Here is a 140,797-nt window from a genome sequence, read left to right on the forward strand (position 1 = left end):
TCAAATTGTCCTCTGATCTCCACACGTGTGCTATAGTACCCAAAAAATAAGGAAACAGAAAAGAAGAGGAAAAGAAGTGTAAACAAAAAATATTTTAGTTAGGTTTTCACACACTGTGAGTGTGTGTGATTTCTCTGTGTAGCCTTGGCTGTGCTGAACTCACTTTGTAAACCAGGCTGGCCTCAGACTCACGGAGATCTGCCTCCCTGAGTGCTGGGATCACAGGTGTGCACTACTGTGCTCACCATGTTTTTCATGTATTTTAAAATATATTTTATTCTTTGAAATTTTCATACATTTATACATTACATTACACAATGCATTATTTTTATTACATTTATTTATGTGTGTTTTGCCAATGTGCACCATGTGTGCGCATAGTGCCCTTGGAGACCAGAAGAGAGCACTGGATCCCATGGAACTAGTTACAGATGGTTGTGAACCACCATGGGGGTGCTGGGAACTGAACACAGATCCTCTGCAAAAGCAACAAGCGCTTTTAACAGCTGAACCGTCTCTCCACCCCCTACGTTTATACAGCGTGTTTTGACCATAATCCATCTACCAGTTCTTCCCTTTAACTTCCTCAAAAGTCCCCAACTGTCTCTCTCTCCTGAGTCTAGTTACTGTTGCCCATATGTGCATGTAGGGGGTCATCCACTAGGCCAGGTTCCCACAAAAGGATGACTCCGTCAGCAACAGCAACTGCTAATACCTCTCCTGCCGAGAGTGGGGCCTCCTGGGCCTGACCCTCATCCAGGCTGGAATGCTAACTGTTTGGCAATGTCCAGGTGACCCCAGCTGCTGTGGGTTGGTGTATACAACAGCCGTGCCATCTCCAGAAGTCATCAGCATGTCACAGCTCCCCTCCCCCTTGGCCAGCTCTTATCTTCTTTCTCCTCCCTCTTCCTCAACGGTCCCCAAGCCTGTCATGCCAACTGCATTAAGTTTAAATAAAGATTGAAATTAGCCTGGCATGGTAGCATGTACCTGTCATCCTAGCACTTGGGTGGTGGAGGCAGGAGTGTCGGGAGTTCAGAGCTATTCAGAAATCTTGCAATGACTTCTAAGCCACTGTGGATTACACAGGACCCTGTTCCAAAAGTAAACAAGGAAATAAATAAGCAAATAGGTAGTACTTTTAAAAATATATATCAAGGAATTTTTGAATCTTTTCATGAGCTATTATGAGAAAAAAATTTGGTTTGGATACTTATTTTGTATACTTAGACACTTGGGTCATTTAAATTTTTCCTGGACAAGCCAGGTGTGGTGGTACACATCTTTAATCTCAGCACTCAAGGAGGCAGAGGCAGGAGGATCTCTGGGAGTTGAAGGCTGTTCTACTAGGAAGTTTAAGGACAGACAGGGCTAAATAAAGAGACCCTGTCTCAAAATTAATTAAGTTCTTGAGTGAAAAGAGATCACGAGTGGAGTTTATGAAGTCCTACCCTACATCCTCAATTCAGTGTGTAGCCCAGACTTGCTTCAAATTGTGATCTTTCAGCCTTAGCCCCCTAATGCTGACATTACACATATGTGCTACTATGGCTACATGCATATCTGAGTGGTATCCCAAGACCCTGCCTCAAAGGGGGGGGGCATTAGCTCATGTGTTGTTGGTATAAATAAGTATCGCCAGAATGGTTGATTTATAAAGAATCAAGTTGCTGGGTATCATGGTCCGTGCTTGTCGTCCAGGATCAGGACATTTAAGATAAGAGATCGGTGTGGCTGCAAGGCTAGCCTAAAGTACGCAGAGATGCCCTGTCTCAAAACAAAACCAAAACCAAACCACAAGCACAAAGGAGAAGGTTTACTAGGCCCAAGGTTCTGAAAACCACCTGGTGATTGCTTCTTCCTGGTGGAGCCTCCCTTCAAAGCCCAGAGGCAGTACAGGGCCTCATGTGGCGAGACAGCAGCCTAGATCAGATCTTTCTTCTAAAGGCCTCATTTAACGTTAATTACCTCCCAGAGGTCTCCCAGAGGTTCTGCACGCTTTCTTTTTCCTGTGTGTGTGTTCGTGTGTGTTGAACGCGTTTGTCTGACTGTTCTCACTTGGGGGTGCACACACACTTTTGTGTGGTAACACTAGCCGCCTTCCCTCGCCGTGCTCCTCACTATTGCCCGAGGGAGGGCCTCTCAATGGACCTGCAAGATCTGGTTCAGCTAGTGTAGCCACCAGTCTGCCTCAGTGCCCCCAAGCACTGGGATTCTAGGTGACTCTACATGTCCTCCTGACTTCTTCGTAGATGCTGGAGATCTGAAGCTTGCTTCGCATGCTTGAACAGGAGGTGTCTCCTCCACTGGACTGTCTCCCCAGCCCCGGTGTCTCACCCCCTTAACACCTCACAACGGAGACTACATCTCAAGAAGAATTTCAGTGTGACCATTCAAACCATAGCAAACACGTATTATCTTGATGCTCGCTTTCTTCAGTTTTAGTCTGTTTAGTTCATAGAGACCCTGGTTACAAAGACTTCAGATTCTTGGTATTTGATAGGTATAGTAGAACACACCTGTAGTCCTGGCTATTCTGGAGTCTGAGGCAGGAGGATCACATTAGGTTGAGGCCAGTCTGTCTCTAAAAACAAAATACAGTGCAAACCATTAAGGTGACTCAGGCTTATCCAGGAATTAGAGAGGTAGAGGCAGGAAGATGCAATTTGAGGCTAGCCTGGAGCTACATAGAAGCCCCTATCTCAAAAACAAAAACCAGCTGGGTATGACAGTGCAAGCCCGTTATCCCAACACTTGGAGAGATGGAGACAGGAGGATCTGGTGTTCAAACATCAGCCTCAGCTACAGAAACACGTTTAGAGGCCAGCTTTGGGTTGTTCAAGACTCTCAAAAACAGCAACAAAGTCAAGCAATTTGCTTATGCGATCACTTCATGGGAGCTCTCTTTTTATTTTGTAGAGCGAAAGCTGCCCCAATTCCTAAATCATCAAAAAGCCGTTCAGTCTAAAACACTTGTGATTTCGTCCTTTGGCAAAGATAAACTGTTCATACAGGATGCCATGGACGATAACAAGAAAGTTTAAATGGATGAATTAAGGTAAAAGGAGGCTGTTACTGTGAAAGTGAACAGGCTGAGATGAAATACAACCAAGTAAATAAAAACACAAAATGTTTAAGATGCCCAGAGCAGCTCTGGATTATTTATTCTGTTTATTTGAAGCTGCTTTTTAATTTGAAATACAGCTAATCAAATCTACCCTGTGTACTTTTGCAAATATAAATGGAACCACCCTTACATCTTTAGTTATATAAAGATTTTAATAAAGTGAGACTTTAATTCAATTCAGTGTCTTTGCAGATGTTTCTAAAATCTTGGCTTAGATTTTAAAAACATGGGAGCTGGAAATACGGCTCAGTTGTTAGGGTGCTTGCCTGGCGTTTGTGGGTTCCATCTCTAGTACCACTAAGCAAATCAAAGCAGACAGACAACCCAGAAGATTGATGGTATAATGTTTGCATGCACCTTGTACACATTTGCATAAAACTGTAATGTCTGTATATCCTCTATCTACATTTTCTTGTTTACTTTATCGTTGCTTTATTTTGTGTGTGTGCACGTGTGTGTGTGAGCACAGCCATGCCTGTGCTATATGAGTATTGAGGAATATTGAGGTATATGAGTTTTCTTTCTTTCTTTCTTTCTTTCTTTCTTTCTTTCTTTCTTTCTCTCTCTCTCTTTCTTTCTCCTTCCTTCCTTCCTTTCTTTTTTTTGAGACAGGGTCTCTCTGTGTGGCCTTGGCTGTCCTGAACTCACTCTGTACACCAGGCTGGCCTTGAACTCACAGAGATCCACCTACCTCTGCCTCCCAGAGTGCTGGGATCACAGACGCCCAGCTGAGGCAGTCTTCCTTGCTTCTGCCCCTGCACTGTGTACTCCAGGCTATCTAGCCCAAGAATTTCTCCACCATCCTGTCTCACCTCACGTATGAGTGATGGGATTATAGATGAACAACACCTCATCTAATTAGATTTATTTATTTTTTATTTTATGTGTATGGATGTATTGCCTGCATGTCTGTTTGTACATGGTGGACATGAAGTACCTAAGGAGTCTAGAAGAGAGCATTGGGTCCCCTGGGACTGTAGTTACAGATTGTTGTGAACTACCATGTGGGTGCTGGGAATTGAACGCAGGAACTCTGGAAGAGGAGACAGTGCTCTTAAATGCTGAAGTCAGCTGGCCAGGCATCCTGTTTTTCATGCTGGTTTCAGAGACTGAGCTCAGATCACAAGGCTTGTGTAACTTTTACTGCTGAGCCGTTCCTTGGCCCTGTTGTTTTGAAACAGGGTTTCACTGTATAACCCCGGCTGTGGCCTGGAACTCACTGTGTGGACCAGGCCGGCCTTGAACACAGTCCATTTGCTGCTCCTACCTCCTAGCCTGCGGGTCACCAGGCCCGGCCTGAACTTTTGTTGATTCTCCAGCCTCTATCTCCCAAGTGCTGAGATTACAAATGTTATCACAGTGGCTCCCATGAACTTTAAGTCATGCTCAGGTTGCTTATCAGTGTTCTAGAAGTATCTGTTGCACTGTTTATGAAATAATAAGAAAGGTAGACCACATGTTTCACGCAGGCACTGTTTGGAAACCACTGCTGCTTTTCTGGTTTTTGAACACAGAGTCACTATCGATAGCCCAGAGTGGCCTGGAACTTGTTACAGTCGTCCTGCCTCATCCTGTCTGGTGTGGAGGTTGGAGGTATGTGTCACCATACCATCCTTTTACCTTTCTTCCTTTTCCTCTTTCAATCCAGTCTCATGTAGCTCTTTTTTGTTTTTTTGCTTAATGTTGTTTAGCTTATTATTGATGAGGGGGGGTACGAATGCCACAGCCCTCCTGTGGAAGCCAGAGGCTACTTTGGGGGAGTCAGTTCTATCTACCATTGGATGGGTTCCAGGGGTGGAACTCAGGTGGTCAGGCTTACATGGCAAACACCCTTATCTCCTGAGCTGTCTTTCTGCTCTCTGTTTTCTTAGGCATGTGCCACAGAACAACCTTGAACTTTAATTCTTCCGGATGTTGTATCTTAAACTCTAGGATTAATGGTAATTAATGGTGTGGGCCACAATGTCAGGTGTATCTACTGCTGTGGATCACGCTCAAACATAGCAGTGTTTTTGTTGCTTTTTGAGGCAAAGCCTTACTATGCAGTGTTGGCTCTATGAGAACTGGCTACGCCATCCAGGCTGCCCTAAACTCAGGAGTGCTGGGATTACAAGCGTGTGTCTCTGTGCCTGGTGTGACCACGCCTTTCATAACTAAATTGTCACAGTGATATAAAAGACCGTGTAAATCTCGTACCCAACAGTGGTTAGTCTGCGTGCATCTTTCTTAAAATGCAGAGTAAGGCTGTAACTCCTGTCACTCCAGCATTGGAGGGGGGGGCTGACAGGATTGGGATTTGAGGGGGTCTGTCCCAAGAAAACATTTTTGAAGTCTGACTGCAAACGTGTGGATGTGGTGTATCCTCCAAAGTTCTTGTGTTAAAGATTTACTTCTCAGTATGGTGAGGAGACCTTCCAGAGGTGGCATCCAGTGAGAGGCTGTTACCTCATGGCTCTGTGATAGCTCACCCTATTCTTGTGTTACCCTCAGCTAGATTTTTGCCACAACAGGTTGTTATAAGAGCCAGCTTGGGCAATATGGATGAGTCATACTGACAGTAATACCTCTCAGTGAAGTTCAGAAGAAAAGATTAAAGAGTGGTACACCATGCCTGTCACCTCAGCACTCGAGAGGTAGATGCTGGGGGAACCAAAGTTCAAGACCACCCTCAGCTACCATACAAACTGAGGTCAAAGTCAGCCTGGGCTATTATGAGACCTTGTCTCAAAACACAAAAGAAGGGTTGGGGAGATGGATCAGTAAGCAAGAATGCTTTCTGTGGAAGCATGAAGACCTTAGTTCCAATTCCCAGCACCCATGTAAAAGTGGGATAGGCCGCAAGGGCCTGTAACCCTAGTGTCTGGGATGAGGGTTGGAGGGTCACATACCACACTTACAAAAGAGACAAAAAAACCTTTAGCACAACTTAATATTTTTGAAGATTATATCCACATACAAAATAAAGGAAATTTTTATTTTAAAAATTTAAAATTCTGTTTGCCTCAAGTCAAAGACATTTTTTGTCATTATGACATTGCTTTTTCTCAGTAAAGCTAGTACCACAAGGAATTATTATTTGAAGCTGTATTTTGGTTTCTTTTCTTTGTTTTTCTTAAACCGAGGGACAATTTTTATTAAGAGTTTGAGAGAAAGCAACAGGGAAGGTAAGCTGTGTATCTTGACAGTGGAGGTCAGCAAGCAGGGGCCTGGTAGAAAGAGAGCTTCAGAGGAAGCCCAGAGTGCCAGCAAAAGCATGCCTGACATTGGCCAGCACTGGAAAGAAAAAGAGAAAGAGAAAACGCAGTTAATAGGCTTAGCTGAGAAACAGCAGCTGTTAAAGAGAAGCTGTTAAAGACTCCACAACAATGGGAGTTTTAGCCAGGCCTGCAGGTACCAACTTGTAATTACAACGACTGAGGAGCCGAGGCAGGGGGATAACACGTTCAAGCCCTGCCTGAGCTACAAAGTAAGTGAGTTCAAAGCCAGCTTGGGAAAGTTAGTGAAACTCTATCTCAAAACAACAGTGAAAAGGAATAAACTGGTCCTGGCATGGTACATGCCTACAGTCCCAGAACCTGGGAGGTAGAGGCAGGAGGACTGGGAGTTCAAGGTCAACCTCAGCTATGTAGCAAGTTGGAGGCTGGGCTGGGCTAAATGAGACCAGGGCTACACAGAGAAACCCTATCTCAAAACAAACAAACAAAAACGTGATAGACGATGGGCTGAGGATGTAGCTCAGTGGCAGATCATTTACCTAGGGTCTGAGTTAAATTCCCAACACCACAAAAAGAAACCAAAAAACCCTGGTAGACAAAATCTACATCTAATGAGGTAAAGTCTCTAGTAACTACGGTGAACAGACTGATATTCACAGGATTGACAGCAAAAGAGAGAGATAATGGCAGACATCCTTGATGGGACATATCAAATAATGACTATCCGGTGCACAACAGATTTTATATGGAAGAGGTTTATTAGATCGAGATGAAGAGAGAGAGAGAGAAGGGAGAACAGGACATGATGGGGAGAAAGAGAGAGGGACATCCCGACAGAGAAAGGAAAGAGGGCCAAGAGGGGGCAAGAGAGGGCACGAGGGAGCAAGAGGAGCAAGAGAGAAACCACATTTCGGGTTTTAAGGGGCAAGGTAACCACGCCTTCCAGATGTGGCCACCTGGCCTGTGTGGTATTGTATATGTTTGTGGTATGCACACATATGTCTGTGTGTAGAGGCCTGAAATTGTTTTCATGCATTACGCTCCACTGGGGCTGGATAGACGGCTCAGTGATTAAGAGCACTTGTTGCTCTTGCAGAGGACCTGTGTTCAATTTGAGCACCTACAAGGTGACTCACAACTATCTATAACTTCAAATTTAGGGGATCTAATGGGCCCCTGGAGCCCTGTAACACACATGGTAACACACATACATGCAGGCAAAACACTCATACACATAAAATACGAATTTTAAAAATTCAGGCTCTACCCTGCAGAGTATCGAGGCAGATGCTGAGACTCATAGCCAAACTTTGGGCAGAGAGCAGGGAATCTTATGAAAGAAGTGGAGATAGTAAGACCTGGAGAGGACAGGAGCTCCACAAGGACAGCAACAGATCCTAAAATTCTGGGCACAGGGGTCTTTTTTGAAACTGATACTCTAGCCGAGGACCATTCATGGAGATGACCTGGAACCCCTGTAGAGATAGCCTATGACAGTTCAGTATCTAAATGGCCTACATAGTAATGGGGACAGGGACTGTCTCTGACATGAACTGATTGGCTTGCTCTTTGATCACCTCCCCGTGAGAGGGGAGCAACCTTACAGGCCACAGAGGAATACAATGCAGCCACTCCTGATGAGACCTGATAGACTAGGGTCAGAGGGAAGCAGGGAGAACCTCCCTTTTCAGTGGACTGGGAGAGGGACACGGGTGGAGAAGAGGGAGTGTGGGATTGGGAGGGGAGGAGGGAGGGAGGTACAGGGGGGATACAAAGTGAATAAACTGTAATTAATAAAAATTAAAAAAGAAAAAATAACGAAACTGGAAAACACACAAAAAAGTTCAAGCATTATTTTTAATTAGGTGTGTGTGTCTATGTGTGTCTGTGGATAGGTATGTGCATACGAGTTCAAGGGCCCACTAAGGAAAGAGGTATCAGATCCCATAGAGATGGAATTACAGGTGGCTGTGAGTTGTCTGATGTGGGTGCCGACAACAGGTTATGTGAGCAATATTCACTTTTAACCACTGAGCCATTTATCTAGACTCTCCTTATTTGTTTGTTTGTTTGTTTGTTTTTGAGACAGCCCTGGATGGCCTGGAACTTGCTATGTAGACCAGGCTGGGCTTAAACTCACGGAGATCTGACTGCCTCTGCCTCTTCAGTGTTGGCATTAAAGGTGTATTCATTCTCTCATGCCTGGCAGCCACCTTTATTTTTTTAAGATAAGGTCTTAGTTAGGGTTTCTATTGCTGTAATAGAACACTACATCCAAAATCAGTTTGAGTAAATGACTTATATGGCTTATACTTCCATCATAGCCCATTATCTAAGGAAGTCAGGACAGGATTAAATAGGGCAGGAACCTGGAGGCAGGAACTGATGCAAAGGCCATGAAGAGTGATGCTGAAGGACTTAATTCTCATGGTTCATTTGGCCTGTTTTTTCATGGCACCCAGGACCACCAGCCCAGGGGTGGCACCATCCATGGTGAGCCGGGCCCTCTCAGATCAATAATCAATTAAGAAAATGAAGCCTGACGTGATGGCACATGCCTGTAATCCCAGAGCTTTGGAAGGCAGAAGCAGGTGGATCTCTGTGAGTTTGAGGCCAGCCTGATCTACAAAGTGAGTCCAGGACAGCCAAGGTTACACAGAGGAACCCTGTCTCAAAAAACAGAAACAAAACAAAACTAGCCAATACTTGGTCTCTCACTAAATCTGGAGCTTATTCACTCAGCAAGGTGGTCTGGCCAATGAGGTTCAGAGATCTGCTTGTCTCCACATTGGACATTTGAGGTTTCAGGGACACACTTCACACCTATCATTTTTAATATATTCTGAGGATCCAGGCTCGGGCAGGTACTGAGGCATCTCTTAATCCCTTTTATTCCAATTGTAACTACTAATATTAACTCTCATATCACACAGTTACTATATTTGTATGTATATGTGTTGGTTACAGAATGGCTATAAAGGGGTTAAAGAGGCTTTACTGTAGGCAAAGGCTGATGGAGATACAGAGAGCATCACAGGAACAGGAAGCTGTTAGTTAATTAGTTAACTCTCTTTCTACTGGATAGCTGCTGGGGGGCTCACCACAGAATAAAGCCAGAGTCACAGATTGGAGCCAAGACTCAATTCTGAGCTGGGCATGGTGGTGGCACACGCCTTTGATCCCAGCACTCAGGAGGCAGAGGGAAGCAGATCTCTGAGTTTTAGACCAGCCCAGTCTACACAGTAAATTCCAGGGCAACCAACATCATAAGACCCTGGGTCAGAAAATAAATAAGACTCATGGTTGAGTGGAGATGCTCAAGTGAGGTTCAGGACTGAGTTCAGGGGGACAAACAAGCAGACACATGTGTGACAGTTAGAATAAGGCATCTCTGCAGTGGAGACCAAGCTGAGCTGAAGATACTGGACAGGTAGATCTTGTCTGTCAGTTCTCGGCACATTGGTTCCTTGACATGACACATATACTGTGTGGTCAGATGATAGCTAAGTAGGGGCTGTGACCATGACAGTGTTAGATCTCTCTCTCTCTCTCTCTCTCTCTCTCTCTCTCTCTCTCTCTCTCTCTCTCGTGTGTGTGTGTGTGTGTGTGTGTGTGTTTGTGTTCAGGCATGTGTGAGTGTGTACTTGTAAAGGCCCAAAGCTCATGCTCATGTCAGGTGTTTCCCTCAGTTGTTTTTTCCCTCCTCCTTCTCTTCCTCTTCTTCATCCCCCTCCTCATTATTATTATTATCTTGAAGCAGGGCCTCTCACTGAACCTGGAGCTGGCCAGTTCAGTAGCTGGCCAGAAAGCTCCTGTCTTCGCTTCTCCATCACTGGGATTGCAGGAGTTCTCCATCACTGGGATTTGCAGGAGTGAACCACTATGCATGGGTGCTAGATACTGAATTCATGCTTGCAAGGCAAACACTTTACCTACTAAGCCAGCTCTTGTCTTCCCAGCTCTTCAGTGCCTCCTCTGTTTGGAGTTAATTCTGTGTCTTTCTTCAGTCTTATGGGTTTGATCACTTCTCTGGCTAGGTCTTCCTGATATTTTAATATGCCTTTTTGTGATCATCTGGGCTCAGTGTATTTTGATGACTTTATGGTATGGCATCCTTTTAAGGCAGATGTGGCTGCACATGCCTTTAATCCTAGTAGTCAGGAGGCAGAGGCAGATGAATCTCTGTGAGTTCAAGGACAACCTGTTCTAGAATTATTTGATTGTTTGTTGAGACAGGGTCTCACTATATAGATGTAGCTATCCTGGACTCACTATCACGACGAGGCTGGCCACTATACCCAGCCAAGGATATTCTTTTGTTTTCTCTTTTAGACCTATTCAATTTTATGTGCATGAGTGTTTTGCCTGCATGTATGTATGGGCACCACATGTGTATCTGATGCCCAGGGAGGCCAGAAGAGGGTGTCACATCCCCTGGAACTGGAGTTACAAATGTTCTGCCCAGTTCGCAAACTCCAAAAGACCAGGAATGAATAGACTCCGCTGCAAATACATGAGGTTTTTTATTGTATACACGTTCGAACACGGGACACAAACCTCCTGTGGAAACAGAAGAGGAATGCAGGCCCCAAGGTCTAGGGGTACAGAGTTTTTAAGAGAAAAAAAACGTAAGCAGTGATGTACATGCTTTGGCATTACATGATTGAGTTTAGAAAATTGACTTTTGAAATGATTGGTCCACTTTAGGCGCCAAGACTACAAACAGATCTGGCCTGGTCTTATGGGCTGGTTTCCTAGCAACTGTATAATTAGAGGGCAGGGAAAGAATGCAGTAAGACGAGTTCTTCCCCTCAGGGCATTACTGGACAAGTCTCCACCCAGCTAGCCTTAGATCAGGCCTTAAACTTTAATAATAGCCGCTGATTTTTAATCTTTTGGTCTCTCACCGACAGCTGTGGGTGCCAGGAACCAAACCTGGGTTTGGTTTAAGAGCAGCAAGTCCTCTTAAACAGTGAGCGCAAGGATTGGAGATAATTTTAAAGATACTTGCACCTTTCCCTTTGGCTATTAGGCTGTTAAAAGAACACTCCCCAAATAACTGGAATTTCTCCAGGAATCTCATGCTGGGAGAAGGAAAAGTCTCCGGAGCCAGGTGACAGCGGTGGAGAAACTTATCTCCCAGGAAGATTTCAGTCTGACAACTTGTCAGGTCACTTTGCCTGAGAGACTGGAGCTGGCCCTTCAATGATAGTGAGCGAGGCCACACCTTGAGCAGCTCTGCTAAATTGTACTTGTTGAACTCCATTTAAATGGAAGCCTGGGCTGGAGAGAGAGCTGATAGGTAAGGCCACTTGCCAAGCCTGACAACCTGAGTCAGTCACCAGCATGTGTCTGACCTCCACATAAGTGCTGTGGCACTCATGTTCCAGGGTAACACAATATAAACACTATGTAAACAAATGTAACAGCAGCAGCAGCCTGTTACACTGGACTAGGGATGTAACTCAGTGGGTAGAACGTTTGTAGGTAGGAAGTAGGAAGCACTGGGTTCCTTTCCTAGCACTGAATAAATGGGTGGTACATGCCTTTAATACCAACCCTGGGAAGGTGGAGGATAAGAAGTTCAAGATCATCTATGGGTGCGTATTGGGTTGAGGCTAGCCCTTGCTATATGAGACCCTGTCTCCAGAATAAATAAATGAAACAGAATTAACCCAAATGTTGGCTGGGTGCTATGGCGAACATCTGTAATCCCAGCACTTGGGGAGGCAGAGGCAGGCAGATCTCTGTGAGTTCGAGACCAGCCTGATCTACAAACCTGGTCTACAGCTAAAGGTACATAGAGAAACTCTGTCTCCAAAATCCAAAACCCAAAACAAGCAAACAAACAAACAAACAAACAACCCTAAAACTCAACCTCATGGCAGGACCCCAAAGATGGATTTGTAGTGTTTGTGCATGCTTGTTTGCGTGTGTGTGTGTGTGTGTGTAAGAGAGAGGGAGAAAAAAACAAAACAAACTCTTTTTTGTCCTTCACAGTGTATTCACACTGAATAGTTTTCCTTTTTCTATTTTTTTTTTTTTTTTTGTCCATTTAATTGACCTATTCAGGATAGGTGGCTATCTTAGAACTTCTATTGTGATAAAACAGCTTGACCAAAGCCACGTGTGATGGTGCACACCTTTAATCCTAGCAGAGGCAGGTGCAGCTCTGGGATCTCTTTGAGTTTGAGGCCAGCTTAGTCTACATAAAGAGTTCTAGTACAACTATGTAGCCAGAGCTACACAGTGAGACCCTGTCTCAAACAAACAAAAAACAAAACAAAACAGAGTGACTAAAATCAGCTTGGAGAGGAAAGGATTTATTTCGCCTTACATTTTGTAATCCATCAGCCAAGAAAATTAAGGCAGAAACTCAAACCAGGAACTGAAAGCTGAAGCCATGGAGGAAGGCTTGTTCCCTGGGCATGCTCAGTCTCCCTTCTTGTACCCTCCAAGACAACCTGCCCAGGGTGGCACTACCTACAATGGGCTGGCTCTTCCTACACCAATCACTCCTAAGAAAATGCACCACAGGATAATTTGGTGAGGCATTTTCTTAACTGAGGTTCCCTCTTCCCAAATGAGTCAAGCTTGTATCAAGTGGACATGAAAGTAGCTGGCACAGTGGCCAAGCCTCGCTAGCTCAGGCATTAACTCCAGTAGCATCTCCTCTTTACTAGGAGAGCCAAAAGGACCTACTGAAAGGTCCAAACTTAATATGGCTCTAAGTTAAAAAACGGCTTTCCCCCAGTCTTTAGGCTGCCTTTCTTTGAGTCTTAGCTGAGTGGAAAAAATACTGAGATCACCCTGAGACATCATCTGCTGAGCCAGATAAGAGACAAAAGAGGGAAATCCTACCACCCTGCTTTGAACCAGCACAGCAACTGCACAGCTACTAGCTTCCCTCAACCTTATACAAACTCTGGCCCCTAGCCAAGGAGGGCCAATATTTCCCTTAGAGGGTTGGCCCTCTCTGTCCAGGAGAGCGAACACATGCCTTTCCTTATGATATCTTTTGCTCCGTGTGATTTCAGCCTAAGTTTCCACCTAACGTGCACTTTTTTGAGAAACGAAACTCTCTGAAAATTGCATTCCTGTGTGAGGAGCCCCGACATCTCTGAAAAGCTCTGTGATCGCTCTTCTCACAAGCCAGACCTTATTTTGGGAACTGTGGTCACACAATTTAGTTAGAAAAACCAAATTCAGTGGGAGTGACTAGATGCCAGGACGGCAGGGCCCAGCGGTGGCATCAGATCACCGAAGGTGAGGTAGGCTGAGCCATTGTATATAAACAGCAGTCAAATCAGCAGCCAAAATAGTCCAGTGTCTCCTCCCACCCCCAGTAAGAACAGCTATTATCAAAAAGACAGGAGACACTAAATACACGCAAGGATATAGTTGTGTGAGAGCAGCCACCGTTGGTGGGAATGTAAATTAACTTAGTATAGCTATACGGAAAACAGTATGGAAAAAAAATTAAAAATAGAACGATCACTTAATCCAAAATCCCACTACTGGGTGTATATCCAAAGAAAACGAAATCACTGGGTTGAGACATCTACACCGTGCTCAATGCAGCACTATGCAGAGTAGCAGAGAGCTGCAAACAGCCGACGTGCCCAGCAGATAGATGATGAATGCAGAGAAAGAAAATGCAGTACACGGAAGAGCTTATTCTGTAGCTCAAGAAAAGATGCTGTTTAGTTATCTGCAGCAGCTTAGTTAGGTAATGTGGGGGACTTTTGTTTGTTTGGTTGGTTTGGTTTGGTTTCTCTGTGTAACCCTGGACATCCTGGAACTAACTCTGTAGACCATGCTGGCCCAACTGAGAGATCTGCCCACCTCTGTTGTCTGAGTGCTGGGATTAAAGGTGTGCACTGCCACTGTCCAGCTTGCTGCTGCTGCTGCTGCTGCTGCCGCCTCTCCTCTGCCTCCTCCTCTTCTTTAATATATAAAGATTTTGAAAGTTCTTATCTATTTTGACGGGGTCTCATTGTATAGCTCAGGCTGCTCTCAAGTTGCGATCCCCCTGTCTTAGCCTCTCAAGTGCTAGGATTACAGACATATGCAATCGCTATTGATGACTTAGTGTTTTTACCACAAGGAAATGACAGCTGGAGCCGAGTGTGGTGGTGTACATCTTTAATCTCAGCACTCAGGAGGCAGAGGCAGGCTGATTTCTGTGAGTTCTAGACCAGCCTGGTCTATAAAGTGAGTCCAGGACAGCCAAGGCTACACAGAGAAAGCCTGTCTTAAGAAAGAAAGAAAGGAAGAAAGAAAGAAAGAAAGAAAGGAAGGAAGGAAGGAAGGAAGGAAGGAAGGAAGGAAGGAAGGAAGGAAAGGAAGGAAAGAAAGAAAGAAAGAAAGAAAGAAAGAAAGAAAGAAAGAAAGAAAGAAAGAAAGAAAGAAGAAAAGAAAAAATTGGGGGCTATTTACTAAGTAACTAAAAAAGCTATAAAATTAGAACCACCCCCACCCAACCCCTCACCACCAAAAGACCCGGCAACAGGCTGCCATTCAGTTCTGCCTTATGATGGGCGGCAGTATAAAGCCCTCAGACATTTGGGGATTTAGCTGTAGAGAAGCAGAATTTAGGATACATGATACATTTTTTTGGGGATTTGTGTAGTTTCCATTCACCTTTGTGCTTCCTTACAATATTATAATTTATCCCAGTGTACAAATGGCTTCCAGGAACTATACTGCAGCAACTCACTAGTGAACATTAAGAGTACAGTGCTGGAGCTGGAGAGATGGCTCAGAGGTTGAGAGCACTAGCTGCTCTTCCAGAGGTCCTGAGTTCAATTCCCAGCAACCACATGGTGGCTCACAACCATCTATAATGAGATCTGGTGCCCTCTTCTGGCATGCAGGTATACATGCAGGCAGAATACTGTATATATAATAAACAAACAAACAAACAAAAAGAGTACAGTGCTGGCTTAGCATACACAGGACCTTGGGTTTGCTCTCCAGCATCACAGATACAAAACATAACAATACAGAGTATTTATACTTTATTACTATCCAAGAGCTAGGAAACACATGAATTTCCCTGTAGGCCTTCTTATTGTTTGTTTGTTTATTTATTTAAGCCAGGGCTTCTCTGTGTAGACCAGGTTGGTCTCACACTCACAGAGCTCCATCTGCCTGTGTTTCCCTGAGTGCTTGCATTAAAGGTGTGTACCACTATGCTTGGCTGGCTTTATATATATATATAATTTTTAAAAATTTTATCTTTGTGTGTGTGTCGGTCTCTCTATGTCTTTCTCCCCCCCCTCGTGTGTGTGTGTGTGTGTGTGTGTGTGTGTGTGTATGTGTGTGTGTATACAGGCACCCACAGTGGCTCACAGAGATCAAAATCAGGCATCAGATCATTTGGAACTGGAGTTACAGGCATTTAGGATAGCTGCTTGGATCTGAACTCTGGTCCTCCGTTAAAGCAGTATGTACTCTAACTCTAGCCCCTGTGTAGGACTTCTTTTTATCAATGTAACATTTTCTTCTTTTACTCATGCTGTTGTCAAGGGCAGACACTGAAGTTTGTATCTTATATATGAAGGAAATTTGATGGAGGTTTTTCCTAACTTGACGATTATCCTAAAAGTTAATTTGATGTTACTAAAACAAATTGAAGTGTCATTATAAACTTTCAAAAGCTAGCAATATGGGGAGAAACCCACCAAAAATATAAATATTGGGAACTGGGTTATCTTAAATATTTCCATGAGAAATAATATTATGAAACCATTGTTATATAAAAGGGCAATTAAAAAGTTAAGTGGTGGTGGCACATTCCTCTAATCCCAGGGCTCAGAAGGCAGAGGCAGGCAGATCTCTATGGGTTCAAGGCCAGCCTGGTCTACAGAATGAGTTCCAGTATAGCCAGGGCTACACAGAGAAACCCTGTCTCAAAAATCAAAACCAAGCCGGGTCCAGTGGCACATGCCTGTAATCCCAGCACCCTGGGAGACTAAGGCAGGTGGATCTCCGTGAGTTCAAGGCCAGTCTGGTCTACAAAGTGAGTCCAGGACAACCAAGGCTATACAGAGAAACCCTGTCTCAAATTATTAAAAAAAAAAAAAAAAAACACAAAAAAACTTACCAAGATCAAAGATCAGCAGATGTTTGAAATAATACAGAAATATACAGTGGCCCACTTCAATTATTCAAATTTATTCCACACACATGTATCACTTGCCAACTATGCTTTGAACCGAAGGCTGGTCACAGGACAGCAAACAGGCGTGAGTAATCCGTGACAGCACGGTGTTCTCAGCATAAGATGGAGCAGGCCCCTAACATATATGATCTGTGTTAACAGCTACTTGTCCTAATGCTTTTACAAAATAACAGACAAAAGCAGATGTGTGGGATCCCATCACCAAACCCTAAAATAAATAAATCAAAAGTGTATGGAGCAAGGCCTGGAATGTGACCATATCGAAAGGCTGGGTGGAGAAGCTACAGGAAAGGGGTGCAAAAGAGTGACCAAAGAGGAGGAAAACAGAAATGCACGGAAATCCAAGAGGAAAAAAGGTCTCCCTGGAAAGCCGTCACTAAGTCAGAAGTTCCTGCGTGATCAAGGAATGAAAGAATGAAAAGCAAGGAGTCAGGCAGGTAAGAGCAGCTCGGGACTGACCTTAGAAGAACGGTGTGTACAAAAATGGTATTGCATTAAGTGAAATGAGCAGAGTGGACTGTTAAAACGCGGTTTATGAAAACCGTCTGACTATTTCTCCAAAACAGAAAAGGGTGAGCACACTATGACCAATCATGTAAGAGGATGCTAGCAGGTAGCCACAAAGCAATTGGAATACATGTGAGTATTAATTCAAAACAGATTATCTGCATCAGGAAAATCACTCTTTATATGTGGGGGTAGATCTTGCTATGTTACTGAAGTCCTCAAGCCTTAAGAAATTATATTTGAACTGAACCTAGTGGATTTTATTTTATTTCATTTTTGAGACTAAGTCTCTCTTTCTGAGGTCCAGGATCTGGAATTCACTACGTAAGCTGGCTTTGCACTCATATCAGAGCTCCTGCCTCAGACTTTTGGGTGCTTGGGATTATAAGTATGGACAGCCACGCCTGGTTCACAGCCAACCACTCTAGGAAAAGTTCAACAGTTTCTTTTTTTAAATATAATTACTTAGCCATTTGTGGGGGTTCACGCCTTTAATCCCAGCACTTGGGAGGCAGAGGCAGACAGAGCTCTGTGAGTTCAGAGCCAGTGGTCTACAAAGTGAGTTCATGTCACTCAGGGCTACACAAAGAAACCCTGTCAAGAAGACAAACAAACAAAAAGAAACAAACAAAAAGCGTCGGGGATAGCCAGGGCTCTGTTACACAGAGGAAACCCTATCTTGAAAAACCAAAAAGAAATACAAAGACAAACACAACTGTAAGAATTTTAAGCACTTAAAAGTAGAGGCTGGGGGGGGGGCTGGAGAGATGGCTCAGGGGTTAAGAGCACCGTCTGCTCTTCCAGAGGTCCTGAGTTCAACTCCCAGCAACACATGGTGGCTCACAACCATCTATAACTGGGGTCTGATGCCCTCTTCTGGAGTGCAGGTGTACATACAGATAGAACACTCATATATATGTAAATTAAATAAATATATTCTTTAAAAAAAAAAAGTAGAGGCAGGAGAATTAGTTCAAGTCATCCTTGGCTCCATAGAGAATTTAAAGCCAGTTTGGGCTACATGAGATTGTCTTTTAAAAAAAAATGAGAGAAAGAAAATTTACGTTCACATATTAGCTACATGTAAATGTTCATAATGATTTTATGTGAAAAAAAAAAAATTGAAATCGCCCTAATCTGGAAACCACCAAAAATGAGCCAAACAGGTGACATGGAAGACCATGGAATACTCAGTATTAAAAAGAACTCTTATTTTTTCCCTCAGGGCTAACTGTCTGTGACTATCTGCATAGCCTAGGCTAACCTCAAACTCACTACCATCTTTCTGCCTTAGTTCCTGAACATGAACTACCTCTGTTTAATGGGACAATCATTTGTAAAAGGAACTTTTATTCTCCTGTTTTAATTGTTGTCTTGGTGGATGACTGCCTGTGTCTGCTAACCTAGGCCTAGTCCTGGAAGCTTCTAGCCTTCGTTCAATCTAACCTCGGCCTAGAATGTTTTCAGCCTCTGATATTTACTTCCGAATAAACTCAGCCTTCCTTGTTCTTACTGAGCTCTGGGCTGGCTGGTTCAACTTTGCTGTTCTGGCTCAAACTCTTCTCCCAATTAATCTTATTCAGTCTGGCTTTTTCTCTTGGTCTCTGAATTGCTCTGTTTGGCCTCAAAGTAATTCTAGAAATCTGCTCTAATCTCTGGTTCCTCTCTTTCTCTGGCTCATTCTGTCTTTACTGGTGTTCTTTCTCTGCAACCTGTCTCTACTTTCTCCTCTCTCTGCTTTGCCCCTTAAGTAGCTTCCCTTTCATTTCTCTTCTCATGAGGGATGGGCATAGCCTATTCTGTCAAACCTTTCTTTGATTCGGATTCTCTTTTTCTGCCACTCAGTTAGACATCACTTTAAAACATGGGTGCTTTCTCCTACAAACCAACTTTACCTTTATTGTTTGGGATTAAAGGTACGTACAATGCACCTCAGAGTTCTGCTTGCCTCCTGGATTAAATGTCTCCTGGATTAATGTGTGTCTGTAGTCTAGCCAGATCATATAGATCTACAAGGTCTTTGGATGTGCTCTCTTGCCAGAGCAGCCATATTCTGAATTGAATGTCCTCTACAACTTCCCCCTTTTTGTTTAAGCTGAAAATTGTACACAGTTTAACTTTTACAATAAAAACAATTACCAATTCCTCAGACTTAACAGTCCAAGTGTCCTTATGAAGATCCACTCAGCTAATGATGCAATGATCCTCCATAATTGCGGTACTGATCATCCATCCTTCAGCAACAGTCCATTTCAGCATCAAGGTCTTCCAGTCTGCCACCCGACAAACTGTCTGTTCCTCTTCAGCTGATTTGTTAAAGCTGTCTCTGTGTAGGGGGATTTGCTTTCTCTGTCTCTCATCTCTGCATTGCTGTCTTTCTACATCACTTTTTTTCATTGTGCCTTCCATTTGGAAGCTTCTCTCTGAGCCTTCCCACCCTCCACTGCCCACACACAAGGTTCCTCTGTGTAGCCTTTGCTGTCCTAGACTCACTTTGTAGACCAGGCTGGCCTCAAACTTACAGTGATCTACCTGCCTCCCAGTGTTCTGAGATCAAAGGCATGCACCTCCATACCCAGCTTACAATCCAGTGTCTTTTAGCTAATATTATTCTCCCTTTCTGTTTATTACTACATTGGGCACCAAAATATTGTTATAAAAAATGAAAATCCCAATCATTCCATTTTTACCAATACTCAGGGGCCAGATGCTGGGGTGAAAACTTGCTAGCTCAGAGAGGCAGAGAAAGCACCCAGCTGACCTTCCTTCTCAGCTCACATCCTGATGGAAAAAGCTTTTAGCTCAATAACTAGAGAGCTAAAACCAAAGAGCTCAAGAGCTAAAGAGCTAAAGCTCCTTCTAGTTCTCCATGTTGTCTTAAATGCCCTTCAACTCAAAGTCCCTCCTACCCTTTAATCTCTGTCAGCTGGTTTCTTGCTCTGCCCATTGACCCAGGGTTAACTTTATTAAATCCTGTGTACAAAAAGCTCTTGGATTAAAGCTGTGTGCTAAGGCTGGCTGAACCCACTTCATAGTCACCTGTTTATAATGAACAGAAAGTTCTTGGATTAAAGGTGTGTGTTAGGGTTCAACCACTCCAAACAAAAGACTGGTTTTTATAGTTCACAATCTTGGGGTTCACAATGGGATCAAATATCCTGCAACAACAATTATTACTTACTTTGTATATACAGTGTATGTTAGCGTGTATCTATGTGGGCATATATGCCACAATGCACATGTGGCAGTAGGAAGACAATCCTGTAGGATGAATGGGTCCTTTCCTTACACCTTTGTGTAATTTCCGAGGATCAAGCTCAGGTCACCACGCTTGCTCAGCAAGTGCAGTTAACCTGCAGAGCTGTTTCGACAGCCCTGGAAGAATTATGGACTCAATCAACAACTTGGAGGAATAGCAAGACCCTGTGTGAAATGAAAGCCAGTTTCAAAAAGAGCTACACACTCAATTTTTTTTTTTTTTTTTACTTATAAAACTTTCCCAAAATGACAGGTTTAAATTATATATTTTATTTCTTTTGTGTGCCGAGGGAATGTGTATGGGTCAGAGAACAGTGTGCGGAATTTGCTTCTCTCCTTTCACAATGAGGGTCTGGAAGACTGAGCTCTCCGAGTCAGGATTGGTAGCAAGCACCTCTATCTGCTGAGCCATCTCTATGTCCCCTCAAATGACGGATTTTCTGGATCTATTATTTAATGGCTATGTATATTTACATTAGGTTGATGGGGTAACCATTGTTTTTCTCCTTGCTGTGATCTAATACCTGACCAAAAGCAGCTCCAGGGAGGCAGAGCTTACTGTGACTTATACTTTAAGATGGAATACAGTCAGTCCACCATGACGAGACAGCACGGTGGTGGGGCCAGGAGGCAGCTACTCACATTGTGTCTACAAACAAAAACAGAAATGCATGCCAGTCCTCAGTTTGCTTGCTTTTCATATACTGAGTGTAGGACCTCAGCCTATGAGACGGTGCTGGCCACATGGGAAAAGATACACATCCACTTTAAAATAGCGACTGCCCCAAAGGAAAAAGAAGAAAATAATTAGATTTCTGGTACACCCACAACTGAAAACATGTGTGGACAAATTAAGATTGATGAGAAAGACCGCATCCTAGTTGCACACTGAGGAAAAAAATCTAATAAAGGAAAGATGAGGCCAGGATCTAATAAAGAAAAGATAAAGCTGGGCATGGAGAAGTAGAAAAACTATTGAAAGAGATAGGAAATAGTCTAAAGGTGAGGAATCATTCAGTAGGAATAACTTCACAAAGTGAAAAAAACTCACAACCATGGCTAATAAAGAGTGAAACACTCAAACCATGGCTAATAAAGAGTGAAACACTCAATATGCAAATGAGCCCTGGCCAAACCAAATACAATGATGGAATGCTGAACCACCTCTGTAGCAATTAGTCCAAGAGGGTCAGGATTTCTGCCAGTTACCTCTCGTCTTCCCTTCTCTTCATTCAAATTCAAGACAAGACCAAACTAAATAACCTCCCTGTGGTGGTTTGATAGGAATGGCCCCCATGAACTCATCTGTTTGAATTCTTGGCCAAGAATTCCTCCTGGAGTGGCACTCAAGGAGGTTTGGCCTTGTATGAGGAAGTGTGTCTCTGTGGAGGTGGGCTTTGAGGTCACCTTTTGGTTCAAGATATGTTCAAGCTACTTTCAGTTAGGTGCCAGGAGCCAAAGGTATTTACTGAAGCCAAAGCTATTTAGTGGAGACAAAGCTATTTACTGAAGCCAAAGCCAAATAGTGAACAAAGGTCATTTAGTGGAGACCTAAAGCCAATTAGTGAAAGAGTTATCTAGGACCCTAAGTCATGAGTGATAGATTTGTGAGGACATCAGTCTGTTAGTCTTAGGGCATCCGTGAGATATCTTAAGAAAACATCCTTACAGTATCTTGCAGGTGCAATATTCAAGCCATGAAAGCACTTTTGCTATCTCCTGCAGCAGTAAATTAGCCATCCCCCTTTCCTGCCTTCTCCCTGTATAAGTTGGGTAAAAATTTCTAATAAATGAGCTTTTGATGCGACAAACAGACTTGGCCTCCTTCCTGTCTCTGTTCCATACCATCCTTTTCACCCCCTCTTTAGGACCCCGTTGAACTCCCGCAGGGTTCCTCTGTGTAACCCTGGTTGACCTGGAACCTGCCCTGTAGACCAGGCTGGTCTTCAATGCAGAGATATGCCTGCCACTGCCACCATCACCACGCAGCATCAGGTCTTTTTTGTTCAAGTCTTTTTCTTTTTCATTCTGTTTTTCTCCCTCTGAAAGACATGGTCTCACTACGTAGCTCTAGCTGGCCTGGACCTCACAGAAATCCAGTTGCTTTAGAGTCGTGTCTGTAACATCAGCGCTTAAGAGGCTGAGGCAGGAGTCTGACGCCAACATGGGCTGCATAGTGACTTCCAGTCCAGCCTGGGCTACACAGAGAGACCTCGTCTCAGTGTACTCTTTCCAAAATAGTGTTGGTTAAAGGGGAAAACCCTATAATTTTACCCAGCAGCATTAGAAAAGGGGTTGGCTTTTTAAGAAGGGCCAACTGGAGGCAATAGATTTACGCTTAGGGCTTACCAATAACTAATAGAAAAGAAAATGATGATGTAGAGAGCTGGGGACATGACAGAGGTTTACTGAGTGCCAGCAATAATGAAAAGAATCATGCAGGCCCAAAGAGAGCAACGAAAGGGGAATGTGTGAGGGACAAGGCAGGGAAAGAAAGGAAAGGGGAGAGCCACAGTGAGAGGGACCAAATGGGTAGTGTGACAGCTGTCCATTACTCCTGGAGAATCTCTCTTATCCTTATAGTGATTTCCTGCTGGGGCTGACGGGACTGCAGCTGCTTGTGTTTCTGATAGAAAGGACAGAGAGAAGTGAGGGTTCTCATGTTTGCCTCGTGTTTTTTTCTTTTTGTTTGTTTGTTTGTTTGGTTATTGTTTTATTTATTTGTTTATTTATTTATTTATTTATTTTGGTCTTGTCTGAAATGGGGTAAGATAGACCCAAAGCTGACAAGTCCTTCAGGTACCATTGCATAGGTATGCAAGCAGACTTAAAGTGCTGGCTTATGGTTTTAGAGCCTCTCGGTTTGTGGTTGCTAACAGTTATCCCCAGGATCCTGCTTCTTATCTCACTGACCCTCTTCAGAAGCCTTCAGGATTTTGCTGCTAGATGCTGGGAGAACAAGGTGTTAGGATTTTGGAACTAAACCTGCTCCTGGGTTGCCTAGCAACTTATGATGTCATTGTGTCGCTGGCCAGGTGACCATACCTGGAAGCTGTGGTTACCTTCCCCCTTAAAGGCACCAGCCAGCCATGTGGTCCCTCTCTTGGTCTCTCTTGCTCCTGGCCTTTTCCCTCTTGCTCCCCCTTTTGCCCCCTCTTGTTCTCCCCTTTCTCTGTCAGGCCCCCCTCTTTTCCCCCATCATGTCCTGCCTTCCCTTCTCTCTCTCTCCATATCCACCTAATAAACCACTTCCATAGAAGTTCTGTTGTAATCATCATTACTTAAATTGTACCCTAACACAAGGCCCTGTCACTGATTGGCTGATGCTGCAGGCCTATGAGAGATGTTACCTTCAGTATTGTCTAAGTGACCCTACCCTATTATCTTTGAGGCCAAAAGTTGTTCTGGTGGATGAGCCAAAGAGGGTGGGAGCTAAGATGGCTGCCAGAGTATCTGCAAGACAATCTCCAGCTTCACAATTCCACCTGCATGCTAAAGGACACACCCTGGAGTGCTAGGCCGGTTGCCATGGTTACCACCAGACTCATAGAGACAGTCCAAATTCCTAGAGAAATCCTCACTCATTCCCACAGCAGGCATGACTATTCCTTCCAGTAATTGCTATATTCCTCCCCAAATTATTTTACTCTGCATTTATTACGTCAAAACACTAAGATCTGAGAAGTTGATCTGTTAAGTGAGGGAAAAAGAATCAGGTCACTCTGGAGGCTTGTCACCACAGACTGTTCCAGACACCCTTTTTCCAGGCTGTACCAGATACCCTGAGGACTCACAGGCTCATGGAAGAAAACAGTTTAGTCTATAGGCCATTCTTGACTTTATTTGCCATTCTAGAATAAGGCGATACAGGATGAGTGAGTGAGGTTTGTCATTGTAAGGCTGTAATCCCAGCTTCTCCAGAAGCCTAGTAGAAGAATTCAAAGTTCAAGGCTGCCCATTGCAGAGTAGTTCTTTGTTTCAAAATTTTAAAAAAGTGAAGAAAGGCTAGGGGCATAGCTCAGGGATAGAGAACTTACCTAGTGTGCCTGAGGCCCTGTATTCAAACTCCAGTGCCAAGTGGAAAGAAGGCAAGAAAGAGGAATCCCCACACTCTAACCAAAGGACATTGGTTCTGTAGACACAGAGTACTTAATAGAAACAAAGTGTGAATTATCACTTCAAAGTTAACAATGGTTCCTATCATATCAGTAGGAACTGGCCTGTTTGGAAATTTGGCCCTTATCTCTCCAACCCAGACTTCTCAGGAAGACTAACGAATGGCTGTTTCAATTTAGTTATCCAGATTTATCGGTTTTTCTTTTCTTTTCTTTCTTTTTTTCTCTCTCTCTCTTTCTTTCTTTTCCCACTTTCTTTTCCTTGTTATATAGCTCAGACTTTCTTGAACTCACTATGCAACTCAGGCTGGCCTAGAACTAGAAGCAGACCTCCTGCCTTAGGCTCCCCAGAAATTGGCACAAAGCACCTCTCCCCCTCCCACCTTCTTATTTTGGTCTGGTCTGTCAAGAAGATTGCTCCAAAACAGTAGCCTTCTGCGAGGCAGGGTCTCTGTATCTTACAGAAGCTGGCCTTAAACTCCAGACCCTCTTCCCTGTACCTCCTAAGTGCTGGTATAACAGGTGTGAGTCAGCACATGTGATGGTTTGAATAAAAATGGACCCCACTGGTCCACAGGGAGTGTTGTGGCCTTGTTGTGTTACACCCAGTTCTCAAGCCCCCAAAAGATCTACAGGAATCGACTCCGTTGCAAAACATATGAGGGTCTTTTTATTGTAAATTACAAGCTGTAGCTTAGGCCCACAACACCCACCACCGAAGTGGTGGGAGCTGAGCGCGCTGCGCCCAGGTTAGTTGGGTGATATATAGATTCTGATCCTTCCCAGCATGCCCAAGGCAGGGGCGATTCCTGCCTGGCAAGCATCTATTGGCCAAAATGCTACATTTTTAATTGATTGGCTATAGGAAGGTCCCCAGACCATAATGACCTGGTGTCTCTCCCTAGGGGGATGGGCCAGTTTCCTAGCAACTGTTATCTCTAGTGGGTGGAGAAAGAATGCAGTAAGGCAGTCCTTCCCCTCAGGGCATTACTGGACTTCTCCACCCACCTACTTCAGGTCTTAATAATAGCTGCTAATTTATCTTTTGGTCTCTCAGTTGAAGCAGCTAAGGCCTTGTTAGAAGATGTGTGTCACGGCGGGGGCGGGGGGGGGGGAGTTGAGCACTGAGTTCTTATAAGTTCAAGCCAAGCTTAGTGTGTCAGTTCACTTCCTGTTGCCTACGGATCCAAATGTAGAACTCCCAGCTACCTCTCTAGCCCTGTGTCTGCCTGAATGCCACCAAGCTTCCTGCCATAACCGTAATGGACTGTGAAACTGTAAACTAGGAAACCTCTGAAGCTGTAAGCCAGCCTCAGTGAAATGTTTTCCCTTATGAGAGTTGCCGTGGTCAGTGTCGCTTCACAGCAATACAAACCCTAACCAAGACACCACACTTCTTCTGACTTTAATTCAAAAACATTATTTCTGGCCTTGAGTGTTCTTCACAAAGTCATCAGACACTGACTTTCTAAAACACCAGCCTCCCATGAACACCACTAAACTACTGAGGTAGAGCTTTGAGGTTGCCCATTTTAGATTCTCTTAATTGATATTTTTATAAAGCATCCAGTTTGTTCCCAAAATATTAGATAAATGCAACTCTCATTCTTCCTTCTGGGCCTCCATTTGATTTTACAAGTTGCCCCCAAGGTGGGGCCTAAAGTGTTGGGATCAGTAAGCAGGCACTTCTACAGGCAGCCCCAGTTAGACCAGTTATCAGGCATTTGTAAAGACACCCAGAACACCTGCTGAGCACCTAGAACTACCTGGGTCACCCTATAAGAGAACTGGAGCCCTCCCCCCCCTCCTCTTCCGCTCTCTTCCTCTTCCCTTCCTTTCTTTCTCCCTCTGTCTCTCTCTCTCTCTCTCTCTCTCTGCAACCCCCTTCCCCTAATAAACCTCCCAAGTGGAACCGATCTCGTGGTGTGATTTGTGAACCCGCGTGTAACCTCCACAGGCGCACAGGCGCACGATTCCTAACATTCCTGCTTTGGTCCTAGCAGTGAGTCCTTGGTGTACAGCTAAGACTGTAATGTTATTCATTTAAATCTAGAGTTATAGCTGCCCTTGATTCCAGCACTCTGGAGACTGAGGTAGAATAATATGAGCCAGAGGTCAGCCTGGGCTGTCCAGGTAGGAAGCTACCTCAAGGGGAGAGAGTTCAGCAATTAAGGTGCTTTCTGTTCTTTTAGAAGACAAGAGTTCGGATCCTAGCACTCACTTCAGGGGGCTCCCAACCACCCTCCAGCCGTGAGGGATGCTACACCCTCTGCTGGCTTTGGTAATCTCCGGTATCCATGCATGCAAAGCACACAGACACAAATAAAAGTAAAATAAAAAAAAATTAAAAACTGCCTCACAAAAGTGGAGAGTGGAGTTATCTTTGATCTGACAATTCCACTTCCAAGAATTTGTCCTGAATAAATGCAGATACTAAATAACACATGTATACCAATAATTAAGAAAGTGATGAAGCTGGGCCGGGTAATGCCAGCACTTAGAAAGTAGAGACAGGAAGTTCAGGAGTTCAAAGTCATCCTCCAGTTCACAGTGAATTCTAGAACATCCTGGGTTACATGAGGCCCTGGCTTTATAATTGCTGTATAGGGTATTTTTATCTGTAGATTTTTTTTCCCCTAAATTTGGAAAATGGGCTACCTCCTTGAATTTCAGGAATATATACCACTAGTATATAAATATTGTTTGTTCCTGAACCTTGAGTTAAAGAAGAATGATAGCAACTTTCTCCCTCCCCCTTGTTTGCAGATTTCTAACCAGATTCAGAAGTCTTCCCCATCGTGCAATGGCTATGAACTGCATTTTCACACCATTCTGTACACTTTCACAGAGCCCCAGCTCTTGGAGGTCCCTGTCCCACCCACCTTAAATGTTGTATTACGTTTATGCATTATCTTATTATTTTTTTGTGTGTGTATCAATGTGAAGGTGTCTCTTGGAATTGGGGTTACAGACAGTTGTGAGCTGCCATGTAGGTGCTAGGAGTTGAACCTGGAAGAGCAGACAGTGCTCTTAACCACTGAGCCATCTCTCCAGCCCCTGTATTATCTTATTTTGTGTGTGAGCATGGAGGTCAGAGCCTGCAGGAGGCAGTTCTCTCCTTTTACTCTGTTAAGTTGCCTTGTTGGCCCTTTCTTAGCTTTGGCTAGACTCCTGCACAGCATTTGTCTCTACAGTACTCTGTCCTGGTTTGATGACTTTCCCTTTGCTTTTTTTGCTCTCTTTGCTCACATGCATCCTGTAGTGTCATCCTGAAAGTGGGACACGGAAGTGAAAACTTTGGACATTGCGTGTATCATATTCTAAGTTAAAATTATTCTTAATTCTGAAGTTTATGGGCAATGAACCGCTCCTTGTCTTCTGTCATGGAGAAGTTCAATTATACGCTAATTTACAATCTTGTGGGTGAGCCTTGCTCTCTTCTTTCTCCCCTTTGAAAGTTTAAAAACTCTCTCCCTTCCTGCTCCCCCTACACCTCTTCTTTAACCCAGTGTTTACAAAATGTGAATGGGGTTAATACCAAGAAGGGAGAATTTAAGAGTGCTGTTCCAGCTTGGTCCAATATGTGTGACTGGTCCTCAAGATCTGTTACATCTGTCCTTGTTTTGCAAACCTGCCTAAGACATGTCTGATTGGTTGATTAAACTGCCTATGCCTGGGCAGGGCAAAATGTGGTAGGTGTGGCTAAGTTTCCCAGGCTTTGGACTGAGAGGAGGAAGGAGGAGGCCAGGATTAGTTAGCATGGAAAAGAAATCATGCAGGCCTGAAGGAAGGACTCCAATAATGATGTGAAAAGACCCAGATGAAGAATACAAGCAAGTATCATGGGATTATGGATGGAAGATAGTTCAGATGAGGGTGGTTAAGGAGGATGGCATTGGATGGGGGCTGGGAGGTAAATGGTGAGGTTATTGAGACAGTGTAAGTGAAATATCTGTCCAGCCCAAGGTAAAAAGGCAATTATAAAATCTAACAGGTATCTGTGTCTTACTATTTGTGATGGTGGGTTAGATAAGACCACAGTAATAAAGATAGGGCTAATAATAAACAATTATATAGCCCAACAGCCATTTTTATTTTACTACAACAATCACCTTGGGCTACAAAGTGAGTTTCAGGTCAGTCTGACCTGTAGTGAGACCCTGCTTTTAGAAAAGGAAAAAAAAAAAGAGGAGAAGAATAAAAGAAGAAGAGAAAGACAGGGAAGAAGAAGAAAAGAAGAGGAGGAGGAGGAAGAAGAAGGAGAAACAACTCCTTTCAGACTAGCCTCCAACTGTTTGTGTTCCTGAGGTTGACTGGAGTACTTTTGATCCCCCTGTGTTTACCTCTCAGTGTGCCAAGTTTTCAAGCGTGGGCCTCCAGGCCTAGTTTATGTGAGCAGGCCTCTACTCAGTGCTTTGTACACACACTTTATCAACTGAGCTACAATCCAGCCCTTTCCCTCATTCTTCCTTTTTTCCACATGAGATTTCTCTGGCTCCCCTCCCACCCCAACCCCTCAATTTCTTTCCTCTGTACAGGATTTGAGTCCTCTGGTGTAAAATCTTACCTCCCAGAGGATATTAATTTACTTTTCAAAACTTTTCTCTCCTACCTGGATTATCGTTGTCATCTCTAAGATTCTTTTTCAGCCTCCAGTTTGTTCTGGTGTCAGTCTTTATTGTTGGAAGCTTTCCTCTAAGCCTTAGAGGTCTGATGAATATTTGCTTTGGTTTTTAGTGGTCTTTTTGCAAATCTGATTGAAAGCTGGGTGTGAGTGGTCCCGTCTTGTTGCTCCTAAGTTTATTTTTAGATTGATGAGGCAGCTAACCAGCTTGGGTGGAGGATTTTCCCAAGGTGCCAGCTCATACAGGTATTTTTCTCTGTAGCAATTTAGATTCTGGAGAAGCAGTCTCTAATCTCCTGTCAGGAAGAATAAACCTGGCTTCTGGTAATCCAGTGAAAGGAAGGGAGGAGGGTTTAGGGATCTACCCACTTGCTTCAGGCCACACATTTGGTTCTCCTCAGACTTGTAGGGGAGGGGAGATTGTTTAATGATTATTTAACTGAAGTAGGTCTCTCTCTCTCTTCCTCTTAGTCTCTCTCCCAGACTTCCTTTTTTCTTTTCCTTCCTTAGTGGTCCTTACTCAAACTTACTATGTAGCCTAGGCTATCTTCAAATTCTCAGTCCTTAATCCTTGTGCCTCAGTTTCCCCAGTGTTGGGTTAAAATTGTACCCACCATCCTCAGCTGACATTCTTTGTCTTCCTTCCTTCCTTCCTTCCTTCCTTCCTTCCTTCCTTCCTTCCTTCCTTCCTTCCTTCCTTCCTTCTTTTCCTCTCTCCCTCCCTCCATCTCTTTCTTTTCCTTCTTTCCTTTTTTTTTTTTTTTAAGACAGGGTTTCTCTATACAGTCCTGGCTGTCCTGGACTCACTCTGTAGACCGTTCTGGGCTCGAAATCACTGAGATCTGCCTGCTTCTGCCTCCCAAGTGCTGGGATTAAAAAGTATGTGCCACTATGACCACCTAAAGACACCTTCTTTTTTTTTTAAGCTTTATTAAAATACTAGTTTATTTCACATGTATATTTGTCTCCCTACCATTTCCACATCTGTCCACCACTATTACTATGTCCTATCATAACATTCCACACATATTTAAAATCAAGTAAATGGTGGAGTTCCATCCTTGAAAACTCAACAGGCATTTTGGAAGACACATTCTTAGCAATTAAACCTGGACAACATTTATCAAACACAGTAGGGAAAGTTCTCACTTTGAATTATAAAAAGGACAGCCAGATGGATATCAACTGATAGAGAAATTAAGATGGAATATTTCAAACTGTTTAAACCATTTCCTTATATTCCTGTTGTGAGCTTAGCCTTTAACGGCTGAGCCATCTCTCCAGCCCTTAAACCATTTCCTTAAAGAGACTTCCTCCACTGCCAGAGATCTTGAATAGCCTCCTGGTCAGTCATCCAGAAGTAATTCTTCACATAATTAATGAACTTGGTGTCCACTTTGGGAAGAGAAACGCCTTTTTCTATACTTGCTTGCATTTTTGCCTTAATGTCTTCTACAGAACTGGGTCCTTTTGGTGTTTTAGGAGTATTTTCCTGTTTTTTGAAGGACTCTTCACCTTTTAATCTTGGTGTTGATGGTTTTAAGTCTTTTTCATTTTGGTTTGCTTTCTGTGCATTTTTTTGTTGGTGTATCGCATACAGATTCCTTCACTGGAACTTTTTCTTCAGTTTCCTCCTCATCAAAATCATCATCATCATCTTCATCCTCATCCTCATAAAGTTTTGTTTTTTTCTTTGGAACCTTGTTACCACCTCCATTGGCAGATTGCTTTCCAGACATACTTAAGAGTTTTACATCTTCCTCATCTTCATCTTCCTCTACAGCTACTAGGTGCCGTCCACTGATATGCACAGGTCCTGAACCACACTTCAACCTTAAAACTACATGTGGTATAATTTCGAAGCCCCCAAGGGAAACTGTTGGCCGTACAGACATTTTCAAAGTTGCCAATGTTACTTTAATTGGACTGCCTTCATAGTTCATTGCTTCTGCCTCTACGATGTGTAATTCGTCTTTTGCCCCTGCCCCTAAAATGACGGTTCTTAATGATAGCTGGTGTTTGTTTTCATCATTATCCACTTTAAAGTGATAATCTTTGTCAGCCTCTAGTTCACAACCGAAAAGGTAGTTCTGAGGCCTAAGAGGGCTCATGTCCATGTCCATCGAGCCTTCCATGAGGCAGAGGCACACACTTCAGTGTGAGAGAAGTCGTACAGAGAAAACTATGTACTGCTCCCCAGAGCAGACATGCAGGACAGAATCATGCCAAGCAAAGACACGTTCTTAAATAGCCTAAAATGAATCAGGGCGTGGTAGTGAAGGCAGAAACTAGAGGATCTTTGAATTGAGATAGAAAGGAAGAAAGAAAGGAAGGAAGGAAGGAAGGAAGGAAGGAAAGAAAGAAAGAAAGAAAGAAAGAAAGAAAGAAAGAAAGAAAATGTAGCCCTTTGAACTTGCTGTATAGCTGAAAATTATCTTGAGCTCCTGATCCTCTTGCTTCTGCCTGCAAAGTTCTCACTAGATTTACAGGTATGTAAATGTTGCCCAGTGCCTTTTGTTTGTGAGTATTTTGTTAAGAAATTTTCTGTCAGGGAAATTATTCTACAATTTTTCTTTTGTTATTGTATTGTATCGTTGTATTTTGTTATTGTATTGTATTGGGCCAATACTGGCTTAACAGTCTTATTTCCCTTTCTATTTTGTGGAACAGTTTGAGAAGTATCAGTGACTCTGGTAACCTGGCCTGGAACTCACTGTAGGTCAAGCTGCCCTTGAGCTTGAGGCAGTGTTTGTGTCTTAGCCTACTCAGTGTTTGTATTACAGGTGTGAGCCACAATATCAACATGACTGAAATATAAATGTTGAGTATGCGTATGTGTTGATATACATACATAGAACTTATTATTTCTGTTCACTAAGAGGGCCTAAGAATAGTGAGAATTTGTAGCAATGAGCACACCTAGTACCTGGATCTTGCTTCCTCAGTACTGCTCTTTAATAAAAGGGGGCAATGTTATACCCAGATCTTAAGGTCCCCAAAGACCACCAGGAGCCAGACCATGTATGCAAGAGCAAAGAGTTTTATTCAAGCTTAAGCTCAGTCTCTCCACCATCACCAACACGGTGGATCAGAGAGGAGAGCCCCGAGCAGCTGCATGGCAGGGTTTTTATTGGAATTTCCAGCTTAGCAGTTACATGATTGTGTATGTTGGGTGACATTCAGCAAGGGCAAGCTTGTTACAAAGTGGTTGGCTAACTAACATAACATTGAATGAGCTATCTATAGACCTCAGGAATGTTAGGTTGGTGGGCTGCCCATCACAGATGGCCTACCCTGAGATAAGATATCTTCCCATTCTTGTGGTCACTTCCAGGCTATTCCTTGGGTAGGGAATTTTATGGTTTTCTTATTCCTGGAATTGGTGACCCATGGCCCAGTTCCTGGGACTGATGACTTTTAGGGGGAGAGTCAAGCCTGGTCCTCTCATTCCCCCCTCAAACTGGATACAATCTCAAATCTTTGAGATGGGTCCTAGGGCTGCTATTGAGACTTTTTTTTTATGCTAGGCATAATCGTGCAGGGGTCACAAAGCATGACTAGAAGAAACAGAACTAAGGGCCAATTTTCTGGTATGTCGATTGACATTATAGACCCATTCCTTACGCCTAAGTCCTTTTGACTTAGCATTTCACCCTGTTAGGTAGGATAAAGGCCAATTTCTCTTATTCTGTAGCTTCTTAAGGCTGACATTAGGACAAAGATATTGGGGACCCAGGAAGGCTGAAAGGCTAGTCAAAAGCTAGACAACAGGGCACTTTTTAAAACCATCTAATTAGCAGTCCAGTTGAAGAGACAAGGAGCCATCTCAACAGCTGGACTGGTTTACTTCAGCTGCTCAAAATCCATAGCTGATTGCTGAATGGAGTCTGTCAGCCAGGTGAAAATCTGCTGAGTCAAATTTAGACTAGAGACAGAAGTTAAAATTTGCCTAGTAATTAGGGAAAGTGAAGAATCCCAAGACTAAAGGGAAAGCTCATCTGGGGTTCGTTTGAGCTATGGCAGATCCAGGTCTTAGGACTTCTTGATTAGACTCATGCCATAAGACCTAGTAAAAGCAATGGCTTTTGGGTCAGAGATGTACACTTTAGACAGAGATATTTTTAGCATGATGAGAAGCTCCTTTAAGTCTATTTCCAAAAGACAACCAAAGGGAAATTAAAATCTCGAGCTTGTGACTGAATAATAAGTGTTCAGTGTTCTATCAGCTTATCAAAGCTATATTGATCAATGTCAAAACTCTGAATCTTTGAACTCTTATAACAATATAAGCACAACAATAGCATAGAGGGGGAAAGAAATCTGAAATATCTCCCATTTTTAATATGCCTTAAATTACTTTTTTCTATCATTACAACTTGCATTCACATACCTTAAAACACTGTCTTAGACCCATAAACATTTTACAACTTCCATTTACCAACCTTAAAATACTTTCTTAGACCCTCCAATCTTCCTTGCATTTACCAACTTCAAAACATCTTCTTAGATAAGCTTTTCTTCATAACTTTCATTTACCAATCTTGAAACATCTTCCTAGACCTTAAATAATTTTTTAGATCCTCATAACTTAAACTTTCATATCCTCAGGCCTTATATGGACTTTACATCTTTCTATCCAGTCAATCACCATAAGACACAGGTAGTTAACATAAAGCCTGTGAGTAAGGCCTGTTTGCCTCTCTAAATAAGAGATATAGTACCTAGTAGTTCTAACCAGCTAATGGATTGACCAATGAACTAACAGTGGATCTAATTGTCTGCTCTTTAGCTGCAAAGCTACCATTAGCTTAGCTTAGCCATCAATCAGAGACCTAAATTATAACCTAAATAAATCTATGTGCCAATCAAAATGACAGAGGTGACTAATCAGATCACCACCTAAACAGTTGTCTCTGGCTCATGTGTTCTCATGGAACCATGAGTAGAGGCAGTCCAGCCATCAGGCACAGAAGATGAGAGACTTGTTTCTGTGAGAAAAAAGAACATGAGACATCGGCATCACCTCATCTTCAGCAATGTGAAACAATGACTCTCCAGGTGTCCACAGTTTTGTCCACAGTTTAGGCTGGGTCCTAGTGGTTCGCCAGTTGGAGTAGCCTTGTGGTCAGCATACCACAGTCCAGAGTTGAAGTCATCTGTTATCGTGCCAGAATCTTCTCATAGACCCTGGGAAGCTATTGCCAGGATTTTAGGACTCTCTGTCATAATAAAACCTACATACATTAGATGCCATATTCATCAGATCTCTGACAAGCTTGAGGGCAGCATTATCTGAGTTAATCTTTGTCAGTTATCTGCTCTAAACTGCATCCTGTGAAACAGAATGGTATAATCTCTAATTCTGGCATATTCCTTGGATAAGTGTTTTAGGACTGTATCTATTTCAAGTAGATCTACATAGGCAAATTTTGTAGTTACCCATCCTAGGCTTAAACTTGAAAACATAAACAAGAGACTAAGTAAAGCTCATTCTAATAACCAACTGCAGTCATTAGCACAACTTTAAATATATTTCTGAACTAAAATCAAAGCAAAACTTTTAATCATACTGTTCATACAGGACTGGCAATTCTTGCTGATCCTACCATATCATATTAAGACTGAACAGCAAAAAGCTTAAAGAACAGAAGTTGCACTTAGCACTAAACAGGGAACTAAACACAGCTAGCAGCCCTCAACAAAGATGGAGGTAAAACCATGGCTCCACCCTCTTTATCCCTGAACCAACATGGCAGTCAGCCATGTGTTGTTACTGGCTGTGGCTGGCAATTTAAAACATAGCGATTGGGTGTTCCTGGTGGTGCTGCTGCCTTCCACATTATGGTACTGTGGAGCATTTACAGTTTCCCAGAACCAAGTTTTAACATTGTAACCAAATAAGTATTAGAACCAACTGCATAATAGAACAGTATAGAACAATTTTAAACTGTACTTGAATTATCCTGGCCAAACCAAACCTAGCAGCATTAATCCATTCATTCAGGAACTGGAAGCCAGGCATATATTTCAAATCGGCCTGTTAGTCTGAACAGACCTTCACAGACCAGGACTGAATCACACATACAACATGCTGCAAAAACACAACCCTGAAACACACACACACATGCACACACACACACACACACACACACACACATATTCCATAAAGACATTATAAAATACCTGATAAACTTTAAAATGTTTCATAGCCCTAAACATATTTTAAAAAAAAATCTGTTTTTGCAATATCAAAATAAAGTACCCCTATTAGGAGTGAAGTCACAAAGCATAACCATAATTTGAAAAGTCAAAACCAAATTTTACCAGTGTAAACAATCCAATCTCTAAAATCAATACCAATTTAAAATGAGACTTGTCTTATTAGTCTAAAAGGAGATAGGGTAATAATCTGAATTCATTACGAGTTCTGTAATTTTTACCCTAGGCCACACCACATGGCAATTTCAAGGTGGCGGAGTCACATCACATGGCAGGTTACATGGTTGCTACTTAAAAACATCTGTGTTTCTATAGATAGTACAAACACATATGCTCACATATATATGTTTTAAACAAGAATTTGAATTTAAATGTTAAACATATTCAATAACTGTTAATCTATAATCAAGACATACAGAGCATATTAACCATTTAAGATCATTCAGAAATAAGCATGCAATGGTCATACATACATTTAAAAGAGACAGACAAAACTTTCCTTACTTCCTCTAGCTGTAATTTCAAGCATTTTTTTATCTGTTGAATCTACAGAAGGATTTGTTACTTGCTGGCAGTGTTGACTAGGGAGCCACACACTGCAGCCATCCCTTGGCTCATGCTGACCCTAGAAGAGAAGCAGCTACAACCACCATTTTTCCTCCTGGAGGCAGGCATGTACACCTACAGCCATTGCTGCCAGCCTGCCTGCCTTCCCAGCAGATTCTTTCCCACCCATAGCTAAAGGCTAGAGGAACAGAGCTTGTGGACCATGGCTCAAGCCACCCTGCCAGGGACCTGTGGTTTGTGCTTGAGCTGCCATGAACCTCGGCTTGGTTGGCCTAGAACTAAACTCAAGTTTTACCCATGGTTAAATCAACTCAAGAAGACTCGACATAAAACGATGACAAGGAAAAGAATATTCACAAACAGGCACAGACATTACTGGGGAAGATTTGGTCAACCAGAGAATTGTGGTGGTCACTGTTTGCTGGATCCAGAACCAAAGAACCAATTTGAGAGCTTCCAGGCTCTTCCCCCAAGCCAAAACCAATGAGAACTGAGGGTCTCCTAAAGAGGTAGTAAGAGCATCTTCAGCACCTCAGGCCAGGGATTGACAGCTCGTCCGCTAATCCTAGGGATCAATTCCAACAACCAAAGAACCAATCTGAGAGCTTCCATGATCTCCCCAACACCAAAACCAATGAGAACTGAGGTTCTCTCGAAGAGGTGGCAAGAGCATCTTCCGCACCTGGGGCCCGGGGATTCACAGCACTTCCGCTAATCCCAAGGGCCAGTTCCAACTCCTTTTGCCAAAGGAAACCAAAATCAAGAAAGTAGACAACAGAAACAAGAACATAGACACAAAGAAACACAAAACATAAACCAGTATCTCTGACACACAGAGAGACACGAACAGAGTGCTCCCTTACTGGCCAGTGTTCAGCTCCACATGTTGGGGGGTCCTAGGAGGTCTTGGGGATCCCAGACAAGCCCCTGAATATTATGCCCAGATCATAAGGCCCCCAAAGACCACCAGGAGCCAGACCATGTATGCAAGAGCAAAGAGCTTTATTCAAGCTTAAGCTCAGTCTCTCCACCAACACCAACACGGTGGCTCAGAGAGGAGAGCCCCGAGCAGCTGCATGGCAGGGTTTTTATTGGAATTTCCAGCTTAGCAGTTACATGATTGTGTATGATTGGGTGACATTCAGCAAGGGCAAGCTTGTTACAAAGTGGTTGGCTGGGGGCTAGAGAGATGGCTTAGTGGTTAAGAGCACTGCCTACTCTTCCAAAGAACCCAGGTTCAATTCCCAGCACCCACATGGCAGCTCACAACTGTCTGTAATGTCAATTCCAAGGGATCTGACATCTTCACACTAATGCTCATAAAAAACAATGTTAAATAAATAAAAAATAAAAATATTTAAATAAAAATAAAACAAAGTGGTTGGCTAATTAACATAACATTGAATGAGCTATCTATAGACCTCAGGAATGTTAGGTTGGTGGGCTCCCATCACAGATGCCCTACCCTGAGATAAGATACCTTCACTTTCTTGTGGTTACTTCCAGGCTATTCCTTGGGTAGGGAAATTTATGGTTTTATTATTCCTGGAATTGGTGACCCATGGCTCAGTTCCTGGGACTGTTGACTTTTGGGGGGAAGGTCACTCCTACTGATACCAGGAGTGCCTTGGAGAAGTACTTGATTCTAGGGCTGGGACATGTTGAACCTGGAATATCTTGAGGTAACAGGAAATACAGAAGAAGTGCTTAAAAAGAGCAGTGGAAATATCAAAAGGACTCATGAACTTTTAAGTTCCAACTGCCAAACCTGGAACAAGTTGAGGAACACATAATTATAATGCACAGAATAAAATCAATATCCATGAGCTCATATTGACATCAATGTAATTAAATGAATAAATGGAAGTAAGGAAAAAACGATTTGTCACTGATGATTCCAATTAATAAATGCAAATGAATGAAGGATGCAGAGATTCCCAGTGTTCTCCCTTCGAAAGCACAACAGGAGTAATAGCTGCAAGCAAGAGCTGGTGATGCATGCTAACATCAGGGCTGCAATGTTGAAGAGAAATAACATGTTTGCATACCATCAAGGTATCGCATACGTATGAGCCTGCCACAAAGAAACCTGCCATTCTGTATAGTTAATATAGGCTAATAAAAGAAACAAAATGTCTTACCCAAGCTATTGTCAGTGCAAAAGAGAAAAGAGTAACTTTACTGTCTAGCACACACCAGTTTAATCCTATCAGGATTGATGCCACCAATAGTGGTGGGGTTCTACTGGATCAGGTTGAAGTCAGCCTTTTCCAGAGAGATAGCCATTTATTTGCGCTCCATCTATCATGATAAACTCCTTTTTCTCAGCAGGGTTTTAAGTGTCCCTTGATCTGTATGACCCCAGGTCTTGTAAGGAGGTCATATAGCCCTCTGGGCAGATTACAGGCTAAACCCTTCTGTGATAAGGAAACTGCTTTAGCAAGCATCTAGGAATTCCTAGAACTGCCCCACCTTGCTCAGGATCTTAGTCCAGCAGTGACCTTCAATTGTACTTGAGATCCCCTCTCCCCCATAGGATAATTAAATACTGAATTTTCCTTCTTGTGATGGGGCCATTAAGTATCCCTGACCCCCTGACCCCAACAAATCAAACACATTAACCCTTGAAATCCCTTCCTCTGCCCAGGGTTTATATTGCCCTTGATTTCACTTAAATAAAAGGTTCATGCTTTCTGACTTCATGACTGAGATTCTCATTTATCCTCTGGGTCCTGTCTCACTGGGCCTGCCCTCTGGCCCACTGGGTCTGGGCCTTGCCTAGCCTGTGTCTTGGCAAGAGGACCAGGTATGGACCTTGGCCCCCACCTCTGCTGTACTCAGCAGAGCAGCTTGACCAAGAGCTTTAACACTTTGGGTACAGGTTTTGGAATGCCCGAGCTTCCATTGCCACTGGAGATCTCATGCTAAAAGAGCCAAACTGTAACACTCTGTGTTACACACCTTTTCCACACCCTGGCTTAGCGTACTCTGGCCTCACCCTAAGGCGCTCTGAGAGAAATGGCACTCCCATTCTCCTCTAGAAGCTGAGTTCTAGGACCCCAGCCAGAATTCAGGCCCACACCAAATGGAGAGCGACACATAGTAAGATATCAATATTTTGCACTGAATAAAATAGAATGTCTTAAATGATCTTTTTGACAAAAAACCATTACCTCAATCAAATGATGAGAAAAATACATGAGCAACTAAATTCAGAGACATTCTAGAAAATGACTGGATATAGATGATCCACAATGTATAAGGTACTTGCATTTGAATTAAAGCCAACCGTGATGGTTCCTTTAGAATATCCACCTGAGTAGACTGCAAGATGTCCAGAGTTGCTGAAGTATCATGTTTCCAGAGAACACTGGTGTGTGGCTTAGCCCTCTGCAGGCAGAGCCTCAAGGTAATGGACATGATCCAGAGGCCTAGGGCCCCTAGAGAAGAGGAAGGACCAAGAAGTGTGTATACAGTCTCTGACCCTTCCTGGAAAAGTGAGCCATGCCTTCTGCGCCATTGTTCCTAGACATCAGACTCCCGGTTCTTCAGCTTCAAACTGTAGCTTGCACTAGCAGTCCCCTTTGGCCCCTTTTGGCCTTTGGTCTCAGACTGGGGCCTGCATGACCAACCTTATTGGTTGTCTGTTTCTTGGACTAATAAGTTTCTCTCACATTCCTGCTTGCAGGTGGCCGTTGTGGGAAATAGTCAGCTTCTCTCTGTGAGTCAGCCCCTCAATAAACCACACCCACACAGACACACCCACACAGACACACCCACACTCACATAGACACAGACACCTTACATTATATGCATATTATCAGTTGAAAATCACTTGAAAAGCTTAATTTCTTTTGGTGTGTGTGATATGTGTTTGTCATATGGAGGTGAGAGTGGGACTTGTGGGAGTTGGTTCTCTCTCTCCTTCCACCATGTGGAATTCGGGGATTGGACCCAGGTTGTCAGGTTACAACACCTTTACCTGCTGAGCCATCCTGTCTGCCCTGAAAAAACATTTAATATGTCTAAACTCTGAAACGTCTTAGCTGACAACACAGTACACCGTAGAGTGTCTGGCTTTGTCATCCCCTAGCTGACTGGGATCTGCAGCTTTCTGTTGTTGCCTGGGATCACAGAAGAGTATCTTACAACATACCACCGGCCACCAGTTAAAAATTCCAAGTAGATTTTCTTCTGAATGTTTGCTGCTTTTATGCCTTCTTCAAGTTAAAGATTGTAAATTGACCTCTTGTAAAAATTGGGGATGATTCAAAATCTGGCCAAATGTGCCTAGGTTGTGAAAGGCCAAAGGAACTATCACGGAGAGAGGGGGACTAAGGAGAAACACCCAAGTTCTGGATTGGCTCCTAGAACAGAGAAAAGAACATGAGGAGAAAGGGTGGTTAAATATGCGTGAACTGTAGTTGTCATGCTAAATATGAAATTTCTCCCTTAAGCTTATGGATTGAAGATGTGGTCACCAGCTGGCCGCACTATTTTGGGGAGGATGAAATCTTTGGATGGGAGTCCTAGTTGGAGGAGCAAGTCACCTGATTTCATGTCCTTGGAGCTGTTTCTCCTCCCAGACTCCTCTCTGTGTCTCTTCTGACTTTCTTGGCTGCCAGGGGGTGAGTTGTCTCTTCCACACACTTCTGATGCCATGATGTCTTACCTTAGGCACCGATTAAATGAGCCCGTGTACCTTGAACTGAAGTTTGTGAAGGAAGGCTGGAGAGATGGCTCAGCGGTTAAGAGTGCTGGCTGTTCTGCCAGAGGACCTGGGTTTGATCCCCAGCACCCACATGGCAGTTCACAATTGTCTATAACTCTAGTCCCATGGGATCTAATATCTTCTTCTGGTGTGCAGACAAAACACCCATATAAATAAATAAATAAATAAATAAATAAATAAATAAATAAAGGAACTTGTGAAAGGAAGAGACAAAATAAATCTTCAGTACTCTCAACAGTTTTCAGGCCTCTGTCCCAGTGCCGAAATACCTAAAGCGATGGTTGTTTCTTTGGTAGTGTTACTACACCATTGGGAAGCTGGGTGGAAAGCGCATAGGTGAACTCTGACACATTTCTGTCGGTGTGAAATTGTCTCAAAATAAAAAGTGACGGTTGTGGATGTGGCTCAGGCTCAGTTCGTGGAGTGCTCGCTTAGCACCTACAACCCCCCTGGCAGCGGTGATGCACGCCTTTGATCCCAGCACTTGGGAGGCAGATGCAGGCTGATGCCCGAGTTCCAAGCTAGCCTGGTCTACAGGGCCAAGTTCCGGCATACTCAGGGCTACACAAAGAAATTCTATTTAGGAAAACAAGAACAAACAAAAAAGAAATCTTATTGAGCCATACACGTGGTTAAGACCAAAAAAAAGAAAAAGAAAAAAAGTTCCCATGAGACAATTTGTCGAGAATGAGTTGAGAAGCTGAACTGTGAAGCTTGCCTTGGTTTCTTCTGTTCTTTGGCCAAGAATAAATGACATGACTTGTTTTACACGGAGCTAATGACTAATCCTTTCCCAATTAGGAGCCATGAAGAAAAAAAATCGTGTATTTTTAATTTCTTCTTGTTGGATAGAACCGAAGGAAAATAATAGCTGTGGAAAAAATTTTGTTGGCATGTTTCTTTGTCCACCCTTCAGCTACTCTGAGGACAGGAGATTATGAGAAGCAGTCTAAGGAGAGTGGGGAAGTTGTGCTTAGAACACGTGAAACCTGAGCCACAGCTAGTAAAATCTACAAGACTGAGTTATGTAGGGCTGTAGGAACTTGGACCAATCCAATCACAGTTCAGACTCCAAATGTAAACTTCTCTGACTTGATAATGTAAAAAACAAAACAAAACAAAACAGTTCAAAAAAATGTGTTGCATGTGTTGTCACGAAATTGTCTTATGGAACAACCTGTAAGCTAGAGTGTTAATTTATTACATCACAATAAGAATACAGAGCAGTTTGCTTATTTTACCACCTACTTGAGACAGTCTTGTAGGGAAATCTTCCAGGGAAGCTCAGTTAGAGTCTATTTTCTGGTTAGTGGGAAGCCAGAGCAAGATGGCAAGACTCGGGAGAGCAAATTATGAAAGCTGAGCACAACCATCTCTATAATAAGGATGGAATTTCTAAGAAGTGCTTGGCTTTTTGCTCTCTCTCTCTCTCTCTTTAGTCTCATTTAGCTGGCTGATCTCAAATTTGATGTGCAGCCACTGTTACAAGGCTAGCCTTGAACTTTTGATCCTCCTGCCTCCACCTCTGGAGTGCAGGGTTATACATAGAGAGCTGATTCCTCTCTGCTGATATTTTTCTTGAGGGTTTAACTGAAGTGATGCAAATCCTGTTTTGTTTTGTTCTGTTTTTGTTTTGCTATCTCTTCACAGATTCCAGTTGAGGGGAAAGAGAGAGAGGCTTACCAAATTGACAGACTCTGGAAGAGCAACCTAGGCCTCCTGGCCTCAGCTCCTCTTTCTCTTGAGTAAATCTACTCTCTCAGAGAATACACATTTCCTCCAGGGTCCAGAGGTTGCCAGGGCTAACTTCTCCATCACTCCAAGACAGCATAGTATTTAGGGACTATGGTACTTTCAGGGATCCATGATGATTTTTATATTTTCTTTTAAAATCAAAAGAAAAAAAAAGTTGTACTGGCAGTATTTAGAAGCTTGAGGCAAGAGGTTTGTTGAGACTCCCAGGTCATCCTGGATTGCACATTGAGTATCTTCTGGCCAGGGCTACCTAGCAGGCTGGGGAACTGAGTCAGCAGCTGAGAGCATGTACCCCTCTTACAGAGAACCTAGGTTCCTTTACCAACATCTACCTGGTAGCTCACCACCATCTGCATGTAACTCTGGTTCCAGGGGATCCAGTATCCTCTCCTGACATCCTCAGGAGTCACATACACACATTATACATGTACATACCAACAAAACATCCATACATAGAAAATAAAATAAATAAATGTTAAAAAAATTAAAAAAAGCCAGGAATGGTGGCACATGCCTTTAATCCCGGCACTCAGGAGGGAGAGGCAGGTGGGTATCTGTGAGTTCAAGGCCAGCCTGGTTACACATAGAGAATTCTAAGACTGCTAGAGCTAAGGAGAGAGATCCGGCCAATAAATAAGTAATTAAGTAAATAAGTAAATAAATAAATAGGAGAAATAAAATGGAGCTGAAGAGAGAGTGTGTCCTTCCTTAGCATGCATGAAGCCCTGGGTTCCATGCTTAGCAGGGCATGTGACAGGCTTGATAACGCATGCCTACAATCCCAGAATTTGGAATGTGGGGACTGGAAGACCAGCAATACAAGGGTAGTTTCAGCTGCATAGAGAGTATACATGAGACTCTATCTAAAACATGAAAAACCAACCAATGGCATCTATATGATGATTCAGTGGGTAAAAGGGTTTGCTAAACAAACAGTAGGACCCAGGTTAAATTCCTGGAACCTTTATGGTGGAAGAAGAGAACTTATTTCCATAGACTACGACTCCCACACAGATGTGTGGCACACACGCTTCCACACACACACACACACACACACACACACACAGTCATACACGCAATCACCACACAAGAATGCATACATGCACACAACAAAAAGTAAACCTTAACGCAAAATCTTCAAATCAGGAGGAAGGAGAAGGTAAGCCCAGAGAAGAGCGCTGCCACGGTGGTACACGCCTGTTTTCCTAGCACTTGGAGCCTGAGAACGGATGCAAGGTTGAGGTTAGCCAGAGTTAAATGGTGGGGACCCTGTCTTACCACCACCCAAAGTGTTTTTTTTTTTTTAAACATATTAATTTCTTTAAAAAAAAATTCACGTGCACGGGTGTGTTTTGCCTGTAGAGGTCAGAATGGGATTTCCTGTGGAAATCCAGTGGGTGTTCTTAACCACTGAGCTGCCTCTTCAGCCTCCTTTTCCCCAGTTAACACCCCAGAGCAATGTATGCTTTCAATACCAGTATAGCTTTGCATTTTTAAATTACATTTATTTGTATGTGAATGTGTGTGGTATATTCATGCCACATGTATGCTGTGGTCAGAGGACTTGTGAGAATAGGTTCTCTCCTACTGCGTGAGTCTTGGGTTTACACTCAGGTCATTAAGCTTAGCTTCACTGGATTCTGTCGCGAAATAAAAGAAGCTTAAACCAAGGGCTGGGAATGCAGCATAGCGGTAGAGCCCTTATGTGGGATGCTTTAATCCCCAGTGCTAAATAGTTCAGTGATAATTCAGCCCAGTGGCTCTCAACCTTCCTAATGCTGCAGTTCCTCATGTTGTGGTGAAACGCCCCCCCCCCCCGCCCGCCATAACATTATTTTGTCCCTACTTCATAACTGATATTTTCTGTTTACTGACTTTTCAAAGTTACTGGGTTTCATCCTGTTCTTTGCTGATCTGTATGCGCGCATGCGCGGTGATTGTAGCTAACAGCTGCCATGAGGCATCTTCATCCCTCCCCACTTTATGTACTAAGGCAGGATCTCTCTCTTGAACCTTAGAGCTCACTGACGTGGCTAGTCTGGCTAGCTGCTTGGCAGGAAGGATCCTATCGCCACCAAAAGTTCTGACTATAGGGAGGTACTCACACCTGCCACTGATCTACGTCCTGGCGACCTGAAACCTGGCCCTCACACTTTTCAAGGCAAACACTTTACCCCATAACTCATAGATATCACCCACCCTTGAAAAAACTTTACTTTTATACCTGCCTTTTATTGATAATTGTAGAAAGATACATTTTCTTCATGACTGAGCTCACTCACGTCTGTCATGTGTTGAGTTTCTAACATGTGTCTCAAACTTATCAAAGAATAGCTACTGAGAGTGTCACCTGAAAGAGGAGGAGACTGAGCTGAGAGCTCTGCAGCATTTCTCCCGAGCCCACAGGACTGCCATTGTCTGAGTGCAGTGAGGAAATGTAACACAAATTTGCTGACTTATTGACTCTAGATAACAGCAGTAGCAGCTACTATCCCGTTTCCTCGAGGCCCGTTTTGTTTCTGTAGTGCCAAGGCTTCACACATTAAGCAAGAGCAGTGTGGAGTTACTGAGCTACTCCCGCAGCCCTTCTGAGACCAGAAATGAGCAGACACAGGATTCAATGTAAAAGAAAGGTCTACCTTCTTTTAATAACATTCCAGCAACAATTCCAAGTGTAACTGGGAATGAAAACAATTGATCAGCTATTATGTAACTAAGGAAGAAAACCAGGAACTACTTTCTTTTGATTTGCCACCAGCTGCCGTAGGGTGTGCCTATTCGGCCTTTAATTCAGCACATTGGTTATTTTGTACAAATTTCTAGGTTTGGCAGTGAGGAATACGAGGCTGAGCAGGAAACAACATATCTTCCAGAAATTGATAAGGAGATCATAGTCTGTAAAACTAGAATTAAGCAGCATAAGGTAAAGCAGTATAAAGGTGCTACAAGCTTTTTTTTTAAATTTTTTTGAATGAAATCACACTTAGGCTCCAAACACGAATAGAGACAAGCAGGTTTAGCATTTAGCCATTAAATATGTTCAAGGTGGCTCTAGACAAATAAGAGTAATAGATTTGTGACGCATTTAGCAATGTCATTTCCAAAAAGGTTTACAAGCCACTATTTCCTTAAAGGCTAATTAATCTCTTAACTAAAATTTGAGGACTTAGCTCATTAATAGAAGTCTTGGCTAGCAGGCATTTCGCCATTCTTCATATTCATCTGGTATTTTAGGGGAATGTTACCTTCACATAATTAATTATAACCAACTCTACTGCAGAGGTGGATCATGAGCAGTAGCACCCACGTTGTCCAGATACTCGGTAATTCAAAGATTCTTACATTTCTCCTTTGAAATTACAGGACGCATGAGCTGGAAAGAGAGTGGATGTGATAAACAATCCATTTATCCCAATGCTGTCACCCCCTTTGAAAGATGTGTTGTACTTTTCCTATTGGCTTAGAATGTGAGCCAATAAGAGAAGAGGAGTCCTTGTAGCTCTTCATAAAGCAAGCCTGGCATTGTGAACGCTGGTAAAGATTGCTTTGTTCTTTACATCTGACTTTTAGAATTTTATGGGGTTGATATTTTCCTTTCGACATAGTAAGCAAAAATAAGTCGGCTTGGGTGGTGGTGTGCCTTGAAATATATTCTCTAATATTAAGAATTCCCCCTTTACTGGTCAGACTTAAGATGTGATACATCCTTAACAGATGTTCAAAAGAAATTCCACCTGAAATGCAAGTTTTTCTCATCATGCTGAACATATTTCAGGTGAACAGAATTAATATAAACTTGCTAGATTTGTTTGAGGTTTATAATTACTAAGCTTCTTTCATTTCAGAAGTGGCATATGGTATAGTAATTAGCCTCTTAATAGCTGCTTCGAGTTCCTGTTAGGTTCTCAGTAGTAACTATTCATGCTTGGGATTCTGGATTGTTAATTTTTTTTGTTTGTTTACAGTATTTAGAAAAAACCTAAGGGTGTTTTTATAGCGATTAAAAAAAAAAAACAAACCCTGAAACTGAAGAGATCTCTAAAAAGACAAAAGAAAACGAAAAAAAATTTTTTTTCTTCGTATTCTTTTCTGTGTGTGAGATTTCATCAGAAAATTTACCATCCTAAGATCTCTGCTTAAATGTACTAGTTTCTAGAAAAAACCACACTACACAATTTTCTCATTGAGCGTGAGAGTGCTCAAGCCAGACCTAACGAAGGGAATCTTTTTTTTTTTTTTCACTTGTATTCTTTCCAAATTTACATTCAGTTTAAGTAATTGCCCTAACAGCACTGACAGATAATCTTGTCCCTTTGATGTAGACGAATACTTTGTCTTGGGGTTGTTTTACTGCGGCGGCGGCGGCGGGCGGGAGCGGGGTGGGGGGGGGGGCAGTGAAAGAATATTAAATAATCGCCAAGAGAGAGGAAACTCCGGAAGAAAACAGAAAAGGAAAACAAAAACCAAAAACCCGGTGTGATCATCAACCAGAGGCCACGGCGAGACACTCGTGTCCTCTGAGACCACTGACCGCTTCGTGTCCGGACAGAACAGATTAAACCCGGAGCGGGTTCAGGGGCCCGGCTAGGAGCCCGGGGTCGCAGGGAGACCCTGTTGCTGGTTCTCGGCGGGGCAAGGCCGCGGCTCCTCTGGGCCGGGGCCAGCGTGTCCCGAGCGCACGTTGGCGGCGCGGGCTGGCGCGTCCGGGTCGCCGCGGCCTCCGAGCCCTTTGTTTCCCGCGGGGCGCCGCCGCCTGTTCGCCCCGAGCGAGCGAGCGAGCGAGCGAGCGGCCCCCGTGGGGCCCAGCGGCCTCGCCCCGCCGACCTCGCAGCTGCAGCCCGGCCCGCCCCAGTTCCTCCCTCGCCGCCCGGGCCGGGACGACCTTGTTTTGTTTTTGCTTTTCGGGCTCGGGAGGGAGGTGAGGGTTGGACCCGGCCCGCCGCGCGGGGAGCCCGAGGGGACCGGGGAAGCGCGGCGAAGCTTCCGGGAGAGCCAGCGCTCGGGGCCCCGGGCTGCGCCTCCCTCCCGCCGGGCCCGGCGAGGGGGCGCCGGCCGCGGTGGGCTTCCGGGAGCCGAGCGGGGCCCCGCGGCGTGGGCCGAGGCGCTCCGGGAGGCCCGAGCGGCCGAGGTCGCGACCCCGGGGCGGGGGCGGAGATCCACCTGGCTACGTGGCAGCCATTGCGGCGGCCGCGAGACCCCTCCCCACGCGGCCGCCCACCCGCCCTCTCGCGGCGGGCTCCTGCGCGCGGCTGCTCTTCCCCGGGGCGGACGGAGAGCGGCAGTGTGTCCCCGCTCCGCACGCCCGCCCGCCCGCGTCTCCCTCCCCCTCCCGTCCTCCCCCCCAACACACACCGCGGCCGCAGCTGCTCGCCAGCCCCGCGGCGCGCCGGAGAGCGCAGCGGCGGCCGCGGCGGCGGGAAAAGGATTGCGGAGCCGCGGCGCTCGCTCGACGACGCGGCCCCCCGGGGCCTCGACGCCCCCCGCGGCCGCAGCAGGTAAAGGCGCGGAGGGTGGAGAAGCAGGCGGTGGTGGTGGTGGTGGACCCGGGGGGAAGAGGGCCGGTGAGGCGGTGGTGGGGGGAGAGAAGAGGTGGCGGGGATCCCGGGGATCCCGGAGCCCCAGCGGAGGGCCCGGGCGGAAGGGGAGTGGGGCGGCGCGGGAGGCGGGTCCTGGCGCGGCTCCCGGGCCCGGGCGGAGGCGGGCGCCGCGGCCGCCTCCCCGGCCTCCTGCGCTTGGCGGGCCTCCAGGCCCCGACACACCCCTCCCGCGCCCCGGGCGCTCCCGGGCGCCTTCCCGCCCCGGCCTGACCTCGCGCCCCTGCGAGCGTCCCCGCCGTTTCCCAGGCCGAGCCTTCTGGGAACTTGGGCCGCCCGCCCGGGCACGTAGTGTTGGTGGAGCTGTTTATTTACTCACTCCCCGACCGCACGCTCGCTCCCTCGCTCCACCCCGAACTTTGGCTCTCCGGGAGCCGCTGCGAGCCTTCCCTGGAAACCGGGCTTCGACGGAGGGAGCGGCGCGGAGGGCAGAGCTTATCCCGCTCGCGCTCTTGCTTCCTACACTTACTTCCCCCAGAAAGAGAGCCCGAGGGATGTTTTGTTTTGTTTTGTTTTTCTTTCTTAAAGTCGGTGCCAGATCAGGGCCAGGGCCCGCTGGCTTCAGAGAATCCCTCCGGGAGTGTGTTTAGGACTAGGAGTTGACATTCGCTGTACCGACAGGTTTGTACACATTCTTCCCAGGCAGCGGTTGTACCGTCCCCGTAGCCCAGGTCTGACTTGGGGAGGATTGGCTGCTTTTTCTACTCGGTGTCTCCCAGCCAATCGGGAGGCGCGGCTTGCCTGGAGACTGGTTAACTCAGGAAAGGTGGGGATTGGTTGAGCCCCAAGAAGAAAATCCCGGAGATAACCTGGCCTTGTAGAAAACAATGACTGATTTGCCTCTGCCTCTCCTCTCCCACATATTTATTTATTTTAATACATTCTCCTTTGATAGCAGTATTCACCCCTTCATTCCTTAAAAAAAAAATCACTTCCACTGTTGTCTTTCAAATTAGCTCTCAACTGCAACTCATTCGAACTCCTGTGGTTCAGTTTTCACAGAAATTCTTAGTATGTTAATCAATATAAACATGCAAGTTTTCGTGCTTTGATAAGTGTGGTTCAGTTTTGTTTTTTTCAGCCTTTTTTGTTGTTGTTAAAGGTTGAAGTCAGTTTTCAGTCACTATGCCAACGTATTGTTGAAATGTTCTGTGAGGATTGGGGGTTACAGTGTTGGAGATGGTGAGAAGAGATAGAAAGGAATGGCCGCTGCTCCTCTGCAGGATAACAATTTAGTTAACAAAAAATAAAAAATAAAAAAAAAAAATAAATGAAGACAAAAGCCCAACCTGGAAAGCTGTGACAGATCTCCCTGCTCTGCAAATCAGCAGTCAGCTCTCAGCGCTTTCTGTGCCCCCGTTGACTGCAGTTGCTGTGAAGGGGAGACAGTGGCAGGACTGAACTTCCTAGAAAAGACAAGCTTAAGTAATGAGCTTAAAGGTATGAGTTTTGTACACAGAGGCTAACTACTATCAATGTAGGTGCGTGTGTTTTAAGATTTATCATGTATACAGTGTTTGCCTACATCTGTGCTTGCATGTATACCTGCAGGACAGAAGAGGGCACCACTTCTCACTATAGATCGTTGTGAGCCACCGTGTGGTTGCTGGGAATTGGAGCAGCCAGTGCTCTTAACCTCTGAGCCATTTCTCCAGCCTCAGATGTGGTTTATTTTACCTTATTTATTTATTTTGGTTTTTTGAGACAGGGTTTCTCTGTGTAGTCCTGGCTGTCCTGGATGTGTAGACCAGGCTCGCCTTGAACTCACAGAGATCCATCAGCCCACCTCTGCCTCCCAAGTGCCAGGGCTAAAGGTGTGCCACTACTCCTGGCTATAGAAGTGTTTCAAAAAAAATTTTTTTTCTTTTAAAGCCTCCATGATTTAATCCTGTTTATCTGTGCCTTTTGATATTCAAAGGAAACTTTTGTTATTGTTTGAGACATGGTCTCCAGATGTGTCCCTGGCCTGGAACTTCGTATATAGTCCAGGTTGGCTTCAACTCAAAGCTCCACCGGCCTCTGCTTCTCCGGCGCTTTAAAGGTGTGGGCGACCATACCCAGCAGAGCAATTTATTAATCAGCCTGAGTTTTAGAATGTAAGTGCCTGACTTCTTTGCCTTCCCTTCAGCTTTTCATAGGCAAAATCGTATAAGTTTGGGGCGGAGCAACTATCAGGTCGAGCAGTGAATCTCAACATATAGCTATTAAATTCCTTTGAAAGTAGTTTATGGAGGAATTGAGATTGAAATTCTTTTGATATCCTCTATGATAGACAGGGTAATACATTATTCCCTTTATTGCCTTCATCTTCATGGTAATAAAATCACTCGTACTCATGCCTGGTCCTGTTTTAAGGTCGATAGTATTTCCAGTATTTGTCTCACATGAAATTTGTATGTACTGTTTTCAGCTTTGTTTCACAGAGACTGGGAAATACTCAAATTGCTAAAAGTTACCCAAGCAAAGTACACATGAGGATTCAGGGCAACCTAGATTTTTATGATCCACACCTTTTTAAAAAGACATTTCCATGGCCCTTTGAAACTAGAACACTTTTTTGTTTGTTTGTTTGTTTGTTTTTGATATATGGTCTCACTATGTAGCTAGCCTTGGCTGTCTTAACTCACTATGCAGATCATGCTGGCCTCAAACTCATGCAGAGGTCAACCTGCCCCTGCTTCCCAAGCTAGGATGAAAGGTGCACCCCACCATATCTGGCCTAAATCCTTTGGTACTCAGAGAATGACTACATTTTCTAAAGTCTGTTCACCCTATCAATTACAAGATATTATTTTATGTGCAGTGAACTATGTCAAGTGAGTATAGAGTCACATACCAGCATGTACAGGTATGTCTAATGTGGATGAATAAGATGTACTGGATTCTCACCTGGACATTTTTTCTTCTAGCAGTTTGGTTTTTCCCTATGTATAAGAATATACCTATTTTAAAATGATGAGGGATTTTAGTTACTGGATTTGCTTGTGTCTTCCTTCCTGTCCTCACTGAGGCCTTCAGCCTAGGGTAGGTTTTGAGGCTGTGAGAAAGAAGGCCTTCTAAAAGCCAGGAGCATTTTTCCTTCTTATCCAGAGCTCAGAGCTCACTGCCTTCCAGTAATTATTAGTGTACCTGGACTCCATATGAACACACATAACTTAACAAATTAAGAGACTACTTCATTGGCTTCTGTGGGATAGTAAACTGATAAGTCAGCTGGGTTTTTATGACTACTAATCAGTAGAATTACCAGTCAAAAATTGCACATTGTTGTTACTGAAGCTGGTTTCTGAGTGCCAAGTTCACTAAAATTCCCAGATGGTTGGTGGACAGTCACTGTTCTCAATATGGGTTGTGGTTCCTATACCTTTTTTTCCTTTCCCGTGGGGCGTGCGTGCGTGTTATCATGTAGCCACACTGCTCTTGATAAAAACGACACAGTAGACCTGCCAAAGTCCAAAAGACAACGGAAACTACTGTGAGAAGTCTAAAGTCTAGAAATTATTCTGTTTTAGAACTTAAATGTAGTTAAAATAAAGTGGGTGAGGTGGCACAGGCCTGTAATCCTAGGACTGGGGAGGCAGAGGTGGGAGATCACTGCAGTTTTAAGGCCAGCCTAGTCTGCATAGTGATCTCCAGGCCCACTAGGGCTCTATAGTGAATGAAATCCTGGCTCCAAACAAAATAGAACGAAGCAACCCCCCCCCCAAGAAACAAACCCAAACAACAACAATAAAGCCTCACCAAAAATCCTTTCTGTTTTGAATTTCTGATTCTGTCTGGAATGCCTTCACTTGCTGCCGTCTCGCCGCCGGTCTTTGTGATGACACAGCTTTGAGATGTAGATGGTATTTGCAGTAGGTGTCATGCCTTCCCATGCACTTACCATTGCATTGAGTAACAGTCTCTGTAGACTAGAAATTTCTGGAAGGCCAGTATTGAATCTTAATATTTTTGGTTTAATAGCATTCTCAACACCTTAGAGCTGGGACCTTTTTACACATTTCCTCATGTTGTGGTGACCCCCCCCCATATGATTATTTTTGTTGCTACTTCATAACTGTAATGTTGCTACTGTTAGGAATCATAATGTGAAGATCTGATATTCAGGATGACTGGTATATGACCCCTGTGAAAGGGCCATGCAGCCCTAAAAGGGGTTGCGACCTATAGGTTAAAAACCAGGGCCCTAGAAGAATGTGGGTATTAAATAGCTTGTGGGATGAATAATGATTGATTTAAGTGTTTTCTGCTGTCACCATGTATGTGCTGATAATCCTGTCAATTGTTAGTCCAAAGCTCTTCTCCGGAAACTGGGCATTTGTCTTAATGACATGCCCATTTGGATTTTCCAGGTAATTAAAACTCTGCATATCCCAGAGTTGTAGACATCATCACCTGTTCCATCCTCAAACCAAAAAAAAAAAAAAAAAAAAAAAAAAAGGACATAAGATTGTCCCTTTTGCATCTCATTTTCTGGAAAAATTAAACTAGGTAGTACCAATGCGTATGCCATCCTTGCGGTCCCTCTCAGTTTAGTTCTCAGAGAATCTCTAGGATGTATTTCGTTATCTTTAAGGTCGGCATCGTCTTCTGCAGTTAGCATCATCTCAGCCACATTGCTGTAACAGCTTCATGACTGGTCATCCATTGGCTTTTTGTGTTTTCGCTGCAGCCGGAGTAATCTTCTAACATTCGAGCAAGTGGCTTGGCAGTGGATTTAGTTCTTTTCTTTTCATAGCCGGCACGGGCTAGAGTTAGCTTTCAGGGTCCTTATAATTTGACTTCAAATTAACGCCATCATTCTGTGCTATTTTTCCCTCTTTTCCCCGCAGTGGGCTAGTCTTAGTTATTTGCATTTTCCCTTCAATATGTCCAGTTCTTTAAATCCATGCATTATTATAGAAACCTCTGTCTGTCTTACTACTTCCCTGGTTATCTCACTTCTGTTTGCTAAGTCATACTTGTCTGCCATGTCTGCAATGTGGGCGACACTCTGCTAAACATCTCTTTGACACAAACTGGATTACACAAGCCCGTGTTTCCTTAGTGCTTTGTGTTCTTTTAATCACACTGTAATTGCTTACTTATTTGTCATTTTACAATGTACTGGTTTAAGGTATAATAAAGTGTTTAAAAAATATGATTTGATTTGCATTGAAGCACAATAAAAAAAGCAATTAAATAGTAATTTGAGAGGTTACTTAGGAGAGAAAGAACAGAGACATCAGATCTGATAGATACAAACTTTCTAAGCCTAAATGAAAAATATTCCTTGACATCCAATTTTCATCTTTTTGGCTTTGTTGTTACTGGGGCATTTTGGAGTTCAGGTGCTGGAGGTGGCCCATGGGATGGGTGCGATATTGATGGCTCATATAACGATGTAATAGAAATTGTATGTTGGAGGTGGCTGTGAGGGTGGGGAACTTGATCATAGCTGGACCTTTCCTGTACTTACAGTGCATATGGCCTTCATTCCTCCTCCTGCTGAGGATGGGACCTGGTTCCTGTCAGCACAGGCTTGTCTAACCTAAAGTCTTAATTTAGTGGCTCTCTGTGTTATTTGATGACGCTTATCCTGGGTTCTCTTAATGGAAAACTGACACCTGATGGAGTAAGGGGTGGGGAAGGAGTTCTGGGCAGAGGTAAAGAGGTCCACTGCCATTCATAGTCACTTGTCTGATTATGTATTGTTTTTTTGTAGATACTTTATTTGTGGGAAAGAGATGCTCAGTATTACAGGCCTTAGTGTTCCAGGTGCTAAGATGGTAAGTTTATTGTTTTAAGTTTACACTAACAGGAAAGCTAGTTATTGAATTTTTGTTTGCTAAATAATACACATACCTGCTTTCATAATAGTAGTCTAAAGTGAATACAAAGGTGTTAAGATAAAGACATGCCTAGGATGCACTGGAAGTTGAGTTGAAACCAGATTTTGGGAGAGTGGATGACTTCGCTTTAGTGGAGTGTAGAGGGACCTGTGGGTTGAACATGTATGACACAGAGATATATGATACTGAATTACCTCCTGATGGAAGCATGTGTGCAGAAGCAGATGGAGTAGAGTGTGTGTGAAGTATAAGAAGAGGATGCTGTTAAGGTGAGGGATAGGTCATGAAAGTCCTTGAATGTATTACCAGGGAAGTGGACCTTGATATTGAAAGCCATAGAGTCATGGAAGATTTTTCTTGACATTGAAGTACCCATGGAATAGGTGTGTGGCTATGTGTGTCAGGCAGTTAACTATATTGAGTTTTGGAGAGAGTTCCTTAATAGAACCAGTTATAGCTGTTGAACTTGGAGGAAGTTAGAAAAAGTGAGTGGAACAAAAGGCTGGTGATGTGACAGGACCCAGGAGGAATAATGACGTGAAACAAGTGAGCAGAAGAGAAGCAGTCTGAGTGAGACTTCAAGTGCTGGCTACAGAGAAGTCAGTGGAGTAGTCCTCAGTGTCCCCTGGAAATACAGTCTAAGATCCTAAGTGGAAGCTGGAAACTGCAGATAGTACCAGTCCCTGTGTGTATTATGTTTATCTTTTTCTTCACTCCATATTTACTAAAAACCTCCATGTACAAAGCACTCTACGGTTGTTTTGGTGCATATAAATGATGCCTGTGTTCATGATCTAATTAGGGAATAAATAATGGATGAATGAGAAGAGAGGCGCCAGTAAGATGATTTAGGGGGTAAAGGCACTTGCTGCCAAATCTCATGACCTGAGTTTGATACCAGATCTTCTGCGGTGGGAAGAGAGAATGGATTGCTGTTTAAGTTGTCTCCTGACCCCCACATGCACAGAATGGCATGCACTTGCCCAGGCACATGCATCATAGGTCATGTGAAATAAAAGAAGGAAAGGAGAAAGACAGAGGTTGGAGTTGTGGTTTGAAGGTGAAGATAGAAAGGTGGCAGAAAGAAGGGCACACTGTATGAGAGAACGCAAGGTTAAATATGGCGTCAGAGAGGGTCACAGTCAGTGGAAGTAAAGAACCAAGGATTATCTTTGCTAAATACATGGCTTGAGCCACAGGGAGTGGTGGAAATATTATGAAATTTATATATTAGTGAATGCAGAGGAGTAAATGCGTTGTGAAACCAACTTTGAGATGGTCTTAGATGTGGAGTAAGTTAGGAATCTTAACTGGAGACGGGGCATTAGGACATGCACATGGAATCCCTTCCAGCACTTGGGAGGCGGAGGCAGGAAGATCATCTTTGCTACATAGCAAGTTTTAGGCCAGTCTGAACTATGTAAAACATTGTCAGAGGGGGAGAGGACAGGGAACAAGAATAAGTGACTAATTGGAAATATGTTGCGTAGCACATATTTCTGGGCTCACTCTTCAGTACCACTAAAAATAAAAACAAAGAACCTAAGTTGAAATAGAAGTGCAGGTATCCATGTAGAAATAATACATATTGTTCAAGAAAAGGGGAGTTGGGCTGGAGGTCTGGTTTTATGGTAGACTACTTCCTAGCATGTTTTCTCCCCCTCTGTATATAAGTACCTATGTTAAATTGTAATTCTTGGATTAGACACAGTACAAGATGCACAACAATGGTGAATAATAGAATAGAAAATGGTAGAGCAGTTCTAAACAATATACTGTAATAAAGGTCATATGAATGTGGTCTCTCAAGTTACACTGTTGGGACTGGAGAGATGGCTCAGTGGTTAAGAGCATTGGCTGCTCTTCTGGAGGACCTGGCTCATAATCCTCTGTAACTCCAGTTCCTGCCCTCTCTGGGCCTCTGTGCACACTAGACGTGCATATAGCACACAGATATACATACAAGAAAAACACACATAAAAAAAGGCTATTGAAGGATCATACTCAGACTTCATCTTGTGATAGGAGGTCACACACACAGTGTCTTATGCGATGAGATGAAGGGAGTGGGCTGGCACTCTTGAAGCAGCAGCTATTATTTTCTTCTACTGAGGAGCTTTCCTTTAATATATACATTTTCTTGAGACAGGGTCTTGCTATGCTGCCCTGGCTTGCCTGGGCCTCTATTTTGAGCAGTTTGGCTTCCAATTTGGTAGTGATCCTCTTGCTTCTGCATCTGAGTGCCGGGCAGCATCACATCTGGCTTCCAAAGGACTGTTCTGAGTAGGGAAACAAGCATTTATTCTCTTTGGCTCATGGTTTCCAAGGTTTCAGCTGGCCCAGTTGCTGTGGGCCTGAGGTGAGGCATGGCATCATGGTGGTCGTAGTTCCAGGCAGAACACAGTCAACCAGGAGGCAGAGAGATAGAGAGAGTCTAGAGGCAAGGTACCCTTCATATGACATGCCTTCAGTGACCTGCCTTCTTCCGCCAGGCACTGCCTCCTAAGTCCCACCACCTCCCAGAATAGCATCAGCTGGGAACCAACCCTTCAACATAGGAACCTGTTGGGGATATTTTCTATTCAAGCTCTAACATTCCCTATTAATTTCTTTTTTAGTGTTGTGGCACTGGTGATCAAACTTAGACCTTGTACATGCTAGGGAAACACTACCTAAGCCATTTGAAATAATGTTATGGTAAATAGTACTTAACGTAAAATTTACTGTGTCATTTTTACACTTCTCCCTTTTCTTGGATGGAAGTTTGAGATTGAGTCTCGCCATATAGCCCAGTCTGGCCTCAAACTTGCTAGGAAGCCCAGGTTGGTCTCAGTCTTCTGACACTGCCTTAGCCTCCTCTGTGCTTGAATTACAGGCACGAAGCACTACACCTGGGTATACAAGGCCAGTTCTATCTACATTTCACTTAATAATGATTTTTAGTATTGATTAGTGATTTTTTTATTTATATCATTCATTTGTGAAACAAAAAAAAATGAGATTAAAAATAGGCTGGAGAAATGGCTCAGTGGCTAAGAACACTTGCTACTCTCGCAGAGGATCTGTGTTCTGTTTACAGCACCTGCACAGCAACTCACAACAGTCTGTAACTCCAGTTTTAGGGGCTCTTATGCCCTCTTCTGGCCTCTGTAGGCACTAGGCATGCATGTGGTGGACAGTCATTTAGGAAAAATACTCATACACATAAAAAAGAACTTAAAAGCAAAAGTAACTTTTTGAAGTTAAAAGTGCCACACATTAAAAAAAAAAACAAACAAAAAAACAAAAAACAAAAAAAAACACAACAACTTTGATTTGTTCTCACTTTGTTTTCAGTCTCTTGACTGATGGAAAGACAATAGCTCTGCCAGTCATGGATAGGCATGGGCGCAGGTTGGACTGTGGAGACCTAGAGCTAGGCTAGAAAGGAGCCAGAGAAGGAAAGGCAAGGCTGCGGATGGGGTGTGGGGAAAGGGTATTCCAGACCATTGCATGGTCCAAGGAGTAGTCCATGGTCCACATCAAACTCAGACAAGCAGTGTGAACCACTGACTGATCTTTGCTTTCATTATGGGTACTCTGTGATAGTACTTTATTTAGAATAAATGTGTAGTTCTTGCTCTTTATAAAAATATTTTCAAAGTTTGGTAGTCACTTCCATTGTTGTCAAATGAAGTCTTTCTGTTTTCTATAGCTTTCTACTAACAATATCATCACTTGGGAGGTAGAGGCAGATGGAGCTCTGTGAGTTCCAGGCTAGCCTAGTCAACAGAATAAGTTTCAGGGCTACATAGTGAGATTTCGTGTCCCCCCACCCAAAAAGATTGTAATTTGATATAAATGTGCTTTAAAAGTATATTTAACATTGCATTTTATTATTTTTTTAGTAAGAAGACAGCTTTGGAGTTACAGATGTCATCTGTGGCTTTCCTAAGCACATGATTATTGTCAATTACAGCCAGACAGTAAGTACTACTAAAATCATAGGGGATGAATATTTTACACATAGGATTTCAAATTTTATTTACATATTTGAGGGATTAATAGAAAAATCATGAGAAAGCAGGTTTCAGAGATTTCTGTTAACATAGTACATGGAAGAGCCTGTGTTCAATGGGAGTGTTGACTTTGACAGCTTAATGTATCGGTAGCCTAGCCCTCCCATTTAACGAGTGTTTTAGTCTCTCTAACCCTAAAATTTCACTCCTTGATCTTCCGTATTTTATATGTTGTTAGTCATCTACGCATTTTTTATGGGTTTGCTTTATTTGTGGAATCATGTTAAGGGTTTTAGGTCATGATCCATGTTCTCAAAAAACAGGCAGGTGAAGGAGGTGAACATCTATGGATGAAACTGAAAGTTACTTTTTGAGTGGATACTCTTGTCGGTCACTGTCTCCAGGTTCTGTCCAAGGGCTGTTGGGAGCGTAGTGCTCTGTGCCGTGTGGTCCACAGTCCCTGTCAGTGTTCAAGGTGAAGCAGAGCTATGTTGGCACTGTGTGTTCTTCTAAGACGAATCGTGTATAAAACATGTTTAAATATATTACAGAAAATACACGTTAGTGAACTACCAATGGAAGGTCCTGGCATAAGCAAGTTATTGCAGTAAATAAGGATGGTAGGAATGCTGGAGGATTGTAGAGAAGTTCACCTTCTGTCTGTTACTAGAACAAGAGCTACATGCTGCTCAGCAACTGGCTTTACCTTCACAGGCCGTCTCAGAGCGCTGCTTTCTCCAGAATACCTTATTATTTTTATTTGTTGCATGACGCTTACAGGGTACTGCTGCCATAATGTAACCATTCTGTTTTCTACTGATATTCAGGGTGTCTTCAGTTATCAGCTGTTGAAGTTTTTGTGATACATAGGTGCATGTTAAAGATAATTGGTTTTATTTTCTATAAATGTTGTCTGTTTTGGTGACTTATCTCCATGAGACTTTTAGTATCTTACTTATCTTTATCATATGGTACATGTATTTATTTTTTAGAAAGGATTTTCTAGGTAGCCCAGGTTGGATTTGAGATCACAATCTTCCTTCTTCAGCTCCTTTTGAGTCCTGGGATTCTATTGCAGGTACATGTCATATAGCATGCTTGAAATCATCTTTTAGGTGACTTAATATTAAAGAAAGATTGGTGCTAGAGAGATGGCTCAGCCATTAAAGGCTAGGCTCATAACACAAAATGTAAGAAACATTGTATTTGTTCTATTTTTTGGGGGGCGAGGCTTGTTTGTTTGTTTGTTTGTTTTTTGAGGCAGGGTAGCCTGACGTGGAGCTCACTGTGTAGACCAGGCTGGCCTTGAACTCACAGAGCTCTCTGCCTGCCTCTGCCTTCTGAATGCTGGGATGAAAGGCACGTGTCAGCATGCCCTGTGAACTCCTGATTCTGGGAGTCCAGGCATGTTCCACCACCCCCAGTTTTGTGGAGCGCTAGGCATCTCTCCCTAGGTTTCTGTATGTTACATGAGGGCTGTATCAGTTGCCCTACACCCTGAGTTCTAGTGCTTTAGCTCTTTAAAGCCATTTTTTAAAGGGACATATGGGAGTCGGACATAGGATGATGCAAGTTCAAGGCCAGCTTAGTCTACATAGTAAGTTTGAGGCCAACCTACACAGTGAGACCTTGTGGCAAACAAAGATTATCTGATTAAAATTGAATATTAAGATAGAAGTTTTGGGGACACACATATGAAATTTATGTTTATATATTATTAATACTTGTTTATTTGATCCAATTATTTTCACATTTTTTTCATAGTACACCAAACCTTGCCTGTCCTTATTTTTTGTATCTTTTTAAAATGTATTCTCTTTATTTAAGACAGGCCTGTATATGAAGAAACTGTAACTTGCTTAAACTTATGTCTTTAAGAGGCTCTCATGCCAGATGGGGTGTTGCATGCCAGTAATCTTAGCATTCAGGGATGCAGAGGCAGGCAGGTGTCTGTGAGTTTGAGGCCAGCCTAGTCTACAAAGCAAGTCCTACACAGGCCAAGGCTACATAGAGAAACCCTATCTTGAAAAAAACCAAAACCTAAAACAAAACAAAAAACCAAAACCAAACCAAAATAAAAACAACAACAACAAAAAAAAACCAAACAAGAAACCAAAAAGGTTTTCCCTATGGAAAAAGGAAGAAGACACCAGATTAGATGGTAAATTAGTTAAATATAAATCACTTATTGTACAAAAAAATGAGACTGATGTAAATTGGATGCAGAAAGTAAAACCGGTAGGTAATTGAGATGTTGAGCTGTGTTTTTATACACCAGAATTTCCCAACTGTATTGAACATTGCGTGGATATTCACTTAATCTTCTTACATGAACATTTCCCATATATCTGGACATAAAGAAGAAAAAGATAGTTTGTAAGCCAGGGAAGTATATAGCAAAGTATATAGGAAAGCTTTTGTATGAGATAATAACTTTTACCCCTATTCTGAAAAATGCATATATTCTATTGTATTTGGAAAAATGTAAAAGTAGCACATAACAAAGTAACATATAGAACGTAGTTTTACAGTCCTTTGCTCTATATTCTCATCCTAATCCCATGCTGTTTGGGTGGCTATAAAGTTGTGTTTGTTTGTTTGAGGCAGGGTTTCTCTGTCCTGGACTCACTTTGTAGACCAGGCTGGTCTTGAACTCAGAGAGATCCTCCTGCCTTTGCCTCCCTAAGTGCTGGGATTACAGGCATGTACCACTGCACCTGGTTTATATGGGTTATTTTTAACTTGTGTCTTTGGTCAGGTCTCTAGCAGTTTGGGAGGCTGAAGCAGGAGCATTGGAAGTTCAGGCCACTTTCTACTTTGACTGCATTTAGGACCAGCTTGGGAAATTTAATGATTCTCTTTCTCGAAATTAAAATAAAAAGGAGCATGAAAATGTAGCTCAAAGGTAGAGCACTTGCTTAGCATGTGTGAGGCCCTAGGATAGACCCCTGGTAACACACAGACACACATACACACACATGATCCAAAGCATTTAAATTTTTTTTACTTTATATATTTTCTTGCTGTGTTCCCCTTCTGGTCTTAATTCTTTCTGTACTTGAACAGTCTTTATGCTTTGTGTCCACAGTTACCTGGACTATAGCTACACCTTCCCACTTCAGCTCAAAACATAGTTTTAGCGACTCTCTGTCTTAGTCATTGTTCTGCTGTTGCTTGGTGACTGAGTATTCAAATATATGAGCCTGTGGGGGCCATTCTTCAGACCCCCACACTGTCTGAAATGCTCTTTTACTGAGTAGAGTGAGTAGCCCTGTTTCTACTTGGCAATAAAAGTATTTCAATTTTAAAAGGAGCAAGTAATGCAAATAGACATTTCTTCAAAGATGATATATGGCAATGTACATATAACCTTGGCCTCATTGAACCTTAGGGAAATGCAAATCAACACTAAGTAGCCAGGCTGGATAAAGAATAAAATCACCATAGTTAAAAAGAAGGGCAATAATAGGTGTTGGTGAGAGTGTAGTGAAATTGGAGCCCTTGTTCGTAGCGAGTGGGAATCACAGTGACACACCTTAAGGAAAACAGACTGGTGGTTCCTCCAAGGGATAAACAGTTACCACGTGATTTAGAATTCCACCTTGAGAAATATGAAGGCATGTATATACATAAAACTCTTTCAGGAATGTTGAGAAAAGTGCTGGAGAGATAGCTCTGTAGATGACCTTAGCTGTTCTTCCAGAGGACTCAAGATCAATTCCAAGCACTCACATGGTGGCTCATAATTGCTGGTAATTCTAGTTCCAAGGGATCCAGTACTCTCTATGGTCTCCTGGGGCAGTGCTCACATTTGATGCACGTACATGCATGTAGGCAAAATACTCGTGCATGTAAAATAAAATAAACATTTAAAAAGAATGCTTAGAGTAAGATTATTATAGTTAAAAAGCAAATATTCAAGCAGGGCACAGGTGGTGCAGTTTTAACCCTAGCACTCAGGGAGGCAGAGGCAGGTGGGTCGCTGTGAGTTTGAGGCCAGCCCTATCTACAAAGCAAGTCCAGGATAGCCAAGGCTACCCAGAGAAACCCTGAAAAGTTGTTAAATGAGCTGTGTTGTTTGTACCATAGCCTGATGCTCAGTAACAAAGTAAATGAAGTGCTGTCACAGGCTACAAGTTAGGTGAAGTTTGAACATGTTAAGTGAAACAAAGCAAAGTTAGTGATAAAAAGGCATAATTGCATGGTTCCACTTACACAGTGTCTGGATAGGCAGTCTACAGCAACAGAGATCTATGGTTGCCAGGGGTGAGAGGGTGGGGAATGGGGACTGAGTGCTCATAGATGAGGATTAGATTGTGTTGATAGTTGTATAGTTCTATAAATATACTGAAAAACCTCTGAATTGTGTACTGCAAAATGGTGATTTTTTTTTTTTTTTTTTTTTTTTACCAGAGGACTGTCATTGAGTAGTAGAGCATTTGCCTAGCATAGATGAGGTCCTGGGTTTAATCCTTTATAACACAAACACTAAAAAACCAAAATAATTAGTATAAAAAATGGAAGAGGAGGAGGAAGAAGAAGAGAAGGAAAAAGGGTCTGGTGAGGTAGCTCAGCAGTTATGAGCACTTGCTGCTCTTGCAGAGGACCTGGGTTTGGTTCCCAGCACCCATACTGGGCAGCTTCCAACCACCTGCAACTCTAGTTTGAGGAGTTCTGAGACCCTCTTCAGGCTTCTGAGGGCACCTGCACGTATGTAATACACATGTAGACCACCAAACACAAATACATCCACACATAAATATAAATAAAGAAAAAGAAAAATACCTCTAAATAAGTGATTCTCACCTTATGGATTGAGACTCCTTTGGGGGTTGAATGACCCTTTTACAGGGGCCGCCTAAGACCATGAGAAAACACATATTTCCATTATGATCCATAACAGTAGCAAATTTACATTTATAAGGTAGCAACAAAAATAATTTTAAGAATGGGAGGTCACTACAACGTGAAGAATTGCACTAAAGGATCAAAGTGTTAGGAAGGTTAAGAACCACTGCGCAAAATAATGAATTTTATGATATGTATATTATATTTTAATAAAGAGCCCACACACTTAAAAGTATGTCCAGATGAAAGAGTATGCTATATTTAATCCAGGTGGAGGTAATGAGAATTGGGTGGATTACCAATTTTTTCTTTTGATATTTTTTCGAGATAGAGTCTCACCCTGTAGCTTTGGCTATCCTGGAACTCACGATGTAGACCAAAGTGGTCTCAAACTCGCAGAGATCCACCTGCATCTGCCTCCCAGTGTCCTGGGATTAAAGGCTTGTGCCATTGTGCTGGCTATCAAAGATGTACTTTGAATTTAGAACTAGCACATTTTGCAAAGTGAGTAAGTGTAACAGGAAAAGGGAGTCAAGAGCTGATGGGAGGAACCAGCTTCCAACCTGAGCACTCTGCAGGTGAAGCAACACTATCGCTAGGTGGAAGCCTACAGAGGGAGACATTGCCTGAGAAACAATAGCAACAAAATTGCTCTTCTGTGTTTGGGTTCAGCAACTGGAAATTGTCCTTAGCTGAAATTTTGTACATGCCTGGCTTGGGTGTTTATTGAATACTGTGTATCTCTGAGCAAGCACAGCAGAAAACAGTTATAGCACTTGTTTTTTAAACTCTTATTTTATTTGGGGTTCCTTAAAGCCTCCTTCTTCCAACCCCCCACCCTAAATAGGAGAGAGAAGGTTAGTGGGGAGAGGGGTTGCAGACCCCTTTACTCCTCCCTGCTGTTTAGGGTTGATGGATTCTTTTAGGGCCAGTCTCCATCAGGAGCAGACTCAGCAAGCAGTCTCCTCCAAGCCTCTCTGTCTATCTCCGCGCCACCATACCATCGTCTCTGGTCTCTCCAAACTGCCACTTGCCATGTGCCACTACTGCATGTCACATTTTCTCTTTCTAGGCTCTCATATTTATGTCCTCAGAGCCCTAGCCTACACCCCTCTTCATGCTGCATGAGGCAGGCTGTTACCAACAGGCAGTGACTGTGCCCCACTCGAGGGACAGTTATCAGCTATGGACAAACTAAAGCCCAAACTAGAATCCCACACTTGGGATTAAAACAAAAACATATTTCTTTGAAAACATAGTTTTTAGAGAACCCCAAACTTCCATTATAAGCAATTTTAGGGAGGACAGATTTATTCAGCCCTTTGTTTCAGAGGTTTCTGTCTTGGCCCCTTTGCTTCTGTGCCCTCCTGTGGTAAGGCAGAACATCATGGCAGGAGCATGTGGGGAGCAAAGTAGTTTCCTCCCTGGAGTGGTGGCGTCAGATAGGGAGTCAGGAAGGACCAGGACAAGACAGACTCTGTGTCACAGTGACAGTGACCTACTTCTACTTCAAACAAGTTCTACCTCCAAGTTTCTAGCAGCTCCCAGTCACTAGTCCATCAGTGTATCGACCTTGATCAGGTGAGCGCCTTCACGATCTTCCTCATCCTAGGGCCATAGCAGGAGCCATATGACAGAAACCTGAAACCAGGACTGAAGTAGATAATTTCTCTCTTAAGTACTTTTTTGCAAGTATTTTGTCACAGTGATGGAAAGTGTAGCTTAGCTGTTATTTTAATATGTTTTCATTAGTGAGATGCTCATACAATTTAAAATTTAGTGTCTGTGCAGGTTTCATTGTCATGGCTTGGCTGGCTGGCCAGTGAGCCCCCGGGTATTCCCCTTTCTTTCCTTCCCTGCTCTGGGATTATAAGAAACTGCATATGCCTATCCTTTTATGGGTTCTAGAGACGCAATCCAGCTCTTTAGGCTGTGGTGCCCAAGCATTTTGCAGATTGATCTGTTTTCCAAGCCCCAAGAATTGCTCTTTTTGACCTGTGACTCAGTTATTGCTCAGATTCCATGTGTTTGAAGATTTTCCTTTTGTCTTTCTGTCACATTTCTAGTTTGCCTCTCTGTGCTTGCAGGACATACTTTGTATGTTTCAATTCTTTGAGGCTCCTTAAAATTTCTTACTCATGTGGGTTTATCATGGTAAACTTCTGTGTGCGTTTGAAAGTGTGTCTGTTCTGCCGCTATGGAGAGGAGTGTTCCATAAATGTAGACTAAATCCTTCCTTAATTATTGGTGTTGTTGAGTTCTGTATTCTTGGAATTTTGTCTAGTCCTACAAATTGCTGATAGCGTAGTACTGAGATCTTGACTATAGTGAAGTTTTTTTACTTTTTCTTTTAGTTCTGTTTTTTCCTGTCTGTAGTTTTTGATGCATAGACGTTTAGTGTTATTTTATTTTTTTTCCTGATGACTTGGTCCTTATTATGACCTCTTTTTTTTTTCCTTTTCTGATAATCTTTTCTCTAACTTCTAATTATATCTGATATAATATATAAAAAAGTAATTTTAAAATTTTAATTAATTTAAATTTAGGCACATGTGGCTGATGGCTGTCATATTACTGGAAGGTGGAGGGAGCTATGACACAAATTTAATTAAAAGGTAAATTTTATAGTATGTTAAAAGATGTTAAGCTCAATAAGTGGTTAGCTAGAAAGGGGAGATGAGAACAAAGGGAGTGGGATGTTGGACTTTGAATTGGATAATCAGGGAAGAAATGCTTGAATATGACACTTGGAAAGACAACAAAAATTTTAGAGTGAGAATCATCAGTGCCAGTATCTGTGGAAAGAATACATCAAGAGCTGGCAAGGAGGCAGGCTATTGCATGAACTTTAGCTTTTACTCTGAATGACCTGGAAAAGTACTTAAGAGCTTAGAGAAGACTCAGGTCCACTCTAACTTGGTTTTATAAAGATTACTGTGGCTGGATTGTTGAAAATTGACTACAGGGGTTGGGGTGCAGTAGAAACAAGTTAGGGGGTAAGAATGTAGGTACATTATTGATGGTCATCAGATCAAGCGCTTCGGGTAGATTTTGGGGGAATATCAAGACATTTAATTTCAGATATTTTAAGAGATAATTTTATTATTATTGTTGTTATTTTTGTTTTTCAAGACAGGGTTTCTCTGTGTTGCTCTGGCTGTCCTGGACTCACTTTGTAGACCAGGCTGGGCTCGAATTCACAGAGCTCCACCTTCTTTTGCCTTCCCAAGTGCTGGGATTAAAAGTGTGTGCTACCACACCAGGCTAATAATTAATTTTAGAGATTTAAGTTTGAGTTGTTTATTAGACATACACAAGCAAAACAAAAAACAAAAGCAAGGAGACTGGCCTATTCCAGATCCATGAGTTTCTGCCCTTGTGGGACTTCTATCCTACTAGATACGGATAGTAGACACATAGATAAATAAACACAGTAAAAGAATAACATGCCAAAGAGTAAAGAACACAAAGAAAATCCAAATAGAAAACGAAGTATGCTTTTTGAGGAGAGTGAAGATACAGCGAAGTTAGTAGAGTGCTTGCCTAGCATAATGATCCCAGACCTAGAAAGCGAGGTGCAAGCAGGGGGATCAGAAGTTCTGAGTTATTTGTGGATACATCGGAAGTTCAAGGTCACTTGGCTACAGGAGACCCTGTCTCAGGAAAAAAAATAAAGTTTTGTTGTACTGAATTAACAATGTGGTCAAAACAATTTGAATACTAATATGGTAGTGAGAAAATAATTTTATAGACCTGGTAGAAAAGTAGGTAGAGGGAGCCAAAGTATAAAGGGTTTCAAGTGGGAGCATGACTGAAACATTTGAAGAAGAGCAGAAAAGCTGGAAGGCTAAATGTGCTCTAAGTGGCAAGTACAGGGGAATGATCAGGGGAAGACAGTACCAGGATGGCAGTTGTCTGGATGACAGGCTATTTGAAAGGCTCTCTCTTTATCCTGAGTGAGATGGGAAGTTAGGGGACAGTTTGGCAGAAGGGAGTTATCATCCAGGCTAATGGATTAGCTGTCGCTGCCTGAAGAGTGGAAGTGATTGCTTAGTCTGTGAGTGCGACCTAGTAGAAAGGCTATGGTAATTAAATCTAGGGTAATGGCAGTGGAGGGGATGAAGAGCAATCATACTGCTCTGTCTGCACTTTAGGAACTTCATTGCCAAATTGTCTTACCACATGCTTGAGGAGCAAGGATTATTATACTAACTGAGATGGAAATACCCAGAACAGGTTTGAAGGGAGTGGTCAGAAGCTCAGACTTGGACATGTTAAGTTTATGATGCCTATTAGATATATGAGTATAGGTGTTTCATAGGCATTCTGATGTTTATAGGTCCTTTTATGTTTAAAAAATTAAATAATGCTATGAAACAGTACATTTACTATTTTGAAATATGTTATGCTATGTTATTTTCATTTTTAACATGTTCAATCCTGACAAAACTTGAGTGTTTTGGAGATACTGATTTGTTTTTGGATTTGCTGCCAGAGTTGATGGTACTGTCTTAGAGTTACACAGAGATGTCATTCCATTTTACAAGTGGAAATATAATTATGTAGTCTGAGTATTTTTACTTGCTTTCTATTTTAGGTCCTATTACTGCTGGATTTGCAAGATTTTTTAAATACAATTTTTCCTTTGAATTATGACTTAAATATAAAAAATCTTTAAATTTTTTTTAAAAAGGGAAGTATTTTAGTTTTGGAAGTCAGAATGCCAAGGAAAAGGAAAAATGTTGGGGGCAATACTTTGCGGAAGACTGCAAACGCTCAGGAAATTGTCGTATCCCATGTTGCTAGTCATGAGGACCCAACTACTACTCTTCCTTCCGTGTGTGAGAAAAAAATTGATCAGGAAGAACTCTTCACCAGTATCTCAGAGATGTTTTCTGCTCTGGATCCTGATGTAGTGTATTTGATGCTTTCTGAATGTGATTTTAAAGGTGAGAAAAGTTTAGTTTGAATTTTTGCATCTTATAAGAAGTCCTCATGTTCTGTGCCACGGTGAATAGCGATGCAGAAAATGATATTCTTATTTCGATTATCACAGTTAAGTATCTCCCATAGACAAAGGTACTGTTGGTATCACTAGGGATATAAGAAATAAAGATGGTTTCTACCATAAAGAAATGTTCGGTTATAGATGGAGGATGCATGAATATAAACATGGTCCACATTTTATTCTCTCTTATCTCCTCTGGACAGGTTGGTGCTGTTGACATCTTTAAGTTCGTTTTTCTAAGTTGTTAATGAAAAATAATAGTATGATCTTACAGGACAGGACTTTTTGGGTAGGATTGAAAGTCTATTTTGTTGTTTGATTTTGGTAAAGAGTTTGGTATAGTATGCTATAAATAGCCTGTAATAAATTTTTTAGAAGTATGTTTGCAGGCAAAAAAAAATGTTGTTTTCTGGACAGATTATTGCCAGGTTAATACCGTCTTTGGTTCTAGTTTTTATAAGATAAAATGATTCTAGATTTGAAGATCTTGGTAAAGCCTGGTCAATTTACAGTCTCAGTCACTGTGTGAGCTGCGATGTGAGCATTTTATCCTGTCATGATTTGCACAAACCCAAGTTTCAGTACTGCACTGGGTGCCCAGAGCGAGCGACAGCAGAGGCGTGCTGTAAGTGACCCATACACTTAGTTCTTGATTCTGTCTTTAGATTTTATTTACTGAACATACATGTATAAAATAGTGGTTTAAATTACAATCATATGTCCTAACAAACTTATTTCTCTTTTTCAGGATCTTCTGAAAATTCTTTGTAAATTCTTGATGTTATGAGTAGTTTGAATAATAACATTGATGGCACTAAAAAAGCATATATTCTGCTTTTTAAAACTTAATAAAGTGGAAACGTTTTCACTGCTTTTGCATATTTCTCTTTATAACAAGCTTTAGCTGTTTCCCTTTGGTGGTTTTCTAGTGCTCCAGTGAGTTGTATTCTAATTTATTTATTTCTATCTAAGTTTATCATGAAAAATCAGTATTACAAAGAACATTTCAGAGGAAGTAGCCATTTTTTTTTTCTTCTCTTCTTTTCTTCTTAGTCCCAAAGCTTTCCTTCCTGCAGCACAAATTAAGAATAGTTTGTCCGGACTTGAAAATACACCAATAAATTACCTACCAGGGAAGTATGCCAGTTTGTAGTACCACACAACTTTCTCAGAATTGTGAATAATTAAGATTTTAATAGCAATAAAATTGTACTTTTTCTCAACTTTTTAAAATAAAGACTAATTTTGAACATTTTTAATGTTTGAGTTTTTCTCATATTTATAAATTATTTAATATTTAAGGTTGTTTTTGTGTCATAGTTTTAATTTTTTCTAACAATCTGTTTAATATTTCTTTCTAATGATAATTACCTTCATGTTTTGGTATTTTACTGTACACCGCTTTTTTGGTTTTCAACCATGTAGGCTTTTCTTCTGTTTACTTTTTTCCCTGTACCCTGTGTCAGCGTTTAGGGTTTCTTGCCTTTGTAGTTGTGCTCTGTTCTCTTAACTGACTGCTCTGCTAGGCTTGCCCCTCCAACCCTCTTTTTTTTTTTCTCTCTCTGTCTCTCTTAAGGCAACATTAACTGGGTGCTTACTAGGTGCCAGCCCTTGTACACAGCACTTTTCATGGATTATCTCATTTAATCCCCACAACAATCTATGAGGTAGGTACTTTTATTATCCCCATATTACAGAAAACAAAGTTAGCTTAGGGAAGTTAGCTAACTTGTTTGAAGTATCATATCAAGCAAGTAGATATTTAATTAATTTTATTCTTTTTTAAAATTTTATTTATTTATGTATTTAATGTATGAGTGCTCCGCCTGCATATATGTCTGCACGCCAGAAGAGGGCATCAGACCCCCCATTATAGATGGTTGCAAGCCTCCATGTGGTTTTTGGGAATTGAACTCAGGGATCTCTGAAGAGCAGCCAGTGGTCTTAACTGCTAAGCCATCTCTACAGCCATGCTAATAGATATTTAAATGATGGTGTTTTGACTCCGGAACAGAGCTGTGTCCTACAGTGCTGTGCTTTTTTTTTTTTTTTTTTTTCCGTATTTATCTTCCTTAAGACAAAACGTTAGAAAACAAATAAAAATTTAAAAAAGGCTTCCAAATTTTAAATGCTTAAAAATTACTTTCTTTTCTTGTGGTGCCTTTTGTCAATCCCAGGCCTCAAGCATGCTAGCCAGGCTCTCTGGACTGAGCAACCTCCCTAGCTCTCGCCTCTTGCATGTTTGAAAACTTAATGGCTCAGCATTGGAGGCAGCCATGCCAGCCCTGGCTCTGTCACTGTGTCTTGGGTCCACTTTGTATACTTTTTTGAGCTTCATTTTCTTTCATGTTTTCTAGGATGATAGATATTATAGTATTATTTGAGGATTCAGTGAGGTGATCTATAATGCTCCAAGCCCAGTGCTGTGACTGGTATCTCCTTCTTTACATTTCCTTAGAAAACAAAGTGTGACATACTGGATCCCTCTCAATTTCACTCAGTCTCCTCCAGTTTTTTTTTTCTTCTTTATCCATTGCACGGATCCCTATGAGCTAACTCTCCAACCAGCTTTCTTTAAACAGGTTTTATAATTTCTTTATTCCTTCCTTTCTCTCTCTTTTTTTTTTTTTTTTTTTTTTCCTTGAAAAAGGGTCTCACCATATAGCTCTGGATCTCACTATGTAGCCAAGCTGGCTTTGAACTCACAGAGATTTACGTGCTTTTGCCTCTCAAGTGCTGGGATTAAAGGCAATTTTGTATTCTCAAGCTTAGCTTTAACTTTTATCCTGTTTGGCAAGTTGATTTTTAATCTTTTAAGTGCCAGATGATATATTACTTTATGTGAAATCTTTCCTTACTCTTCTAGTACTAATAGCATTTGTACATTATTAAAGAGTATACGTTATTTGATTTATACTATGATGTAACTATATTTTAATGCATTTAGTTTAAACTTTATAGACTCTTTTGTATTAAAATTTTGTCTTCATTTTTGTATGAAATATTTCTGATTCATGTATTATTTATGTTAAATACATAGTGTGGACTGTGTAAAATAAGTTTAAGAATACATATTTAAACATCTGTTGAGTGAATCAACTGACCTTAGAATCTTTATAAATGACTAATATTTATAGTCTGTGTGTATACTCATTAAACTGATGAAAAATTTATACTTGATAGTATTTTATTACAATTTGAAAGAACACCATCCCATGGCTCTATCATAGATCCTTCTCTAATGAAGATTTTGATGTATTAGAGTAGTGTTAATTTTTCAAAGATGACTTGTATTCTGATACATTTTCAATGCCTATATACTTTTTTTTGTTGTTACTGTTATTGTTCTCGTACAGTTGAAAATGCCATGGATTGCCTATTAGAATTATCTGCTACTGATGCCAAGATGGAAGAATCATCTTCACAAAGTTCTGTTGCTTGTGAGAACAAGCCAGGTGTGTCAGGGAGTGCAGTGATGGAGACGAGTCTTCCTGAAGCGGAGAGTGAAGATTCAAAACTGGATTCCTTTTTGGATATGCAGCTAACTGAAGACTTGGATTCCTTAATACAGAATGCTTTTGAGAAATTGAACTCTTCTCCCGATGACCAAGTATATTCATTTTTGCCTTTGCAAGATGCTAATAGTTTTATTGACCCTTCTACCTTTATGAATTCAGATTCAAGTGGTATGACTATTCCTTCCATACAAAATACAGGCTCAAACAGTGAAATTCTCAAGAATCCTGCTTCTTCTCTAGGTTCAAGCCCACTGATTTCACGTTCAGTTTTGAATGAACCTGAAAGTATTACTAAGGGTGGCACACTGGCATCGGAAGGCAGCTGCCCCGAAGAGTCTCCTCCCAGCAGCTCTGTAACTCCAACAAATGACTCTGTTGTGGGTTGTGGCAGTTTCAGCCAAAGGCAGAAAGATGCTTTAGAATCCGAGTGTCCTAGTGTACAGCATTCTCAAGCCCCTGTAGATTTGGGTACCAGTGAACCTCAGGCTCCTCTAAATCCTCCTCTGCACAATTCAGGGCCTAATTTACCAGGTACAGATGGGGATCAGAAATCTGCTTCTGTGCCTGACGTTTTTGTGCCCTCTGAAGGGTTCAGTTTCAAGCCACACAAGCATCCTGAACTGCCACCCAAGGGGAAGGATATGAATTACTGCCCAGTTCTTACCCCTCTCCCTTTACTCCTTCCTCCCCCACCACCTCCACCAATTTGGAACCCAATGATTCCTGCTTTTGACCTCTTTCAAGGAAACCGTGGCTTTGTAGCACCTGTTGTAACCACAGCTGCACACTGGAGACCTGTCAACTACACGTTTCCGCCCTCCATCATCTCCCACACTTCCCCAACAAAAGTATGGAGAAGCAGCGAGGGAACAAGTGCTTATCAGGTGCAGGAGGCCCCATCGTCTCAGCCTGCCAGGAAGAAGACCACGTCTTACGTTGGCTTAGTTCTTGTTCTTCTCAGAGGGCTGCCGGGCTCAGGGAAATCCTTTCTGGCAAGGTAGGAAGAAGTTTCATTGGCATTTTTTAGAAAGTAGAGTGCATGGATTTATACAGCTAATGTGACTAATGTAATGTAATGGAATGGAACACCTTTAAGTATTTTTTTTTTTTACGATTTTTTTCTTTTAAGATAATACTCTTTTCTCTAAAAGTTATTAATTAATTATATGGATATTTTATTTGCATGTGTACCTGCATGCTAGAAAAGCATACCAGATTCCAGTATTGATAGTTGTGAGCCACCATGTAGTTGCTGAGAATTGAACTCAGAACCTCTGGAGGAGCAGTCAGTGCTCTTCTCCACTGAGCCATCTCTCCAGCCCCCTCTTTAAAAGTTTTTATTGAAATCTTTTTCTCAGATATCTTTGACAGAAGAAAAAAAAAATACAGTTTCAAGATACTGAGATTCTGAAATACTTTTCTGTATATGAAAGCTAATTTGATTAGGAGAAACATGAGTTTAACTTTTTTTATGGAATGTGAAAAGAAACCAGACTTAAAAAATAAGAAAAATCAAAACAAAAGATCCACAGTTGATTTTAGAATTCAGGTCTTATATGCCAATCTGTTCTCAAACTCACAATATAGCCAAGGAAATGCATTTTTGTATCTCCTGCCTATAAACCCTCAAATGCTGGGATTACAGATGTGTGTCATCATTATGTGGAAATGGGGATCAAACCCAGGACCCTGTGCATGGTAGAAAAGCATTCTACCAGCTGAGCTACATCTCTAGCCCCAGTAATAGTAACATAAAATAATTTACATTACAGCAGTTGTGTTTGTGAAATTAGTGGGAATGAAAGCAGTGCTTTAAAAGGTAATAGATTTTAAAAGGTATTAGATTTTTAGAGCTAGGTTTCAGGGGCCTTAAAGTTAAAAGTCAAATGCACTTTTGAGAGGGGGAACAGAAGTTTTTGCCACAAAATAGGAGTTTATTTTTGATAAAAATACATGAGGTAATATAAACTCGAGCTGAGTTTTCTCAGAGAGTATGGTCCATGACATTAAATTACCTTGTGACATGCGGAAAATTTATGTAAAAACAGGGTTTTTTGATTTATTGGAAAGGTCATGGTTGGATATCTTTTAAAAGATATATACAAATTTGTAGTCTCCTGTCTATCTTTCAAGCACTGGAATTATTGGTGGGCTGCCATACCCATGCAGTATTTTTACATAGGTCCTGGGGATCTAAGCATTCAACACTTGCATGACAAATACACTTGTGCATTAACTATCTTCCCAGCCTGTGCTTATAATTTTCTTTAAAGATAGCTCAGATATATGCATGTTTAAAAGGAAAAGAGCACCAGGGATGGTGGTCATGCCTGTAATCTCTGCACTTGAGATTGAAGACTGGAAGACTGAGGATACACTCTATCCTTGGCTGCATGAGACTTTTCCGTAAAACAAAATATCATATTTCTGAATAATTTGTGTAAAGCAGTATAGACTTATTTTTTTTTTGAAGAGTTGAACTTTTTGCTTAGAGAATTTTCAGTTTTAATTTTATTACTCCTTTAAATACTATTACTTGAATTTTTACTTGAATTATGACTACAAAAGAAGAGAGAACTTTGGAAAGAAAATTATTCCTTTTGTTATCCATAGGACTTTGCAAGAGGATAACCCAAGTGGGGTCATTCTTAGTACTGATGATTATTTCTATATAAACGGACAATACCAATTTGATGTGAAGTACTTGGGAGAAGCCCATGAGTGGAACCAGAATCGAGGTGAGAACAGCTGTGAGGGTCTGCGTGACATTAACAGTTGTATAGAGAGAAAGCTTTCTTTAGTATTTGTTTGTTGAGAGACATAGCACTTTAAAGAACTTTGTTTACTTATATTTTGTGGTACTTACACATGCCACATGAGTGTGCTGCCACCGAGCTATAACTGATCCTAGCCCTTAAGAATGTGTAATAAACAAAAGCCAGGATAATCCCAGTACTCAGGAAGCAGAGATTGGCATATTCAGTCTGGTTCGAGGTTAGCCTAGTCTTCTGAGAGAGTTCCATCACAGCCAGAACTATATAGATACCATGTTTCATTAAAAACAAAACAAAACAAAACAAAACAAAAACGTAATTCTTATGCTACACAGTAAGACGTGAGAATTAAAAGTTAAATTTTGGGGCACAGGGCCATATGTCCAATACCCAGCACCCACATAAAAAATCAGACATGGCAGTGTGTATTTATGATCTTAGTTCCAAGGGGACAGAGACAAGGAAGGTCCCTGGGTTTTATTGGCCAGCAGCGTAGCCAAATTGGTCAGTGCTAGGTTTATTGAGAGACCCTGCCTCAAAGGTAGGGTAGGGGCTGTTAAGGGAAACACCTGAGTCAGGCAAGGCAGCTCATGCTGTTAATCCCAGCACTAGCACTGGGAGGCAGAAGCAGGTTGATCTCTGTGAGTTTGAGTCTAGCTTGGTCTACATAGAGAGTTCCAGGGCAGCCAGGGCCACATAGTGAGACCCTAGTTCAAACAAAAACAACAAAAAAGACATTTGATGTTGACCACCTCACATTCACTTGAATCCCTCTTAGAGAGAGAGAGAGAGAGAGAGAGAGAGAGAGAGAGAGAGAGAGAGAGAGAGCTCCCTCTCTTTATCCCCTTCCATAAAGTAATAAAACATTTTTAAAGTTAATTTTTGTAAGAGGATTGGAATGTTCTATGACCATGTTTAGTTTTTTCTTCCTCCTTCTCTTCTCATCCCATTTCCCTTCTCTCTGTCCTCTCGTCTTTCTTCCTCACTTCTCTTTGTGTCATTATCCTTCGATTCAGGACTGCTAAGAGGCCAGGCTGGTTTTAAACTTCTGTCCTTTTTCTTCATCCTCCCTGTTCCATTTCTGAGGTGGAACTTGCCTTGTTAAATGCTGATCTTTCCTAGATTGGTTCCATCGTCCATCTTCCTTCCCTTCTTCATTTCTTTCCTCCCCCATCCCTTCCTTCTTCCTTCTAAACTTGGTTGAGCCCCTCCCTGACTGAAATGTGTGAGGCAAGCTCTCTCGAGTTAGTAAGAACAGTAGAGGAGGACACCCAAAGTCTTGCTCTGGCTTCCACGTGAGTGCCTGGATGTGTACCTGCACACTTACCTACATCCTCCACACAGACCACAAACGTATCTGTCGACACACTCACACTCACCACTAGCACCACCAACAACAAAGTGAGCTTTTGTGGTCCAATAATGTGTAAAAGTTTCACAGTTGTAGCAACTGTGAAATGAAGATAATACTTAAGTGAAGATAATAATTAATATTATTATTATTTGAGGCAGGATTTCTCTGCTGTGTAGCTCTAGACATCCTGGAACTTTCCACTGATGCAGTCTAGGGATCTTGGTTGGATTCATTTTTTTTTTCTTCTGCCACTTAAAGAATTAAAAGGCAGTGAAATCTAAAGCAGGACAGGTAGCAGCAAAGAGTTCTGAAGCCCTTCAGTTGAAACAAGATGTTTACTGGGGATGAGGAAACACACACACACACACACACACACACACACACACACACAGAGGCAACAACAGGCACACAGAAAAGATCCCCTGCAAAGCAGAGAAGGGCACTAGAAACCAAAGAATCCAGTCTCTTCTCCAAGGCTGAGATTTTTAAGGCCTCAGAAGAGTTTTTCCCTTCTAATTTAGGGTTGGTCAGTTTGAAGATAGACAGGATGGTTGATTAGTCCAAAACTGTTGTGTGACAACAGGTCCTGAGCAGTCCTTGACCTTGTTTATCCAGTCCATTAGGAGGGCCTCCTAGTGGGAAGCAAAATACCTAAGAGGCCTTTATTTTAAGCCGCCAGGCTTTGTCTCGAATCAGTAGTGTGAGGTAGAAGCTGGCCATCTTGGAAAATTTACACATTTATTACCTAGCTGTGGCCCCTCTTTCTGTCTGTCTGTCTGCCTGCCAGGGAGCCTAGCTCCTAGTTTTTCACTACCATGTCTACCCTATATTTAATATTAGTAAAAGGATGTCCTTTTGTGTTGTTTTTCAGCAAAAGAAGCATTTGAGAAGAAGGTGTCGCCAATAATCATAGATAACACAAACCTCCAAGCATGGGAGATGAAGCCATATGTTGCTTTGGTTTGTACCATAAGTTTATATAAGTTTATAATACTAAGTTTGGAGCCATTGAGGGCATGTCTGTTTCACAAGTGAATCAGGCACATGAGAATGTTTTGGTTTGCCTTGAATTGCATTTTTTCTGGTCTTCAGTGAAATGAGAAGAATAAGACAACCAATATGGCTGAGCTTTTCCATAAAGCTACGTTTACTCAGCTTTGAAATTACGATGTTCAAATGTTAACTCCCTCCCCACCTCCCAGTACTCTCCTTTCCTCTCCTCTTTTCTTTCTTTATATAAAAACTATTTTTAGTTTCCAGGCTGTATCCACACTGGCTGTTGAGCTGTATTTGGCCTTAAGCTGAATAGATATTCTTGAGTTGCAGGACTCTTGTTTTATCTACCATTGAATCTTCTGGGAGTATCACTCTGCTTGATATATAGTAACTTTATTGACCAGATCTGTTAAGTGAGGCATTTATGATACTTTGGTTTTTGTTGTTGTTGTTATTGTTTGTTTGTTTGTTTGGTGTGGTGTAGTCCTTCACTGTTAGCAGATACCTTGCAGATAACTCAACTAAGAAAGAATTTATGCATTCCTTAGTCGAATGCATATTAGAGTTCTTTATGGGCTTAACAATCCAGGCTGTTGTTTATGTCATTTGTTTTATTAATGTTACGGGTCCGGGGTCACTCAGATTTACCACTCTCACAGTAAGTTTTAACAAAAAAGAGGCATTTGGTTGGGATCATGGATACTGGCCATGTCCATACCCGAGGCCTCACACTCAGAGTAAGGGTCCAGATTACATTAGATGGGGCCTTATAAAGGCAAAAGTCACAAGACTGTACTTCCTGCCTTCATGCCGTCAGAGACCAGCACACATCCTGGCACACTTCCTGTGCAATTGGGGCAACCAAGCTTGTTTACAGGAGCAAAAACACATGGTTTGTTATCTTACATGAATAGCCAGGAAGTGATCTGTTCTTGGGCAAGTGGGGCTTGTAGGTTAGAGGCATCTTTTGTTTAAAGATCTCTTAAGCACAGTAATTTAAACTTAAAACTTAATGCTAGCCATCACATTTAGTGCACTTAAACTATTTTTTTAAGTACAATTCATCACCTTTCTGGGGGGGAAAATGTGTCTTTTGAAAAACTGTGCATGGTGCTGCACAACCTTACTTCCAGAGCTAGGGAGGCAGATGCAGGTGGATCTCTGTGAGTTCAAGGCCAGACTGGTCAACTTAGGGAGTTCCAGGACAGCCAGGGCTACATAGAGAGATTTGTCCCAAAATATATTTTACTACAGATGCGGTAGATTTGATTTTAGGTCATTGGACTGAAAAATGCTTTGCTTTCTAGCTGTCAACTAAAATCCTCAGCATTGGGGTAGGTTCTGTGGGTCCTGTAGTCTTCCCATGTTTTCTGTTTTCTTAGAGAGTATTGTGATTCTGCCTTTTCTTATTTAATTATTTTCATGTGTCTTTGTGTGTGTTTGCATAAGTTCACATACATCATCTGCGTGCAGCAGCCCACAGAGGCCAGAAGAGGGTATTGGATCCCATGGCACTGGAATTGCAAGTGATTGTGAGCCACCATGTGGGTACTGAATTGAGCCAGAGTCCTCCGAAAACAGCCAGTTCTCTTAACTGCTAAGCCAGGCCCACTACTTTATTTTCTTCAGTAGAAAATAAAGAGTTCCAGTTGCTTTGTTTCTGATGTCCAACTCTTGTCTTCTGTAATTTTTTTTTTTTTTTTTTTTAAAGTTAGGGTATCACTTCATAACCCAGGCTGGCCTTGAACTTTTCATCTGTTTTGTCTATTTTAGCTTCTTGAGTGCTGGAATTACAGGTATGCTCTGTTACACCCAAGTTTTTTTTTTTTTCTTATGTTATTGAAAATATAAAACTGCTTTTCTAGTATTGTTTTCTTGGCTCTTCCTGACTGTACTCAAATGTATGTAAGAGGCTCCTGCTTCTCACAGAGTGTCAGACTTATTTATTTCTTCATATAGACTTGCATAAGATGGGATGAGGCTAGGTCAGAAGTTGTAGATCAAAGACAAAGTCTCAAACTCTGCATTTTGAGCATAGGTATGGATGAAAAGGAAGGTATAGTTAGCATTACAAAACAAACAAAGAAAGAAACAACCCGAGGAGACTGCCTACTTGCTTGGATGGGGGCAAACACAAGTGTGCATAATGAAGAAAGAGGAGGGGAAAGGGAGCCATGCCTGTGTCAGATGCTGCCGAGGAGTAGGTAAGAGATTCATCTGCCTCTGCCTCCTGAGTGCTGGGATTAAAGGTGTGCACCACTGGCTGGGGACGACATCATCATCATTTTTGGTTTTTCTAGTCAGTATTCTACTGTGTAGCCCTGGCTGTCTTGTAACTCACTCTGTAGACCAGGTTAGCCTTGAATTCACAGAGGTCTGCCTGCCTCTGCCTCTGCCTCTGGATGCTGGGATTAAAGGTGTACTCCACCACCCTCTGATGGTGGACTGTTTTTTTGTTTTTGTTTTTTTAAGATTTTATTTTTATTTATTATATATACACTGTTCTGTCTGCATGTGTGCTTGAATACCAGAAGAGGACACCAGATCCCATTATAGATGGTTGTGAGCCACCATGTGGTTGCTGGGAATTGAACTCAGGACCTGGAAGAGCAGTCAGTGCTCTCAACCTCTGAGCCATCTCCCCAGCCCGTTTGTTGTTGTTGTTGTTGTTTTTATTTTTAAACAAAAGGGATCCAGTAAATAGCTGGCACATGGAAAGTAGAATATGAGGGACAAATAAATGGATGGTATTTACATATTATGAAATTAATTGAAAGGAAGAGAAAGATGCATGATGTCTGAGAGGGAAGTGCCCCAGTCAGTTATCCCTGAGGAAGGACTAGGTACAGTGTAAAAGCGCAGTGGCTGATGACTGGACTGTACTACACTAGAGCTTTTAAACAGGGACTAATCAGTTGCTGGTAACACGTACATTATAAAGTTAAATTTTAAAGTATAAATTTTAAATTATATGCATTGAATGAAAATGAGGACATGACTGCTCCTAGGAATGATTAAGGAGAAGTTTTTTTATAGATAGGGAGAGAACAGCCCGAGGCATCTGGGAGAATCCAGACTGAACATGGCCAGCAGAATAGACAAGGGTCACAGAGGAGAGAGAGGAAACGTAGAGAGAAAGAAAAGGGGTCCAAGAGGACCAAAACAGTACATGGGAGCCAAGAGGGGCATAGCTAAATTGGCTGTGTTACCTAGGAATCAGAAGTGAAGCCCAGCCTCTGGCTTGGAGCGGCTTAGGGTAGAGGATGCTGGGAGAAGTGCTGGGAGAAGCCACAGGCACTGAATGAGACTAGTGCTGGGTTTCTTTGGAACATGACAGCCACGTGCATATTTGATGAATAATCTAAACTTTAAAGCAATGCCTATATATTTTTTGAGAATCTTTCCAGAGGTGCTCTGTGTATATATAGATATGTGAATAATTTTTTTCCCACATGAAAATTGTTTGCTTACTTTCTCATAAGTTTATTTTAAAAGCTGTTTCTCATTCTCTCATTGTCTCATTTAATATAGAATTCTTAAAAATGATATTTTGGGGAGTTGGAGAGATGGCTCAGCAGTTAAGAGCACTGGCTGCTCTTCCCAGAGGTCCTGTCTGTAATGGGCTCTGATTCCCTTTTCTGGTATGCATGAAGACAGAACACTCACATACATAAAATATATGAATAAATAAATCTTTGAGCTGGTCAGTGGTGGTGCATGCACTTGGAAGCCAGAGGCAGGTGAATCTCTGAGTTTGAGGCCAGCCTGGTCTATAGAGCGAGTTCCAGGACAACTAGGGCTACACAGAGAAATCCAAACCCCCCCAAAAAAAGTTTTTATTTTATATTATGTTCTCATTTATTAGATAAATTCATATTAGTAGTCTGATCATTTCTGTTCTTTTGCTATTACAAATAGTGAATTGAATATCTTACCATTTACTTGTATTCATGTATATTTGTTGTCTTTATTCAACTATTAGTAACAAAGTTTTGGAAGTAAATGAATGGGTCGAAGAGATTATGTAAAATTGTATTTCTTCCCCATTGTAGTTTATTCCAATATCTGGTCCACTTCAGTCTTCTAGGGTAGTCTGGGGCTGTAGGGTGAGCCAGGAAGCCTAGGAAGAGGATTCCTTGTTCTTTGTGTTTGGGTTCTCTGATGTTTGCTAAGAAAAAAGAATTAGCAGCAAAGTAAAAGAAAATAGGAGCTGGTTCCAGACCCCAGTGTGCCCTGCTTCCTGCTCTTTCTTTGTCTAGAATCTCCTATCCTACAAAAGGCATGTGTCTCCTTCCTCAGCTTGGCAGTGTTTCTCACAGGAGACAGACCCGTTCAGTAAGAGTCCCATAAGGTAATGCATGCTTGTAATTCCAGCTTTTCTATAAAGCAAGTTCAAGGCTAATCTAGGCTGCTTGAGGCTTTATCTCAAACAAACTTCCTCCAGACTACAGCAGCAGCAGCAGACCTTTCCCGAGGCTCTTGCTGTTCATTTAAGAGAGTGCTGAGAGCAGATGCTTGGTCAGTCCAGCCTGCTGACCGGATAACCTGTGGAGGGTCTTTCATTTCTAATCTAATAGTCTGTAAACATTGCACTTAACCTAATGGAAAATTTATTTACATTTTTTTTTGTCTTTTCTGTATATAGTCTCAAAAGCATAAATATAAGGTCCTTTTCCGGGAACCAGACACATGGTGGAAATTCAAACCAAAGGAGCTCGCAAGGTAAAACTTGGAGGTTTTCTGGCATAGCTTTTATTTCACAGCAGTGGCTCAACGTTTATCTATATTTATTTTTCCTTTACAAATGATGAATGAGACAAAACCGATTAGATTTTGGCTTGTCCACTTAAAAATCGATGATGTTTTATATTGTGAATGTTCTAAAATGTTATTGTGAAATATTCTCTTACGTGTATATGCATGAATGAATATCTATGAATGAGTGCAGGTTCCCATATGTTATGTCACTTGTGAAGGTCAGAGGTGGACTCTCTGGCATTCGTTCTCTCCTACTCCAGGGAAAAACTACTATCATCAAGCCTTCATGCTGGCGCCTGTGCCTAATCAGCCATCTTGATGTCCCTTATCCCTACTTTTATGAAGAGTTGGGATTTATGCTTTGATAATAATTACTGAAGAAATTTCCAGTTGTCCAGTGTTGTCAGTTGTGTGTGGCCTTGTAATAATATGCTAATATCTAATATCTAAAACTAGAAAAGACCTTGGAAGTTGGTACCCTTGAACTACGGGTGTCCTGTTGGGAGGGGCATGTAGCTTCTAGAATACTAGAAAGTGGGAGGGAGGTAGTGATGGAAAAACATTGCAGATAGTTAAGTCTCCTACCCTTATCTTTTATTTGGTTGCTTGTCTGAATTTAAAAATGCTATTTTAAAGAGATGGACATGCATTGTTTTTTTCCTTTGTACTCCCTATTCATTTAGAAAATTTAACTTAATTTTAGGATAGTTCTTTGTAATGATTTCAACTAATTCAATACAAACTGAAGGACAGTCAGTCTGATCTAATATAGTCATAGTGTTGTATGACCATTATCGCTGTCTAATTCTGAAACATTTTCATTTTTTCACAAAGAAGTCATACTCAGCAGTTCCTCCCTCTCTGGCAGCCCATGCTGTGTTTCCTCTCTAGAAGTTTTTCCTGTCCTAGACAGTATATATACAGAGAATACGTGGACTCTTTTTGTCTGGCATCTTGCGCTGAAAATGTTCTCAAGGTTTATCTGTGTTGCAGCATGTCATACTCAATTTCTTTTTATTGTCTTTTCATATGTTACTGGATCTGGTTTCCTATATTGTATTTGGAATTTTTGTATCTGTGTAGATGAGTGGGGTTAATAAACAGTTTTCCCTTCCCTGACCTACTCTGTCTGATTTTGGTATCATAAACTGATAGAGAAGTATTTCCTCTCAGTTGGAATTTCCCCCATCATACCAAGTTAAGACTTCAGTTTTACTCCTCCAGTGTTTGCATCTCCGTAGCATAAGCAGTCGAGGTCTCTCTTCAGTCTTGATTTGTTTGCAGTGTGTCCCTCCTTCTCATTATTCTCAGTAGTGGTCTGTTCTTTGTTTTGCTTTTTTTTTTTCCTTCAAAGTGGCCTTCATAATAGCACTTCACCTGGTTGACCTTCTTTTCTGTTGTATGCTGTTTTGTTTAATTTAGTTATGATTTTCTTATTTTACTTCTTTGCTTTAAAGTGTCTATTTTGCTTACTTCTGATTTTTAAGTCTTAAACTTGTAGATAGATCTTTTTTATAATATGGGCTTTTGATACTCTTTGCTGCTTTACTTGCCTCATGGTTTATTGTACAATGCTTCCTTTTGCCTGTTTGTTTTTAAAGTTGCATTATAATTAAATGTTACCCTGTAGCTCTTGGGTTATTGAGAACTGTGTTTTAAAATTTCCAAGCCAGTGGATGTTTTTCTTTTGGATTTTCAGTTCATCTGTAGTAGACTACGTGTGTGATGGTTGTCATTCTTTTTTCCCTTTAGTATCTCACTGTGCAGTTCTGGGGCTGTAGAGATCTGCCTATCTCGGCCTCCTGAGTGTGAGGCTGTATAACCACAGCCATTCCTACTTGTTAAATGTTCCATACTTGATTAATGAGCGTGTGTATTGGGGTCTGGCAGAGGGTTCAGTAGGCAAGGCACCTGCCGTCAAGCTTTGAAGACTTGAGTTTGATTCCCAGGCTTACATTAGTGGAAGAAGAGAACCAGTTCCTGCCAGCTGTCCTCTGACCTCCACATGCATGCTGTGGCATGTGTGCGCTCATAGAACACACATGCATACAAAAACCAACAGTGTACTGGTTACGTTGTGTTTATATGGTCTCTAGAAGTACTCCGCAGTTGTGCTGCCCAGTGTGTTGTATAGCGTTCTGTGCTTTCTTTTCTTGCGGCTAGTCTTGTGGGTTAATTTTTTGGAGAAGGATGATGAATTCTTCCAATAGTGCGTAAACCCCTCTGTTATATTGCCTGTCAGTTTCTCTGTCTTCCCACCTGTGATTACTTTATATATTTGGAGGGTAGTTGTTGAAATTCTTAAGAGCTTACTGTTTTTTGATGTTACCTTAATTGGGCTTCCTCCCTTCCTAATGGTTTTTATTTTGTCTTTAAGAATAGTGTTTGCTGTGAAGTCTGGTTTGTTTAATTAGAAGAACTATACCAGCATTCTTTTAGTTACTATTTGCGAATTTTTCTCTTTTTATACTTTTACTTTGAGCCTTTAATGTTCTTAATGTTTATGTACTTAATTGTGCCTACTATGACTGGTTTCTTTACCTTGGCTTTTTCTTGTGTGTGTCAGGTGGGGGGTGGGGAGCAAGGGTTTGGAGGTGTTCTGTAGCCAAGGCTAGCCTTGGAACTCCTTATCCTCCTGCCTCCAACTCCCAAGTGTTAAGATTTCAGGCAAATGCCATAGTGCTCAGTCCCATCTTGGCTTCAAATCATGAAACAGTTCTTTTATGGTTTTTTGTTATTCATGCAGTTGGCCACTTTCTTAATGTCTCGCTGTATTTTCTGCTTATTTTACCTTGTCTATGATTATTGTTGGGTTGTTTGTTTTGTTTTGAGACAAGGTCTTACTATGTAGCCATGGCTGACCTGGAACTCACTATGTAGATCAGGCTGTCCTCAAACTCACAGAGATCCACCTGCTTCTGCCTACTGAGTGATGGGATTAAAGTCATGTGCCACCATGCCTAGCTTCTATGATTGTTGTTATTATAAATATATATGTAAAATTTTCTCTCCTCATGTTTTAGAAATTTTGGATGAAATTTAATTGTCAAAATTAAACCATTTTTTCTTAGCCTTCCTCCTCACAAATACAAGGACTAAACCTGTGATAGTACCTCATTAATGTACATGAATCATTATGTAATTTGTACACAAGCGTTTGCTTTGCTCAGTTGTTTTCTTTATGCTTCATTTTCCCATTGCAGCACAGACCTGTCTTTAATCTGAGAGTTTGCCTGGTGTTACATTTAAACTTTTTCTTTAACAATGAGGGTCTGTTTGTGTGAAACTCTGTTTCCTTTTAAATTTTCATTTGAAACTTTTTATCATCTTTATTCTTACAAGACACTGCATTTATTCTGGGATATCAGCTAGTTTCTGTTGTTGAAAATGACATTTATGTTTTATTTCTATTACTGTTGCTAAGTCTTCACATTCTACTCATTTGTTTTGTCTATATGACTAGCCTTTTTTTTTAATGATCTCTGGCTTAATGTCATCTCGTTTTTCTTTGGTGAGTGACAATTTTAGCATATGTTTCTAGTTATGGATTTCTTACACTGTTATCTTGTTTGACTCCTGAAATCAGGACATGTGTGTCATTCATCAGTTCTAGAAAATTCTCAGCATTTATCTTTAAACTGCTTTTGCCCCATCCCTCTCTTCTCTTCTCAGACTTGAATCAGTGGTATACTAGACCTTTTTTTGTTCTGGCCTCTATGTCTATGTTTCTTAACCTCTCTCATATTTTCTATCTCTTTGCTTCTCTGTGATATGAAACCAGACAAGATCGAGGTAGGTAAATATGAAAGCCAGATTTACCCAAGAGGCACTATTTAGCCCTGGAATGCAGATAAAAGCCTTGAATCCAGATACTAAGAGAGTTATAACTGAGATATTTTCATTAAGAAATAAACCCAAGAGGGACTAAAGCATATCATCCTACCTCTTGGCAGTGCAAATCCAGAAAGTACTGTCAGTCTGAGACTTAAGGATTTCCATATGTTAGTGTTAACTACCTGCAGGTTCATTTACAAACACAGATAAGTGAGTGAGACTGGAAACACAAATAGTAAACTTCATATTTGGACATCCAGAGTCTTAATATGCTAAGAATTTAAAAATATTGTTTGAACTTAAAATGTAATAAAATGTGTTTGTTTTAATTTAACTGGGATCTGCTTTTATTATAACAGGAAGGCACTTTGGGACATTTGCTCAGTCACTGTAGTGGGATTCTTATTGCTCATAGTACTTAATTAAAACCTTTGAAATGACAGTCATTGTTTTATGAAATATTTTTTCAGAGCTTTAGATCAACTTCCTTTCAGGTTATTGAAACCTTTTTTTTTTTTTTCCTGAACTTATAAAGCATATCTGGGAATATTTGTGTTAGGGTGATTAATAAAATGGCAATTTAAGAGAGCCTCACTAGGTGCGGTGTGGTGGTATAATTCCAACACTCAAAAGTCTGAGGCAGGAGGATCCCAAGTTTAGGTCAGCAGCCCAGGCTTCATAGCAAGACCACATCTTAAAACAAATGAAAATGAGCCTCCCCAAACAAAATGAGACTAAAATGAAGTTAGGATTTGATAGCAAGTACTATATAAAAGCAAGTTTTCCTGTTCTTAAATCATCACACAGAGAACTGTGTTATTAGTGGTGTGGGGTAGAGCCCAGTGGCACCGTGTTCACCTTGCACACACTTGGCTTTCAGTCCCCAGCATGGAATCAAAACATCAGTAAATGTGCTGTTCTCTTGCAATTTGTATGTCTTTTTTGTTCTTCCTCCTCTTCCTCTTCCTCCTCCTCTTCTTCTTCTCCTTCTCCTCCTTCTCCTTCTCCTTCTCCTTCTCCTTCTTCTTCTTCTCCTTCTTCTTCTTCTCCTTCTTCTTCTTCTTCTTCTTCTTGGTTGCCAACATTCTTCTGACCTTTTTCTTCCCTGGAATTTCCAGGCGTAATATCCATGGAGTAAGCAAAGAGAAGATAGCAAGAATGCTGGAGCACTACCAGCGCTTTGTGTCTGTGCCGATAATCATGAGTTCTTCAGACCCAGAGAGAACCGAGCGGGCTGAGCTGTGTGCATATGCCTGTGAGGACGGAGGTTCAAGGTGGGTCAGAGTGCGTCACCTATGGTTTTGCTTTTAATGATAGCTTTGAAGACTTGAAATCACTGCTTATGAACTTAAAAATAAAGACATGTTTTTTTTTTTCTTTGAACAGTTTTACCTGGAGTCAGCTGAAGATGGGAAAGTTCTTTTTTTTTCCCTTTGAGCTGAGGGTTCATGAGTCTGTGGTTATACAACAAATACACTTGTCTTTTTTATTTCAGTATTTTCCCTTTATTTCAGTATCACTGTTGTTTTTATATATATCCACATTACTTCCCCGCCCCCTAGGTTTTAGTGAATGTACTCTTCAATTTTCACATAGAGAATTCATTTAATGCTAGGTGTGATTTTTACTTGGGAAAGTTTAATGGGAGAGTTGAGATTTTGTGAATTCCTAAGATAAAGGAAGATGACTTGACAAACTGAATAAGGAAAGATTGTTGAAGTTCAAACTGTAATGCTGTGAGTTGGAAATTACCATCCAGGATGATTTTAAAACATAAAGTAATGAAAATTAATAAACAGCATCTTAAATGAGTGCTCCCCTACCACCCGACCTGTTTCTTTAGTTTATTTTAAATCAAGACAGGTTTTCACTGTGTAGCCCTGGATGTCCTGGAACTTGCTTAGTAGACCAGGTTGGCCTAGAACTCAGGGAGATTCACCTGCCTCTGCCTCCCGAGTCTGGGATTAAAGACCTGAAACACCACACCTGGCCTCTTTAGTTTTTCTTAATTATGCAAATTACGTTGTGTTACTGCTCTAGTTGGTAGCTTGAACCTGGCAGAGCAGAGCCTAAAAGTGAGGCGGACTGAAGTCTCGTGCAGTAGCCAGTGTCATTTAGGGCATTAGGTAGTTTATATTCTGCAGTCATTTCTGAGGGTTAAGCAAGGTCGCGGGAGCAAAGGTCAACTGACTTCAACTTGTATGCAGTCAGGAGGACAGCTTGTTCTTGGAAACAGTATCTGAATACTAATAGTAACAAGAGGGGTCATCTGAAGTAAACCCACTTCTGTGCACCCCACCAGGAGGGGCACGATCGCACATTGTAAGAGCAGCGCATGTATTGGAGGGACAGAGGGCACAAGACTCTTGTTATTTGTTCTTCCAAGCTCTCAGAGGCCTCTCATAGCTTCGCTCATGGCTATGCTCTGATGATGTTGGGTCTGTGATCCTTTAAGTCGGTGGTTTTCAACCTACCTAATGCTGTGACCTTTTAATACACTCATGTTATGGTGACTCCCAACCACAAAATTGTGCTTCTACTTCATAACTGTGATTTTGCTGTTGTTGCAGATCTCTGTGTAAATATTTGTGTTTTCCAATGTTGTTAGGCAACTCCTGTGAAAGGGTCCTCCCCCCAGGAGGCAGTAACTCAGGTTGAGAGATGCTGCTTTCAGTAAAGCTTTTCTTTGTAGTAAAAGGCAGAGGGACATAGAGCTATTATGTAACATATGCTAAATTAGCTATGGGTAAGAGGGAAGACATCCAGGTAGTGACCTCTCCTGTGAGTGCATTTAGAACCTTCATTGTAATAGTCAGTGAGTAGCACGTGGCTGACACCTGCGGGTTACTGTCTAGCTCTGAGAGTGTGCTTTGTGTATGCTTCGCTTGATGCCAGCTGTTGGACTTAGGGTAAAGGATTGTGTTTGTGGTATTTTAGGGACAGGTTAAGATTAGTTCTCACATTTCGTCCAGCAGTCTGGGGGCTGAACTCAAGGCTCCACATTTGTTGGACTAGTGTTCTGTCTCTGAGCTGTACTACTGACTTACGTCCCCATACCAGCTTTTATAATTTTTGTGTAATTTAATTTTGAATATTTAGAATAAATGCTAAGTGGTGTTTGGTTGCATGCTTCTTTAATTTAAATCACAATATTAATGGAACTGTGACGAGACTTTCTTACCACACTTTAAAAATGTCTTGTAGCCCAAGAAAAAATGAAACTGTTACCTCTGAAAAAGAAGAAAATGTCTTATCCGCATCTTCGAAGTTAACGGAAGAGAAGACACCTGAAGTGGCCAAAGAAGCAGCGTTACCTGAAAGTGTTCCCGCCCTCCCTCTTGCCAGCCTAAACAGAGGAAGAAAGGAGGCAAGTGATGCAAGTCACAGCGGGCATGGCCCTTTCTTTCGGGAAGCTCCGAACACCTATTTTCCTAACTCTGAAAGCAAAATGCAAGCCACAGATCAGAGTGAGAAAGAACAAGAGATGACAGCATCTGAGGACGGGCCTTCAGAAGCAGACGCGTGGAGCCCTGCACCAGGTAGTCGCTGCCCTGAGGATAATCAAGAGGCTCGTGAGCTCGCAAGTGCAGTCACACTTGAACGGGAAAACCCCTCGCCCCCTGACGTACTGGAAGAAAGAACAGCAGGAAAGAAAAAGACTGTTGGAAAACAAAAAAGCAAATCATCTTTGGAAAAATTCCCAAAACAGGAGCCATCAAATTTTGTTGGTGACTGGCCAGTTGATAAGACAATTAGCCAGAGAACCAAAAGGAACCGGAAAACTGAAAAAGGTGTATCTGTACCAAGTGACAAAAAATGTAATCGCCCTCAGTCCCACAAAGTATTAGATACGAGGGTACCTGTGATTACTGATCATATCCAGCACCGAGGATCTCCACATGGAAATGATGCTCTTTCAGAAGTGCCCAGTAGCTATCACTATGATACTTACAGAAGTACTGAGCAAACCTCCTTCAGTGCTGTGGGCGACTGGCCCTCATCATCTGCTTTAGCTCAGAGAGAGCACAGATCAAGATTACCAAAAGCTGGCTTCAGTGAACCCAACTTAGAATTTGGAACTAATGACAGCATGGGTAAAATACCTTTATACCCAGCACATGAGGCCTATTGGGGCACAAGCCCCGAAGAACTGAAAACACTGGGTTCCACAATTCGAGGTTCTGAAATGCTACCTAGTAAAACAACTCATGAGGATCAGACTTCCCTGGGTAAAACGGTTCATAGTCAGCACACACTGCCTCTTCCCTTTTCCAGTAGTACAGCAACTCTTCCTGGAGTAGTGGGACCCCGTTCTCTAGCAGAATTTCCAGGGGGGATATCTGGAGTTTTTCCTGGAATAGATACAGGCACTTGTACCCAGACTGAGCCCCAAGATTTTGCTCTCTTGTGGAAAGTAGAAAAGAATAAAGTCAGTGTTTCAGATTCTGTTAGAGTGTTGACAGGAAAATTGGATGGGTTTAGGCCAAAAGATTTCACTCTTAATACAAAATTAAATGTTCAGGAAACAATTCCTTATAGAGTAATGCATGATAAAAGTACGTATGTTGAAGAAAGTGAGCTTACCAGCGCTGACGAATCTGAAAATCTTAACATCCTTTGTAAACTGTTTGGATCCTTTTCTTTAGAAGCCCTGAAAGATTTATATGAAAGATGTAATAAAGATATTATTTGGGCTACAAGCCTTTTGTTAGATTCTGAGACTAAATTATGTGAGGATGCTGAGGTTGAGAGTCCCCCCAAATCATATGATGAGTCACAAGTTGGGCCATTTTCTATGGGGTTGGATTTGAAGGAAATTATTAGCCACAAAGGAACCTCAGAAGATTCTAATTCTTCTGTGTCAGAATTTAGTTCTGGTCTTGGTATCAGCAACAATAGTGCACAGTCTGCTAGTGATGCAGAAAAGGGGAATTCAAAGCAGGAAGAGCTAAGAACTGCAAATCCTGAAAACCGTGAATTAATAACCAGAATATTCCCTCATGCTGCTGTAAATGTAAGGAGTAACCATGAAGGAGTTCCTAACGGTCGGGCTGAATTGCCAGGTGCATATAGCTTTACACTGTCTCTTCCACTTACTCCAAAATCTAATATCCCTGAAGATGCAAATGAAGTGGAGAAAAATCTGTTAGCCACAGAGACTGGAGATAATATTCATTCTTTTTTAAACTTATCTGATATTATAAACTCTGCCACAAGCACTTCAAATCCTGAATTAAATGAAGATGTTTATCTTGCTGGCTCTTTGGAAGTACAAAAAAATGAAAATCTTCCTAAGGATTATCTGAAATTTGCAAACATGGAGGACTTTATCAATGAAGATACACAGGAAATGGAGAAAACTCTAATGCCAGGAGCTGGTTTGTCAGCAGGAGTAAGTGAAGAGGGTAAAATTGAGGTGTTGAATCCCACACCAGCAATGGCCAGATCTCTCACCATAGACTGTTTGGAGTTGGCATTGCCCCCTGAGCTGGCTTTTCAACTTAATGAATTATTTGGCCCAGTTGGTATTGATTCAGGTAAGGAAAAAGTGTGTGTGTGTGTGTGTGTGTGTGTGTGTGTGTGGCATATAGTTTCTTTTGTTGGCTGAATGTGTCAGTAATTGATGTCACATAATTTACATGGTACTTTATTTTTGACATAACGTGTTTTTAAAGGATTTGAAACAATTTGAAGTGGAGAGTATTCATATAGAGCGTTATATTTCAGTATATTCATGAAGATGCTGAAACTTCTTTCATATTTTCAGAAGTATACTTTGTGCCTTTTGGCGCTTTTTCAGAGAGATTTAAGGCAGGAATTAATTTCCTCGAATACCGTTACCTCAACTAATACTGTTTAGGAATTACTAAGTGACCTCGGAATGTATTAAGTTGTTGAGGAACAGGCATGTCAGTCACTTACATGGATCATGAAGTTTACATGTTGCACCACTCAAGTATGAAAACTGTCATAGAACATAAAAAATATCCAGGTAAATAGAAATGTGTTAGAAATTAATGACAATTTAATTTATGCTTATGATAGTTGAGTATGTTTTCTGCAAATGTATGATGAGTAATGATTCTATTTTTCTCTTTTCTTCTCTTCACAAGGGTCTCTAACAGTTGAGGATTGTGTGGTTCACATAGATCTGAACCTGGCTAAAGTGATTCATGAGAAATGGAGAGAATCTGTAATGGTTGGTAGCTTCCTTGTAGAAAGCCTTCCTCTTTCTGTTTTACACATACTCATATTCAGACTTACACACATGCACATAATTTTAAAAAATAATGAAAACAAATCTTAAAAAATAGAACTCTTTAAGCAGGGAAAATATATAGAGATGTAGCTATGTTGCGATGAGGGAGTCGGATCCCCAGGAACAGAAGTTACAGACAGTTGTGAGCTGCCATGTGGGTGCTGGGAATTGAACCTGGGTCCTCAGTGCTGTTAACCCCTGAGCTGTCTCTCTAGCCCAATGTAGCTATTCTACATCTCTAATCAATGTAGTGATTTTATTTATATAGTTTTATTATTTTACATAATTTAAATAATGGTTTGTAGTTCACAAGAAGAACTAATATAACCTTGCAGCTTGTTTCCTAGTGTGCCCTCCTTTGCCAATTTTTGCCCTCTGCTTTTGTGTTTAGGAGCGGCAGAGACAGGAGGAGGTTTCTTGTGGCAAGTGTATTCAAGGTACGTCTTTTGATTTTGATTTTGTCTTGATGTTGTCTTGATGTTGGAATGCCGGCTGTGCCTACTTTAGCTCATTTTAAATGTACTTCCACAAAATGGAATATGTTACCCAAGGATTTTTAAAATGACATTAAAATTTGTGTGTATGTATGTATACGGTGAGCGTCGTGGTTTTGCGGTGTCTCCTTTCACCTCGTGGATCTTGGGGATTGACCTCAGGTCATCAAGTTTGGCAGCAAGTACCTTTACTTGCCAAGTCTCCTAAGAATTTTGATTTGCAAATGAAAAAAAATACCCTTTTGTTTGTTTGTGCTTTGGGACAGGGTTTATTTGTGTAGCCTCAGATGTCCAGGAATATACTGTGTGGAAGAGACTGGCCTCAGAGAGGTTAGCCTGTTTCTGTTTCTAGTGCTGGGGTTAAAGGTGTGCACCACCACTGCCCAGCAAGAAATCTTTTTTTTTTTAAATTTGTTTTCTTTCTGTATTAGTTGAGACAGTCTGAAGCCAAGACTGGTCTTGAATTTGCAATACTAATTTCTTAAGCTTTTTGAGTGTTTGGTTCACACCGTGCCAACTACAAATAAATGTTCTGTCAAAAATTTTTAACACTGAATCTTGATGCATGCCAGAAACTTAGAGGAAAATAGGGCTGTGCACTGTATGTTTATCATGACTGCCGTAGAATGTCTCAAGTGTGCTTTGATACGTATTGTCAGTGCTTCTTGGTAAGGTTTTGCTCTGTATTAAGAAAAACTGTTTTGGTTTTCTTAATAGCATTGTAGAATTTTTACCTTGGATATTGAAATCTTTATTGATATCAATGTCTTAAATTACAAAGGTAAACTTGGTTTTTTCTTTTTGGTAAATCCTGCCAACTTGAAAGTCCTTCATTCCAGATGACTTCTTACACAGTATTTCTGTCATGGCACACCTCGTAAGAAGGGCCCTTTTTTGGTAAGGGAGCAACTTGAGTACTTCTGTGAACTCCACACTGCAGCCAAGGCAAGGAACTTTAGGTTGAAGATCCTTGGACTCCACTTAGTTCACTCTTGTGCTCAAGTTGTAGCTTCCAGAGAGAAGCTCCACACTGAAGCCACACACCTAGGAGCATAGGCAGCACTTCTAGGGACTCTGGGCTTGAGAAAATGAAAGACGTAAAGCCGGCTTGGTCACAGTGGGGCTGGGGCTGGGAGGAGATGGGGAAGGAGGGGGATGAATTTGATCAAAACACAATGTATGACATTTTCAAAGAATTAACAAAAATATTTGAAAAGAGCTAAATCTGGCTGGTGGCAGAAGTGGCTGGACCTATATTGTGGATATATGAATGCCAGTGGCTGCAGCAGCTGCCATTGCTTCACTCCTCACAGAGACAGGAATATATCAGAGTATTCTGTATCCCTTAAAGATGTTGAAGTGTTACATGTTAACCCTGTTGCTCTGGACTTCATGGTGTGTTCTTTATTTTGAATGTAATTTGCTATTTATAGTATGCGTCTGGTCTGTTACTATTTGTCAGCATGTTGCTCTTCTCACTCCAAGTAGTAGACGGGATTGAGTGGAGCTCTCCCTGTTGCTCACTACTCAGCACTAACTGTTTTGTTGGGGAGGGAGGGAGTCAAAGAGATATGGGGAGCATTGAGTTAATTTATAGTTACACCTAGGTCATTGCTAACTTAAAATATTGCTATATTAACATTTTTTGCTTATAGTTATGTGAAGGTTTATTTTAAAATTTCAAATTGGTGTTATATTATAGGCTGAAAAGGACTTTAAAATTCCATGTTTCTTTTGTTTTAATTTGTAAATTAGTTGCCGAATCAGTGACACTATCTTATATTACTCTTGTAGATCATTCGCTGGCTGGACATGCTGTTCTCGATAATTCTGAACAAAAGTCATCTCAAAAAACAGGCAAAAAATTATTGAAGACTTTAGCAGCACCTGAGACACTGGATCCTTGGAACACTCAAACAAAAAAAGTTTCACTGCGAGAAATAATGTCAGAAGAAATTGCCTTACAGGAGAAACATGACCTGGTACGGGCTAGCTCGGGCACTAATCCGTGGTCTCCGACCACTGTGTTGTTAACATGTGATTGTCGTTTAATTCTGTGTCTTTGGATCCAGACTTCATATTTAACCTGGCTGAAGCCAATGTTAAAGCTGATCTGGGGTCTAGGATTTGCTTCTAGTTGACACTTTGACATACGTAAGCCATCAGAGTGTTAAGTGTGTGTTTATTTTAGATTTAAGTTTTTCAGGCCATCAAGTTGTTATGATTGGCAGTTTTGCTTTGCTTTGCTTTGTTTTTATTTTTTTCCACACAAGGTTTCTCTGTATAGCCCTGTCTATCCTGGAATTCACTCTGTAGATCAGGCTGGCCTTAAACCTAGAGATTTGCCTGCCTTTGCATCCTAAGTGCTGGGATTAAAAGGTTTGAGCCACTATTGCCAGGCTTCATGGCTAGTTTTTAACATTTGCTTCTGTAATCTTTTACTTTATGAAATCTTTCATTTAAAGATAGTGTCATACATTGTTTAGAAACAAAAATAGTATTACTTTTTAAAGGTGTAACTCTCCCTTTTGGGGGGAAGGAGTTGAGACAGGGTTTCTTTATGTAATTCTGTCTGTCCTGGAACTAGCCCTTTGTAGGACATGCTGGCCTCGAACTCACAGAAATCTGCCTGCCTCTGTCTACTGAGTAAGATGTACCCATCGTTAAAACAAAAGTTTAGAGAAAAAAAAAATTAGAAACCTAGGAATTTTTATTTACAATTCAGTTTCTTCCCTTTACTCCTCTTCAACTAAAGTTTAAACAGAAACTTTATTTTAAATCTTACTTTTTGTTCTTCAACATGTTTGAAGCCATTGGTGAATTTGATTTCTTTAATAATTCTTTTCAGCTTTTTTTTTTTTAATTTTGAAAGTGAGAACTAAAGAATTCAAAGATTAAAATGGAAAGACTTTAGAAGTTACTCAGTCAGGTTATCAAGGGAAAAAGCAGCACATAGCAGTGACCAAAGCACTTTCCACTTTAATGTGTATGACTCATAGACTCAACTTTGTATTTAGCTGCAGTGCATGGAATTGAGTGCAGGAGGACTGGAGACACTCTACATACTTCTCCCTCATTATCCTCGTGACAAAGTTCCTGTTGCTGCACCCATATATACAATAGCTTCAAATAGTATCTTAAAGTTTTTCTGAAGTTTCAGATATCCTTTTTAATTTATAGTAAGCTGGAAAAATGGATTCTCTTAAGCTAACACTGTAGGCTTAAATCGTGTAATAGTTTTGCTGAATGCCATTTCCATTACTGAAACATACCGTTATGTTTCTGACCTGCCTCATAGTCTCACAATAGTTGTTAACAAATGAGTTTTCTTTGACTTCACAATTAATGCATTTTTACGTCAATAACTTTCTGTTCTTTTTCATAAACAACAACTGGGTTTCAAGAATATGGTTGTGTTTTTTTTTTTTTTTTTTTGAGAAAACTCATTTAATGGAGCTCAGTAAGAGAGTTTTTTGATGTTACTTTTTCACTATTCTGGAAGGAGAAATACATTTTGTGTACTGAAAGAAATAGGAAGCAAACTTCACATATGCTAGTGACCAAAGCATGAGCATTAACTATAGGACGACAAGGTCATAATTCCATCGAAGTATGGTGGCTGCTTAGGTTTGAGGAGTATTTCTTGGTGGGGAGGAGAGGGGCAGAGTAAATCCAGGTTATAGAGTATATGTGAAATATTTTAATTCTTTGTTTCTATTGAGACAAGGCCTCATCAGCTCAGGTGTGTCTGCTCTACTTGAATACTTTACATTTTTGGTTGTTTCCATTACTCTGTGATGTGTTCACCTTGATTAGTTATTTCCTGGGCAGGGCTTTAAAGCTTCCTTTCTCATTTTCATTTGGTGCTACAATGGGTCCAACAAGTTACTTTAAACAGATAATTCTAGGATTGTCCTAGATTATTAAAATTTCTAAGTTAGAAAATTTCAGGGTTAACTTAATGGCCTTTGAAATTGTATAGAAGGTTGTTATTCAGAGATTAGAGTCTTCATGACAAGCAAAGATTATTTAACTATACATTGTCCACATCAGAAAGCATCAAAGTTACTTTAAGAATCTTTTTCATTTGTTTGTTTTTGAGACAGGGTTTCTTTATGTGGTTCTGGTTGTCCTGCAGCTCATTCTGCAGACCAGGCTAGCCTTGAACTCATATATTAATCTGCCTCTGTCTTCCAAGTGCTGGGATTAAAGGCATGCACCACCACTGCCCAGCTACCTTAAGAATTGCTTTCATAATTTATTTTAGAAAAATAAAATACTCTGGAGACTCTAGGGGAGATGGCTCAGTGAGTATACACACTTGCCTTGAGTTCAAGTCCATAAAAAGTTTTTTAGCTGGGTGTGGTAGCATATGCCTTTGAACCCAGGAGGAAGAGGCAGGCGGATCTCTGAGTTGCAGGCCAGCCTGGTCTATATAGCAAGTCCAGGACAGCCAAAGCTACACAGAGAATCCCTGTCTTGAAAAACCAAAACAAAAAAACCAAATTATTTTAAACACTGGGTATACTAGCATCTGAGCTGTTGGGGTAGAGACAGGAAGACCCTGTGTAGACCCTGTCTAAAGGGGAGAAGGTAGACTGGGATAGAGAATCCGCAGTGGCATGTAATACATGCCACTCTGTGTCCTGCCCACACAGTGGCAGGCCAAGAGCTGCTTTAAGGGGCAGTGTGTAGTCTGACAGTTTTATTTTACTTACTTACTCATTTAAAGTGTCACTTTTAAAAACTTAATTTTTAAATTAATTCCAATTTATTCATTTTGTATTTCAGCTGTAGCCCCCTCTCTCGTCCCCTCCCAATCCTGCCCTTCCTACTCATCTCCTCCTATGCCCCTCCCCCAGTCCACTGATAAGGGAGGTCCTCCTCCCCTTCCATATGACCCTAGCCTATCAGGTCTCCTCAGGACTAGTTTAGTGGTTAAGAGCTTGTACTGCTCTGTAGAGGGCCAGGGCTCAGCTCGCAACACCCACGTGATGGCTCACAATCATCTGTAGTTCCAATTCCAGGGGATCTGATGCCTTTTTCAGACCTCTGCAAGCACCAAGCACACACATGGCACACATACATACATTCAGCAAAACATTCAGACATACAAAACAAACAAACAAACAAACCCTCATACACAGAACAAAACCCAGACATCTCAGTGGCCATGACAGCACTCATATGCTAGCACATGAGAGGCTGAGGCAGGAGACTTGTGGGGCACAGGCCCCTAGAGATACAGTGAGTGTGAGACCAGCCTGAGGTATACGATATAACCTTGTCTCAGAAATCCATCATCACCACCACCAATAACAACTGGGAAAACAAAACAGTGTGTCAAGGTCTCTCTGGAGAAGAACAGTACTTTTTTAAGTTTCTAGTTTGTTTTGGTTGGACATTTCTATAAAGCAAAATAAAGAATTACTGAAAATGAAATAAAAATGAAACACATAAACCTTTTCTACAGCCAATGAAGAATTAATCTACTGAACTCACTACAGATGTCTTAGCTCATGCAACTCTGTAAATATGTTAGGCATTAACTAAAAATTTTTAAGGATGAAATAACGAAAACTTAATTTTTAAAATTAATTAATTAATTGGTTCACTTTACATCTGATTGTAGCCCCCTTCCTTTTCTCAGTCTCACCTTCCCCTTTCTGGAAAGCTTAATTTTTTTTGGCATTTTTTTATTAATTATTATTATTTATTACAATTTATTCACTTTGTATCCCACTGTGGCCCCTCCCTTGCTTTCTCCCAGTCCCACCTTTCCTCCCTCTTCTTCCCCTATGCCCCTCTCCTAGTCCACTGATAGGGGAGGATCTCCTTTCCTTCTGTCTGACCTTAGCCTATCAGGTCTCATCAGGACTGGCAGCATTGTCCTTCTTGTCCTTCTCTGTGGCCTGGTAAGGCTGCTCCCCCTACCCAGGAGGAAGTGATCAGAGAGCCTGCCACTGAGTTCATGCCAGAGATAGCCCCTGCTCCCTTTACTAGGGAACCCATTTGGACACTGAGCTACTATGGGCTACATCTGTGCAGGGGTTCTAGGTTACCTCCATGCATGGTCCTTGATTGGAGTATCAGACTCAGAAAAGACCCCTGTGCCTAGTCACTTTTTTGCTAGCACTTCAGCTTTCTATCCCACAGCATCCCTGTGTTCCTTAATGAGGACTCACAGGAGACATTTCTCTCAGGTTTCGATACCAGAAAATTACTCCTGAGTAATGTGTGATGTGGGCTTCCATACTGATTTTATTTGCTAAGTTTATCCTATATTCTTTCTTTATTTTCTTTGACCTTTGACTTTGTTTAATTATATCCTATATTTTTAATAGTTCCATTGATTAATGATGACCCAAGTAAAAAAGCATCATTATGTGATTTCTTCTCTGAATATCATAGTGTATTTACACCGGTGTGGTATGGCTCACTATACACTTAGGCTGTATGGTATAGCACATACCAGTATGTATGTGGTCCATCATTTACTGAAGCGTGGTTAATGACTATATATGTAGCTTCATCCTTGTTAAACTGTATTAATAGACTATTAGGTGTGGATGTGTCTATATATGTGATTACATGCATTTAGAAACATCTTTAAATGCTTGGCAAAAATGGGATATAAATAAATAATGTAAGAATACTTAAATTTCTAACTTCAGTATCTCCTTCAGTACCCTGATGGGTAGAGTCTTTCAAAGGCCCCCTGTGGAAGGCCCCTGTCCTGGTCCTTGTCTTCTCCAACTTCTGACGTCTGTCTTGTTTGCCCTTCTGAGTGAGGTTTCAGCCTCTTCCCTAGGGTCCTCCTTGTTGTTTAGCTTCTTTAGGAGTATAGATTTTAGTATGTTTATCCTATATTATATGTCTAATATCCACTTAAAAGTGAGTATATACCATATGTATATTTCTGCTTCTGGGTTACCTCACTCAAGATGATCTTTGCTTGCAAATTTCATGATTTCCTTGTTTTAATTGCTGAGTAGTATTCCATTATTTAAATGTGCCACAATTTCTGCATCCATTCTTCAGTTGAGGGACATCTAGGTTATTCCCAGGTTCTGGCTATTATGAATAATTCTGCTATGAACATGGTTGAGCAGATGTCCTTGTTGTATACTTGAGTGTCTTTTGGATATATGCCCAGGAGTAGTATAGCTGGATCTTGAGGTAGCACTATTCCTAATTTTCTGAGAAAGTGCCAGATTGTTTTCCAAAGTGGTTGTACAAGTTTCCATTCCCACCAGCAGTGGAGGGTTCCCCTTTCTTCACAACCTCTCTAGTATGCATCATCCTTTGAGTTTTTGTAAAAATTTATTTATTTTTTTATAAATTATAGTCTGTTCACTTTGTATCCCTGCTGTTGCCCCCTCCCTCATCCTCTCCCAATCCCACCCCCCTTCCTCATCTCCTCCCGTGCCCTTCCCCAAGTCCTTCCCTTGAGTTTTTGATCTTAGCCATTCTGATGGTATGAGGTGGAATCTCAGGGTTGTTTTGATTTGCATTTCCTGAATAACTAAGGATATTGAGCATTTCTTTAAGTGTTTCTTTGCCATTCGATATTTCTCTGTTGAGAATTTTCTGTTTAGCTCTGTACCCCATTTTTAAAATTTTATTGATTTTTTTTTTATTAATTACAGTTTATTCACTTTGTATCCCAGCTGTAGCCTCCTTCCTGGTTCCCTCCCAAACTCACCCACCCTTCCTCATCTCCTCCCATGCCCTTCCCAAGTCCACTGTTAGGGGGAGGTTTGCCTCCCCTTCCATCTGATCCTACCCTATCAGGTCTCATCAGGAGTGGCTGCATTGTCTTCCTTTGTGGCCTGGTAAGGCTGCTCCCCCCTTAGGGGGAGGTGATCAAAGAGCCAGCCACTGAGTTCATGTCAGAGACAGTCCCTGTTCCCATTACTAGGAAACTCACCTGGAGACTGAGCTGCCATGCTGAATCCCATTTTTTAATTGGATTTACTTGCTTTGTTGATATTTAACTTCTTGAGTTCTTTATATATTCTGGATATTAGCCCTCTGTCAGATGTTGGGTTGGTGAAGATATTTTCCTGGTTTGTAGGCCTTCTTTTTGTTCTGATGATATTTGGAGCAGGAAACGTTATGAAGAAGAGGGTGATAGAAAGACCTGGAGGGGACAGGAACTGCCCAAGGAGACTAACAGAGCCAAAAAACCTGGGCCCGGGAACCCTGCAGAGACCGGTACTCCAACCAAGGACCATGCATGGAGAGACCCTATGCCTGCTCAGAGGAAGCACATAGGCGGCTCAATTTCCAAGTGGGTTCCCTACTAAGGGGAACAGGGGCTGTCTATGATATGAACTTAGTGGCTGGCTCTTTGATCACCTTCTCCTGGTGGGTCCAGCCTTGCCAGGCCACAAAGAAAGATGATGCAGCCAGCCCTGATGACACTTGATAGGATAGGATCAGATAGAAAGGGAGGAGAACTTCCCCAATCAGTGGACTAGGGAAGGAACATAGAAGGGAGAAGGAGGATAGGATTGGAAAGAGGTGGAGGGGGCTACAGCCAGGATACAAAGTGAATAAATTGTAGTAAATAAATAAATAAAACTAATAAACTTAAAAAAAATAAAAATATTTTTAATTTTTTTTTACTATTAATTACACTTTATTCATTTTGTATCCCCCCATAAGCCCCTCCCTCCTCCCCTCCTGATCCCACCCTCCCTTCCCCTTCTTCATGCATGCCCCTCCCTAAGTCCACTGATAGGGAAGGTCCTCCTCTCCTTCTTTCTGATCTTAGTCTATCAGATCTCATTAGAAGTGGCTGCATTGTCATCTTCTGTGGCCTGGTAAGGCTGCTCCCCACTCAGGGGGAGGTGATCAAAGAGCGGCCAATCAGATTATGTCAGAGGCAGTCCCTCTTCCCGTTACTATGTAACCCACTTGGACACTGAACTGTCATGTGCTACATCTGTGCAGGGGTTCTAGGTTATCTGCATGAATAGTCCTTGGTTGGAGTATGAGTCTGGGAAGTTCCCTGTGTTCAGATTTTCTGGTTCTGTTGCTCTCCTTGTGTGGTTCCCGTCCTCTCCAGCTCTTGCTATTTGCCATCAGAAGAAGAAGAAAACAGGAAACAACCTAGGAACCTGCCACAGAGGGCCTCCGAAAGCCTCTGCCCTGCGGACTATCAAAGCAGATGCTGAGACTTATGGCCAACTGTTGGGCAGAGTGCATGGAATCTTATGTAAAAATATTTTCTAACTTCAGCCTTTGATCAGTGAAGAAAGTCTGTGATTTATTATAAATCATTGATCTTTTTGTAACAAAATAATTAGGCTTTTGTTCAATATTGCCTGGCTTATAAATTTTGTCTTATGAGTGATTGTTTTCTGTTTTGTTTTAGAAAAGGGAGACATTTATGTTTGAAAAAGACTGTGCCACTAAACTAAAGGAGAAGCAGCTCTTTAAAATATTTCCAGCCATTAATCAAAATTTCCTGGCGGACATTTTCAAAGATCACAAGTGAGTGAGTGCTAGAAGGATGGGCTGTGATTTTTACACTACTGTCCCTGGACATGTATGCCAAATTACCTGGATTATTCATTTAATAAATTATTAAATTATATTTATATAATATATATTATAAAGAAAGTGAAAATTTCCAGCAACATATTCCTTGTTAATTTTTCTTTAAATATTTTCATTACCTTTTTACCATTAGAAACATGCCCGGATGAAATGGGGCTGAGGGGCATACAGTGCTTTACATCCTTTTCTAAACTAGAACTTCATGGTGTTAAGTGTAGTTACAAGCATCAGTATTGAGATATATTGTCTGTGTTTGATTTTGGAAAGAAACAAACTGTATATAGAGCCCCAAAAGATATATGGAATAAAGATGATGCAATTAAAAGAAACATGCTTGGGCAGTGGGGGTGCATGCCTTTAATCCCAGCACTCAGGAGGCAGAGGCAGGTGGGTCGCTGTGAGTTTGAGGCCAGCCTGGTATACACAGCAAGTTCCAGGACAGCTAGGGATACATAGGGGAACCCTATCTTGAAAAACCAGTAGTAAAATACCGGTTTCAGTATTTACAATGTACAAGCCAACCCTTTATACTTTTTAATTAAAAAAATTATTTTATGCATATGAGTGTTTGCCCACATATATTTATGTATACCCCATGTGTGGTTGACACGCCTCTGGAACTGCAGTTACATATAGTTGTGAGCAATCATGTAGATGCTGGGAACCAAACCTGGGTTTGCTGCAAAATAGCATGTGCTCTTAGAGCATGATTGATGATGGTGTATTATGCTTTGACTTGTCTTTCTTTAAATATATTTAAACAGCTATTCACTGGAACACACAGTGCAGTTCCTAAACTGTGTTCTTGAAGGAGACCCTGTGAAAACAGTTGTAGCGCAGGAGTGCGTTCATCAAAATGAGAGCACCACTTCTCATACTGCACTGAAATCAAAAGAGAAAAAGGTTTGGAGTTATCTGATTTTCTACTCTGTTGACAAAAATAGAAAGTATATAAAATGATTTGTTTATTGAGTATAATTAATGATTATTTTTTACTATTTTGACTAGATTGAAAGTTTAATAACCAATAACTTTTTAAAGAATATCTTTGTATGTCAAAAAAATGAATTTATACCTAATTGTTTCTATTTAATCTCGTTATACATGATAAACATTTAACTTCCTATAGATTCTGTGTGGACTTTTCATTTTCTTTTCTTTCTTTTTTTTTTTTTTAAGACAGTTTTTCTCTGTGAAGCCCTGGCTGTCTTGGAATTTGCTCTTTAGACCAGGCTGGCCTCTAACACAGAGATCTGCCTGCTTTGTAGACTTCTCTATGTAGCCACAGTATAGTATGAGGCATAATTAAATAGCAGTGGTTTTATTATATCATAGATTCTATAATCTAATTATGTGGGCAGATATATTTAATCTTTTTCCTAAGTGATTTCTCTATTTTACCTTGAAAATGTCCAATTTTATGTTTGGATAACTCATTTTGAATCAGTAGGAGTGCAATTGATTTTTACATGTTAATCTTGTATCAGCATTAGAATTTTCTGCTGTTGCTTTATTTTATTTTTTATGTGTTTGGGTGTTTTACCTGCACGCGTGTACATATGTGCACTTGTGTGCAGAGCCCACAGAGGCCAGAAAAGGGCATCAGGTTCCTTGGAACTCCAGTTACAAGAAGTTGTGAGCCTCTGCGTGGGTGCTAGGAACCAGCCCCCAGGTCCTCTGCAAGAGCAGCAAGTGCTCTTAACCATTGAGCCGTCTCTACAGCCCATCTTTAAAACTTTGTTTTGTTTTGTATGTTTTATTTTGAGACAGGATTTCACTGTGTAGCCCTGGTATGTAGACAAGGTTGGCTTGAACCCAAAGATCTCCTGCCTGCCTCTCAAGGTGTGGGTGAAACCTCATAATTAGGTTTTTTGAAGAGCATGGTGATATCTGTTATTTTAAGCCTGTACACTTTCAGGCACTGAGTAGATTCGATAACCAACTATTATTATATGGTAGGTCAGTTTTTCGTTCTTGGCTTATTTTTATCAGTTAGAATATGTGTGTGTGTGTGTGTGTGTGTGTGTGTGTGTGTGTATAACATGTTTTTATAGTACATACTATAAAATCTATACGATTTTAAACCTATGTGTCAATGTTTTATAGAGTACGTTATAAATATAATTCCTGATAATGTTTCTAAGAAAAATGATAATTTCCATCTTTTTTAATTCCAGTAACGTAGTTGATCAAGTAATTATATTAATAAAAGCACTTTTTAAAGTATTGAAAGTTAAGATTTTTTTTAGTTTTGGTTTTGAATGTTTATTAAATTATATAGTGTTAACTTGTATGACTTATACTATTAAAGTTTCCAGTAAATTAATTGAAACCGTACATATCTAAAGATAAGACATAGATTGCTGTTTTAAAGCAGTACTCAGTGAATGATAACTTTGAAGAAAAGAATTAACAAAAAGTCAGTTTGACTTAGAGATCACTCTTCAGTTTTTAAACATTATCTTTTGATATTCTAAAGCAGTGCTCTCAACCTTCCTAATGCTGTGACCCTTTAATATAATTCCTTATGTTGTGGTGACCCCCAACCATAAAACTTTTTTGTTGCTGTTTCCTAAGTATAATTTTGCTACCGTTATGACTCATAATGTAAATATCTTATGTGTAGGATATCTGATATTTGACCCCCACAGTGTTTGCAACCCACAGGTTGAGAACTCTTATTCTAAAGGTATTTGGATACACTATCTGAGAATAATATCTAAAAGTACAGTGTTCTTACTTGATGGGAAACCTATAGACAGCTTTCGTAATTATAATGTTGTCATCTTATGGTCTGCATTAGTGTCTTGCTACTTTAAGCACGCGTGGGCGCACACACATAAGAAGCACACTGTTGCTGTGTTTGTTTTTGCGAGAGGACCTCACTTTGTAGCTTGCACTGTTCTCAGTCCACCTGCTTGGCCTCCATGATACTGGGGCTGTAAAATTTCTAACTGACCACGGTGGCTAATGCTACATAGTGGGTTGAAACTGACCCATGAATGTACTTAGGATGTTTACTGTCAGCCATGCTAACTTCAGCAGGTATTCTGTTTTTTAAATTATTTGTTTTTAATTGGCTAAAAAAAAAAAAAAAAGTAAGTTTAAATTTCTCATTGCTGCCTTGAAACTGTTTGTTTGTTTGTTTGTTTGTTTGTTTAAAGCAAGATGTCCTGTATTTCTATCTTCTCTCTGGCCTGCTATTCCGTATGGACTCAAGAATGGCCTGAGCTCCTACCTCTGCCCTAGAGTGCTGGGAGGATTGGCTGCAACACTAATGGAGGCTTCTGAATGGGTCACACACAACCCAACACTTGGGTGTCTGTGCTGAATAAGTTTGTATTGCTGATTATCCATCTCACCTTCTAGCTTTTGCTTTGATTTTGTGACCTAGTTCTATTTTAGTAATTTTGAAGAACAGCCAGGCAGTGGTGGTGCATGCCTTTCAATCCCAGCACTCAGGCAGAGGCAGGTGTGTCTCTGAGTTTGAGGCCAGCCTGCTCTATAGAGGGAGTTTCAGGACAGCTAGGACTATATTGAAAAACTGTCTCAAACCCTCCCCCCCCCCAATAATTTTGAAGGACATTTCTGTGTCTAAAAGTGGTTAAAGAAGGGTAATGTTATTGACATAAAAAAAGCTAATGAAGCTAATGGTAGTACTTGGCTTACAATGTAGACACTGAGGAAATCTCTTCTGAGGAAAAAAAAAAAAAAAAAAAAGACGAGTCCAGCTGATCTTTTGGTCAGTCTGCCTTCCTTCCTTCCTTCCTTCCTTCCTTCCTTCCTTCCTTCCTTCCTTCCTTCCTTCCGTCCTTCCTTCACAGGATTTCTCTGTGTAGCCCTGCTGTCCTGGAACTCCCTCTGTAGACTAGGCTAGATCAGGCTGGCATTGAACTCAGAGATCCACCTGTTTCTGCCTCCTGATTGCTGGAATTAAAAGGCATATATCACCATGTCAGGCTGGTTTTTCTTTATTTTCTTTATTTATTTTATTAATTATCAACTTTGTATTCCAGCTGTAGCCCCTTCCCACGTCCTCTCCCTCCCTTTTCTCCTCCCATGCCCCTTTCCCTAGTCCACTGATAGGGGAGGTCCTCCTCCCCTTTCCTCTGAGCCTATCAGGTCTCATCAGGCAGGCCTGCATTGTTTTCCTCTGTGGCCTGGCAAGGCTGCCCCCACCCCCTCAGGGGGAGGTGATCAAAGAAAGAGCCAGCCACTGAGTTCATGTCAGAGACAGTCCCTGTTCCCATTACTAGGGAACCCACTTGGAAACTGAGCCGCCATGGGCTATGTCTGTGCAGCGGTTCTAGGTTATCTCCATGCATGGTTCTTGGTTGGAGTATCAGTCTCAGAAAAGATCTCTGGGCTCAGATACTTTGGTTCTGTTGCTCTCCTTGTGACGCTCCAGTCCCTTCCAGGTCTTTTATCTCCCCTTCTTTTATAAAATTCCCTGCAATCTGCTCAGAGTTTGGCTATGAGTCTCAACATCTGCTTTAATACCCTCCTGGGTAGAGTGTTTCAGAGGCCCTCTGTGGTAGGCTCCTGTCTTGTTCCCTGTTTTCTCCCTCTTTCAATGTCTGTCCTGTTTGCCCTTCCGAATGAGGACTTAGCATCTTACCCAGGGTCCTCCTTCTTGCTTAGCTTCTTTAGGTGTACAGATTTTAGTATGTTTCTCCTATATTATATGTCTAATATCCACTTATAAGTGAGCATATACTACGTGTGTCTTTCTGCTTCTGCCTCACTCAGAATGATCTTTTCTCGTTCCCTTGCAAATTTCACGATTTTCTTGTTTTTAATTGCTGAGTAGTATTCCATTGTGTAAATGTACCACAATTTCTGTATCCATTCCTCAATTGATGGACAATCTGGGTTGTTTCCGGGTTCTGGCTATTATGAATAAAGCTGCTTCAAACATGGTTGAGCAGACCTCCTTGTTTACTTGAACATACTTTGGATATATGCCTAGAAGTGGTATAGCTGAATCTTGCGGTAGCAATATACCTAATTGTCTGAGAAAGCTCCAGATTGATTTCCAAAGTGGTTGTACAAGTTTACATTCCCACCAGCAGTGGAGGAGGGTTCCCCTTTCTCCACATCCTCTCCAGCATGTGTTGTCACTTGAGTTTTTGTTCTTAGCCATTCTGATGGGTATAAGGTGAAATCTCAGGGTTGTTTTAATTTGTTTTTCCCTGATGACTAAGGACGCTGAACATTTCTTTAAGTGTTTCTCTGCCATTTGATATTCCTTTATTGAGAATTCTCTGTTTAGCTCTGTATCCCATTTTTTAATTGCATTACTTGCTTTGTTGGTATGTAAATTCTTGAGTTCTTTATATATACTAGATATTAGCCCTCTGTCAGATATAGGGTTGGTGAAGATCCTTTCCCGGTCTGTAGCCTGGTGTTTTGTTCTGATGACAGTGTCCTTTGCTTTATAGAAGCTTTTCAGTTTCATGAGGTCCCATTTATTGATTGTTGATCTCAGAGCTGTGCTGTTGATGTTCTGTTCAGGAAGTTGTTTCCTGTGCCAATGAGTTCAAGGCTCTTCCCCACTTTTTCTTCTTACAGTTTAGTGTGTCTAGTTTTATGTTGAGGTCTTTGATCCACTTGGACTTTAGTTTTGTGCAGGATGATAAGTATGGATCTATTTGCATTTTTCTACATGTAGATATCTAGTTAGATCAGCACCATTTGTTAAAGATGCTATTTATCTTTTATCCATAGTATGGTTTTGGCATCTTTGTCAAAAATTAAGTATCCGTAGGTGTGTAGGTTTATTTCCCCTCCTGTGTTCCTTGGATGAGGGTAGCCCCCACTTCCCGGCTTTTCTTCTTAAACAGAGTCACAGAGTAGCTCCAATTACTATGTAGCCAAGGCTGGCCTACTCCTCCTGCCTGTTTATTACCATACCACCATGCACACGCCCAACTGTCTGATTTTTCTATTGTTGCTTTCCAGCTAAGTGCTGGAATTACAGGCATGTGCCACCTCGCTGACTCAGAGCCTAGTGTGTATGCACTTTCTAACAATAAGACACTCATTTAAAACAAGACATTTATTTCAAACTGTGTATTATGTATTGTGTTCTTCTAGACAAAGAAACAGAAAGAGACTGATGACACCCCAGGTGACCCGTCTTTCCAGGATTTTGAGTACCCTGAGTACGATGACTACAGGGCGGAAGCTTTCCTACACCAGCAGAAGAGGATGGAGTGCTACAGCAAAGCTAAGGAGGCCTATCGCATGGGGAAGAAGAATGTGGCCACCTTTTATGCTCAGCAGGTGAAGTGGAAAACTGATTACAGTTTGTTCATCAACTACAGTATTTAATCAGTACATGATACTTAGACTATGTTTTGGCTTAACAATTGGGGAAGAATTTAGAGACTATACAAGTGACATATAAAGTGGCCTAATATTAAAGAATGCAGAGATTGTGAGAATTTTATCTACTTTGCTCAGTTTCTGTCATTTTGTTTGTGTGTATAGCTTCATGAATTAACAGTTGTTCTTCAGATCTTAGTGTGAACTTATTCTCACACATGCTAGGACAAGTGCTGTACCACTGAGCTGTATTTCCAGCCTCTTTAATTTTACCCCTTTTCTTTTCCTCTCCTATCTCTCCTCTACCCACATCTCTCCTCCTTTAACTTTTATTTTGAGGTGAGTCTCACTAAATTATCCAGACTGGCCTTGAACTTGTGATTCTGTGCCTTAGCTTTCCAAGTTTCTGGGAGTATCGCCTGGGGAGCTGTGGTTTGTTTTCCCATATTTTCCTTTAGGTTAAGTTGAATCATCTGGTAGTCTTCTGAGCAGTTTATTATTCAGTAGTATGTCTGAACAGATACAAATTTCTTGGAGGAGAGAAAGCAGAAAAGGTTGTGTTACGTTGAAATCACATGGGTCTTACATTGTCTGTAATGTTTGGGATTTTAGTAAAGCATTATTTATTTGTGTGTGTGTGTTGTGTAATGTGTATGTATTTGGTACATGCATGTTAGTGTGTGAGTGCATGTTCTTGTGCATGTAGAGACCAGAGGAGGACACCAGGTATTTTCCACTATCACTTTCCCATTTATGGTCATAAGACAGGCATTAAAGATGTCTGAACTGGAACCTCGCCTTTTCAGCTAGGCTGGTTTGCCATTGAGCCTCCGGGGATCTACCTGTCTCTCCCCCGATGCCAAGGTTAAGGCACATACATATATGCCCAGCTTTTTACCTTGATTTCAATTCAAGTCCTCATGCTTGCACGGCAAGTGTTCTTAACCACTGAGCCATCCCCTATCCTTTAACATCGCTTCATGTTCACAAATAGGAAAAGAGCATTAATATTTTTCAAGAGAGCAAAATTTCTTGCTAGGCTCGTTCTATATGACAGTGTAAGAAACATCCTTTTTATTTGTGGTTTCATATTCTTTAATCTGTTATTGATCAGAAAGTGTCAACCTTGGGCACAGGATGAGGGGCTAACTAGAAGGTGTTTGAAAGGACCATCAAGCTGAGAGACCCACAATTACTGTATAATACACTGTTTTTCAAACATAAAGCCAGTTGGTTCTTTCTTGAGCTAAATATTAAGTTTCCTTTTATGACTTTTATTTAAGGATTTTTTTCTATTATGATTGAGTAGTTTAAAAACCGTATTATTTAGTTACTGAATTTCTCTAAAGTTTGGTTCATTCTTGCCTTTTAGCTTGTTACATCAAGATATTAACCTAGTTCTGAGTTGTTTAGGGCACTTCGGCTTCTTTGAATGTCTAAGTGGTAGTTATCAACAGTCTCTGTTGGTGATGTATTTATAATTAAAGGGCAGTCTTCATGAGCAGAAAATGAAGGAAGCCAACCACCTCGCTGCTGTGGAGATCTTCGAGAAAGTCAATGCCTCCTTGCTGCCGCAGAACGTCTTAGACCTCCATGGGCTGCATGTGGACGAGGCTATAGAGCATTTGACAACAGTTTTACACCGGAAAACAGAAGGTAGGAATGTACTGACAACATTGATACTGATGGGCCTTGTCAAATACTGTGAATCTGCCTGTGCAGACTGAGACTATTTGCTTTATTTGTAGACATTTGTATTAGTTGTTCTTCGAAGAATTTTCATTGGCTGCCTTGAATATTGTCTTTAGTAGATGTTTGCTCAGATACAAGAGGAAGTAAGGTTTTCTGCAGAATTGCCCCCGAGGCAGGCTTTCTAAATCCTGAGAGTGTCAGTGTTCCTTTCTTTCTGCTAGTTACTCAGGTAGCAGGAAAGGTCACACCTGCCATTTCCTAAATTCTAAACGTCTTTCCAGGACATCTTTCAGGTAGAGCTCTATTTCAAGACTTCATTCAGTGTCATGCATTTCATACAGTAAAGTGTCTCGGTGTAGCATCGTGCTTCATTTTCATTAGTTGGTAGCTTCCATAGAAAGTTCATTCTGTTTTAGTTATCTCAGACAGTAATACTAGACATCATCTGTTTGTCATTACTGGAGAATTTTAGAATTATAAAGATGCCCTGCATTGTCAGACTGTATATCCATTTATCAATTCAGTACATATCACTGTAATAAAGTAATACTAATATGTAAGATTGAAAATTCATCCGCTTATTCTGAAGCATCGCAACTCTGTTGAAGAGGTTCTAGATTATTAAAAAAAAAAAAAAGTCCATAGAGCAGTGAGTCCAATAACAAGTGCAGACATTTTTACTGTTATTTTTAAAATGCCTCTTTTATACTTATCTCCAATCTCCTTATTCCTTTTCTTTTTTTTCCTTTTCCTCTTCTTTTTTTTTTTTTTTTTTTTTTTTTTCTTTTTCTTTTTTTAAGACAGGGTCTCTCTGGATAGCCCTGATTGTCTTGGAACTCTCTGTGTAGAATAGGCTGGCCTTGAACTTAGGGATCTGCCTGCCTCTGCCTCACGGAGTGCTAGTTTTAAAGGTGTGCACCACCATGCCCAGCTTCGACCGGTAATTTAAAACATCTGTCTCCAGCTCCTGTAAGATAGCTTTGTGCTGACCCATTTGAAAATAAGTTGTAGATGATGTGGTGATTTAACTCTGAAATACCTTAGCACCTATATTTCTAAAGTACAGATTCACCCTCCTTTCTAGCTGTTATGCCCTTTCCACCTTGAAGACACTGAACATCTCTAGAAACATTGTCTAATATAGAGGCCGTGTTCTAGTTTTTCCATCTTTTGTACATCCTGTCCTACATAGCTGTGCCTTTCCCTGTTCTCTCTGGGATCTAGTCAAGTATAGCGTGTTCTTGTTGATCATCTAATGTACTTTACTGTAATTTGGAATAGTTTTTTTTTCTTCAATGTCATTAACATTTATGTAGGCTCCAAGCTTACATCTTATATTTCAGATATATATATATAATTAATTCTTTTTCTCTAGACAATTCAGGCTGAATTTAAACTTAAAAAGGTTTTATAGTACATGGGTGACTGGAGAAGCCAGCCTACATTACATTGTAAGATATTTTTTAAAAACTATATTAGTTAGCCAGGCAGTGGTGGCACACACCTTTAAACTCAGCGCTGAGAAACTGCAGTCATGTCTTGTTGTGGGGGATTGTGTCCCTCTGAAACAGCAAGCCAGGACATTCTCATGCTCCTGCAGCCATGTGAGGTCAGCCTGAGCCACAGAGCTAGTTCTAGGATAGACAAGGCTACACAGAGAAACTCTGTCTCAAAAAACCAAAACCAAGAAACCCCAAGCTATATTGTTGACATTGATAATGTTTCAGCTGTTCTTGGTGAGTGATCAGGGGTTATCCCAGCCAGTTTGTCCTAATTTTGAAGAGGTTGTTGGATGCTCTGTAGGAAACCTGTCGGATTTCTCTGTGGATAAAAATATGCTTTTATCTTTTTGCTGCTAATTAATAGTCTTTGGTGAATGGTATGCTGTGAGTCTTAACCACTGTTCTAAGAATATTTTATCAATGGTTTTAGCATGTATTGATAGCTCTTGGCCAAGTAAATTACTGCATTGGTGCTTGAATGATAGAGTTATAATTTTTGTTTGAGACAGGGTTTCTCTGTGTAGCCCTTTTGTTCTGGAACTTTCTTTGTCATTCAGGCTGTCTGGGAACTCAGATTCATTTGCCTCTGCCTCCCAACTTACCAGCAGATGGCAGGATTGCCGATTGTTTGGGGTAAGGGGTAGGAATCCGTGGGGAAGCCTGCATTAGTTTCAGTGATAATATAAAAGACCTTTCAAAATTGAGGATAAATAGAGATGTCTGGGTCCTGTAGGCCTTGTGTTGAAGTCCACATACCCCTGTGAAGTATTTTGGCTTCAGATAAACCAGGAAGTCGAGAGTTTGGATGTGATAAGTAATAGGGATTCATGGGGGACAGAGGAACAAGTTAAACATAACCACAAAGATACAGTCAGCAAAATAAAGCCTGGAAATCTACGACAAATACCTCTTTTTAAAAGTAAACATAAACAAAAATAAAGGGAATGAAAGCTTTTGATTTATAGCCATCAAAGAAATACATCAGAATTGGGCACAGTTGCACACACCTTTAATTCTAGCACTCAGGAGACAGAGGCAGGTGGATCTCTGAGTTTGAGGATAGCCTGGTCTACAGAGTGAGTTCCAAGTCAGTCTGAGCTCAAGGCCAGCGAGGGCTACAGAGGAAGACCAGACCCTACATGAAAAAAACAAATTAACAGAACGAGATTTTTTTTTTCAAATCTGAATAAAAACAAACAACAAACAGAAAATCCAAAATCACTCCATAAATGAATTTCAGATAATTGGGGGACTGTGATTAATTAAGATGATAATTGAGACAGAGTTTCTCTATGTAGTCCCTACCGTCCTGGAACTCACTAGGCTTCCCTTTGCCTCCCAGGTAGTGGGATTAAAGGTTGTACACCACCACCTGGCTTGTTACATTGTTTTAGAGGAGTCATTTCTGAGAATCATTTGAGCATTTGTTGTTTAAAATTATTAGCAATCTGGAATGTGCTTCAATGAAGTTAAACAGTTGTTTCAAAGATGATAAATATATCAGGGGCAGTCTGTAATTTTAGACAGTGAACACGTATAGGAACTTTTAAGACAAGAATCTTTTGAGTTGCTCTGTTGTTTGAGGCATGCAAATCAACTGAAGAGTAGAAGCGAACTATTATGTAGAGAGGTGGTGAATGATCTATCTGGGGCAGAAATGAATGTATGCTGAAAATGAATTAGAGTAAAGTAGAAACTTTCAGTTTGTTTCAAGACAGGCACTAGTTGTGTAGGTAGCCCAGGCTAGCCTTGAACTCACAACCCTCCTGTCCTAACAACATGAAATCCCAAGCTAATTGGATATGGTGGCCAATGCCGATCACTGTAAGTTACAAGACAACTTGGTATCTACAGTGAGCTCCATGCCAGCAAGGGCATATAGTGAGACACTGCCTCAAATAAGGAAATAAATAAAATTACAAGCTGGTTATTGACATGCATATAACGGGATTTGAAAATCAATATTTTGGTTCTATTTGAGTATTAAGTATGAAGAACAGAATGTAAAAACAGGCTACTTATAAACAAGAAAAATTTATTACATTAATTACTTCATTATTAGTAAGACTTTGATTTTGTTGTTGTTCTGTTAGAGCTGTTACTGATTGCAGAATCTGTGTACCTACCCTCCCAAAGTCAAGTATGAAGGAGCAGCTGCATTCTTTCAAGACATCAGTGTCTTTCAGTGTTTGAAAAAAATTCTTTCCTGGGAATTTAACAATGGATTATCTTTGATAGTAGGACCATGTTAAAATTAGATTTGCTAATAGTCAGCTCTTCCTGGAAGATAATGTATATAATAATGGTTATTATTATCTCCTTCCCTAATGTGATGAAACAGGTACCAACAAGTTTGCCCACGATCAATCACACACAGTTAATTTGTGGCAGCACTGTGATTCATACCAAAGTTGGTTGGCTTTAGAGTGTTTAATTAATAGGGTTGTTGTGGAGATTCTAACTCACAAAAATATGTCATGTAAAGCATTGTCTGAGTTCATGTGTGTAGTAATTTTTAGACATAATTAATATTGCTGTCATGATTTAGAAAGACTTGTAAAGAATGAGAATCTGTCTCCTCACTTAAGCCTTAATTTTCTTTCCTGGTCCAGAGTTGCACTATGTACTTTAGGCTCACCTTGTAACCCTGACTGCCTCCAACTCTTCATTCCCTATCTCAGCCCCTGCGGAGCCCGGTTCCACTGAAGTCTAAATGGATAAACTGCTTCAAGGCTCTGTGTACTTTAAGACAGATTACCTCCGTAGGTTTTAAATCTCTAATAAAAAACCATGAAAATAATCTCACATGCTTTTGAATAGTTGGATTTTCTGTTGAGAATGTAAGAAATTATTTTAATTGTTCTGATTCACATTTTAACAGAATTTAAGCAGAGTGGTGGTAAGCCCTATCTTTCTGTGATTACGGGGAGAGGAAACCACAGCCAGGGAGGAGTTGCTCGAATCAAACCAGCTGTCATTAAATACCTCACAAGCCACAGCTTCAGGTGAGTGTAGACTCTGCTGTTAGTATGCTTAAAACTATGAAAACAGTTGCTTCAACTCAGCAATCCGGTTTCAGTCACAAATTAGTAATTAAAGGATAACTTTTATTCCTAGATTTATATTGTCTGGTAAATGAGAAACCAAAGAAAAATACGGCTTTTGTCAGTGATGATGCTAAGACTTTCTTAGACATCCCTGCACTCCTCTGTTAGTGCTCTGCCCAGTAGAACTAGATGACGTGAGAGCTTAAGACTTGCTAATTTTGAAAGAGTAAGTGTGTTTGTGCTACTTTGGCTGAAATACTTATAATTTGGATGTATTTAAACTTTAGCAGAAGTTTTAACTGAATTTATATGTGCTCATAAGTTAAATGCACTAATAATTTTTATTGACAGGCATGAAATATCCTATTCCATTTTAGTCATTAGTTAGTAATAGAAACTGATGAGGAAAGTTCCAAGTATAACACTTTGCTGCTGAATAGAATTCTAGTCAGTATCAAATTTTTTTATGCCATGCAATGAGATATTACTTGAATACCTTTAAAAAATAGTGGCATTAACTTTGCACGTGAAAGCTAGAAGCCTTTCAGGGCTAGTTTTACAATTGGATTGGTTAGACTAGAACTTTGTCATGTTGAGGTTAGTGAGCCATCTAAGCTACAGTGTGTTGACATTTACAGAGACAGAGTTTAAATTTTTGCATGGCCAGATGAATGAGAGTCATCTGCTGTATCAGAGGTTTCCTAGTGCTTTCTTGATGCTCAGAGACAATGTAATACACCCTCTTATCTTTCATACAGCAGACCTTCATGAAGGTCCAGTTCAGGCTTGAGAAGTTTTGAGAAATTATAAGTTATGTTGGCTAGTACTAATCTAAGACTAGCCTGAAGCTTTAAGATGGTGTTTTCTTTGACAAGAAATCAAGGGGATTGCAAACACAGACGTTAATAAAAGAGGCTCCGTTGGTAATAAATATTAAGTATAGATAATTTGAATTGATTACAAGATATAAAAAATTTTGCATTTAAATAATTGTTTTCTCATTTCCACAGGTTCTCTGAAATTAAACCAGGGTGCTTGAAAGTCATGCTAAAGTAAAATTTAAAAAGCCCTTGACTTAGAAGTATGAAGGTTTGTAGATTGAAATTGATTTTACTTGTAGTAATACAGTCAGTTCTTCTTTCAAATGTGTTTTATTAGGAATGTAAAACAAAAATGTTTTTCAGAATTCAAGAAAAGTTTTTACTGGATCAAATACCAACCTGTTACTTGTTAAAACATTAAAAGAAATTTTTATTGATTATAAAATGTCTAAAAAATTATAACCTGCATTTAAAAGTCTTAAGTTCTCTAGTTGCTTCTTAGGAAAACAAAACAACAACAACAACAAAAACAAAAAAAACAAAAAAACACTGCCTTTGTATTAACTGTTTCACATTTAGGAAAGTCCTAAGGCATCTCTGAGGACAGTGCACCTGGTTCCTGCCTCGTGATGGATAGTGTTAAAAGCAGGAATAGTAAAGGAGGAAGGTGATCAGCAAAAGCATGAGATTTTTTTTCTGCTTTCAGAGCCTAACACAAAATCAGTTGATTTTGTTGTGTTGTGCCGACAGGCTGACACTCTGTGTCTCTGATTCTCATCTCTTTCCTCTTGTGCTGTTGTGTGCATTTTCTGGGAGGAAAGGTTGGGTCTGAGAGTAACTTGGAGTCTCAGCTTCCGTAGGTAGGAAAGCTTTCAGAGACGGAGAAGTGGCTAGGTGTCTCCAGTGTGCCGCTGCCATGGGACTCCTCATAGAACTGCCCAAGCGCAGTGACACACGGTAGACACAGCTAAAGGCTGTTTTATACTTGAGACTTCATTTCTAAGCAACAGTGAGTCAGTCTTATTGACTTAAGTGCAAAAACATTTTTGGTATAACTGTAAAAGAAACCCTTGTAAATTAGAAAGGTTTTTTATCTTTATTTTGCAAAGGAGCCAACTTTCTGAAAAGCCTCATTGAGTTCTTTGCGCTAGTGTCCTGTTCGTATGTAAAGTCTGATTTTCTTAATACAGACTCAGTATGGTGAAGTGTAATTTTTCTAGAATGAGACAGTAGTTAAAATAAATCTAACTTTGGATATACAGAGTATTCAATATATATGGTGTTCCCAAACAGTTACGTTGCTTTTTAGCACCATCATTGCCCTGCACTGAAAGTACTGACAGATAGAAAGCTCCCAAAGAGCAGACATTTTAGTGGGAATAAAACTGAAAAGTACGTTTTTACATCTTGTGAATCATGCTTTAAAAAAAAGAGCCTTACCATTGGGTTTTATTTTCACAAAAACAAAAAACTGTTTGTTACCTACAAATGGTTAGTGATTACTGATACCCAAGTATTTATATTTTTAGACATATAATAATTTGTTCTAAAAGTTGTAGTAGTGTAGCACACCGTTTTTGGTGATGCTTAGAAGTGTTACATAGGCTAAAGCAGCTCCCTTTTACAATTTAGTACAAGAACCATAATCAGTAGTTAGTGAAGTAAGTGTATTTCTGTGTTCAAGGTAATATAATTTTAAAAATGAGGAATATTAAACCTGGAATTATTGGAGTGTTGCAGCTGCATACTCATTTTCTGTGTTTTATATTTTCTCATGTTTAAAAAAAAATCACATTTGAGTTCTTCAGACATATGGTTATAATTAATAAGAAAGCAGTGACAAGAAGTGCAGGCGTGTTGTGCCGTGGGTGGAAGCCACTGCAAAGCAGCTGTTCTCATGCTGTGCCCGTCCTGATTTTGAGCAGTTTATGATGGAGTAAATCTTACACAGACCTGAAAATTGTTACGCAGACCAGGTTGGCCTAAAAACTCACAATCTTTCTGCCTTGCCCCTCCTAAATGTTGAGGCTGCAGGTGTGTTTTGCCATTCTTGGCTTCATATTTCTTAATTACTATCTATAAATACACAAAGTTTGAACATTATATATATTTATAATCCCAAAATTTCTCCAACCCTATCTGCTATTGTGTAAGCCGTTATAATTATGAAGGAATATTCTCTGAACTTTCTTTTGCCAATCTCTGAAATTTGCGTTCCCAACAGAGGTAGAGATACTTTGAAGATTATCAAAGATTTTTCTTTTGCCCACTTCTGAATTTTCTGTGAGAGGTAAAGAAGATTTAGAGATGATCCAGGTTAGAAGAACTCTTTGTAAACTTAGTATTTTAAATCATTTTAAAAGTACAGCATTTCTTTCCCCCAAATCAGAAGAGCTTAGTAGCAGTTATATATATTTAATAGTCTGTTACTGGTATGAACCCAATGAAAAAAGATAATTGATAGCAACAGCTAAGCATTGAGTAAGATGGGCCAGGGCTCTCACGACCATTTTCAGTCCATTTCCTTGTTTCTGTGAGAAAATTGGAGCATGTTTTCTGACGTTTATTAGCTGGTGATGTATTGCTGTTATTTTCAAGTTGAAGGTTTTTTTTTTTTTTTCTGTTAGTATTTCCACACTGCTTATATACTGTGACATTTAAGTATCATCCATATTATATAGTGGAAACTGTGACTGAAAGGATTTGTGCTATAACAGATTTTGAGAAGAAACAGCCTCCAGTTCTTTGGGGTGGTTTCCTGTCCTTTGTTTTGGTCTTTCTTTTCAAATTCAAGTGTTAGAAGGACATGTGTAATGACAAGGTTAGTTCTTTCTGAGCTGGCAGTTGGAAACTTTTGAAAATCAAGAAATTGCTCTGACAATGTTTTAACAGCTCTCAAGAAAATGTATGAAATGGACAAAAATAATGTGTGCTGCTTTTTCCGAGTGCTTTTTCATTGTGCAATGAAGTGACTTTGATAATGCTCTGTGCTGTGCTTAAATGTTGATTATTTTTTAATTACCTGTAAAGAAAACAGATTGAAATGTCTCTGTGGCCAAAACCGAGTGCCATTTAAAAGGAAAAGTGATTGTATGTTAATGGTGCTTATTTTTAAAGTGTAATTTAAGTTTACAGTATTACTTGATGTCTCTTTACAGAAGTGAGTAGAGAATCAAGGCTAGAACACACCTAGCAGTGTCCTAAAGCCTGCAGAACCTCAGTTAGAGGATAACAGAGTTCATTCATTGTGTCCTCATATTTGAGCGGTTGACTTCATGGTCAGGTGATGAACCTACTCTTGTCAACCCCAAGACGTCTCATTAAAGTGCCACATTGCAGCTAGCAGTTGAAGAATAGACTAAATGCTTTTCAGACAGTATATCAGAAATAATATGCTTTTATTTGTACTATAAAAATGTGATTTTTGCTGTCAACTCTGTACTTTTTTATTGAAAATGTTTATAACTTTGCTTTTAAAATTTCTTATGAAACCATTTGCAAATTACACAGTTAATATAATAAAATGCTTTGGTCACAGTCCAGTGTGAGGAAATCTTTCGTTTGATGTGGTAGTTTTAGTTGCTTAAATATTAAAGAAGAGTTTTGCTGTATCTTTGTGATCCTCTGGGATTTCTTTCATAAAATCTCCAGTTCTGTATAACTGTTCCAGCTTGTGTTGCTTTTGCAGGGGGTTCACTTTTGGCCCAGAGAAGTGGCTTAGCAGCTGAGCCTCTCTTCACACCTTCACTTCTTTTCACTGACATCAAAACTAGGAGTTATTATTTGTGCCTGGTAGAAACACAAATAATACTTTAACATCAGCTTTATTCAGCCCCCCCCCAAAAAATCAGTATTGTCAGTTATCAAAGGTATTAAAATACTTAATCAACAAATATTTATTGAATGCTTGTTACTGAAGATACAGTGTAAGGCAGTTTCTACCCATGGGTGTCTTATAGTCTCAATTAATTTGTTTATAGTGATTAATATTGCCTTCTGTTTTCATATGTTTACTTGTGGATCTCTGGGGATCTTCTTACACAGATGGTGCTACCCCAGTTCAGGGGATAGAGACATACAGGATTAGAGAAGGTTTAACTGGCTTGCCAGTCAGCAGCAGAGGCCCAATTCCAGCCTAGATTATCTGATCCCTAGTGTGTAACAGCTGCATATGTCCTTAAAAAGAGAGAAGAGAGCTGGGTGTGGTGGTGCATACCTTCAATCTCAGCACTCTGGAGGCTGCAGAGACAGGAGGATCTCTGTGAGTTTGAGGCTAGCCTGGTCTACATAGTCCTAGAACAGCCAGACCTATATAGTGAGACCCTGTCTCAAATAAGAATAATTTAAAAAGGAAAGAGGGAGGGGTGACTGGTTAGCATGTCTTGAAAATCTCCCATTTCTGAAGCTGCCTCCATCCTGCATCCAGAGAGCTGCTGTTTGGGGGGGGGGGGATCAAGTACTTTGGGCAAGACATAATGGCTTATTTATCTCTTGATAGTAAATGCTAGAGGTAAAGATCTAAGACTGGTGTGAGTGCTTTTTCCAAGAACCTTTTTGGAGGATTTAATGTCCTTTTAGTTTTCTGTCATACCTGGCCTCTAACCACTTTGTTTTGTTGGAAGGACAGGAAGTTAGCAGAGGGCAGGTGCCAGCACTCTGAAAGATACTTTTTAGGAGCTGCTGTAGGTTGGATGTTTTTATTTGCATTTTATTAGCCAAAATGTAGTCATGTGGTCACATGTACCTACAAGAAAGTCGTGAAGTTCTGTTTCTGACTGCGCTATTTTCAGCCAAGTTTTGAATGTTATTTTGAAAGAAAGGAATGGCTGTGAGGGGAATGAATAGCAGTCTCTTGTGTGTAGGTGTGTGTGTGTGTGTGCGTGTGTGTGTGTGTGTGTGTGTCTGTGTGTGTGTAGAAATTAGCTCTCGATGCATTCCTTGTGCAGGTGACTGATAATTTCCAACTACTAAAGAATAATAAGGGAAATCTACAGTGTTATGTGTTTTGATTTTAAATATTCAAGTAATCTTACTAATGAATATGGCTGAGGAAATGGATTTTGGGGTTCATAATTTATTAACAGGATAACTTTTGATCTGACAAATTAGTTGTAGCAACTGAGTAGGGCATGTAGATTATTTCTGGTGATAATGTTTATTCATGTGCATATTACTTTCTGCTTCCCCATGTCCAAAAGCTCAGTATTTGGTGCTTGTGGTTTCCAACAAGCAGAACAGGCTAGGAGATAGGATTCCATTTGCGTCTGAGGACTCAGCTTGTTTGTAAAGAAGGGACTGGGGGTGTGTGTGAAGGAGGTCACTGTTTTGCAGAAGATGGGTGAGCTTAAACACAGCTTACTGGCTACAAATGTAAAATCAAATGTCCTTCTGTAAGGAAAGGTTGAAGCATTTGGAAGTCCTTATTTTGGTCTTTATGTGAGTTCATGTGCCTTTGCTGGGGTTCTGGAGCAGTCCTTGTGGTCACCTCAACTTCTTTCATTTGTTAGAAATTAATTAGTTTTAAAAGCTGGAGAAATAGTAGCTTGTTAATATCACTGAAGTTTCACATTATAAGCAGATTTGTTACGTAAGGGTGGAGAAAGGACAGTGTGTGGCCTACCAGTAGTCTGTCTTCGGCGAGGTGCGGGGAGCTGCAGGCTGTGGGACTGAGGTGACGAAGTGCATTGATAGTGGCCACTTAGTTATTACAAGATGGTACTGAATATACTTTCTTTACCATGGCATTAGATAAATACCCTTTTAAACAAGCTGTGAAACCATGTCTCAGAACCCATGTTTACTTTTGAACCCCTTGTCTAAAGACAAGGCCTGAAGGCCTGTAGATTGCATTCTCACTGTGTCAAATGCTGTAACAAGTGAGGTTGTATTAGGAATGACATTGTACACTGCCCACAGTTTTCAAAATCTGAGAAATTTAGGATGCCCCCTCAAGAAAATGAAAGCGTCATTGTGGGGACAAGTCCTGCTTGCAGCACAAGGGGACTTTTGGGGAATGTAGCCCTGTGGTCTTCGTAAGGAAAGGGACCTCATGACATGGCGTGGCTTAGTCAGTGCTCCTTGAAGGATGCAGTTAGGATAAATTATGCTTCGCTATTGTCACATCAGCCTGATCTGTTTAATACAAGATATGTGCATGTTTTTACATACTTGGACTGACCCGTTGGAGGAACTGGGAAAATTACAAGTTCTGAGGGAGAGTATTGGCGCTCTAAAAATATTTACCTAATTGGCAAGTGGTTAGAGGGTCTGCCAAAACCAGGTGAAAGCACTTTTTGCAAAAGGTGCAAAGGTCACACACAGCTTGAGCTCGGGGCACGAGACCGAAGACAAAGCTCAGAAAACTTGGTACTAATAAGAGACACCACATAAACTAGCACCCTAAAGAACTTTACCCTTGAAGACAAATAATGTTGTCTTCACTCCAGAAGGCTGCAAAGAATATTGCCTTGGCCATGAGCAAAAGTTTAATCTTTAGTTTTCACAGATTAACAGCCAAAAACCACATAACTCATGGTAACCAACAAGCAACAAAACCACCTCCCTCCCCAGGGAGGGACTGTGTTTAAGTGTCCCCAGACTGGTAATGCCATTGTTAGCTACCTATCCAAGGGGGATCTCAGAAAAGCCACCTTCATCCTGGAGGACGACGTGACGCCTTTGTACCCAGCAACATAGAGGAATTGTGGAAGACTGAAGGATGAACTGTGTCAAACAAACCATCGGGCACAGTCTCCAAATTACAGTGTGGGAAGCAAACAAGAGGATTTCTTCAGAACCAGTTGCAGAAAAGAACACAGATAAAAGGAGGACTTGCACATCAGGGCCTGAAACGTGTCAGCCAGTTTTATTTGTGGACTTTATTTGGGGACTGGCTCAGCAAAACAAACTGTATGGCAATAAAAGATGATTAACAGTGTGAGCGCCGACTGGGTGCATAGTCACGCCGAACTTCAGCATGCGTTTGCTGTTCTAAAAAGTGCATACTGAAATTGGTACTGTTGGAATTGATTTCAAAATAGGTGGTGGCTGGTGGGATAAACTAGCACCATAGCCCAGTGGTGAGCACTTGCCTAGCACAAAGTGGAGTTGGCCCCCAGCCAGAGGGAATGGAGGGAATGGGGAGGGAATCAAGACTGAACACAGGCTGTTGTGCATACTCTCATTCTAGCACTTAAGAGGAAGAGGTAGGAGAATCATGAAATTGAGGTTACCCTGGGCTGTATGAGGAGATCCTGCCTCAAAAAGAGAAATGAATTTGGACATAAGTTAGTAACTGTTGATGAGCATTGATTTTGAATACACTTTAAAACTGTACAGATATTTTTTGGTCGTGCTGCGATTTTTGTGTGTGTTTGTTCTGTCTTCTGAGACATGGTCTCACTAGGTGGCCCAGACTTTTGAGTTTCTTTTGTTTCGGCCTTACATATGTAGGAAATGCGGATATGTTGGTGTACTTTTTAAAAGGATTTATTTCTTATTTATACAGCATTCTGCCTGCATGTGTGTCTACAGGCCAGAAGAGGGCACCAGATCTCATTATAGATGGTTATGAGCCACCACGTGGTTGCTGGGAATTGTACTCAGGACCTTTGGAAGAACAGCCCATGCTCTTAGCCATCTCTGAGCCATCTCTCCCACCCTTGTTGGTATACTTTTAAAAACTATTTTGTTTACATTTTTTAATATCTCTTTCTCCCCTCTTCACTCCCAATTCCAGCACCCGAACAGCAGGTAGAGGGGAAAGGTCAGTGGGGAGAGGTAGTTCTCCTTAGCTACTTCCTGCTGTTTAGGGTCATTGGGTTTCTTGGGGCCAAGTCCAAGCTTCACTGCAGGATATCTGACTTCACACTGTATCAAGAGCAACCAGGAACAGCAGGAGCAAGCCCCAGCGGCCTTCTTCTTGGAACACCCTTTCTATCTCTAGCGTTTATTCTCTGTCCAAAGTCCTCAGAACTAAACTATCTACTGCTGGCAGAGAGCCCCTCTCAGAGCCCAAAAATAGTTTGCTACTGTGGACAGTCTGAATCAGCCCCATATTCCACACCTGGGATTAAAACAAAAATGTGGAGCTGGAAAGATGGCTCAATGGTTAAGAGCACTGGCTGTTCTTCCAGAGGACCTGGGTTCACTTCCCAGCACCTCTATGGCAGGTCCCAACTGTCTATAACTCCAATTCCAGAAGATCCAGATCCAGTGACCTTACACAGACAGACGTGTATACCAAACACACACAAAAATTAAAAATGATTAAAACCATGTTGACAATAACAAGTTTTTAAAGATAACAAAACTTTCAACTACACCCCCCCCCTGCTTTAGTCTAAGAAAATGGCTTTTTTTTTATCTAGTATGAATGAGACTTGTTGCTCTCTTAGAAGGGATTATCAACAAACCAAATATTTTTTGGATTAACAGTTTCTTCTATAACCTGGTAACTCTCAGCTGCTCTTGTCTGAAATGTCTTGTACTTTTTGCTGCTGAGCCTCGGACTAGGACTCTAAAGCTGTTTCCTAAGGGCAAGAGCTATATCTCTCTTGGACTTGAATTCAACGAAACCTTTTGCCACAACATCTACAAGCTCAGGCTGCTTCGGTATTCTTGCTGAGAATCCAGTGTTGCCAGAAACGGCTCCCTCACTTCTCAGAGTTAACACACTGGCTGTTTTGTGCTCTGAGGCTTTTAGTGGCTTGGTCCCAATTTCTTTTCAAATTTATCACACTTGAAGCACTGAGTGAGCATTTTGATGATATCTAAGGCTTTTGGTGGCTCCTGGGAAAGCTGATGGTGGTAATCTCTTAACCTGAGCCTGCTCCTCTGGCAGCTCAGTCTGCTCAGGATTAACCCTTTCTCCTGAAATGGGCTGTTTCTCTTTGACCCTTTCACTTTGTGTGGCCTTCTGCTCCCTCTGGCTCCCAAGCCCACCCAGGGGCTTGAGAACTTGACATCAAAAGTGCACGAGCATGGCAAGGCAGCAGTTGTGCGTAACTCCCGGCTCTCCGTTACCAGGTCTGAACCCTTTTGCATTCCCTTTTCCAGCAGTGCTGTTTGCTGCTCAAGGGCTCTCATCTCTACCTGCAAACTCCAGTTGCATAGCCAACTCTGCAATCCTTTCAAAAAACACTAGAATGGAGTGACACTTCTGATTTTACTAGTTCATCTTTTTTTTTTTTTCGGTTCCTTATATCACTCCATATTCACTTACAACTTTTCAAAACAGTCATCTCCCAACCTTTTTTGAGATGCAATACAGGAGAAAGACTAAGCAAAAGCAGAAAATCGCCTGTGGAAACAGTGGGGGAGATCCCAGCAGCAGCAGCTGCAGTAAACCCTTTGCTCATATCCTAAAACCGTGTGTTTTTTCATACCCTGCTGTCTCCTTTATAGCATTAGAAACCTGATTTTTCATTCTAAGCCCTACATCCGGGCATCACTTGTAGTGTGTACTTTTTAAAGCTTTTATTTTAGCTTCTTACTCCTTTTCCTACTCTACCCCAGTTCCTTCCAACACCAGGTAGGAGAAAGGAGGTTAGTGGGGACAGGGGCCGGAGTTCCTGCTGTTTAGGGTCATTTTTTTTTTGTGGGGGGGGCAAGTCCAACCTCCTGTCAGGATATCTTCAATTTCTCAGCAAACTGCATCAAAAGCAACCAGCCTTCTTTCCTGGAGCCCCTTTCTCTCAGCTCTGGCATTTATTCTCTCTTCAGAGTCCTCAGGCTTAGACTATCTGCAGATGGGAAAGAGCCCCTCTCAGAGCCCACACAAGGCAAATACTTTGCTGCTGTGGACAGACTGAATCAGCCCCATATCCCACACTTGGGATTAAAACAAAAACATGTTTACAATAACATAACTGAGTTATGTGAAGACAAAACTTCCACAACACATGTGCCACTGTATCCAACAAAATTTTTTAAGTTAGTGGACTGTTTAAGGAAGTGGACTCTAGGCTTGTCTCTGTGAATGAGTTCTTGAACACTAGAATTAACCTGCCTGGTAGCTGCCACCTCTGGGAGATTTAAAGGTGAGGCTAAGAAAGGAAGCCACTATGGTACCAGTACCACAGCTGTTCCTCAGCCTACCCAGGTATCAGAAAAGCCTTGCAGAAAATCCAGATGTCTCTGCTGTGTGACTTCTCAGCGGAGTGAGCAGTAACAACTGATATTTCCAGACCTCAGCAGGGTCTGTTCTCTGTAGAGAATTGCTTCTGTAGGCATGTTCTGGGAAACGAACTTTGCCCTGAAGTACAGAAAGCTCGTTAGAAGTGGAACAGGAGAAGGGGGATGTCCAGATTTGCTACAGTGTTGAGACTTGTCAAACCATGCGCTAGAAATAAGGTAGATTGACTGGGGGCAGTTGTATGTCTCTTTAGTCCCAGGTACTTGGGGATCTTGGAAAAATACTTGAGCCTATACTTTTTAAGATCAGTCTCCCACAGCCTGGCAAGACCCTGAAAAACCAGCAGAGTTTGCTATGTGGTACTTTCCTTGCTGCTGTGATGAAATGCCTGACAAAATCTAAGGAGGGACTTCCTTTGGCTCGGTTTGAAGGTACAGTTTGTTATGGCAGGAGAGGTTCGAAACTGCCACCACAGTGAATAAGCAGAGGGCGAGGAGAACGGCTGCTCAACACCACCTTATTCAGTCATGGGGAGGGGCCCACCCGGAAGGGCCCCCCCCCAGTGAAGGTCAGTCATTAGCCCTCTGCTGAAACTCACCTTCCCAGACATTGCCAGAAGTGGTGTTTCCATGGCAATTGCAGTCAAGGTGACAATGAAGCTTCTTTTTTTGAAAGATTTATTTGTTCCTTTTATGTATATGAGTCTTCTATCTGCACGTACACCCATATGCTAGAAGAGGGCGTCAGATCATATTTTAGGCGGTTGTGAGCCACTGTGTGTTACCTGGGAATGGAACTCGGGGCCTCTGGAAGAGCAGTCAGTGCTCTTAACCTCAGCCCCGACAATGAAGATTAATCATGGCAACGGGGCCGTATAGAGGTGTGCCAGGGCGCTGGGTGAGGTGCACACTGGCGTCCCAGCATTTGGTAGAGGCATGAGAATTAGGAATCGCAGCTCCTCTTTGCCTTCATCATGAGTATAAGATCTCAAAAAAAAAAAAAAAAAAAAAAAAAAACCAAGGAAGTGGCCCAGCTCCAGGGTATATCTAACACTCCTCCCAGTACCATCATTTTATTCAGTAGCAAATGATACACATTATTATTTTGTGAAGTTTCTTATGTGTGTATTAAAACAAAAATGGGTATGTTAGGAGGAATTGTAAAATTTACTTTGATTTTTAGTTTAAAAGAGTAGAACTCAAAAAAGCCTAAAGAATTATTACTTTTCCTCAGAGCTGTGTGTACAGATTTTCAGACTGTACACACAGGAGCTATCCACAGAATGTTGAGTTTAAAGTTGCAGATTTTTACCCTGAAGATTGGGCCCTGCATTTTAGGTCAACTTGCCAAACACTTAAGATGAATGAATTTGCTCCATCAAAGACTTAGTCCTTGACTTCTGCCCCGGTCTTGGTTTCTGTACTCTCTAATGTTTCTATCAGTCCTCAGAACAGTTCGGTGTGGGGATCAGGGAGAAACTGAGGTACAAAGAGCTTAACACCTTGTCCAAGACTGCTCATGCCATGATAGAACGAGGATTCAGATTGGAGCAGTCCTGTGCCCTGGGCCTGCTTGGTGCATTCTTTTCAGCACTGGTCTTGGGTTCTTAGGACTTAAAATTAATTAAGGGAAAAATGGGACTCAACCATATGCTGTGAGGAAGGCTTACTGGCCCTGTGGGTTTCCCTAACTAGTCTCAAGGCTGATAAGTTCACACTAATTTAACATTTGTCAGCTTTGTCCACCTCCAAGTTCCAGTTATGTGCATACGTGCACACACATGCACACAGAAGCCAAAGGAGAACTTTGAGTGTCCTCCTTCATTGCTCTTCACCTTAGTTTTGAGAGAGGGTCTCATTGACCGAGGAGCTCACTGTTTCAGGCTGGCCAGCCAGGGAGTTCCTGCCTGCCCCTCAGTGTTTGGGTTATAGGCGTTGTTAGACCAGGATTGACAGCAGTGTGAAAATGGAAGAGGAGACTGACCTCTTCAGAAGCAGATTGTCTTGAACAATGTAGGGCAGCAGGGGCTTTGGGGTGTCTTAGAAGGCAGAAGGGGGAACTTAGGGGACGGAGGATTCCACCTGCAGACCTGTCCCCCTGCAGGCTCAAGGTGCAGAGGTGTGTTGATCTTGTCAGAAGCTTCACAGGTCCTAACAGCCTGAAGGCGTGGTCAGTCAAGTTTCTCAGCCCAGCTGGGGCTTTTAGGTCATTAGCCCTGCAGGAGTACATACCCATGCTTGCCTTACATGGGTCCCTAGGCCTTCGTGCTTACCTACTGAGCCGTCTCTCCAGGCCCTCCCACATTTTTATTAAGTGCCTACGGTATAAATCTCATGTTTTAATGTACACCTGCACTGTATAGTCACCACCACAACCAAGCTAAGTAATGTGTCCACCACGCCTCACAGTTACCTCCTGACCTGGTGGCTTAAAGGCCTAGCAAGCTTTTGTTCTTGTCACCAGCAACCACGTTCCCTGGAACGAACTCCAGAAGTTCAAAGCCAGATAATGTTCACACTGAGGTTGTGGCTCTATTAGCGTTCCTGTCTTGTTCAAACTGACCAACCCTAAGCTAGATGAGGAAGATCCCGCAAAGACCCTCAAAACCCCAGCCCTCTTGGATATCAGCTCCTGCGGGTTCTCTAGGACCTGATCTGTGCCTTGCTGTGCTGCGTTTCTCCTCAACCCTGATGAAAGCCTTTCTTTACTGGCTGATTCTGTCTGCAGTGCCTTAAGAGTTTTCCTACTATCTCTCTCAAGATTCTTTTCCCCTGCCTTTTAATTCTTTAGCACAGAAACCAAATCCTATCAAGAACCCTAGGTGTAACAGCTTTGTAAGTCTGCCTGCTTTTCTGAATTGCCCAGAGAAGCCTAACTTCCCTTTTATCTGTTCTAAGCATGATTTCCCTACTACTTAGGACTTCCTTGCTCTTTCTCCAGTGCCTCCCTCCCACCATGCTACTGCTAGTCCACTGTGCAGCTGACCTCCATGCTGACCACACCCAAAGTGGCATGGCTTTGATGTCCTCCTCCCCCACTGTCCTCTGAGAAAGCCGCTGAGATTTGCAGCTTGCTGCCTTCGGTGTTGTCTTTTAGACAGTAGTAAAGGGGTCTTCAAGCTTGAGCTTCTGTTTGAGTCCATTCTTAAATTATTTTATTAATGAGACTAAGAGCCCCAAGAAGGGACTATTTCCATGGTATCATCTGCTAAACATGAAGGTATCCACCCCCCACCCCAGATTTCTAGTAACAGGAGCAATTCAGGGTGTTGTATGTCTAAGGGTGGCTGGCTAAAATATGGACTGTGTAAGGAATCAAGTGGGGTACAGGGAAATGGAAGCCCTGAAGACAAAGAACAGCTTCAGAAAGTCAGAGTCTGAAGGAGATTGGGAGGAGGTAGGAAGAGAGAGAATTTCAGAGTTTGAAACATTGGCTATGAGAACACTTGTTCCCAACAGTTTGATTTGTGGCATAACACAGCAATGTTTGATTTGTGGCATAATATGGTGATGGTTCTCATCAGAGTAGAGAAGGTCAGAGAGCCAATACCAGATTTCTGGGTCATCCACTCTACACATTATCCAGGAAGATGACAGGCAGTGTGATCAAGTGCAAGTTGAAAGTCAGCCTGCTGGAAGGAAGGGTGAACTACAAAATGTTTTCTTTATTCCTACTGTCCCCGTCTTTCACGCTGATTGGATCTGACTCAATGCGGTGAGGCTTGGAGGAAGGATTTGCTGGGCTCATTCCTTACTCTGCTGGAGGGAGGAGATGGACTGGGTGACTGGAGAAGCTGAAAGGATCGTGAGACATGGATGTGCTCCAGTTGGTTGTGAATCACTTTGCAGTGGGAGTTCAGTTTGAAGTTTTTGTTTTCCCATCCGAGTTTATGGAAACCAATAAAACATACTTTAAAAGAGATAGATAAAACATACTTTAAAAGAGATAGACGAGAGCTGAGGGGATGGCTCAGTGCACGAAGGTGCTTGCTGCCCCATGATGCAAAGATGGCCTGAGCTTGAGGTCTGGAACCCACTTACAGGTGGAAGGACAGAACCAACTCCACAAAGCTGTCTTCTGACCTCCATGTGTGAGGCGTGCCCGCCCTCATCATACACACAGACACACGTGGGCACACAGATACACAATTTACTACAGATCAGAAAAACCGAGGATTTGTGGCAACTCCCCTCAGTCTCTTTGCTAAGACTTCAAAGTGGTTGAGTCTGCATAGCAAGAAGAACTCATTGCTTTGGAGGCTCAGGGACCTTGTTCTATATTTGATTTTATTTATTAGTGTGAGGGGCATTCCACAGCATACATGTGGGGCTCAAAGGACAGCTTTTGGGTGTGGGTTCTCTCCTGCCTTGTCAGGGGAGTCAGGGGCTGTCATTTCTTCTGTGTACTCCAAGCCAGCCAGTGCCCCATCTTTGAGCTGCCGTGCAATTCTTCCATCTTCATCTCCCATCTCAACTAGGGGTGTTAGGATTATGGGTGTGAGCCACCGCAACTGACTTATTATGGGTTCCAGAGATTGAACTTAAATCCTCAGACTTAGGCAGCAACTATTTTTATACACTCAGCCCTGATCTGTTTTTTCCTTAGGCAAAATTGATCTCTTTCCCTCAAAATAATTCCCAGAAGTTAGCATGAAGGAATCTGTTTTTTTTTTTTAAGCACCTTATTAATTTTGTATTGTACTCAGAATTTCAGAATATAGTTTCTCCCTTGGCTCTTATATGTCTTGGTTCCTGTCCTTGGAGTCCAAAGTCACAAGCCTTTGATTTTATTTAAGCCAACTTGAATTTTTTTTTTTTTTTTTGGATGTAGGCAGCTCAGAAATCTGTGTTTTTAAGGGGAAGCAAGGCTGAGAAGATGGCTCAGTGTGTAAAGTCCGTGCCATGTAAGCATGAGGACCAAAATTTACATCTCCAGAATTACAGAAAAGCTGGGCGGCCACCTACAACTCCAGTGTTTGGGAGGTAGAGAAAGGGGATCTCCGAAGCAAACTAGCTAGCTCCAGGTTCAGCAGGAGACCCCAGCTCAATAAATAAAATGGAGTGCAATCAGAAAGCACCCCATGTCAGCTTCGGGTCCCCGTGTTTGTACGGGCATACATGTGCCAACACACACATGCATTTGCCAGGAAAAAAAAAGCAAGATACAAAAGGCTACTCACAATATGATCCCATTTTAACAAGAAAGATGGGAGGAGGATACGGGAGAGATGGTTCAGTGGTTAAGAACATTGGCTGTTCTTCCAGAGGACGGAGTTTACAGCTGTTTGTACCTCCAGCTCCAAGAAATCTAATGCTTCTGCTTTGTACAGGCACCTACCCTAATAGGCATATAACCACATGCATACACACATATCTGCATATATGTATATATATATATAATTAAAAAATCTTTAAAAAGGAAATATGTAGCTAGGTTATCTTGTATCCTTATATAAATACATCACTCTTGGAGTGTGTACGTGTGTGTGTGTGTGTGTGTCTGCACAGTGCAAACACACAGTGAATTATCTTAGTTAGGGTTTCAATTACTGTGATGAAATAGCATGACCAAAAAGCAAGTTGAGAATGAAAGGGTTTATTTGGCTTACACGTTCACATCTCTGATCATCACCAAAGGAAGCTAGAACAGGGCAGGATCCTGGAGGCAGGAGCTGATGCAGAGGCCATGGAGAGGTCCTGCTTACTGGCTCGCTTTACATGGTTTTCTCAGCCTGCTTTCTTACAGAACTCAGGACCACCAACACGGGATTGGCATCACCCACAGTGGGCTGGGCCCTCCCCCACTGATGACTAACAGAAAAATGCCTTACAGCTGCATCTCATGGAGGCATGTTCTCAAAGGAGGCTCCTTCCTCTCTGATGACTCTAGCTAGTGTCAAGCTGACACACAGCCAGCCAGTACAAGGGCCCGAAAGACTCAGCTTCAGAAGGTCATGAGAAGAAGACAGTGAAAGAGTTAAGTCGCCTGGAGAGACGGCTGAGTGAGAGGCTATACTGCTTTGGGAGGAGCAGAGATGGGTTCCCAGCACCCAAGTCAAGCAGCTCACAACTTGTGATAAGTCTAGCTCCAGCAGGACCTGACGGCTCTGGCCTCTGCAGACGCCTGCACTCGCACACTGTGCACACAGATACAGACACATACACATGGTTAAACAGTCCTTTACACAATCACTTCTAATGCTTCTTCCTTGGTGGCCTGACACAAAACCCTTGTGCTCTGTAGAGCGGGTATAGACAGAAAGTTGAGAGCTTCACTCTGTCCACCCTCCCTCAAGCCTTTCCGTTTCACACTTTCTCATGTCTTGTAGATACCTAAAGTTTCTGTTCCTGTGTTTCTTGCTTTGTCCTTTCACATCCCTGCCTTTTTTTTTTTTTTTTCTCCTCTGAAGTGCGTAGTTCCAGGTCCTTTGGTTATAAGCCTTCCCAGTAGTTCTCACCCTGTGAGTTGAGGAGTCACGTATCAGATATCCTGCGCATCAAGTATTTACATTATGTTCATAACAGTAACAAAATTACAGTTAGGAGTTAGCGATGAAAATAATTTTACAGTTGGGGTCACCGTAACGTGAAGGATTGTATTAAAGGGTCTCAGCAGCGGGAAGGTTGAGAACCACTGCTCTATATTGAGGTCTTCAGCTCTTTACTTCTCACTCTCCTTCATTTGCATTTATCCCGTCTGATAAGCCGATGGGGAGGTGGGGGGCTGTAGATGGAAAATGATTGGGGTACATATGTCAGAGGAGGAAGGAAACTGAATACTCCCACAGTGATAATTTTTGTTTCTGTTACACATGAAAAAATTCTGAAGAGTTTAAGAAATAGAACCTCAGGGATGGCTGAGTGGGTCAGAGGTAGCAGCTTATTCTGCTTTCTTTGCCTGAACAGTTATTTTGTAACTTCTGTATATAGATTTTAGAGCTAAATGCATTTTTATAAGTAGATACAATTAATAGATGTGTATTTTTAACATAATGAAAAATATACTTTTTAGTTATCTAGATATAAATTATGTGTGTTTGTTTGTTTTCAAGACACACACAAGGTTTCTCTGTGTAGCCTTGGCTGTCCTGGACTTGCTTTGCAGACCAGGCTGGCCTTGAACTCACAAAGGTCTGCTTCCTTAAGTTGGGGGAATAATAGGGGTGCACCACCGTGCCTGGCTCATGTGTATTTTTTCTTAAACACACTTTCTGATTTTATTTTTAACAGGTACATGGTGATTATACATATTTATGAAGTGCAAAATGAAATATTTCAATATACACATGCTAGGCCAGGGTAAATTATCTCTGTTTTATTTTATTTCACTCCAGGCTGCTTCATATCAAATGTCAGCTAATTGGGCTGGTGTCTGCGAAGACATAGTATTTCTAGGCAATGCATCATCTCCTTTTCAGTCTTCCTTTGAGACTATAGCAGGGAGGGAGGCAGGCCCCAAGGGTCTAAGATGTCCTGGCCTGCATTAGTAGGTTATAAGTGTTACTCGATTCCAGGTAGAATTGATGGGGGATGGGGTGCGTGTGGAGGGTATGGGGTATGGGGGGGCAATAGTACACACCTACACAATTTGACAAAATTTCTCAATGTCAGAAAACAATCTCATGTTTCTAGATAGGAGGGGGGAAAAAAGGATAGTGGGCTCATAGCTGTAGGACTAAGAGAGCCAGGAAGTAACTCAAAAGTCGTTTCCAATGAAGGCCTCCCAGTGGGAATGAGAGAAATATAGAGATTCTAAGAGTGGTCACACACGCCTGCACATCTGAAGAAAGGATTAAAGGTCCCTGACCAAGTAGCAAATTATGACAAAGGAGATTTAAGGAGAGCTGGGTGGTGGCACACGCCTGCAGTCCCAGCAACTCTGGGAGGAAGAGGCAGGCGGATTGCTGAATTCAAGGCCAGTCTGGTCTACAAACTGAGTCCAGGACAGCCACACAGAGAAACCCTCTATCAGAAAGAGAGAAAGAGCGAGCAAGAGAGAGAGGTACAAAGGTAAAGAATGAATAAGGAACAAGACTTGGATTTAGTGTGTGTTTGTGTGTTTACATACATGTAAACACATTTGTATACATATGTAAGTACACGTTTACACACATTATATGTGATGTATTTTACATGGATGATGATCATAGAATGACTGAAAGTACATAGTACACACGTTACATAAAAAGATAATTGAGACTTAAGGAGAACCTGGGGGTAAAAGTTGTAGAATTTCTTAGCAAAATTCAAGATGTAGAGATAATGAAAAGGTGTTTAAGAAAAGAACATTCTGTCAGGGAATAGTGGTACACATCTTTGATTCCAGCGATCAGGAGGCAGAGGCAGGTGGATCTCTGTGAGTTCAAGGTCAGCCTTTTCTACATTAGTGAGTTAGTTTCAGTTAGAGCCAGGGTTACATAGTGAGGCCCTATCTTGAAAAAAACAAAACAACAACAACCATTCTAAGGGGCTGGCTGAGAGACCTTGCTATGTAATCACTAAGGCCTAGGTTTGGATCCCAGTACTCAGCATTCTTAACCGTTGAGGCATCTCCCTAGCCCCTCAGGTAATATTTCTTCAAGAACATGTATTGCAGTAATTAATGTAACAAGAACTGGAGACAAGGGAGGTCTTTGAGTGGGCTGTGTGGTAGTCATACAATTAAATGTTGTACAGCCACTTGAAATTCCATTCCATTTATCTGCTGCCATGTAATAAAGTTCCCCATAATTTACTGTCAAAAATAAAAATTTTATTATGTTCATGGATTCTGTGTGTCTGGAGTTTGGATAATAAACAAGGCTACAAGCACAGTGGGAGTAGTTTGTCTGTATTCATTGTGACTGAGGCCTCGTGGGAAGGTTCTAGAATCGCCTAAAGAATCACATATCAGAAAGTCTAGCTGTTGACCCAAGACCTCAGCTCAAGCCATCTTCTAGGATTCCTATACCTGGGTGCCAGTGTAGCCAGGGTTCCCTCACATCAGCATATCTGGAAGAAGGGGTGAGAAGGTGGTAGAAAGGTCTTGTCTAACATGGTCATACAGTTCTGCCACATTCTGTCTGCAAGGATGAGGACTGATCCTCCCAGGTACCAGAAGAGGGGACCTAGATTCCACGTGTTTACTGGAATGTTTCTGGTTCTTGAAGGACATGGAACAGGGTACATGGTGATTGTGTCCGGACACAGGCTCTACTGCAGGTCTGGACCAATTCACTTGAGGACATTTCATAGTGCATTAGTGTTAGGTAAACAGTCACAGAAAGGTCTAAAAAAAATGCACCTAAATTTGTAAAACAATCAATGGCAACTCTGATAAATATGTGTACCGTGACTTTAAAAAAGGGAGCAGAAGGTCTGTAGAGGTAAAAGACAGGTAGGTAATGTGGGCTAAGGGTAGCATCTAAGTGAGAGGACAGCATGGGGAGACAGCTCTAGTTATAGAGCTTCTGAATGGCCATACCTAGAATTGTGGGAAGGAGGGGAGAAAGAGGGAGAGGAAGAGGGGGAGGAGGAAGAAAAGTAATAGTAGTAAAGGCCTTTAAAAAGGTATCAGAAGTCCTTTCAAACTTCATGATAAATATCTGTGTATGTGTGAGCATGCCTGTCCATACTGTGTATTCAGAGGAGAGTGTTGGGTATGGAGGTCAGAGGATACTGTTCAGGAGTCCCTTCTCTTTTTCTACCATGGGATCATGAGTTTTTAGGCTTTAGTGACAAACTGTAGGCATAAGTTATTGTGTAATTAAAATGCTGATCTCTTTTTTTTTTATTTAGGACCATGTATGGATATAACCTAGAACCCCTGCTTGGATGTAGCGCATGGTAGCTCAGTATCCAAGTGGGTTCCCTAGTAAGGGGAACAGGAACTGTCTCTGACATGAACTCAATGGCTGCCTCTTTGATCACCTACCCCTTCCTCCGAGGGAGGAGCAGCCTTGCTAGGCCGTAGAGGAGGACATTGCAGCCACTCTTGAAGAAACCTGATAAGCTGGGGTCAGATGGAAGGGGAGGAGGACCTCCCCTATCAGTGGACTTGGAAAGGGGCAGGGAGGAGATGAGGAAGGAAGGGTGGGATTGGGAGGGAGTGAGGGAGTGGGCTACAGCTGGGATACAAAGTTAAGAAACTGTAACTAATATTAAAAAAATTAATTAAGAAAAGAAGAAAGATTTATTTATTTATTATTTATACAGCATTCTGCCTGCAGGTGTGCCTACAGACCAGAAGAGGGCACCAGATCTCATTATAGATGGTTATGAGCCACCATGTGGTTTCTGAGAATTGAAATCAGGACTTTTGGAAGAAGAGCCAGTACTCTTAACCGCTGAGCCATCTCTCCAGCCCTCAAATACTAATTCCTGTACGACCAATATCCTTGTTCTGAGGATCTTCTATCTCAGTGTTGTATAAACTCTGCTCCCCAATTGTCCTCTGATTTGTCAATAAAGCAGCATACAGCCAATTGCTGAGCAGGGGAGAGAATAGGACTGGACTACCTGCCAGCCTGGGGAGGAAGAGTTAGAAGAGGAAGTAGGGACTCAGCCATAGGCAGATGTCCATGAGGGACTTGGAGAGAGAGAGAGAGAGAGAAAAGAGAGAGAGAGAGAGAGAGAGAGAGAGAGAGCTCAGCAAGAAAAGTTACAAAGTGCAAATATTTCTGGGATACATGCTGGGAGGAAGCCAAAATTAGTTTAGAGGGTTAAGAATAGAGTTAAAACTGCTCGGTTCTTGTGCTGTGAAACTTGTTAAAATAATATAATAGAGTTTCACCTGTGGAAATCCTAACAGCGTTTAGAATGTTATCTGAAATGAGGGCAGTTTAATGCAGTGCTGTGTACTCACTGGGGAGCTTGGGCTGCCCGGCTGCTAAATACCTGACTACCACCCTAGTACTTTGCCCAGCTTTAATTGTCTCCTCTTCCATCCTTTTTCATTTCCTTTCTTCTTTTCGCATTTCTTCTTTCCTTCCTCCAGAAACAAGGACAAGAAATACAAAGCACAGTCTTGTGATTTTGAGCCATCAGCATTTCTTCACTTATTTATGATTACAAAAGTAATAAATGATTGTGGGAGAAAACACTGAAAAATAGGAAAGTCCCAGGAAATTGGGTGTGGCGGTGCGCAACTATAATCCCTGCGCTTGAGAACCTGAAGCAGGAGGATCTGCAGTTCAAGGCAGCCTGAGCGAGAATCTGTTTGCCACACCAAACCAAATAATATCTCCCCCACTGCTCCAAAAAGACAGGGAATGACAAATGTTGGAGAGGTTGAGGGAAAGGGAAGTCCTTGTACATCACTAGTGAGACTGTAGATCTGCCCAATCATTATGGAAAACAGTTGTAGGCATCAAAAGAAAAGTAAAATGTTATCCCCAGCCATCCCTCTCTCTTCTGGGCATCTTCCCAAAGTTAATGAGATCACGACTTTGCAAAGACACCTGCACTCCCGTCTTCACTGTGGCACGGCTAACATATGGAAATGATCTCAATGTCCATCGGCAAATGGGAAAAAGAAATTGTAAATATACAATGGAATACTATGCAGTGTTCTAAAAAGAGGAGTGCTTGCTTTGTCTTAACATGGGCGAACCTGGAAGCCGTTCTGCTGCTAAGTGAAACAGAGCAGACCTGGAAAGAAAAACATTGTAGCATCTCTGTGTGTGTGTGTGTGTGTGTGTGTGTGTGTGTGTGTGTGTGTGTGGTGAAGTGAGATCTATAGAGACAGAGAATACAACAGTGTTGTCATGGATTGGGTACTGGGAGGAAAAGGAGGAATATAGGCCAAAGGGTACAAACCACGGAAATATAGATGAGCCTTACAAGCTATTGTGTAGCATGAGTCTGTGATTAACAGCACTGTACTGTTATCAGAATACAACAGTCCCCAATCAGTGAGTAATGTTTTGCTTCATCATATTTCTGTGAATCTGAAGTGTCTGATTTTTAATAGTATAATTAAATGTGCAGTTGTCTTTATTTTTGCAAAGAGGATCAAGTAGTATATATAAATATTGTTTTGTGTGTGTGTGTGTGTGTGTGTGAGTGTGATGTACATGTAGGTGGGCGCACTCAGAAGTCAGAGGAAAAATTTGTAGAGACAGTTCTCTCCTTCCACCTTTACATGGTTTCTGGGTATCAAACTTAGGTTATCAGGCTTGTGTGGTAAGGGCCTTAACTGCTGGGCCATCTCACTTCCTCTAACTGGTCCTTTCTGATATTTGTGAAAGTGATAATAATGGTTACAATTTTTTTTTCCCTGAGACATGGTTTCTCTGTGTAGCCCTGGCTGTCCAGGAACTCACTCTGTAGACCAGGCTGACCTCAAACTCAGAGATCCACCTGCCTCTTCTTCCCAAGTATTGGGATTACAGTGGTGAGCCACCACTGCCTGGCACAAACATTTTTTTTTAATTGCTAAAAAATCATACTGATTCAAGTTTTCATCATTGATAATGTGATGAACATCTGTCATTATTTTTCAGAACTGATTCTTATACTTTTTTTTAGATTTATATCTCCTTTTCCTTGTTTGGATCATTGTTCAGCATCTAAGCAATGAGAGCGTGTAGTTCTGAACACATATCCCAGGTGAATCTGAAAACATGACTTTCTCTCCTCTAACTCTGGTTAAGGATGGAAGAACTCATCAATGAATGACCACAGTAACTTGTAGAAAACCTGGGAGGGGAACTGTCATAAAAGACCTGAGTATCAAGACTTCTCCTTTTTTTCCACAGACTAAAAAAAAAATTTTTTTGAGTTCTTTGTGCTAGGCTTACATCTAAACACCTCCTTCCACGCAGATGCTACTTTGGGCTTCTGCCACAGGCCACAGGGCAGGCTGGCACTCTCCAGAAGAAGGAGACTGGGCAGTTTCTAGCTGAGCAGTACTTGGTGTTGAGAGCCTTGCTTCTTAGGCAGGTTGGTTGGTTATGGAAGGAGACAAACTGTGTGTGTGTAGGGGGAATTTGGGGAGATGGGATAGAAGGGTGCAGAGCAAGGCAAGGGAAGGAAGGAAGGAAGGCACAGGCATTCCTTTGTTGCTTTGTTTTTTAAGACTTCCTGTTCAATGCTCTGTGCAAGGCTCATTGTGGGAATATATTCTCTCTCTCTCTTCATCTCTCTCTCTTTCTTTCTCCCTCCCTCCCGCCCTTCCTCACTCTGTGTGTGCAGGCCAGAGAACAACCTCCTGTATCATTCCTCATATGCTGTCCACCTTGTTTTTTGGTTGGTTGGTTGGTTTTGTTTTGAGACAGGGTTTCTCACTGGTTTAGAGCTTGCTAAGTAGGCTAGGCTGGCTGGCCAGTGAGCCCCCAGGGATCCTCCTGTCTCTGTCTCCCCAACACTGGGGTTACAAGCACATACCACAATGCCTGGCTTTTGTTGTTCTCTGCTTTTTTATTTTTTATTTTTTGAAACAGGGTCTGATTATGTCATTCTGGCTGTACAGAAGCTCACTGCATTGACCAGGATGGCCTTGAGCTCACAGTGATACATCCATCTGTCTGTGCCTTCTGAGTACTAGGATTAAAGGTGTGTGAGGCAATGCTAGACTTTTTTTTTTTACATAGGTTCTGAATACCAAATTTGGATCTTTGTGTGCTTGCACCATCAGCAGTTTATTGACGGAATTCTCCCCAGTTTTATGTGCTGGACAAATGCTTGCACTTTCTATCACTGAGTTCTCTTTGCCAAGGCTAGGAGAGGGTTCTGTTAGGTTGTGCTTTGCTCTGTCTAATTTCCTCTGGCATCTCATATGAGAGGTTTGGATGAGAGAGCAGCTGCACTTTAAAAGCTTTTACATGGTGTGTTTGCTAGGATCAATTTGTCCTTTGAAGTTCAAATCAAATTGCCTCAAATAAACGTGTTTACAATTAAATAAGAGGAAGGGAAAAGAGAAAGGTTAAATACTTATAACAATGTTTAACTTATAAAATGATGATACAAAGCATAATTCAAAGTGATGTGGAGGTGAATTCAGAAATAAGTACAACTATTGGACATGGTAGCAGGCCTAATCTCAGATACTCAGGAGCCTGAGGCAGAAGGATCACCATTTTGAGGCCCGGGTTATGTGATGATTTAAACCTAGCCTCCATAACTTTGGGGAGACTCTGACAAGATCCAAAAAACAAACAAGCAAACAAACAAAAGCTGAAAAAAGCCTATCTCAAAAAAAAAAAAAAAAAAAAACCTAAAACTAAAACTAAAAAGCCAAAACCTTCTGACTTTCTGTACTAGAAAGGTCCAACTCTCTGCAAGAGCTTGAAGAACTGTGAGAGGAATTCGTGGTTCTGAGAACAGCACGTGCTTTTCTGATGACTTTCAGTGATTGTTACCATGACCCATTTTCGCATCATGAAAAGGATGAACAATCTCCCTGTGCTACTGTGCTCCATGAAGACCAAGCTTTGGGGTAACAGCATTAAGTCATCCAAGACTAACCTCAGCCCTGTAGTGGTCATCTGGGGCTTCCTGAGGCCTTGTAACAGGAACAACAGCAGATCTATGTGAGGTGGGACCAGATGGGTTTGCCCAGTTGCTGTTTGGGAGCTGCAGCATGGCAAGCCTCATGATGAAGACCCAGAATCCTTTGCTTGCCGTCTTCTATTTGCTTGTAGTCTGTTAAGTGTCTGCAGGTGGCACTTCAGCTTGATTTCCTGTGTGGGTACTCTGCCCTTCTTGTCTGCAGCTTTCAGTCTCTGTCTTCAGTTGGGGAGTTTCATTTCTATCAAGATAAGCAGATGATAGAAGCTTAAGGCCAGTTGTAAGGCTTGTGTGCATGAGTGAAGGAATCATTTATGGGTGATTTAAATACAAAAACATTTTGGAAAAGTGTCATTAAAATCAGGAAAATAGTGGCCAGAATAGTAGCTACTATTTATTAAAATATTGAGTTGCAAAGAAGGTGGCTGGTTTGCACTAATTCATTAATCCTGTCAATAACATATTAGTTAAAAAAAAAGGCATATAAATAAAACCAACTTCCTTGGTTTCACAGGAATGCTTCTCATACACAATTCAATTCAAGTATTAAACTGTTTTTACAAGTATAATATTTCATAAAGCGAAAAGGTGAGTTGACATCAAGGTAGACCAGATAAATGAATTCAACTTTCCCACCATGGGATACCACACAACTCAAGGGATATGACTATTTAGTTTTCCAGAGCTGGGAAGATATCTGCACTGCACCAATTGGTTAAAATAAAATAAAAGCAAACTGCAAAACAATGTATGTTGTATGACTCTCTCTCTCTAGAATAAAGAAAACACGGTGTGCAAAAACAGACATGGCATGGCTGTTGGGTCTCCACTGCTTTGTTCTCACAACTCTTAAATATGATTGTGGCTTTCATTTCATGACCCAAGGTATTTGCTCAAACTTGACCACCAAAAAAGAATGGCAGGAAGGGGAGAACACTTGTTCTTGTTGGAGACACTCCTAGCAGTTGCTTCGTGGAGGGCAAGGGAGGTGACTAAGGGTGGAGGAGGTGTGTGTGTCCCTTACTATTTTAATTCCAGACCTGTGTCATGTGAGAGCTTCATCCTGAGTTCTGTACACTCAGTTAAAAATTAGGTTCTATAGCTCAGGAAAGGGAGCTAAGCACGTGTCTGAGAGGGTGGATAATATCTTCTCAAATTGCGCATTGGATGAGGCATTGTTTTGCTATGATTAATTTTTTGATCGTCTGTCTACTGTGTTTAATATTCACAATTAAAAATAGGGAAGTGCAGCTGGTGCTTGGAACAGTGCTGAGGCATCACAGTGTCAGGAGCAGCTTTCACCCCTGTGCACCTTCTGTGTTGTCCCATAAGGCCGCTTTGATGTTGGAGATGTTGTCAGCGCCCTCAAGAGCTCTCACCATCATGCTGTTGCTCACAGCTTTGCAGAGTGCGTCAAGTCAATCTTTGGCATCTAAGTCTGTAAGACGGAATAAGTTCAAAAGTGTTCCTTGCTCGGCTTTCAGTAATTCTTGTTCCTACAGGGAATATTCTCCGTTCACTCTCCTATGCTTCCATCACCCCAGAAGGCCGGGTCATCCTTGTGGTGGGGGCTTTCCTGAACTGCTTGTTCCTCAATATTGCCGCATTAATATTTGGTAGAGAAACTGGGTCATCATCTCTTTTACCTT

The 140,797-nt window shown here is 41.5% G+C and overlaps 1 protein-coding gene, 1 long non-coding RNA gene and 1 pseudogene across 7 annotated transcripts in view; 1 reads left to right on the plus strand and 2 right to left on the minus strand.

Annotated features, from left to right (window-relative positions):
* Nucleotides 1-30,332: 30,332 nt before the first annotated feature.
* Nucleotides 30,333-31,167, minus strand: LOC110558394 (nucleophosmin-like; annotated as a pseudogene).
* Nucleotides 31,168-57,618: 26,451 nt separating this feature from the next.
* On the plus strand, nucleotides 57,619-121,464 carry N4bp2 (NEDD4 binding protein 2). 6 transcript variants are annotated; one of them, XM_060380658.1, is made up of 18 exons: nucleotides 57,647-57,695; nucleotides 65,123-65,191; nucleotides 67,270-67,525; nucleotides 70,941-72,099; nucleotides 73,716-73,840; nucleotides 76,102-76,190; nucleotides 80,872-80,948; nucleotides 85,937-86,092; nucleotides 88,023-90,355; nucleotides 90,932-91,017; nucleotides 91,469-91,514; nucleotides 93,366-93,553; nucleotides 100,954-101,072; nucleotides 101,903-102,041; nucleotides 107,235-107,423; nucleotides 108,953-109,121; nucleotides 113,541-113,664; nucleotides 114,717-121,464. In XM_060380658.1, the coding sequence occupies exons 3-18, from the start codon at nucleotides 67,297-67,299 to the stop codon at nucleotides 114,760-114,762; spliced, it is 5,274 nt and encodes a 1,757-aa protein (XP_060236641.1). In that variant the 5' UTR covers nucleotides 57,647-57,695; nucleotides 65,123-65,191; nucleotides 67,270-67,296; the 3' UTR covers nucleotides 114,763-121,464. The 6 variants fall into 6 exon arrangements, 5 of the variants coding, with proteins under 5 accessions (XP_060236644.1, XP_060236641.1, XP_060236640.1 ...); XR_009590893.1 differs by lacking the exon at nucleotides 57,647-57,695 and adding an exon at nucleotides 113,777-113,932 and having other exon boundaries at nucleotides 65,127-65,191; nucleotides 67,174-67,525; XM_060380657.1 differs by lacking the exon at nucleotides 57,647-57,695 and having other exon boundaries at nucleotides 65,127-65,191; nucleotides 67,174-67,525.
* An 8,808-nt stretch (nucleotides 121,465-130,272) lies between these two features.
* The window catches only part of LOC132652804 (uncharacterized), a 10,697-nt gene continuing 172 nt past the window's right edge, over nucleotides 130,273-140,797 (minus strand). The window contains exons 1-3 of the long non-coding RNA XR_009590362.1: nucleotides 140,795-140,797; nucleotides 139,107-139,389; nucleotides 130,273-131,385 (exon numbers count right to left, since the gene is read on the minus strand). The exon at nucleotides 140,795-140,797 is cut by the window's right edge and continues 172 nt beyond it. This is a non-coding gene — a long non-coding RNA (uncharacterized LOC132652804). The remainder of the gene's footprint in view (nucleotides 131,386-139,106; nucleotides 139,390-140,794) is intronic.

This window comes from Meriones unguiculatus, chromosome 3, assembly GCF_030254825.1.
Source record: "Meriones unguiculatus strain TT.TT164.6M chromosome 3, Bangor_MerUng_6.1, whole genome shotgun sequence".
Taxonomy (NCBI): domain Eukaryota; kingdom Metazoa; phylum Chordata; class Mammalia; order Rodentia; family Muridae; genus Meriones; species Meriones unguiculatus.

Coding starts and splice junctions, on each gene's coding strand:
- N4bp2 (XM_060380658.1), top strand. CDS start 67,297: ATGCCAAGGAAAAGGAAAAATGTTGGGGGCAATACTTTGCGGAAGACT. Junction 90,356..90,931: donor CCCAGTTGGTATTGATTCAG/GTAAGGAAAAAG, acceptor TCTCTTCACAAG/GGTCTCTAACAGTTGAGGAT. Junction 113,665..114,716: donor CTCACAAGCCACAGCTTCAG/GTGAGTGTAGAC, acceptor TCATTTCCACAG/GTTCTCTGAAATTAAACCAG.